At 40.9% G+C, this 121,896-nt stretch overlaps 5 protein-coding genes and 3 long non-coding RNA genes across 10 annotated transcripts in view; 7 read left to right on the forward strand and 1 right to left on the reverse strand.

The window, feature by feature from the left end:
• LOC307035835 (activating transcription factor 7-interacting protein 1-like) overlaps nucleotides 1-5,651 on the forward strand; it is a 12,270-nt gene extending 6,619 nt beyond the window's left edge. The window contains exons 8-14 of one of the 2 annotated variants that reach the window (XM_079675606.1): nucleotides 1-31; nucleotides 1,276-1,337; nucleotides 2,384-3,037; nucleotides 3,627-3,728; nucleotides 3,863-3,940; nucleotides 4,125-4,189; nucleotides 4,763-5,651. The exon at nucleotides 1-31 is cut by the window's left edge and continues 94 nt beyond it. In XM_079675606.1, the coding sequence (XP_079531732.1) occupies nucleotides 1-31; nucleotides 1,276-1,337; nucleotides 2,384-3,037; nucleotides 3,627-3,728; nucleotides 3,863-3,940; nucleotides 4,125-4,189; nucleotides 4,763-5,221 (1,451 nt within the window). In that variant the 3' untranslated portion in view covers nucleotides 5,222-5,651. The remainder of the gene's footprint in view (nucleotides 32-1,275; nucleotides 1,338-2,383; nucleotides 3,038-3,626; nucleotides 3,729-3,862; nucleotides 3,941-4,124; nucleotides 4,190-4,762) is intronic. The other variant, XM_079675607.1, reaches the window with a different exon arrangement.
• Nucleotides 5,652-9,707: 4,056 nt separating this feature from the next.
• On the forward strand, nucleotides 9,708-11,567 carry LOC307030615. Its single transcript, XR_013805722.1, has 2 exons — nucleotides 9,708-10,205; nucleotides 11,141-11,567. It is a non-coding gene; the product is annotated as an uncharacterized lncRNA (long non-coding RNA).
• Nucleotides 11,568-46,759: 35,192 nt separating this feature from the next.
• LOC307035788 (activating transcription factor 7-interacting protein 1-like) lies at nucleotides 46,760-60,321 on the forward strand. The gene is made up of 14 exons (XM_079675491.1): nucleotides 46,760-46,820; nucleotides 50,182-50,234; nucleotides 51,128-51,637; nucleotides 51,790-52,312; nucleotides 52,657-52,835; nucleotides 52,961-53,098; nucleotides 53,214-53,285; nucleotides 54,162-54,286; nucleotides 55,531-55,592; nucleotides 56,668-57,321; nucleotides 57,911-58,012; nucleotides 58,147-58,224; nucleotides 58,409-58,473; nucleotides 59,045-60,321. The coding sequence occupies exons 3-14, from the start codon at nucleotides 51,134-51,136 to the stop codon at nucleotides 59,501-59,503; spliced, it is 2,961 nt and encodes a 986-aa protein (XP_079531617.1). The 5' UTR covers nucleotides 46,760-46,820; nucleotides 50,182-50,234; nucleotides 51,128-51,133; the 3' UTR covers nucleotides 59,504-60,321.
• An 8,215-nt stretch (nucleotides 60,322-68,536) lies between these two features.
• Nucleotides 68,537-116,670, forward strand: LOC307018753 (uncharacterized protein; the record flags this gene model as incomplete). The annotated part of the gene is made up of 8 exons (XM_079649159.1): nucleotides 68,537-68,598; nucleotides 114,499-114,589; nucleotides 114,680-114,796; nucleotides 114,907-114,982; nucleotides 115,075-115,332; nucleotides 115,575-116,005; nucleotides 116,096-116,324; nucleotides 116,442-116,670. 6 exons carry the CDS (start codon nucleotides 68,537-68,539, stop codon nucleotides 115,829-115,831), a joined length of 861 nt encoding a protein of 286 aa, XP_079505285.1. The 3' UTR covers nucleotides 115,832-116,005; nucleotides 116,096-116,324; nucleotides 116,442-116,670.
• On the forward strand, nucleotides 103,625-106,317 carry LOC307026254 (uncharacterized protein). Its single transcript, XM_079661507.1, has 3 exons — nucleotides 103,625-104,792; nucleotides 105,118-105,336; nucleotides 105,419-106,317. Exons 1-3 carry the CDS (start codon nucleotides 103,939-103,941, stop codon nucleotides 105,624-105,626), a joined length of 1,281 nt encoding a protein of 426 aa, XP_079517633.1. The 5' UTR covers nucleotides 103,625-103,938; the 3' UTR covers nucleotides 105,627-106,317.
• Nucleotides 105,874-110,854, reverse strand: LOC307026138 (uncharacterized protein). Of its 2 annotated transcripts, XM_079661295.1 has the most exons (12): nucleotides 110,326-110,854; nucleotides 109,974-110,092; nucleotides 109,589-109,895; nucleotides 109,445-109,488; nucleotides 109,171-109,229; nucleotides 108,885-108,924; nucleotides 108,737-108,804; nucleotides 108,558-108,647; nucleotides 108,109-108,422; nucleotides 107,158-107,929; nucleotides 106,655-106,869; nucleotides 105,874-106,578 (listed from the first exon to the last, which is right to left on the reverse strand). In XM_079661295.1, the coding sequence occupies exons 1-10, from the start codon at nucleotides 110,498-110,500 to the stop codon at nucleotides 107,703-107,705; spliced, it is 1,443 nt and encodes a 480-aa protein (XP_079517421.1). In that variant the 5' UTR covers nucleotides 110,501-110,854; the 3' UTR covers nucleotides 105,874-106,578; nucleotides 106,655-106,869; nucleotides 107,158-107,702. The 2 variants fall into 2 exon arrangements, with proteins under 2 accessions (XP_079517421.1, XP_079517422.1); XM_079661296.1 differs by lacking the exon at nucleotides 107,158-107,929.
• LOC307022443 lies at nucleotides 112,331-113,867 on the forward strand. The gene is made up of 3 exons (XR_013803392.1): nucleotides 112,331-112,763; nucleotides 113,012-113,168; nucleotides 113,456-113,867. It is a non-coding gene; the product is annotated as an uncharacterized lncRNA (long non-coding RNA).
• A 1,991-nt stretch (nucleotides 116,671-118,661) lies between the features above and the next one.
• On the forward strand, nucleotides 118,662-121,665 carry LOC307015420. The gene is made up of 2 exons (XR_013801521.1): nucleotides 118,662-119,153; nucleotides 119,862-121,665. It is a non-coding gene; the product is annotated as an uncharacterized lncRNA (long non-coding RNA).
• Nucleotides 121,666-121,896: the final 231 nt, after the last annotated feature.

The following is a 121,896-nucleotide window of genomic DNA, read 5'->3' on the forward strand; positions in this document are numbered from 1 at the left end:
TGACTGTTGCAAACAGCTCTCAAACTCAACGGTAAGTGTCTGCATGACCTCCATGTCCTTGTCTGGGATTTATTTGGTATTGCCAGACCATTTCAACCTCTGACTAAACATTTCAAATCAAAACATTTATTAACATTCTCAACATAAATGCATTAAACATGCTATATTTGAATCATACAGCAATACTTGCTGTTTGGTTTTTGTCAGTGAATATCATTTGGTCTTTGTATGAACGTGACAATACCGGACTGAAGCCAGTACTACACATGGAGACGTTCACAGCATGTATAGATGATATTGTCCGGGGTTGCTATCTGTAATCACAGATACAGAATAAAGATATCTTCCAAATACCGTTTTGGAAACCAAGATTCCATGCCCCTTGTTCGGTTTGTCTGGATCAGCTTTATAAAACTCTTCCAAATAGTTCTTAAGACTTGTTTTGGAATAAACAAACACACATGACAGTCTGTGTGTTGCACCTGCACAGTAACCCCACCTGGGTCCAGGTCCTGAGTCTTGTGACGTTCTACAATGTGAAGCCTAAGCGTTTCCTCAGGCCGTGCAGAGTGTAGTTAAAACTGCACCTCTCCTCCCAACAGCGTGCTCCAGCAGAAAGTAGAGCTGCAGCCTGAGGGGCCCAGAGAGGAAGTGGCGCCCTCTGGTGGAGAGCTACCTGTTCTGTCTATCAAGAAGGAGAAAGAAGAACAGGAAACAGAGGAGAAACATGACAATAAAGATACATCAAATAATGTCGATATGGCAAATGAACTGGCGGAATTAAGTGAAGGAAAATGCACGGCAGACATTGAACTCCGCTCAATCACGCCCCACATGGAGTCCGTGCTGTACCACTACTGCCAGAGAAGCTCAGGGAAACCCAGACATGACCGCTACGCATCCTATATTTTCCGCTATCTAGTCACATATGAAATCTACTGTGACTGGCTCTTGAAGGTCAATTATATAGGTTCAAATGGCAAGGACGCATTGCCTGTGAATCTAAGGAGGGCGATGAGGATGTACGTCGACCGTCGGTTCCCCATACTGACTTATTACCAGTGGCGAGACATTCAAAACGTTATCAATGAAGTACTGCGAGTTAAGAAAAAAGCGGATTTTTTTCGAGTATATGTTGCAAGATAATTAGTTCATTCTGTCAACGTTCTTTAATGTAATTAAAGTATGTAATAAAAATACATGTCAGCACAATGCCACATTCAGTCCATTGTCCTTTTGTAAATAGCTCTAAGCATGAGTGATCTTTCTAAACAGGCCAGTTCGTACCTCCATGGAGCTCAAGCAGATCCAAACAACTACTTCGCCCTCAACAGGTGGTGAGTAGCAGATCTTTTTTATACTTGATGTTGTATTGCCTTTGTCGCCAAACACAGTGCACATGTGCCTTCATCAACATTAACACGGTCGCTGAATCAATTTGACCTACGCTGCCCTTCTGCTTTAAAGACTTACGAGCAAATTCATTCAAAGTTGGTGTGAAAACGTCGTACGGAGCTGAGTGCCACATACAGGCTTAGAAAGTGAGAAAGAATTGACAAACTCATTGTTGGTTTTGGTCTGGGATTTATTGACAATAATAGTAATGGAACATTTACAGACTCATTCTTTAAGTGTCCTGTCAGCTTGTAATTTGAATTTGACGGCAGTGGATGCGTACCTGTCTTTTGTCCATGAGATGCCAGGATAGGTCTTCACTTCAATGCGTGCTGCTCACAATAAAAAATGTATGGATATTTTTGATAACTGATCCATTTCTGGTTACTGCACCCTTAAGTTGACTCTTAAGCCCCGGCCACACGAGGACGATAACGGTCGTATCTGCTACAGTTCACTATCAGATAGACGGTTCAGCCACACATGGCCGACATGGAAACGCAGATAACGGGTCCCAAGATGGGTAGATCTGCAAACGAACCGCTCTGGGGGGGCAAACGGCTCCGTGTTTATGCCTATACGATAATTTCCTGCTGCGTGTGGACGGAATACTTTTTTGATTACGATTGCGGTCCGTTTGCGTTATCGTCCTCGTGTGGCTTTAGTAAAAAGGAGCAGGCCTGTCACAATAACTTAAAAAGAATAGAGAAAAATATATTTTCCTAATTTTAATATGCATGTAAACCTTAAAGATAACATTTCTTAAGAATATTTGGATGTATATTTTTCTCTTATAAATCTTATTTTTATGTCGAATGGAATGCATTTAAACACAACGAGCAATATCAAGGTCAGCAAACATTCAAGGTCGTGTCCATATATCGTAAGATTTGTTTACAGCCTATAAGCACAAAATACAGTTCATTTGAAATCCTCAGTTTCACTTCATTTGACTTTCCAAAAAACTTTTACTTTTTCCTATTTACAGCAAATCCATTCCTGCTTGCTTCCACCACAGGTCTGATCCATACGCCCACCTCCACTGCCATGGTTTCACAGGCTCCCATCCTCCAGCTGATCACCACCACCTCTAATGCTGGCTCCACCCTGACCGGTGGCATCACCACCCAGAGTTCCACCGGCACGCTGCTGAAGACGCCCAGCGGGAGCAGCATGATGGCAGCGGGCCAGCCGCTCCTCATCCAGCTGCCTTTATCAATGACCAACGGCCAGGGAGGAATGCTCGTCAACATCCCTGTCTCCTCTCTGTCTGCAGCCACGTCCCACAGCAAGGCCAAAACCACGACTACCACCACCACTTTTATACTCAAGCCTGCTTCCGCTATTACCACTTCCTCGGCCTCTGGTCCCACTGTCGCTACCGTCCCCTCATTCCAGGCCTCCACTGGCATGGTGTCCCCCACCCAGATCTCTATCGCCCGGGCTGTGTTCCAGGGTGGTGCTGGGGGAATAACCACACCCAATGCAGGGGTATCTGTGACCACAGCCAGGGCCCCGGCTCAGTCTGTGTCTGTAGCGGGAGCCATGTCTTCAGCCTCTTCACCGGCAGCTTCTGGGCCCGCTGCTACAGGATCCACCGCTCCAGGACCGCCACAAGGGACGTCCCTCACATCAAAGACAGGTAGGGTGGCACTTTGATTAAAAAGGCTGTTGTCTTTCAAAAGTGTATATTGTGTCTCTGCGGCAATCTGCAACTTGTAAAACTCAGGCTGTCAAGCCATTAGGCCAGTCCCAAAAACGATGCAACTTGACATTAGCCATCAAAGTGATGTCTCTATAATACTTACAATTATTAACCATTAACAAAGTGTAACAAATATCTGGTCCAAATATCTGTGTTATCTGTTTTAAGATGTTTTACAAGTGATTTCTCAAAGGTTTACAAATATTTTCGTTACTAACAAATACTTAATATACTTTATACAATGTTATAATGTTTGTAACGGTAAATCATAGCCCTAATAATTAGTAATATTACCATTTGATCTATTACTGTTATTCAAAGTTTGATTGACTAGCAATAAACCCTTTGGTTATTCTAAAGGGTTACCAGACATGTATGTGTATTGTTACCTTGTCATCTCAACAGTAACTTGTGTTGCCTGATCCATTGTCTTTATCCTGGCAAAGTATCAGTAAAGTATTTAGTATTAGTAAAGTTGTTTGTCGATTTTTGGGTCTCAACATTTATCCCTTTTATTTGATTTCAGACAACCAGGCTACCGTTTTTACTCCGTCCAAAGCAGCTGCTCCAAGTTCGCGACCAAAAGGCTCCGTCATCGACCTCACTGAGGACGATGATGATGTACAAGGTCAGTCACCTCTTAACCCCCATACACAAAATAGATTTTTATTTTAGGATCGGTATACCTTAACACGCACTGTTCCGAAAAGCAGGCTTTAGTTATTAATGTAATTTAATTACGTTGTTCTCCTTGTTGTCCAGTGACCGGAGTGAAGAACGCCACAGCTGCAGCTCCCTCACCCACCCAGCGTCCGAATCCCGTCCTCAGCACCCCTTCCAGTAAGACCCCATTATTATATCATATAATCAAGACATGAAAGGATCACTTTGTACATGCATGTGATACCATAAACCAGTGCTTCCTCCTCTCTATGGGGAACCATTATGATTTTTAAGAAATATAATTACATTTATTTACACACATAAATACTATGCGTTTTACATCTGTAAACTCTGTCCTCAGGTGCAGGAGCGAGATCTTCCCCGCAGAGCAATCCTCAGCTGACGGTCCACCATCGCCCCCCACTGGTGAGGATCTATATCTGCACATTACACATTTTGCACAAATGTGTTTTGTAGCTTATACGTTTTGTTCTGTATATTGTTAATTGCATATAAATTAAAACGTATTGATACATATGTGGATCCTATCCTTAAAGGCTGCCTAGTAAGGCTACCAGTTGATCTTGCAGTATAAAAGCTTTGTTGCCAGCTGTTAAGTAGTTGAGAAATTATTTTTCTCAGCTGAAACCTCAGATCACGTCTATCTGGGTCAGATTGATCCCTATAAACGGATGATTATTAAAACCATTTATGTTTCTCATGCAGATAACAATTTGATTGACTTTGGTTATTTATTACATGAATATAAAGTAATGAAACCGCCAGATTGGGTCAATGTATGTATCTCATGTAATATGTACAAATTAAACTATAGTACAGTCGAATCAAACATAATTAATGTAGTTTAGTGCAATTATAAGCTGTTGCCTGAAACCATATTGCACTCTCCATTGTATTGTTACATTTTTAGCCGACATTATCATATTTAGCCCATTTTGCTCAAGGAACAACTCATGACACTAGTTTTGTCTTTTTTAGGACTCTCCTCTGAAATCTCGCGCTGTAACCACTACTACGCCAACACGGGGCTCTATTGTGGTGCTGCCCCCGCTCCCCGCTGCACCTGCACTGGCACGCTTACCCCCCGAGGCGGAGCGCTCCTCTCCTCCGCAGCAGCCTCAGCTGAAGCTGGTGCCCAGCCAGACCGGCATAGTGCTGTCCTGGTGTGTGTCGGAAACGGATCGGACCTGTGCGGCTGTGGACAGCTATCACCTCTATGCCTTCCATCAAGACAACTCCAACAGTGGTACAGCGCAGCAGCACTGGAAGAAGATTGGGGAGGTGAAGGCCCTCCCGCTGCCCATGGCCTGTACGCTGACCCAGTTCCAGTCCGGCTCCACGTATCATTTCGCTGTTCGAGCCAAAGACATTTGCGGGCGCTTCGGCTCCTTCTGTGAACCTCAGTGCACAAATGTCATCAATTCCAACTCTGGCTGAACAGTGAAGGAATGGAAAAAAATGTCTTTATGACTTCCTTAACGTCATTTTGTGTTAAGAACTCAAATAATGTGCGTGGAACTCTTACAGTATCTGTAAATACTTCTCTACATAACAATGGGACTTCTGACTGAGTTTGAGGATTGAAGCAGCAAACTGTTGGTTTTGTTTGGTTCATGTATGAATTGTATTTTATGTTACTGTTGTATATAATTGAATTACTTTACCTCTCCACCGGGTCAGATATTTATGTTGTTATCCCCTGTTACTCTGATCCGGATGTCTTCTGCTTGAGTTGAGAAGAGGTGAAAGGATTATCCTTGTAAATTGCACAGAACTGTATACATGTGCGGTAGAAACTGAATGATCATTTTTTTAAGTTTTGTCTGGCAACCAGACTTTGAAAAACACAATAAAATGTTTTATTAAAGTCTTGGCTTATTAATTTAATGACGAATCCCATTATCTGTTTTGAGGTTCATAGCTCTATCGCCAATAACAATACCAATCTAACACATTGAATGCAGAGAAATTGGCACTCTGGTAACAGGATACAGATATGTTGGTGAACAAAAGTAATTTGTTGACATTTACATATCCAAATGATTAAAAGTATTTGTATTCCCAATGCATTGTGATGCAGATAATTGGGCTGATTCTAAACCATCTCACGGCTGCTCAGTGGAAACATATTTATTATATGTTGGCTAGTTTGTAAAGTCTCAGATCTGCTCCTTGACTGTATCAAAAGACTCAGTAAGAAAACTGACTACTAATGGTTTCTGACTCAAAGGTGTTCATAAAAGGGCTTTCTCGTCAATACTGTGATCTTCTTTCCCATTAGTATCTTCATTTTTAATGTCTGTACATATATCCTCTGTCTCTCAAAGGATCACATAAGTTCTCATAAGATAAGTTGTCACATTTTCAGGGGAAGACAACAGTATTCAGGAGTTGTGTTTACATCCTGCATTTCCTCCACAGTGGTCTGTTTCCACATTGCCTCAATTTTAGTATTTAAGAATTTTATTTGCCAACAAATGCAACCTACTCTAATTCTGATCTACTACTACTGGTACAACTGATCTCATAAATGTGCCTTTCAGTTGTTTTATTCTAGATCTAATTATTTAGCAGGTTCAAATAAAACACAAAATAATAATATTTTATTAATATTTGTTTAATGTTTTGTAATTATATTAAATTGGTAGGCTATAATAACAATACTTTTAAGATAAAAATTACATTGAATTATAAACTGACCAATTAAATCTCATGATTGCTGTGAGCTTAAAGCTATCGTATGCTAAGCTTGTATATCTGATAACTCGCAAAAATGTGGCTTAAAACTGGAGCTTCTGGTAACCAACCACAAAACTGACACAAATGCAAAGTAGAAATGTCACATGTTTTAGTAACGGCAGAAATCTTACTTCTACCTTAATTCTAAAAGATACGTTTGTTATTTTTATTATTTACAGATAGACTCCAAAAGGGACTTGAGCACCTGCCCTTTTGAAGTTCCAAGCCAATTGTAAAACAGAGTTTTCAACACAGAAGTGCTTTACTGCTACTCAACGGTTATGCAAATCCAATAAAACAGAGGGTTACGTATTGTAACCAGTGTTGGTACGCGTTACAAAAGTAACAGAGTTACAGTAATATCTAACTTTTTGCTGTAACAAAGTAATGTAACGCATTACTAATGAAATGTGGGTAATATATTACCCGTTAGAATGCTCAGTAACGCAGTTACAACACATTTTAACCCGAAATTAAATGGTGTTTTGTCAGGGTTGCCAACTTTGGGTACCTGGCTGGAGTGAGATTTTGATATCATGGGTTTAATTACACATATGCGCACGAAATGACTGCTATCGTGTCAGCAGCGGGACCTTAGCATATATATACAATATATACAAATACACAATATTGGACACAGACTATAAAGGGCAAACAGTTTCATTCACTAATGAAAGTCAAACACATGTTTGTTTCCACTGTTTTATTGTGTGCCTTTTATTGTTTGCCATAAGCAATTAATGGACTTATAGTACGATAAATAAAAATGAACTCGATAAATTGCCATTTACATGAGGATGTGACTAGCAGTTTGAAAGGATGTACTTGAATTATTATTATATATTATCATTATGTCAGTGGTCTAAAATGGTCATACAACAGTGCCAACAATATTATCGTTTATCGCAATAATTTCCGGGAAAATGTATCCAACAAAATTATTTATCGTGAGATGCCTATACATGAAAGACACACACACAGACAAACCTACAGACTTACTCCAAACTGCCAAATATATTAATTAACACACTCTCACTCTCATATACTCTTTGACAATATTTTGGCCTAGAAGAACAATAAGCAGCAGACTTTTACTTTTTTATCATTTCTACTGGACCTTAGATCTGCGCATGCGCAATACGGGTCGGCAGTTGCGGCTCCAGAGTATTTTTGTTGTGTAGTAGGGATAACCCAAACAGTGGTGGGGCTCAAGTCAGTATTTGCAATAGCCGTGTTCACACCGGAGTACTTTTCCCACCTTAGTTCCGATATAGTTCCGAAATGTCGCGTTCACACCAAAAAGAGCCGGAACTAAAATTAATTCATGAGAACCTTTTCCCCCCCTTTTCCGTCCCTGCTAGAGAGCAGGGACTCTCATGCGGCTCTCTTGTGAGAAAAGAGCTATATTTCTGATTGGCCGGGTGGATTGCAAACCACGCCCCGTAAAACTCAAAAAAAGTGTTGTGAAGCCACCATTTTATTATCCTCGCATTAGCATTATTAGCATTAGCATTAGCCCAGCGCAGAAACGCAGAGAGACTAACTTATGGCAACACAAAATAAAACATGGGAGCGGTGGAGATGAGGAGGTGTCGGCGTTCTGGAGATTTACTCGGAAGGCTTCATTAGAAGCTGCTGGGAGTCCCAGCAGCTTGGTTATGGCTAGAAAGGATCCGTCTTGTGTAAAACTATCGCGAGAGTTCGGCTGAATGTCACGTGGCTGAATGTTTACGTTTGGCAGGCAGCCTTTCAGTTAGGATCGTTAACATCAGTTGGCCACAGCAAATGATGGTGAGAAGCTAAACTATCTATTAATTATGTCAATGACATGTGTGATTGACATGTGTGATTGTTGAAAAGAGGTCTTGCTGGTGTTCAAAGAAGAATGACAACACTGTAGATCACCAACACTATGGTTTATTTTTTATTCACAGGCAAGTCAACGTTGTCGCAGTAAAAGTCCCAAGATAGCTCCTGGTGCAATAAAATGTTCCCTTGCAGTGTTTTACTATTATGTCTGATGTTTCTCTATTAATATTGCTGCTGCATTAATGTGTATGTTGCATCATGTTACTGCTGTAGATGTGTTTCCGAGCCGCTCCGATTACAACGAGAGTTACAACGAGAACGTGACGTCATATTTACACTAGACGGATCCTTTCTAGCCATAACCCAGCAGCTTCTACTGAAGCCAGTCCCCAACTCCGGGGACTTCCGGCCGGGGATTTTGGGCGGCAGTATACGCCGTGAAGTGGTTTGCGGCCTGCCAGTAAACCCAAAGCAGAAGAAGAAGAAGAAGTGACGTCAGCGGCTTCATTTGCCTAATCCAGAGTCATAAGAGGTTTCTCAATACTCAAATTTCCCCTCCTCGACTCCACGACTCCTCAGTCCTCCGGTAGTGACCCGGAAATGAATTGCAGCGCGGAATTTTGAAGGACATCTCATTTCTCTAAATGCACTTCGAGGACCGAGCGTCGAGCATCGAGGAGGCTCTCTGGAGGAGCTCTAACCGAGGAGACACTGATGCATCCTCCACGGCTCCTCCACGGATGCATTTCCGGGAACGGTGGAGGCGTGACGCACGGCCGGACTTATCTCAGCCAATGATAGCTCTGAATGCATCCCTTGGATATTATTTTAGCAACTGTCTGCTTACATCGCAACGCGATGTTTACAGTGAGAACAGCTGTGAGGTCCGTGCAGAAAGCAAAGCAGTGTGTAAAATATATATCACTCAGTATAACAGTCCTACATTACTTTCTTTATTTGTATGCTGTAGTTTAGTAGATATCTACAAACAAAGAGTCAATATTTTTCTAAGACCATTTAGTGCTTCACATAATAAAATACACAACGGCTGTAGCCTGATTATGCTTTAGGAGCAGTAGGTGTGTGTAGGTGTGTTTGTGGTACAGTGTGTATGTGTGTGTTGTACAGTGCGTAGATGCGGCGGACAGACGGGTCTCAGTTGGTTTGGTGTCCTATGCTTACTTTTAATACTTGTACAACTTTTGGCCCGTAATTTCAATTCCCCATTTGAGCAACCAGAGAGAGAGAGAGGGGGGGGGGGGGGGGGTTGGGGGGATATCCAGTCTCTGATTTTGTTACGTTATTATGAGAGTGCTCTCATACTTGTTTGATTCTGAAATCGTATATATTTATATAAATATGTATGTGTGTATACGTCCGCATCTGTAGCCTGTTATTGTCTTATTATACCGCACTGTCAATGCATTAAAAGTAAATATATATAAGTCGTCATGAACACATCTGTCCATCAGAGTGCTGCTGTGCCTCCTGTCATCATTAATGGACGTCTCTTTAAAATGACCGCTCAGAGGAGAGGAGTTCTCATTTCTCTAACCGCCTGCTGCTTCCACTCCTCTCTCCTCGGTTCCCCTCCTCAGTCCTCCGCTCGCATCTCCTGTGGGCGGCACCAAGTCTCGAGGAGAGGAGTCGAGGAGGGTAAATTTGAGTATTGAGAAACCTCTATAGAGAGATAAGAGTTACGGCACTCCCATAGACCTCCGTTGTAAAAATTGGCGGGGTATGGACATCGAAATAGTTCCAAATATTGTCATTTGGGCGTTGGACCTCATTCACTTACATTACATTACATTACATTGCATTTAGCTGGCGCTTTTATCCAAAGCGACTTACGGCGCGTCGATTAGTTCCAGAGGTAAGTTGCTGAAATATCGAACTCTTTTGAATTGTCAACTGTCTATATTGTCTCAGAGGCCCTTTATGATGCTTATACTGGTCTTCATTTGTATATGCACAGCGTAATTATCTATATTTTATCTTGGTTTTTACAACCAATTTTGCTAGCATTACCTGCTAGTTAGCTAGCGCGACTTCGTCAGCTTTGAAGGTAAGATTTCAGTAATGAATCGCTAGCAGCTTATATGATGCTGGGTAACTAACAAGCAGGATTTTGATTGATCATGTGTTTTTTTTGTTTTTTATCTGCTGAACCTGACCGTGTCAGCCATCCTTAGTCGGCTTTTTCTGTATGATATGTCTTAACTGCTAGCACTAGTAGAAATGAGGTGGCGTTTGTGATAAATATTTCATTTAATATTTCATTGCATTTTGGGATATATACTAACATTTCATTATGTGACATGTTTAATGTACTTCGTTTTTTTTTGTACTGTTCCGTGTTAACTCATCTGTACTGTACAACTAGCCTAGCGCTACTTTTTAATGCTTGATGGTATGCAAGGATAGATTCCTTTGTATTGTAATATACACACTAGTTTAATGATTGTTCTTCAAAGGTATTATTCAGTCTTCAAAAAATAATAGCATACTGAACAGGCTACTCTACAGCAGTGAATGAAGGATGAGCCTAAAACATGTTCATGCATCCAAAATGTTTATTTTTAACAAAATAAACACTTTTAAAAAAATAATAAGCACTTTTTTATTCAGCCTCATATGTCAGCCATGGCTGTTGCTGCTGCTGCTGGCGGAGGTGACAGCGCGCAGTGCATATTGGAACTCTACAGGTGTTGGGACAGAGTTCCTCAGACGAATGGACAAAAATGTGTTTTCCAGGCAATCTTGAGTGAAGCGGCTTGTGAGAACAAATTTGTGCCCTTGTCTCAACAGGTCATGCTGGACCTCCAGGAATGTTGTTGTGGCCATCACCAGTCCTGTCTGGAATGGTTTCCATCTGCCCTTGGGACCGATCTTCAGGCCCCGAAACAGATGTTTTTTTTTTGTAAATAGTTGCTTACCCTAACCCTTTTTTGTAAATACACTGAACAAAAATATAAACGCAACACTTTTGTTTTTGCTCCCATTTTTCATGAGGTGAACTCAAAGATCTAAAACATTTTCTACATACACAAAATAACCATTTCTCTCAAATATTGTTCACAAATCTGAAAAAATCTGTGATAGTGAGCACTTCTCCTTTGCCGAGATAATCCATCCCACCTCACAGGTGTGGCATATCAAGATGCTGATTAGACAGCATGATTATTGCACAGGTGTGCCTTAGGCTGGCAACAATAAAAGGCCACTCTGAAACGTGCATTTTTGCTTTATTGGGGGGGTCTGGGGGTGTCCGAAAACTAGTCAGTATCTGGTGTGAGGGTTAGGATTAGGGTTAGGGTTAGGGTTAGGGTTAGGGTAATGTTGTGAATCGAATGGCCTATGGTGGTGGCGGGGTTATGGTATGGGCAGGCGTATGTTATGGACGACGAACACAGGCCACTCGATTCACAACATTACACGGCTACTCCACGGATGCATTTCCGGGAACGGTGGAGGCGTGACGCACGGCCGGACTTATCTCAGCCAATGACAGCTCTGCATGCATCCCCTGGATATTATTGTAGTAACTGCTTTCATCGCGACGCGATGTTTACAGTGAGAACAGCTGTGAGGTCCATGCAGAAAGCAGAGCAGTGTGTAAAATATATATCACTCAGTATAACAGGCCTACTCTCTGTATTTGCTTTAGTTTAGTAGATAACTACAAACAAAGAGTCGATATCTTTCTAAGACCATTTAGTGCTTCACATAATAAAATACACAACGGCTGTAGCCTGATTATGCTTTAGGAGCTGTAGGTGTTTGTGGTACAGTGTGTAGGTGTGTGTGGTACAGTGTGTAGGTGTGTGTGTTGTACAGTCCGTAGATGCGGCGGACAGACGGGTCTCAGTTGGTTTGGTATCCTATGCTTACTTTAAATACTTGTAAATACAACTTTTGGCCCGTAATTTCTATTCCCCATTTCAGCGACCAGAGAGAGAGAGAGAGAGAGGGGGGGGGTTGGGGGGATATCCAGTCTCTGATTTTGTTACGTTATTATGAGAGTGCTCTCATATTTGTTTGATTCTGAAATTGTATATATTTATATAAATATATGTGTGTGTGTATTCGTCCGCATCTGTAGCCTGTTATTGTCTCATTATACCGCACTGTCAATGCATTAAAAGTAAATATATATAAGTCGTCATGAACACATCTGTCCATCAGAGTGCTGCTGTGCCTCCTGTCATCATCGATGGACGTCTCTTTAAAATTACCGCTCAAAGGAGAGGAGTTCTCATTTCTCTAAACGCCTGCTGCTTCCCCTCCTCTCTCCTCGGTTTCCCTCCTCAGTCCTCCGCTCGCATCTCCTGTGGGTGGGAGTAAGTATCGAGGATAGGAGTCGAGGAAAGGAGTCGAGGAGAGGAAATTTGAGTATTGAGAAACCTCTATTGTGAGATCGCTCCTTTGTGCCATGCCGATCATCGTGTTTTCCTTTTTTGTGGATTATAGCCTAAAAAGGCCTACAAACATTTCTGTTTTTGCCGCCGACCGGCGCAGGAGCAACAGCCTTTTTTTTGTATCAATGAACTACACTATGGCCTGGATTAGGCGGTAAAGGCAATTTCAATGTATCGCGAGTGGACTTTTTGTTGGGTTTTGTTTGTTTTGTTTGTCTCGAAAAACTTTGAATACATTTGAATAACGCAGAAAACCTGTCTTTGTTTATTATGTGTGCATATAGACTTGAGTTAATACATTTCCGTGGGGACTATTTTGTGGGAAGAGCAGATTATCCGTTTATTATTTCTGTTTACCTTTTATAATATTTCATTCAAGAACCCCTTGTGCGTTTAATTAACAGAACTATTTTTAGATAGTTGATCGTTACATGTCTGTCCCATAGAAGAACATGACAGCGCAGCGCAACTATACTACGGACGTGACTGCCCTGGCAGCGACATCAACATAGCCTGCTTGTGCTACCACACTTTCCCCTCAACATATCGTTAAATAACGAAACTTGGAAATAGTGCCAATCCATACAAAGTGTAACCACATCATTTAAATATGAAAGCAATCTTTAAAAAATAACAGCGTTGGTTTAATCTATGACTATTTTGACCATGTTCGTGCTGTTTTTCCCATAGAGAAGCATTGCCCCGGAAGTGCGTTTTGAACTATCCCGGCATACATAAACCACGTGACCGGCTGGCGGCGACATCAAAGAGTGTCGTAACTCTTTCTCTCTAGGGCTCTGGCCTAATCCACCCCCAGGGACATATTCCGGTGTGAACGAGATCTGTACTTAGTTCATCAGAACTAAAGAGTTCTGATGAACGCGATCAGAACTAAAGAGTTCTGATGAACTAAGTTCTCATGAACCTTTGTGGGAAAAGTACCGCGGTGTGAAAGCGCCTATTACATACACGCTCCCCTTGACAGTGAAACGCCACGCGTGAGGTTTAGTTTATTTCCCTGTCTCAATCCAAATTGAACTGTAGTAAATAAAAAGGGCGATCTGGAGCCAATCTTGCAATTTCCCCACAGGTGAAAGAGTTGACATGCTGAAAACCCAACCCCTGCAGAGGTGTCTGCAGGATTCCCGCGGGGTCTTAAAAAGTCTTACATTTGATAATCTGAATTTAAGGCCTTAGAAAGGTCTTAAATATGACCAAAAAAATAAGAGAGGTCTTAAATATGATTTAGAAGGTCTTAAAAATGATCGGATTTGACAGGTACTTCTGTGTTGCGATAGCGTCTAAATGTGTTTTGGGGGAAATGTCTGGGCTGCAAAGTAACCAGTACGGTAAGAGCCTTTCATTTCCCCCCAACAATTTGTATTGAAATAAATAAACATGGAACCAGTAATCACTAACTTTATTTCCCCCGTCCCCTTATCGGAGAACACCCAGCTATTAACCTAGCAACCATGCTTCAGCTAGCGGCAGTCAGAAACTCAGGTATTTCGAATCTACTTACAAATAAATATGGGGAAGTTCAACCGTATTTGTTTGGAAAACATCGAATTTAGTACTTGGTTGAAACCAGTGAAGGGAACGTGTTTGAAGCCCGCTGCACCTTTTGCAAAATAAATTAGCGTCTGTTTTGCTAATGCAGCGTTAGCTAGTGCAGCGTTAGCTAGTGCAGCAGCTCCCACAACAACACCGGGGGACCTGCGGGCGACGTTTGAGTCTACTACATCAACCCTAAAAGTGGAGGTGCTGTAGACGCTAAATACCGTAGTTAAAAACCAATCATACAACAGCAACAATGAAAGATTGTAGCCAAGGCAGCAGAGCTCTTGACACACACACACACACACACACACACACACACACACACACACACACACACACACACACACACACACACACCAGGGCTGCTCGATTATGGCAAAAATCATAATCACGATTATTTTGGTCAATAATTGATATCAAGATTATTAAATACAACTATCCATTGACTTTGAAAACATCCTTTTATTGAACTTTAAAACAAATAATAATTTGAACAGTATCTTTTTAACTTTTGATTACCCTGAACGTATAATTCAACTGAAAAACCAATGCAAAAATAAATTAAATAAATGATACATTTAAATAAATAATATCAAAAATAATAAATACCAATAAAAAAGTTCAACAAACAAGCTACTAAACATAAATAAATATAAATTAGACTAAAATTAATTAGATCAAATATGTTGTCACACAGTAGCAAAGCAAAATTATATTTTTTTCCGATTATGTTGTTCTCGTAATTGTGGCAGGCCAAAACCGTAATTGCGATTAAAATACGACTAATTGCACAGCCCTAACACACACACAAGCACACACAGAGACACACACACATACTCATTTTTGTCTAACACGCTAACACAGTTCTGTACTGTTATGCTGTTATGTTCAGTCATTGTTCTTATGTTGAACATGAATACATTTACTTTGTAAGTAATTATGGGACGTATTTCTTCTTTCATAGCAATTTTCCTTCATACTTTTTTGCCGTGAAATAGGTCTTAAATTCTATTCAAAGTGGTCTTAAAAAGGTCTTAAAAAGTCTTAAATTTGAGTTGGCGAAACCTGCAGGAACCCTGTGTCTGGGGGTATTCTCCCCCAGGAATATTTTTGAAATACTAACATAAATACACATTCTGGTACTCTCTTGAGAAGAAAAAAAATTAATCTAGGTATTACTACACGAGATATTAAAAAAAATGAATGCCATTTTAGTTTTTTGTTACTTTGTTCTGAAAGCTGAACCTGCTGCTCACTGAGAGAAGAGGCTGTGTGAATTACTTTACATTGTGGACAAGGGTGGATAGCCTCCATTGTTCTGTAGCTGTGTCCCAATTCAGCGGACGCATCCTCCTGAGGATGCATTCGGAGACCGCATACGTCACTTCCGCCAAACGAAGGCTGTCCCAATTGAAAAAAAAGACAAGACTCCTCCGAATGCGGCCCGCAAATGCAGCCTTCTTTCCCCAGATTTAGAGGATACATCTGATGTACACTCCGCGGTCTACCATATCCCAGGATGCAACGGGTGACGGTGACGAATGAGTTTTAAAAAAAATATATGGCTTGTAACGTCCCATCAACGGCTACAACGGTTTCAGCTGGATTCGTTTTTAAATGTACTCACCCAAATAGTAAACGACATGAAAGAAAAGTAAACCTATTTAATTTGTGTATTTAAATATACGGGCAATTGGAGATTTCTTCTTTATATTACATGTAAAATAATATGAAGTGAAAATATTTCTAAACCCTGTTTGGTTTTCATATTGTTGGGATTCATTATAAAGCTAATTTATTTATTTAACTGCTTTTGTTATACAAATCTCACTGCAACTATTTTGTTTTGATAGGGAGCAAGGAGCAGACTGCGCAATTTATCCAGATGCGCGGGGACAATGAAGCCCTCTTCACGGGGGCCTGTTGCGACCTCGGGAAAATAATTTAAACATAACACCAAAATAAGTACAGCTAGATCTGACTCCATATTGAACAGTTTTGAAAACAGTTTTGAAAACAGTTTGAAAATATTTTGCCTGGTGTCAGAAATTATTACCGGCACTTGTGACTGCAGCTGGTTGCTAGGTGACGGGGGCGGCAAAATGTAGGGGTAACTGCCGGTGACGTACAAGGACATGCTCCGTAGACCGTCTCATTTCGCAGTCCGCGGAAGACCCAAGCTGGGTCCTCCGCGGGCTGCGAGGCTGGGTCCTCAGGAGGACCCAGCCTCTGAATTGGGACACAGCTACATGAAAGACAGCCCACACACCTCATCAAATAAAAAAAATAAAATAAAAAAAATCATCAAACCGTGGTGTCTTATTTCATTACGTGTTGATTTATATCAACGCGTAATGTTGTATCGATGTTTATAGACAGGGGTGCACATAAGTGGTACGCAGGTACGCATGCGCGGCAACAATCTGAAATGCGTACCGTCACTTGTGTCACAAAGCGCATTTGCGTACCGACGTACTTGTGAAGCTTTTCCAGAAGGCGGTTAGATCCCCGGACGACAGTCGGTTTCCGTGTGCACAGACAGGGCTGCTGTTAACGTCGGCCTGTACAGCAGCACTGCGCTAAAACAGCTGATCACAACGTTCACACGCTCTGTGGTCGTCGTCGTCGTCGTCCCCCCCCCCCGTTGACATTCGCGATACAGAGGGCTTCATGGGAACTTTGAGGGGAGCCAGAAGTTGGAGTACCAAACACTGACTCCAGGTACCCATCTGAGTACCTCACTGAGAAAGTTGTGTGCACCCCTGTTTATAGAGATGTACTACAGCAAAAGTATTCTCCGTCGGGACTTCCTGCAACAACACCACGCCGTTATCTTGATTCTGATTGGCCAGAAGACATTATCAAAGATGTTCTATTGAGAAGACGATCAACGTGACAAAAGTTTTCAAAACCTTTTCTCGTCTTCGGTATTCTTGTTTTTGGCGTGAGAATAGTTTGGGCAGCGTGAGAGCGTGAGATTGAGAGTGAAAGCGTGTGTCACACGCCAGATGCGTGAGAGTTGGCAACCCTGGTTTTGTTTTATAAGAATGTGCTAACATAGCGAGATATTCCGACACCAGGGAGAAATTGTGCGGGTAGATTAGATTGTGTGTTTACCCTTTAGGCTTCGCGTCGGGATCTTCGGGGATGCATAGGCATGCATTGCACCCCCAATTGAATGTTATGCACCCTCTATTCAAAAAAGAGAACGGAGCGAAAAATACAAAGAAAAAAAATTGTGTCAGGTGGCCGTGACCTGCTCCACTGCGCGTGCATCATTTCCAAAGTGCTTCCACAGCAGTGACACACATCTGTGGATAATCATTTATAGTAAAATGGTTAAAGCAACCATCACTAAACGCCAGCAACACTGAATCTACTGCAGACAGTAGCAACAGGTCAGATGGGGACATCACGTTACCCTCCGTTGTGGACACTAGCTTACTCCCGCCTGACTCACCGCTCTCGCCCCCGGAGCAGCAGTCTTTGTCGCCCGAAACTACGCCGCCCCTCTGAGTCTGCGGCCCGCAGGTGCCAGGACACCCAAACCAGTCTCACAAAAAAAAGTGTAATAACTACGTTTGTCCCATAGACTATATATATAAATGGACGTAGTGTCCGTGACGTCAACCATAGGATTCTGCAGAGTTGCCGAGAAGCCCTTAGTAGGCGGAGTCGGCCACTAACGCTTGACAGCGACGTCAGAGTCTAATCCCGCCTGCTCCAAATAAGGGCAAAGAAGCGGAGCCGAGGCGGGACCTGCTGCCTCCGAACTGGAAGTAAACAGAGCTAGCTCAGGCTAAGAAGCTAAGCTAACATGAAATACATGCATACCAAGTTACTGCTAACAGTGTAGTTCCCCTATATAAACGTTACATTCATGATCAAATGAGACAATCTGCAACAGAATTAGCTATATTTTGTTATTCTTAATGCTTGTCATTCACACGTTAAGAAAAGAAGTACCGATACATAGCAGAACAATTGTGGCGATGTTCAGCTTAATGAGCCTTGTTCAACATAATTTATTTAGCTAATACTACAGCGGGCGAACCAAGTCTGCGTTTCGCTGCATTCCTTGATCTCCAGTTATAACGTCGGACTCCATCGCCCGGACCTAACGGAGCCGCAGTGGGCTAGCTCCGGGACGCCGGCTGGAGCTAGCCTCCTGCGGCTTGAGTCCGTTAGCTCTGGCGGCCACCACTGGGATAATTGTGTCCCCTATTAACATTTGCTCCCGTTTAGCATTATGGGCGTCATAGCCATAGAACTATAAAAGTCTTACCCAAGGCTGAATCATAAACTAAAATGTATAAAGGGTTACGTCCTTAGCTGGCTAATAATAAGTAACAAGATAAGCTACAAAGCACACAAACACCTGCGAACGGGATTAACATGTATAATATTATCATTTTAGACTTCTTGGGAGTTCTGTTAGTACATTCAAGCGCACAGCACAACATTTTAATTGTCTGGTATTTTTAACAATATTCCCTAAAAGGCACAATCACCATGAAGACGGCTAAAGCTAAAGGGTCAACAGTACTATGACTAACTAACGTTGTAGCCTCTATGGTTGTAGCCTAGCAGATTGGACACGTTGCTGTTAGCTGACAGTGAGGCATGTACATGTCCATCAAAGTGACCACGCCCTAATTTATGCAAAAACTTTAAGACCTAATATAAATAGGGTCGTGTTAGAAAACAATTCACTCACAGATTCATAATCATGAAGGTGGAATCTAACTATATCGATAATAATATTTATTGCATCCATGGGTAGAAACATGTTTTTTTCTGCTGTAAAGTTGGGCATTTTAACATGGGGGTCTATGGAAATGGCTCCTTTCTGCAGTCAGTCCCTAGCGGCCCATGTATGAACTGCAGTGTGTTGCATTTCCGTATTGGCATCCTGGCTGTTCCCCAGAGTTTGCCGCTTGGTTGGTCCACAACGTAGGACGTAGTATTTCTAAAAAAACGCCTCTGAAATTGTAGGATCCCTACGTTTTTTGTTCACCATTCATTCCAATGGCGAAAACGGGAAAATAACGTATAGATGCAACAATTTTAGATGCAGATTTTGTTAAACTAATACGTTTGCGCTGTGGACCAACACTATAAATTGACGGGGAAGGGGGTAGCAATAAAGATAACACCATTAAACAGTTACTCAACGTACCAGAAATAATATCGATAGCAGCATCCCTAGCAACCACCTTGGTAACAATTAAAACGTTGTATAGACACATTTTCCTGAAGTAATCTTCGTAATAACTCGCAAACTAAAGATCATGTACATCCACTGCACACATAATCTGAAATAACAACTCATATTTCTCACATCAAATGACATCAAAACTTTAATGGCCAAACTAACCTTAAAATAGGCATTTTCCACCGAGAATAAAACGAAGTTCCGCCATGTTTTTTTCTGCAGGGAGAAATTTTAAGATCATGTGACATAGACGCCAGCCATTGGAATGAATGGTGAAAAAAAAGGGATCTTACAATTTCAGAGGCGTTTTTGTAGAAATACTACATCCCAAGTTGTGAACCAACAAAGTTATTACACGTTTTTTTATGAGACTGGGTTGGACAATCAACTTTCCTGCAATGTTAACTATGTTGAAGCACTTATTTTAACCGATATTATACATATTTATTATACTCTTCTAAGATGTATGTAGATAGAATAAGAAATGTGCAGAATATGACAGTTTAATGGTGGAGGTACACACATATTGATAGATCTCTTGTTGAGGAACCTATGACCCAAGTTTGTCATCATTGCATAACTACAGTTAGTTGTGTATGATATTTCAATAAACTTTTGAAAATCTTGAAATCTTGAAAGGGATGTGCAAAATAGCCGTCATATACAGTTTTTGATGAACAATTAGAGAATAACGAGTAATGAATATGCTTTATAGGGATCTGCAGATAAATGTTTAGTCTTCTCAAGCACCAACTATCAAATATCTCTCCTGGTTGTTGGCACTTGACAATCACCTTTCCCTGAATTTTGCTCAGGTGTAACTAAAGTCTGATTTAAGGGTTGTTTATATTTCACATCGTTAATCCAAATCTGTAAAGTAACTAAAATAAATGTAGTGGAGTAAAAATACCAGGTTAACCTTAAAGAAAGCCCTCAGGATTATAAAAGACCCCCATCATCCCAGCCACAAACTGTTCTGTCTGCTGCCGTCTGGCAGGCGGTACCGCAGAATCCGGACTAAAACCACCAGACTCAGGGACAGCTTCATCCCACAGGCCAGAAGACTATTAAACACCTGAACTTTGAAACAAAGTCCATAACATTCATCTGGCTGCTACTTAGAAATTATTTGTCTAATATATCATATTCCAATCACTTATAGACTCTTATGGCACTATTTAACATTTTACTATTTTTCTTTTTGAATTTACTTGCACTATCTTTTCTGTGTATCTGTTTTATTGTGTTGCACTGTTGGAGAAGCCTGTGACCTAAGGGGGGGTCTTGACGTTCGAGTCTTGATTTGGATAGTGTGCCGTCGATGGGTTTCATTCCATTTCAAAGTGCTGTTTGACGCGTGTAAACTTCGCGCACTGCCACTCCAACATCCAATCACAGAGCTTGAGAACTAATCATGGGGTTTGTCAAACAGAGCACATGGTGTAGTCCTAAACGATAGCTGGGGATTCTGGGTAGTGTAGTGTCTTCTACCACCCTTTACTCAGAACAAATATTTGTTTCTCTGAATCGAAGGGGAAAAATACAAAAGCATTGCACACAATTTAAACCAATCAACGTTGTGTAACAAGGATAATCTGGTGTTTTTTAGTCGATGAGTAGTGCAGATATCACTGTAAAATCAATCTGTACTTCCGGGTGTACAATTCTCCATTATCCAATGGGAATGGACGCTCACATTGCCTTTAAGGGCAGGGCAGCCGACACAAACGAATGCCGTGCTTCCATGAGCGTCAAATCCCGCCGCAGATGGGAATACATTGCAATCAGTTGAAAGCTATTTGCGTCCCTTTATGAAGCTGGAGGAGCCTAGGAGTGTCACAACTGCACGCCTCGGGGACCCTGACCAAGCGTCGCTCCCGGACGTGTATGGAGTGAGAGTGTGTTGGAAAAAAAACGTAGGGATCTTACAACTTCAGAGGCGTTTTTGTAGAAATACTACGTCCCAAGTTGTGGACCAACGTAGTTATTGCACGTTTTTTTATGAGACTGGGTTGGGATAACACGGCAAAACAGAGCCTGCCCAGGTATATCTAAACAAGTACCCGCCAGTACAGTGGGGTAAGGCGGTCATTTTGTAGCTCGTGGCATAAGAATAGACAATGGCTAGAATATTCATGTGAAAATAGTGCCATACTCTGCCATGCATGTAGAAATGTTGGGTCAAAAATAATGCATACAATAGCACAGATGCCTTCACCACGAATGGCTACAAAAAGATCTCATATCCCAAGCTTATCAACGAGCTAATGTTGCAGCTGAAATGTTCTCCAGGTCAGAAAGTCAACCTCATATGATGATGTGATACCAGTTTTCAAGCACAGTAAATATTCTCTTCCCAGCGTATATGATGGGACCAAGGTGATGATGTAGTAGGCTACATGGTTTTAATAATACTTTTGCCTTTCAATGTTTGCCATTTCAAACCATGAGCTGGTTCAAATAATATTTGCCTTGATTTACAATATGTTCTCATTTCTTTTATCAGTACAGCTTTGAAGCTTTAAGCTTTTGTGCTTTTCCTTGCCATAGTCCACTTTGGACTATATGACATATTTCAGGATTGCACTTTTAACTCACTTGAAATGTGTGAAACTTGCTTGGTTTCAAAACATAACAAATGCCATAATCTGTTCATTGGGGACCATCAATGAGTAGTATTACCAATCCTGTTTCAATTAAATTAGTATGCATAAAAAGTGACAGGAACTGTGACAGGTCACACCTGCTACTACTATAAATTGACAGGTGCCTGAGACTGTGACTACTTATTCTAATGACCCCTTTGTTTGCTAATGACCCCCACAATGACCCCATTGTTTCGAGGTGTTATCTATAATGACCCCCATATTGACCCATTGTTCAAGCTGTTATCTATAATGACCCCCATATTGACCCATTGTTCCATGTGTTATCTATAAAGAACCACTGTTCGAGGTGTTATAACATGCCGCCCTGATATGCCCCATTGTAGTCTACCTACTGTTGTCAATCGAATTAGCCTTCGATGTCAATCTATGTGTTAATTAAGACAGTTTCGATGAAGTTGAGCAGAAGATAGTGAGTGTGTGTGAGTAGTAATAATGATACCCCTTTCGTCTCATTAGTATGCATAAAAAGTGACAGGTGGGCCTGCCCCCAATTATGCTAATGAGCTAAGTCCCGCCTCCCTTTGTTCGAGTTGGATGTCAAACCTAGCTGTGAGATCCTTTGATGTGAGGGGTTAGGTGTCATCATATGTAGGTGTGAAATGCCCCCCTGTGTAGCGCCTTTGTTGTCTAATCCTTTGATGTGAGGGTTGAGGTGTTATAACAGGCAGGTTTGATTTCACACCGGTGTGTTATAAGCCTCTGATGTTAATCTAAGTGTTGATTAAGGCAGTCTCTTTGAAGTTGTGCGTGAGACTTTCTCGCCCCCATCCCCTCACATCCCTTTGTTGTCTAATCTAATTAGCCTTTGATGTCTGTCCTTTGATGTGAGGGTTGAGGTGTTATAACAGGCAGGTGTGATTTCGCACCGGCATGCAGTGGCGGCTGGTGGAAAATATTTTTGGTGGGGCTGTTGATAGTAAAACATTTTTGGGAGAGAAATTACCCCTTAAATTGGGACTTCTGGTGATGTAATGACCCCATAAAATCGTGGTTCTTGGGCCAGGAACAACCAGGCTGAGTCGGGCTGAGTATGCTTAACTACCTGCGGTCAAGCCAGCCTCCACTCGGGAAAACCTAGTCAAGCCAGCCCTCACGTGATATTGCGGTGCGCGAATATCCTATGCATTACGGTAGAGTCAAAAAAAATCATCCCTCTGTGTTTTGATGAGAATAAAACAAAAACTGTTTTGTATCAAAGACTCATTTCACTTCAGGGTGATAGCAGGACATCCCATCTAGTCACTCAGAAAAAATCAGGACATTCTGATGTAGAGTTTCAAAATAAAAGACCTTTGAAATCTCTATTGTATGAGCTATCATCCCTGTATTTAGATGAGAATAAAACAAAAACTGTCCAGTATCATAGATCCATCTCAGTCCAGGGTGATAGCAGGACACCCCATGTAGTCACTCCGAAAAAATCAGGACATTCTGATGTAGAGTTTCAAAACAAAAGACCTTTGAAGTCTCATATATGAGCTATCATCCCTGTCCCCAAAGGTATGTTATTTTGAAACTGTACATCAGAATGTCCTGATTCTTTCTGAGTGACTACATGGGGTGTCCTGCTATCACCCTGGAGTGAGATGGATCTATGATACTGGACAGTTTTTGTTTTATTCTCATCTAAAAACAGGGATGATAGCTCATATATCAGACTTCAAAGGTCTTTTATTTTGAAACTGTACATCAGAATGTCCTGATTTTTTCAGAGTGACTAGATGGGGTGTCCTGCTATCAACCTGGAGTGAGATGGATCTATGATACTCGACAGTTTTTGTTTTATTCTCATCTAAAAACATGGATGATAACTCATACAATAGAGATTTCAAAGGTCTTTTATTTTGAAACTCTACATCAGAATGTCCTGATTTTTTCTGAGTGACTAGATGGGATGTCCTGCTATCACCCTGAAGTGAAATGAGTCTTTGATACTTGACAGTTTTTGTTTTATTCTCATCTAAACACAGAGGGAGGATTTAAAAAAAAAAAAAAAAATGCATTACGATAGAGTCTACCGTAATGCATAGGATATTCGCGCACCGCAATATCACGTGAGGGCTGGCTTCAATAGGTTTTTCCGAGTGGAGGCTGGCTTGACCGCAGTCTAAACTAGAGAGAGAATCGCTTTCAAGGGGGCTACAACTACAACAAGATGAACATATTTGACCTTGATTTAATTGTAATACACGTTTCAAAATGATGCCGAAGTAACAACATACTGATACCGGATAGTAAAAACCATGAATTAAGGCTTTGACAAGTCTGCAGACAGACGGCAGGCGAAAAACCTTTTAAATTTGTGTTTTCTAATGGAGATTTGGCTAAGCTAACGTTGTAAATGCTCCGACCGTCCACACTCACAACAACGGCCTATACAGACATAAATAAACCAGCGACTGTATTCGCCATGACACAGACAGTATGTGGTTTGTACTTGTTTAACTTTTGTCTAGTTTCTGAAAAGATATGAAGAGCTGTGAGCTCTGAGTGCTAAGAGCTAACAGCTGTGTTGTTTTTCTGGGGAGCTCATTGAAAATGACGTCACGGCTCCGCCTACACTGCGTTACTATAGAGAGGCGAAGTCACGCCCATCTACTTCCGGTCCATGGGACCCCGGAAGCGAAAAATTATACATTGAATTTAATGGAGAGAGAAAACGTATCTTTTGATCCCGTTTGAATTGTGCCACGAACTACACATATGATGTTTGTCAATCTTAAACAATAATTTCCATGTCAAAAAAGTCACATTTTGTCGTAAAACTGTTGAAATATAAGACTATGAAAAATACACGACTACAAAGACTACAAATCCCAAATCCCATTCTGGGTCGCGCATGTGATGTCACAGGCGATAATGCTCCAAGTGGTTGCGACTCGTAATTAAAGCGAAGAAGAAGATTTCATAACTGATTTATTCCCTCCAATAAATATAAGAGATTGCTCCAATACATTCACTTTTACAAGATGCCCGTGTGCTTTGTACCATGTTGTAATCACAAAAGTGATCATACCACTTGCTCGTTCTATCGCTTCCCATCTTAAGAAAGGACCAGGAGTCGCTGGATCAGACATATCAGGTAATATCATACATGTTGTGCATGGAACATAGTCAAGTTAGCTACCTAGCTAGTAGCGACGAGTAGCGAGCACGTTAGTTAGCATTACATTACTTAGCCTTGTCATTTTTAGTAGCCTTACCATGAAGTTATTATTTTATTACATGAAGTACACCAAAATGTTAAACAGTAAGAGTAGTCATCATGGTAAGTATTTCGTGAAACATTTGAAGAGTAGCCTACTGCGCCCTCCACCGGGTGCTAAGGAAGCAGTTCAGGGAGAGTCAAAGGAAGGCAGGCAGGCAGGGAGCTTTGCATGACATTCTTCTGGACATGTGTCATTGTGATGACAGTGAGGGTGAGTCAATCTGTTTGTTGGAAAGACAGTAGTTGAGTGATTACTGAGAGAAAATTATTAAAAGAGATAATTATTCAGTGTTTTTACTTTAGAGTGTTGTTACTGACCTTTTTCTCTTATTTTCTTTACCTCACCTGTAACTGCTGAGACCCTGAGGAACATGCACACTGACCTGCTCTGGCAACCTGATTTCCACTGTACGTAATAGTATTTGGTTATGGTATATTATTTATATACATCAAAGGCACAATGCACCCCCCAGAGACACACATGTATTGAGTGATATTTTGCATAGGTCATGTGAAATCATCTTTACATACTAGAAAACTGTAGGAGCGGCAACTTGTTTTGAAATTGAATTTTTAATATCCGATAATAAAGTTGATCTGTTTTCTTTATTCTTCTCTCTTCCCAGCTCCATCCATCACCGTTCTCTGTTCCTGCAGGTCCTGCTTGCTAATCAATGCTTTATTTTTTTACACAATTACAAATAAAGTCAATGTATTGTATGACATGAAGTTGTGCTTCATTCTGAGTCAATAATAAATTAATTCTGCCTTCAACTGCAAAATGATTGTGGACTGCACCGACATCCATGTAGCTGCCCCCCAGTAAGATGAACCAAGCAAAGCTGACACTCAACATACAGCTGTGCTCTTAAGTTGATATGAAGAATTTGTGAAATATTGGTAATTATTTGGAAAAAATGACTGACGATGCAGAAAACTTTTTTTATTTAGGAACAGTGGTCAGGTGAAGCATTTATCACTACATATGTGTCACACTTAAAAGGCCAAACACACTGGCCAAACACACCTCGTTTACAACTCCCCAGTTGACAGCCATGACTCCGTCTAAATTGTACCCCCCAAGCACCCTCTTCATGAGGGACGCGCATGGAGTGGATGAAAGTCCCGACCTCAGCACAGCACCAAAATTGCTGGCTGTCAACCTGCCCTGCCTGTGTAACTGCCACTGAGGATTTGTCTGCTGTCCTACGGTGGCTGTCTGGATGGCAGCTTGCTGGTCTCTGCTCAGTCGCATTGAGGCAAGAATTGCCTCAAGCCCCCGACCCCCATGCTCCTTCACCAGCTCCGGCATGTTGAAAATGAGCTGATGTTGAGGCTGCAGCTCTGGCTCAGGTGACAAAAGCCATGCCATGCCACGCTGCGCCCCTCAGTGCAGACCTGAACCAGTCTACTTCCTCAGTGGCGATGTCTCTGGCCAGTGGGTTGTATGTCTCCTCTTGCTGTTGGTAGAGTTGATACACCGGCTGGACTACTTTTGAAGTGCCAGGCTTCCTCCACTGGCACTCAACTTCTGTGGAGCTGATCTGCCACATGGCAAATATTGCCAATGCTGCAGCGTGGCTGCATTTGTACATCCCCCGTGCACAACCACAGACAGCGCTCTGCATCGCGCCATCCTCTCCCATGTAGATCTGTACAAATAAAGTAAGTACCATGTTTGTAAACATGCTATAATAGATTGAATGAGCAATACAAGGATGGTCCAGATCTGGGGGTGGGAGGGTTTATTTTTCCATAGTTTTGTCCTCTTGTCTGATTGTTGTTGTTTGTTTTTTCTGAATTTTTTGTAATTTGTGTTGTATTGGTTGTGATTGTACATTGTATTTTTTTTAATGTGTATTACATTTTTGAAAAACATTTGATCAACAAAAAAGGATTTGGTCAGGATCTAGACTCAGTGTGTAGTTTATGAATTAATCAATGCTCTCTACATTAGGAAATCACATACCAGTGTACCAGAGGGAGTCACACACAGCTGTGCCTAGATAACCAAACAAATTGACAAGATAACCAAAATCCTTGAATCTACACACAGCAAATAAACTCAAATGACACAACGAGATGTAAAAAGGAGATCACACATATAGTCCATATAAAACTGGCCGCTTCAATCTGAAGAGCAACTAAAACAAAACACGGGAGTGTACCTTGTTCTTGTGAACACTAATGTTATCCACAGCATACACACCCGTATACAGTACACCCGTTCTAGGTTCTGATTGGCTCTCTATGTTGGCATTCTAGCTTCTGACTGGCTGTCCAGGTTGTCAATCACAGCCGTGGTTCATATTATGCTAGTCGACTCGTAACATCGCTAAACTTTTTTTCTTGACTGTTTTCTCAGTCAACTAATGCTATTGATAACAGTAACATAAATTAACACAGCCCTGCACACTGCAGTCATTATATGCCGGGTCTGTGGTTCATCATCTTCTTTTTCATTCTCCTCCTTATTGACTGACATTAACGTTAAACATTGCACTCATATTACTCACCGAAACCTTGTAAAGCCGGTCCTGCATGCTGGCTCTTACAGAACCGACTAACTCCCCTTTCGTGTATGTACAGCTCTCAACATGCCCAGACTTGTAGTGATTTTCACCTCCTTTTATACTTTTATTCTCATTCTGAAAGAATGAGGTGAAATGTGCCAATGTGACGGCCATCTTTATGTTGGTGACGCGTATTGTGCGGGACCAGAGACATGTAGTTCACTGAGCGGCTTAACACAACAAAATGTGTTACTTCACAGTTTTACGACACATTTTTATTTTTTTTATTTGCAACATTTTCTTTTAAATTGACAAACATCATATGTGTAGTTCGTGGCACAATTCAAACGGGATCGAAAGATACGTTTTCTCTCTCCATTGAATTCAATGTATAATTTTCCGCTTCCGGGGTCCCATGAGCTCCCCCGGAAAGGGAGGGACTTCGCCTCTCTATAGATACTACCCCAGTTCCTCACGAGTCTAAAAAACAACTCACGTCAACGCACGTAAGCAACGTGGGCGCCAACGTGAGCGCTCTCGTGACCAAAATATTTGACGGCGCTGATTGGCTGAAATTATGTTTCGGCGGAACAGTTTACTATTGAGACTTTTGCAACGTGCTGGTTGCTGCTGTTTGGCTCGGGGGCAGCGCCCCGTAATGATAAACTAATGCCAAGGGCAAGGCCAGGCAGGAAACATGTGACTTATCAGTAACTTTAGACATCGTAACACAATTTTAAACAAGATTTTATTGTAGATTATACATTTTACTGATACCAATTGTATGATATTTACCTTGTTCATTAAAAATTTGAAATATGAAATATATATATTTAAAAAAATAATAATATTTGAAATATATATTTTTTAATTTAATATTTAATTTAACACTTTGATGTATGCAACACTTAACAACTGGTAGAATATCAAGTAATTTGTAAGGAATTCGGTTTCTTTTAAAGTCCTAGGCAGATTTAGCCTTTTTTCTATTTCCAAGATACTTTTAGACACACTTTGAGGTATGCAAAACCTTCAAACTAGAAAATGAAGTACATTGTCTGATTAGATCTTTTCTTAAAGACTGTTTCTCTAAAAGGTAAGTTTGTGATTTTAACACTTTTTTACTGACACTCGGCAGATTTGTGTGTAATTCTCTCACAAATTAACTGTAAGATACACTTTTTATGTATGCAAAACCTTAAACATTTTCGAAACCAAGATACTTTTGTGACACGCTTTTATGTAGGAACATTGTACAACTGGTAGAATATCAATCACTGTGTACATTTTATTTTCTTAAAGACTGTGACTCTAAAAGGCAAGTTTGTGATTTTAACACTTATTTACTGACACTAGGCAGATTTGGGCTTTTTTCTCTTTTCTTGTGTTACTAAGATACTTTTAGACACACTTTGATGTATGCAACACTTAACAACTGGTAGAATATGAAGTACTTTGTAAGGAATTCGGTTTCTTTTTAATGGCCTAGGCAGATTTTGGCCTATTTCTCTTGCCAAGATACTTTTAGACACACATTAAGGTATGCTAAACCTTAAAACTAGAAAATGAAGTACATTGTCTGATTAGATATTTTCTTAAAGACTGTTTCTCTAAAAGGCAAGTTTGTGATTTTAACACATTTTTTACTGACACTCGGCAGATTTGTTTGTAATTCTCTCACAAAGGAACAGTAAGATACACTTTTTATGTATGCAAAACCTTAAACATTTTTGAAAATAAAATACTTTGTCTGAATACATTTTCTTTAAAGGCACTTGATTTTAACGCTATTTCAGTGGATCACTCCAGTTTTGTTAACATCAATGCTTTTTTCTCTTTTCTTGTGTTACTAAGATACTTTTAGACACACTTTGATGCATGCAACACTTAACAACTGGTAGAATATGAAGTACTTTGTAAGGAATCTGTTTTCTTTTAATAGCCGTTTTTTTAAACACTTGTTCAGTTAAACAATGTTTTTTTTTTCTGATAACCTTACATATTTTAGTTATTTTCTGCTACCAAGATACTTTTAGATACACTTTGATGTACGCAACACTTAACAAAGGGTATAATATGAAGTACTTTGTAAGGAATGGGGTTTTCTTTAATGGGTTCAAAACTTTAGAACTGGATAAAATATTAATTAATTTCTAATGAATTGAGTTTCTTTTTTGATTTTCAACATACTATTGTACACAATGACTTTTCTATATATATTTTTTTTCTGACAAACTATACTTTTGACTTATTCCGTAAAATCATCACAAACTATTACTTATTCTAAAATTTGACCTCTTGCTGTTTGGTTGGAGATGATAGGTGAAAAAGCTACAAAGCTTAAAGAACTTTTTTTAAAACTCTCAATTCTACAGATGGCTCCCCCCATTCAACTCAATAAGTCCCACCCTCAACTCAGCAAATCATCTAAAACTAAGGACCCACCTAAGATGACCGTTGAAAACTAGCCAAGGATCTGAGAAAAACCAAGTCTCCCCCCGCGAGTTGCAGCCAGGAACAAACTCCTGGACTACCATCATCACCACCATTTTGGACACCCAAATCTTGCAGTACTACTGCTGCTGATTTTGCTCCTTGGGCCAAGACGTCTCTGTTTATGGACACAGTGAAATCGGTGTTGGTTGATATTGTGGAGAGGGTGATACAGCGGTACAGAGAAGAAATCATTTAATATAATCACACAAATTATTTATAAGTCATTTAATATAATGTTGGAGCAACACAGTGGTGGTGGCTTAAAGCCCACCTCCGCTCCGCACCGTCCGTTAGATGAGTCTGGTCACATTAATAAGAGAAGGAGTTCAAAACACCGGAATAAAAGTTATAACAATAATCTGATTTTAATGGTAAAAAACAACAATACAAGTTACAGAGTGCCCCCTAAACAGAGCACTCTGCGCTCCCCGCTCTACTGCCGTGCGATACAGATATCGGGACCAACCAGTCAGAAACAGGGGGCATCGTGCATGAATAAACATCAGTATTCATTGACATATTTGCCCCCCCAAATCCCTAATTGGTCGATTTCACTCCTAAGCGAATCAGAGAGTCCGTGGGGAGGAGTTGCTCACTCCCCTAGGTGTTCTTACTGGTTGGATTCACTTCTGGTCGGGCCCAATACAGCGGATCAGAGTTCTGGGAAAAAGTATTTTACTTCTGAACAGAGCGTGAGAGCTTCGGAAGTAAACAAGGACAGAGTCAATCTTATCTTGCACCTGGATTCACTCCTCTACTTTCCTCAGGAATATTTCACACAAACTATTCTTTCCCAGACAATCAAACATTGTACACAGATATATTGATGCCCAGAAAGGACCTTGAAAAGAATATGTGTGTGTGTGCTGGTATCTGGGTCAGTGAGTGTAAGTGAGAAGGTTATATATATAGGATTACTTGAAAACAGTCCCAAATAGTACAAGTTCACTTCAATACAGTTTAAAAATAATACATGTTTACTTTAATACAGTTTAGAACAATATCTGTTCACTTTAATTCCCCATTTGATCTCACCTCAAGAGATCAACTTATACTAAGCATTTGAAACATAACCACTGTCATTCTTTTCTATTGTGTCTGTCCCCCAACATTTATCTAAATCCATCAGAATCTGGGATTTAGAGCAATTTAAACCTTTAGGAACAGTCCACCATAACAACTTCTTATGACAGTGGAGGGAGAACCAAATATGTTAAAAAAATTAGGCCTTGTCGGCTGAGTCATCGTGGTCTTCCCCCTCCGACGCGTAAGCCAACAAGGGCATTTGGTACGAAGGGGAAGGGGCAGCTTTTCCCTCAAAAAATGGGTTATTAAAACAAAGTCCCTCAAAAAATGGATTATTAAAACAAAGTCTCTCCAAAAATGGGTTTTTAAAACAAAGTCTCTCCAAAAATGGGTTATTAAAACAAAGTTCCACACCGGCTATATCAACCTGTTTCAGCGGAAAGTGGAGTCCCCTGTGCCGTCTTAGCTTGCCGTGTCTTTGTCCCCCCAGCCCGCTGACAGCGGCTTCTGGGCTGCCTGCTAGAGAGATGTCTTCTGGATCCTCCTCCTCCGGCCCGCTGATGGTGGCTTCCGGGTCGATGCTGGAGAGATGTCCTCCCGATCCTCCTCCTCGGCAGACGGCATGATAGGTCCTCTGGGTCACTCGGTGGGGGCCGGAGAACCTGGGGTTGAGCCACTTAGGCCTGGACGAACTCTGCTGTGTTGGCCTCGTGCTCCTCGGGTCCCCCTTTGGCGTCAGCAACCTGTGTGGAGAAGTCTGATACCCACCCCTCAAGTTGCTGGCAATAAGGTTTCGAACTCATGAACTCTACTTCCTTTCCTACGCTCAGGGCTCCTGGGCCCGGGAACTGATGGTCATGGGTCAGCTCAAATGGGGAGAAACCTGTCCCTCGGTTAATAGAGCTCCTGATTGACATAAGGGCCAGAGGCAAGGCGTCTAACCATTTCATGCCTGTCTCCTCACATGCTTTGCTGAGTTTCTGTTTGATGTTCTGGCTTATCCTTTCTACCCTTGCCTGAGATTGGGGGTGATAGACGGCTCCAAAACTGTGTCTTAGTCCTAAGGAATGTTCTACTAAACTGTGTCTTAGCCCTAAGGACTGTTCTACTGTGCGTAGGTCATGGTTCTTAAAATGAAATTACTAAATTGAACAATAAATCCATTATACCCCTCCTGGAAACATTGTCCTCCAAACTATAGAGACCATGTTTCCCAAATAAGATACTTCAGAGTACTCATCTTCCCCTACAAAAGTTATTTCAAAGTCCTATGACTCATCATCAGGAAAACTTTCACCTGTCAAAAAGAATCAGCAATGTTAAAAATCAAGTTACATAGTCATCAAGCCATGCAGGGATCATGCAGAGTCAGACAAAGTTCATGCGTCATGTCTCACAATGGTTCAACTAATATGGCATAGTCAAAAATCCATTGCCAAAATAAAATCACCTTTTGTCGGTGGGTCCGTGTTAATGTAACAGACAGGAATTGACAAATCAATTCACATTCATTCAGTCTTTGCAAAGTCAGTCTCGAGATCTCATGTCCTATAGTGCACTTTGATATTCTACCAGCTGGAGTTTTTACTAGTGACATCATTGTGTTGATGTCAAACAATGCAACAAAGTTTTTCCTGTGTTCGCAGCACAATTTTCTTCAGATGTTTAAAGAAACAAATGATCAATAAACTTTATTAATATACTGCCGCTAGGAAACACAAAGCCTGACAAATGTTCATGCAAGGCATTCTTAAGTGAACCTGCGGATAACGGCCTTTTACATTAATATTCCAAATGAATCAATAACAATAATCAATTTTATCAATTTGTTTACGACATGCAAATCACTAAAACTTTTTCCAATTTCAGCATAGGCCAGTATCCTTTGTCTACAAAAATCTGTCATATATGGAGCGCCATAATTTATTACTTCACGATTACAACTATAATTTTCAAGATATCTCTAATTTTTCATTGGGACAGCTGCTTCCCACATTTCCTGAAACTCGTTAGCCAAAAATGTAACTTCCCTATAGTATTACTACTGCTGTTTATTGACACCTAATCTATATTAAAATGTTTAATAGATCTATTTCAGAAAGTTGTGCATATTATTATCTTCTTGCATCAAAACATTATTAGGATCTGTAAAGCTCTACCATATATTTCTTAACTCATTATATTGCTTTTCCAAAATTAAATTAGCTGTTTTTAATTTTAATTTGATTTTAAACTCTACATATTGGACTACAAACAACAGTTATTTCCCCATAAAAAGTTCTCCTGTTGTAATATATGCCACAATGGTGAAACCAATACCTCAAATTGAAATACTATATTTTGTTTAAAACTAGCTTTCCCTTCAACATGAGCTATATAAATAAATATTTGTCTGATTTTATTGAGTGGTTACTAAAACTCTCCCTTTAAACTGTAGATGAATACTGTAATAACTTAAAACACTACCCAATTCTCACATGAATAAAAACTCGAAAAGAATAATTTGTACACATGATGAAAAGATTGAAGAATCTGTTCTACTCTGTACTCCTAACTCCAAAACACCCACTGCTGAAAGTTTAGTGAATATTTCCATCATGTCTCCCCCTTTATCCCACAGTACCTTCAGTGTGTGTTCGGATTATTTTCTCCTTTTACTTTAATAGGTTCTTCTTTACTGCTATTTTTAATTTACCAATTGATTGATTAATGGGTAATACAACTTTTTATCTTTACTAATTTATCAAGTCAATTCAATTTCTTTAAATTTGGTTCTTTAAAATACATTAGTAAATACCTTGTGGAGTATTCACAATATAACTAATCCTCTCTAGGATATGAAATCCGTTCATCTTTAAGCAGATACTATTTCCCTATTTATTTTTTGTTCATGATAACAATGGTATAACGACCACACGTTTTACCCATAGCTAGTTTCTATGTCAAGATTATTATGTGTGACATAATAATCAAATGTCTTGTTTGCTAAACAAGGATATTAAACTTTAATATTTTCAGCATTCCAAACCATCGTTTAGACAATCAGCCTCTCTTCTTAAACACTAAGCATATTGTTCTACACCACCCTCTGGAAAACTCTTGCACAGTTATGCTGTAAAATCCTTGCATGATTTCTTCAGAGTCTGAACAGTCTAAGACAAGTTTGTCTCAAGATCTTGTCATAATGAGAACAGTCAGTGATGCGTTGTCCTCTGCAGCTGTAGTCAGTGGCAGGGTCCCCAAAAAGCTAGAAACGGCCCTGGTCAATGGGCTTCAAGGAAACTCTCTCTGGCATTGGGATGGAAACTCTTGGATCAATGTGGTATAATCAGCAGACACACGTTGTACGAAAGACTGGGATATATATAACCACGAAACAATGTCACTGGAAGATCAATAATCAACTGCAGCTTGGAATAACTCAAAAGTCTTCATCTTGTTTCCTGCTTTTACGAATAGCTGCAAACATGAAGCCGGCTGATGGTATAGGAAGCAAAAGGTGATAGTTTACAGGATTGTGTTCAGAGTTCTTAACACCATAAGTGAAGATAAAATGCAATGGCAGCAAATTACTTTTCCTGACAGTTCACTTAACTTGTGTATTTATACATATATTGATGATCGAGCTAAATCCTCATACAGCCTGCATTGGCACCACTTGCTTTATTCTTCCTACCTTGGAGACTGAAGCCTCTCTTTGCATGCATTGAGTGAAAGGCAGGGTATCCCCTTGGTTGTCAGTCCGTCACAGAGCTAACATCTAGACAGCCAACATTTCCACACTCACAACCATACCCCTGGGCACTGTTTTCAACTGACCTACATGATTATTAACTGTGATCAGAATCAACCCCAAAAAAAACATACTGATTACTGAAATCACCGCTTGTAAGTATGAGGTGCAATCAGTAGCGGAGTGAATATAAATATGGACTAGTCTGACCATTATTATACTTTGAGCATGTCTTGGGAGAACGGTTGACAAAGTAATGTTCGAATCAAATCAATAAAATAATAATATGGATTCCTTTTTTAAAATAGGAAAACAAAACCAAATGTTTACAGCCAGTGCATGTATTTAGCCTTATTTGGTGGAACAGCTTCGTAAGCAGGCAACGTGCAACATTTGAACGGCAAAATTTGCTTTTTCCTTAACCCTAAACCTCCAATTCAATGTCCAGGTGAGAACTACACCTGGACCTGCACATAAGAATAACTCGTAGGTTGCTGCCACACCATGTCCCTTTGTTGTTCTAGCTATGGCAAGCTCTATTGGCTGTGTGTCGCTGTGCAGAGTGGACCAGGTGGCCATTTTGAGATTCAGTGGATCCAGATGCAGTCAGTGAGTGTGGGGGAGGGGAGGACTGCGCACTGTGCGCAGACTTTTTGGAATACATGATCTGCTCTTACTGTCTGACAGTTTCTTTCCACACAGTATTTAGCCTGCATACAAAAATGTTTAATATTATACAACTGTTAAAGTTTTTTTTAATCTTAGGACCACCATCATCCATATTACTTTCTTTTGGAAAACAGCTAAGTATAAGGTTTACTGTTTGGCATTTGTGTTGAAGCAGTAACTGCAGCTTGAAAGAAAGAAAACAAGTATTTTATAACCAGGTTATCTACATGTAGGTTCATAAAACATTAAGCAGTTCTGAATGCATGTGAGGTGAAAAAAAAAGAAAAGTATTTAGTTTTGTTTACTCTCAGTCATAGCTTAGAAAACAGTGAAGCTAAACAAAGATTTAGAGCAAAATGACCAAGATAAACATTATCTCTTTTAGGTGTCAGAGATAGATCCATAAATCCAGTATGCAGATACTCTCCTTTTTTCTTAGGAGGCGGGGTTTGTTACAGGATCTGCTCAGCCTGTGCTCAGCATGCTGCTCGAAGCAGCGCTGGTGGCCATTTTGTGTTTCTGCAGTAACAGAAATGAGGGCAGTTCAGAGAATGCACCGCATGGTTTTATTGACTTCCAAAACAGGGCTTTTAATAATGGCAGATGAAAGTTGCAAAAAAGTTGATTGTAGTAACGCATTACATGTCCAGTCTAATATAATCGTTTCTGTTTTAAATCCCAAAGTCAAATCAGGAAATTACTTAAAATAAACTATTTTCTAAAGAAATACACTGGAAAAAACGTATATAAGAAAAAGTTATAATTCACAAAATACGTTTTTAGGTGGGTTTATTGTTCCCCTTGAGAAAGCAACCACCCCCGTTTGGAATGGTTCAGTCTGCTTTACAGCAGTCCTTCCTGCTGTGGGAGAGACAGGGTGGGAGAGGCTGCTAACTGTGTCAACCAGGGCTCTAATTTCATGCTGTGCGTAGCTAGCACAGGACTGGGTGCATAAACCAAAATGTATTGCAAGTACATACAAAAACGTGGTATATCTTTTACTGAGACAATCTTTAAATCTCCAATGTGGTCATTAAGTCAAGAATGACAGGTCGTTACATTTGTTATATTAAATGAAAAATGCATTTTTACAAAAGAAAATCATAAACAAAAACTAGTGATTAAGCACATTTTCAAATGAAGTTTGACTATCAATTACTTGAACCATTTTTCCTTTTATCTAGTTTGTTTTTAACGCCCCTCCCCCACCCACCCCTCCCCCTACCACCCCTCCCCCTACAAGAATGGTTGAGTCCATGTTTGACTTCAAGAGGTTGTGAGAGGAAGAGAGTGTGTGTGTGTGTGTGTGTGTGTGTGTGTGTGTGTGTGTGTGTGTGTGTGTGTGTGTGTGTGTGTGTGTGTGTGTGTGTGTGTGTGTGTGTGTGTGTGTGTGTGTGTGTGTGTGTGTGTGTGTGTGTGTGTGTGTGTGTGTGTGTGTGTGTGTGTGTGTGTGTGTGTGTGTGTGTGTGTGTGTGTGTGTGTAACAGATAGAAAGATGGGGGAGGGTGGGTGCAGCTGCCTCTTGAGTGTGCTGTGTGTGTGCAGTTTAGCGCTGGCTGCGTGCTGCTAGCTAGGCCCTGACTTTAGTGCACGTTGTTCTGCTTTGTCATGTTAAACTGACTTCATTTGTTTTACATGTTATACCTGCTTAAGTTTGATGGCACATGTAATACGTTTTTATCTTTTTATTTTGTTTCTCATTGTCCCCCTCCAAATTGTCATACCAACAGCATAAATATATACGGGATTGTGTATAAATAAATATCTTCAAAGCCTGTGTTTTTATCGAATCAGTATTCACATATCATTTATAGAGCAAGAGACATTCGTAAAGGTGGATAGGCTGTATAGCGGGATTTTTTTCTGGGGGTTAAAGGAGGACTTGGTTTTGAGCTGTTTCAACTTTAAACATTAAAGATGACTTTAAAACCCTCAATGCCAGTGTATTAGCAATTTCCATCAAGAACTGAGGAAACATGCTGTGGATTACCTCACCGTTGGAAATAAAAAGGGATCCCAGCCAGAGGGATCCTTGGGTTTTTCTTTTTTCTTCCTGCAGCTTAAAAGCAAATGTTAGCATAAGCACGATATATATATACGAGGGTAGATATGCAATATCATATGACATTGTCAGTAAGCTTTGGTCCAAAGTCTTGAAGTAATTTAGGGGATAGTTGACTGACGCGACGTGGTGAGCAGCGGCACGTGTGCCCGGTTTAATAATAATAATACATTGGATTTTATTGCGCTTTACATAAAATAAGTTGGTGCATTTAGTGCACAGCCCCTCCAGGGACTATGTTATATGTTTTCGGTTCAGACAAATTATGTCTAAGTTTCAGAGGACAGGGGAGGCAAAATACATTTGAATGGAAATAGTTTATTTACAGCAGTGTCAGGGTTTCTTATTTTGACTTTAGTTTAACTGTTGAGAAGATTGTTATAGCACAAGCAGACGACTTACAACAATGCTATGTAAATGGTTCATTGAAAAATCGTTTTATATTTTAACCTATTGGGTGGGGAAAATAATAAACATTAAGGTCAAATGCTGCAGTATTCCTGTTTTGCAGTGTTGTCCTTGTTTTTTTTTGTTTTGTCATTAACCTTTGCTTGCCTATGGTGTTTTTTTTAGATAGGAAAGTTTCCCCTTCCTCTTACCCGAATGGTTTAGTCTGTGCTGGCTGTAGACTTCCATACTGTGGACTAGTTTGTGCTAGAGTTGGGGGATGGGTGTTGCCAAGCAACAATCATTGCAGTGTACTTACCCTCAGTCTGTGCGCTGCTAGCTAGGGCTGGTGTTGAAATCACCACGCTGTAGTTAAAAAATGTTTTACCCACAAGATTTGTATAAAGATATGACCTTCAAATATATTATGCAGTTGATGTAAGAAAGAAAAAGTTTTATATAATGCTCTGTCAGGAGTTATGAACAGACTTTTTCTTTTTATAGGTTAAATTGTTTTCTATTCTAGGCTCATGTGGGCAACACATCCTTAATAGTACCATCCCCCCATCCCCATCCCCCCCCCCCCTCCATTAACAAGATGGACTAGTCCTAAATGATTCCCTCCTAATTTCTTTTGTGTTCCTTCTGGCCTCTCAGCCTGCTTCCACAACCAACAAATACATGGAAGGCCTCAATCCCACACGTACTGCTAAAGGTTGATTTGTTTCCCTCTCTTTTAAAGCATGTTTAACATTTCTGTCTGTCATTTGGAAGTAACTCAATGTTTGTCATTGCATCCTCACTCTTGTTCTGGATTAGATTGTGATACTTACTCAGAGTGCTATGCTAGTCATAGTACATTGAGCTTTGGCTTGTTGTTAAATGTGTATTGTGAGTTGTTTTTTAACACGAAACATCACTTTTAGTCTTTCTTTGTGTTTCAAGGAGTTTACTGTAAATTAATTCTAATGTAGCTGACAATGGAAAATACATGTTGTTAGCCGCAGCGCTGTGCACGATAGCAGTGTGGCGCATGCTATTCAAACATTGTTTGAACCTGGTTGCACTTGAATCTTTAGGCTCAGGATCTGAAGGTGTTAATTTTAGTCATGCCTGTTCTGTGTACAACATGTGAAGTACGTATTTATAGCAGTGTCAACATATTTGTAGTTGTGTGATATTTCTGTTGGTATGATAATCTCATAAATGTCACACATGTTTAAAGCGTCTTCAGTGCTAACAATCGTTTATATATGGGATTATGTATAAATAAATATCTTCAAAGCCTGTGTTTTTATCGAATCAGTATTCACATATCATTTATAGAGCAAGAGACATTCGTAAAGGTGGATAGGCTGTATAGCGGGATTTTTTTCTGGGGGTTAAAGGAGGACTTGGTTTTGAGCTGTTTCAACTTTAAACATTAAAGATGACTTTAAAACCCTCAATGCCAGTGTATTAGCAATTTCCATCAAGAACTGAGGAAACATGCTGTGGATTGCCTCACCGTTGGAAATAAAAAGGGATCCCAGCCAGAGGGATCCTTGGGTTTTTCTTTTTTCTTCCTGCAGTTTAACAGCAAATGTTAGCATAAGCTCGATATATATATACGAGGGTAGATATGCAATATCATATGACATTGTCAGTAAGCTTTGGTCCAAAGTCTTGAAGTAATTTAGGGGATAGTTGACTGACGCGACGTGGTGAGCAGCGGCACGTGTGCCCGGTTTAATAATAATAATACATTGGATTTTATTGCGCTTTACATAAAATAAGTTGGTGCATTTAGTGCACAGCCCCTCCAGGGACTATGTTATATGTTTTCGGTTCAGACAAATTATGTCTAAGTTTCAGAGGACAGGGGAGGCAAAATACATTTGAATGGAAATAGTTTATTTACAGCAGTGTCAGGGTTTCTTATTTTGACTTTAGTTTAACTGTTGAGAAGATTGTTATAGCACAAGCAGACGACTTACAACAATGCTATGTAAATGGTTCATTGAAAAATCGTTTTATATTTTAACCTATTGGGTGGGGAAAATAATAAACATTAAGGTCAAATGCTGCAGTATTCCTGTTTTGCAGTGTTGTCCTTGTTTTTTTTTGTTTTGTCATTAACCTTTGCTTGCCTATGGTGTTTTTTTTAGATAGGAAAGTTTCCCCTTCCTCTTACCCGAATGGTTTAGTCTGTGCTGGCTGTAGACTTCCATACTGTGGACTAGTTTGTGCTAGAGTTGGGGGATGGGTGTTGCCAAGCAACAATCATTGCAGTGTACTTACCCTCAGTCTGTGCGCTGCTAGCTAGGGCTGGTGTTGAAATCACCACGCTGTAGTTAAAAAATGTTTTACCCACAAGATTTGTATAAAGATATGACCTTCAAATATATTATGCAGTTGATGTAAGAAAGAAAAAGTTTTATATAATGCTCTGTCAGGAGTTATGAACAGACTTTTTCTTTTTATAGGTTAAATTGTTTTCTATTCTAGGCTCATGTGGGCAACACATCCTTAATAGTACCATCCCCCCATCCCCCCCCCCCCTCCATTAACAAGATGGACTAGTCCTAAATGATTCCCTCCTAATTTCTTTTGTGTTCCTTCTGGCCTCTCAGCCTGCTTCCACAACCAACAAATACAGGGAAGGCCTCAATCCCACACGTACTGCTAAAGGTTGATTTTTTCCCCTCTCTTTTAAAGCATGTTTAACATTTCTGTCTGTCATTTGGAAGTAACTCAATGTTTGTCATTGCATCCTCACTCTTGTTCTGGATTAGACTGTGATACTTACTCAGAGTGCTATGCTAGTCATAGTACATTGAGCTTTGGCTTGTTGTTAAATTTGTATTGTGAGTTGTTTTTTTAACACGAAACATCACTTTCAGTCTTTCTTTGTGTTTCAAGGAGTTTACTGTAAATTAATTCTAATGTAGCTGACAATGGAAAATACATGTTGTTAGCCGCAGCGCTGTGCACGATAGCAGTGTGGCGCATGCTATTCAAACATTGTTTGAACCTGGTTGCACTTGAATCTTTAGGCTCAGGATCTGAAGGTGTTAATTTTAGTCATGCCTGTTCTGTGTACAACATGTGAAGTATGTATTTATAGCAGTGTCAACATATTTGTAGTTGTGTGATATTTTTGTTGGTATGATAATCTCATAAATGTCACACATGTTTAAAGCGTCTTCAGTGCTAACAATCGTTTATATATGGGATTATGTATAAATAAATATCTTCAAAGCCTGTGTTTTTATCGAATCAGTATTCACATATCATTTATAGAGCAAGAGACATTCGTAAAGGTGGATAGGCTGTATAGTGGGATTTTTTTCTGGGGGTTAAAGGAGGACTTGGTTTTGAGCTGTTTCAACTTTAAACATTAAAGATGACTTTAAAACCCTCAATGCCAGTGTATTAGCAATTTCCATCAAGAACTGAGGAAACATGCTGTGGATTACCTCACCGTTGGAAATAAAAAGGGATCCCAGCCAGAGGGATCCTTGGGTTTTTCTTTTTTCTTCCTGCAGTTTAACAGCAAATGTTAGCATAAGCTCGATATATATATACGAGGGTAGATATGCAATATCATATGACATTGTCAGTAAGCTTTGGTCCAAAGTCTTGAAGTAATTTAGGGGATAGTTGACTGACGCGACGTGGTGAGCAGCGGCACGTGTGCCCGGTTTAATAATAATAATACATTGGATTTTATTGCGCTTTACATAAAATAAGTTGGTGCATTTAGTGCACAGCCCCTCCAGGGACTATGTTATATGTTTTCGGTTCAGACAAATTATGTCTAAGTTTCAGAGGACAGGGGAGGCAAAATACATTTGAATGGAAATAGTTTATTTACAGCAGTGTCAGGGTTTCTTATTTTGACTTTAGTTTAACTGTTGAGAAGATTGTTATAGCACAAGCAGACGACTTACAACAATGCTATGTAAATGGTTCATTGAAAAATCGTTTTATATTTTAACCTATTGGGTGGGGAAAATAATAAACATTAAGGTCAAATGCTGCAGTATTCCTGTTTTGCAGTGTTGTCCTTGTTTTTTTTTGTTTTGTCATTAACCTTTGCTTGCCTATGGTGTTTTTTTTAGATAGGAAAGTTTCCCCTTCCTCTTACCCGAATGGTTTAGTCTGTGCTGGCTGTAGACTTCCATACTGTGGACTAGTTTGTGCTAGAGTTGGGGGATGGGTGTTGCCAAGCAACAATCATTGCAGTGTACTTACCCTCAGTCTGTGCGCTGCTAGCTAGGGCTGGTGTTGAAATCACCACGCTGTAGTTAAAAAATGTTTTACCCACAAGATTTGTATAAAGATATGACCTTCAAATATATTATGCAGTTGATGTAAGAAAGAAAAAGTTTTATATAATGCTCTGTCAGGAGTTATGAACAGACTTTTTCTTTTTATAGGTTAAATTGTTTTCTATTCTAGGCTCATGTGGGCAACACATCCTTGATAGTACCATCCCCCCATCCCCCCCCCCCTCCATTAACAAGATGGACTAGTCCTAAATGATTCCCTCCTAATTTCTTTTGTGTTCCTTCTGGCCTCTCAGCCTGCTTCCACAACCAACAAATACATGGAAGGCCTCAATCCCACACGTACTGCTAAAGGTTGATTTGTTTCCCTCTCTTTTAAAGCATGTTTAACATTTCTGTCTGTCATTTGGAAGTAACTCAATGTTTGTCATTACATCCTCACTCTTGTTCTGGATTAGATTGTGATACTTACTCAGAGTGCTATGCTAGTCATAGTACATTGAGCTTTGGCTTGTTGTTAAATTTGTATTGTGAGTTGTTTTTTTAACACGAAACATCACTTTCAGTCTTTCTTTGTGTTTCAAGGAGTTTACTGTAAATTAATTCTAATGTAGCTGACAATGGAAAATACATGTTGTTAGCCGCAGCGCTGTGCACGATAGCAGTGTGGCGCATGCTATTCAAACATTGTTTGAACCTGGTTGCACTTGAATCTTTAGGCTCAGGATCTGAAGGTGTTAATTTTAGTCATGCCTGTTCTGTGTACAACATGTGAAGTATGTATTTATAGCAGTGTCAACATATTTGTAGTTGTGTGATATTTCTGTTGGTATGATAATCTCATAAATGTCACATGTTTAAAGCGTCTTCAGTGCTAACAATCGTTTATATATGGGATTATGTATAAATAAATATCTTCAAAGCCTGTGTTTTTATCGAATCAGTATTCACATATCATTTATAGAGCAAGAGACATTCGTAAAGGTGGATAGGCTGTATAGCGGGATTTTTTTCTGGGGGTTAAAGGAGGACTTGGTTTTGAGCTGTTTCAACTTTAAACATTAAAGATGACTTTAAAACCCTCAATGCCAGTGTATTAGCAATTTCCATCAAGAACTGAGGAAACATGCTGTGGATTGCCTCACCGTTGGAAATAAAAAGGGATCCCAGCCAGAGGGATCCTTGGGTTTTTCTTTTTTCTTCCTGCAGTTTAACAGCAAATGTTAGCATAAGCTCGATATATATATACGAGGGTAGATATGCAATATCATATGACATTGTCAGTAAGCTTTGGTCCAAAGTCTTGAAGTAATTTAGGGGATAGTTGACTGACGCGACGTGGTGAGCAGCGGCACGTGTGCCCGGTTTAATAATAATAATACATTGGATTTTATTGCGCTTTACATAAAATAAGTTGGTGCATTTAGTGCACAGCCCCTCCAGGGACTATGTTATATGTTTTCGGTTCAGACAAATTATGTCTAAGTTTCAGAGGACAGGGGAGGCAAAATACATTTGAATGGAAATAGTTTATTTACAGCAGTGTCAGGGTTTCTTATTTTGACTTTAGTTTAACTGTTGAGAAGATTGTTATAGCACAAGCAGACGACTTACAACAATGCTATGTAAATGGTTCATTGAAAAATCGTTTTATATTTTAACCTATTGGGTGGGGAAAATAATAAACATTAAGGTCAAATGCTGCAGTATTCCTGTTTTGCAGTGTTGTCCTTGTTTTTTTTTGTTTTGTCATTAACCTTTGCTTGCCTATGGTGTTTTTTTTAGATAGGAAAGTTTCCCCTTCCTGTTACCCGAATGGTTTAGTCTGTGCTGGCTGTAGATTTCCATACTGTGGACTAGTTTGTGCTAGAGTTGGGGGATGGGTGTTGCCAAGCAACAATCATTGCAGTGTACTTACCCTCAGTCTGTGCGCTGCTAGCTAGGGCTGGTGTTGAAATCACCACGCTGTAGTTAAAAAATGTTTTACCCACAAGATTTGTATAAAGATATGACCTTCAAATATATTATGCAGTTGATGTAAGAAAGAAAAAGTTTTATATAATGCTCTGTCAGGAGTTATGAACAGACTTTTTCTTTTTATAGGTTAAATTGTTTTCTATTCTAGGCTCATGTGGGCAACACATCCTTAATAGTACCATCCCCCCATCCCCCCCCCCTCCATTAACAAGATGGACTAGTCCTAAATGATTCCCTCCTAATTTCTTTTGTGTTCCTTCTGGCCTCTCAGCCTGCTTCCACAACCAACAAATACAGGGAAGGCCTCAATCCCACACGTACTGCTAAAGGTTGATTTTTTTCCCCTCTCTTTTAAAGCATGTTTAACATTTCTGTCTGTCATTTGGAAGTAACTCAATGTTTGTCATTGCATCCTCACTCTTGTTCTGGATTAGACTGTGATACTTACTCAGAGTGCTATGCTAGTCATAGTACATTGAGCTTTGGCTTGTTGTTAAATTTGTATTGTGAGTTGTTTTTTTAACACGAAACATCACTTTCAGTCTTTCTTTGTGTTTCAAGGAGTTTACTGTAAATTAATTCTAATGTAGCTGACAATGGAAAATACATGTTGTTAGCCGCAGCGCTGTGCACGATAGCAGTGTGGCGCATGCTATTCAAACATTGTTTGAACCTGGTTGCACTTGAATCTTTAGGCTCAGGATCTGAAGGTGTTAATTTTAGTCATGCCTGTTCTGTGTACAACATGTGAAGTATGTATTTATAGCAGTGTCAACATATTTGTAGTTGTGTGATATTTCTGTTGGTATGATAATCTCATAAATGTCACACATGTTTAAAGCGTCTTCAGTGCTAACAATCGTTTATATATGGGATTATGTATAAATAAATATCTTCAAAGCCTGTGTTTTTATCGAATCAGTATTCACATATCATTTATAGAGCAAGAGACATTCGTAAAGGTGGATAGGCTGTATAGTGGGATTTTTTTCTGGGGGTTAAAGGAGGACTTGGTTTTGAGCTGTTTCAACTTTAAACATTAAAGATGACTTTAAAACCCTCAATGCCAGTGTATTAGCAATTTCCATCAAGAACTGAGGAAACATGCTGTGGATTACCTCACCGTTGGAAATAAAAAGGGATCCCAGCCAGAGGGATCCTTGGGTTTTTCTTTTTTCTTCCTGCAGTTTAACAGCAAATGTTAGCATAAGCTCGATATATATATACGAGGGTAGATATGCAATATCATATGACATTGTCAGTAAGCTTTGGTCCAAAGTCTTGAAGTAATTTAGGGGATAGTTGACTGACGCGACGTGGTGAGCAGCGGCACGTGTGCCCGGTTTAATAATAATAATACATTGGATTTTATTGCGCTTTACATAAAATAAGTTGGTGCATTTAGTGCACAGCCCCTCCAGGGACTATGTTATATGTTTTCGGTTCAGACAAATTATGTCTAAGTTTCAGAGGACAGGGGAGGCAAAATACATTTGAATGGAAATAGTTTATTTACAGCAGTGTCAGGGTTTCTTATTTTGACTTTAGTTTAACTGTTGAGAAGACTGTTATAGCACAAGCAGACGACTTACAACAATGCTATGTAAATGGTTCATTGAAAAATCGTTTTATATTTTAACCTATTGGGTGGGGAAAATAATAAACATTAAGGTCAAATGCTGCAGTATTCCTGTTTTGCAGTGTTGTCCTTGTTTTTTTTTGTTTTGTCATTAACCTTTGCTTGCCTATGGTGTTTTTTTTAGATAGGAAAGTTTCCCCTTCCTGTTACCCGAATGGTTTAGTCTGTGCTGGCTGTAGATTTCCATACTGTGGACTAGTTTGTGCTAGAGTTGGGGGATGGGTGTTGCCAAGCAACAATCATTGCAGTGTACTTACCCTCAGTCTGTGCGCTGCTAGCTAGGGCTGGTGTTGAAATCACCACGCTGTAGTTAAAAAATGTTTTACCCACAAGATTTGTATAAAGATATGACCTTCAAATATATTATGCAGTTGATGTAAGAAAGAAAAAGTTTTATATAATGCTCTGTCAGGAGTTATGAACAGACTTTTTCTTTTTATAGGTTAAATTGTTTTCTATTCTAGGCTCATGTGGGCAACACATCCTTAATAGTACCATCCCCCCATCCCCCCCCCCTCCATTAACAAGATGGACTAGTCCTAAATGATTCCCTCCTAATTTCTTTTGTGTTCCTTCTGGCCTCTCAGCCTGCTTCCACAACCAACAAATACATGGAAGGCCTCAATCCCACACGTACTGCTAAAGGTTGATTTTTTTCACTCTCTTTTAAAGCATGTTTAACATTTCTGTCTGTCATTTGGAAGTAACTCAATGTTTGTCATTGCATCCTCACTCTTGTTCTGGATTAGATTGTGATACTTACTCAGAGTGCTATGCTAGTCATAGTACATTGAGCTTTGGCTTGTTGTTAAATTTGTATTGTGAGTTGTTTTTTTAACACGAAACATCACTTTCAGTCTTTCTTTGTGTTTCAAGGAGTTTACTGTAAATTAATTCTAATGTAGCTGACAATGGAAAATACATGTTGTTAGCCGCAGCGCTGTGCACGATAGCAGTGTGGCGCATGCTATTCAAACATTGTTTGAACCTGGTTGCACTTGAATCTTTAGGCTCAGGATCTGAAGATGTTAATTTTAGTCATGCCTGTTCTGTGTACAACATGTGAAGTATGTATTTATAGCAGTGTCAACATATTTGTAGTTGTGTGATATTTCTGTTTGTATGATAATCTCATACATTTCACACATGTTTAAAGCGTCTTCAGTGCTAACAATCGTTTGGTCGGCCAGTCTGGCAACACATAAACTCATTATGGTCCGAGGCTTTTGTCAGCTTTTTGCCAGGATCGGGGCATCTATTAATCATCACAAACAAATTGTAGATTTATACGGGTCAAAGAAGCCACTACACGTAAGAGTCGATAGGAACCATCAAAATGGTGCTCTAATTATTTTTTGCCTGAAGTGGGCTTAATTGCTCTGCTGGTTGACACACAGGGCCAGTTTAGATACGTTTATTAAACTTGCTTGTTGCTTTGTATTTATTCATGCCCGCTGTGTTTCACTCGCATTTAGTTTTATATTTTGGTGATAAATTCCCTTTATTGATTGTAGCATAATGCATTTCCAAACAAAAGTTTTAAAAATTGATTGGCGTCACGTACTAATCAAATGTACCTAGGAATAACTGGTATCAGGGACGCTGCCTCATTAAAAACATAACACCACCTGGATGCTGTTATTGGAAGGCCTACAAGTTTTGGCAAGTTGCACATGTACCGTACAATAAGTGACTTTTACTTTTGAGTTTGTGTTCTATTTTCACATTGTCTTCTGAGAAGCTTTGAATCTGGATGAGGGGTTTCATCTCCATGAACCCATTTTCAACCATTAATGTGATATGATTTTCCCCAAAGAGAAAGGTTTCATCTTCCTCTTCACCTTGTGGTAGGAATGCCAAGTTTGTTTTTAGCTTGGCATTACAGAGGCTTAACTTTAGAGTGTTCCTGCTGCAGGGCTGACTCCCTGGCCCCCCAGTTCTCCAATTGTTTTGATTTTGAGAGACCTGCAACTTTGTGACATACGATTAGCAACTACATGGCTAGTCACTTGGTGTCGAAATAGTGTGTTGCAGAGTCAAACTTCTCATACAATAACAAGCACCAATGTTGCATCATGAAGGAAAGTAGTTGTTGTAACCCAGAGAGACAATGGACATCTCTCATTGTCACCCGATTCCTCCAGCGTCACATGACAAAAAAATCTTCTCATGTATGGCATCACATATTCAGACATAACATTTGACACATTAGTGAACAAAAAGGTTGTCTGGGCTGGGAATACAATTTGGAAATGAATATTCCTATGTGGTTATCATGCTGTCTGGAGTGTTAAAGCACGAGTGGGGATCTGTGTGCATCTATGCTGTTTAGGTTAATTGAGTAGGCATTTTTATTTTTAAGACTTTTAGACATAACTTGAGTTGCGCAGTTAATGCCACACCCAGCCTGTGCATATACTGATCCCATCGCATAATGGTTGTCTTCTGCATTACTCAAGGGTCTCCGAGGGTCAGCAGTGCACTCACTTACATAGCTGCAGAAAGCTTTCTATAAGCTTGACATAAGAATGCGTGCTATTGCTTGGAATGCTGCTTTTGTAGATACTGTACATATAATCTATACCATTAAACAGGACTCAAACATAACTGCCTATATATAAGAAAGGTCGCAAAGTGCAACTAAAAGGTCTGAGGATTAGCTATAGCATTTTTCTACAGAGCTGAATAAAGAGATAAATATCACTCTCTAATCATTTTTAACTTTGGCTTTTATATCTATTTGTTTAATCAAATATAATTTATACTACATATACATTGCATTGTCAACATTCTTAAGCATCTGGCTTTATAGAAAATGTAATTAATCGAGGTTGTGCTGCAACCTGATGACTGACAGAGAATCCAGTTCAGCTAGCTTCTGAGAGCTCAGTCTGGCAGCAAACAGCAGAGCTGACGGCCATTTTGAGTTACTGCACTGAAACCAGGCGCAGCAAATGAGGCCGTAGGAAGGGGGAGGGGGAACTGTGAAATGCGCAGTGTGCAATAACATGGGAATGTTATATGTACCAGTTATCGTGCTCACAACTTGCAACGCTCTTTATTTATTGATTAATATCTGATAATGCTACCTTTTTGCATGCTGCTTTCCTAGGTCAAGTTGAATGCAACTTTGCAGAAATATCTTCTCACTAGTTTTAAAATCAGGGATTGTTATCAATGCAGGAATCATGGTAGCTGGTATGAAAGCAGAGAAGGAGATATGTGTATGCGCAAGCAACTTCAGAGTGCTGCTGAGGTTTACTGTGTAAAGTCAGTCCAGATCAGTCTCCTGAGTGAAGTTGTATTTTCTTTATGCACGTGACAATCTGCCAAATTGCAAAAATAGTACACATATCTAATTCAAACATGTTGGAGATCGAGGCCTTCAGATGGCTCTGTTAGCAATGCGGTAACAGTAAAGCGAACACACTTTACGGTGTGAAGCGGAAGCAGCTCTGACCAGATAAGATTTGAGCGGTTATGTTAATGATAAGCGGCTTTGTTTTCTGTTCCTTGGCTTATACCAACAGACAGATTTAACTAGTATCTAGAATATGTCTGCTTTTTGTTGTTAACGCTGATTGCTGTGGACCAACTGCAGCTTGGGAAAACCTCTCCTGCAGTTTGAGGCCTCGTACTGTCCGTTCTGTCTGGAATCTTTTTCTTCTTCACCTTTTTGTGTGATTGGTTAACGTGTCACGTCTTAAATTGGGATCCCTTTACCTGCTCTTTGGCTTGGAGAAATAGCTTAATCACTTTGTAAAGATGTTTTGGCAACATTCTCAGAAAATACCTAATCGTTCGATATATACTTGTCTTTTGTGACTAGATGGGTGGTCAGTTCATTCTAAATAAATAAAACAGTGAGGTTTGCTGAAATGTAAAGTAACCCTCAAATACATTCATCTCCTTTTTTGAAGTCTTTTAAGGGCTCAGTTACATTTCCTATTTTGAATAGTTACGGTACATAAACTGTACTAAAAAAATCTCTCTTTTTTTCTTTCAGGTTTTCGAAGAATTTGGTGGTAAACCCAAGAGCAAGAACCTTTCGGGTTGAAGGTGAGTTACTGACAGATTATTTCAATAATTTCTGCTGCCTTGTTTTTTATATCACAGCAACTCCATTTCACTACTCAGTGTAAATTGTCTTTTTAACTTTTCATTTTCTCCCGGAGCACACATATTCATCATCATTTTGTCTGACTCTCATAAAATCTAATTTTAATCATCACATTCATATGTGCATATGAGATGAATATATATTGAATAAACATGTATACAATCTCACAACTAGCCTCAACACTACAATGTGAGAAACATTCAAATATATGTACGGAAAATCCTCCTGAATTTGCATAACCTCTTAACTGCTGCCGACACAGCCTCTAAACGCCTGTTCCGATTGGCTGAAGATTGAACCAATAGGAACGTGGGGGGATGGGAGGCAGATTTGGGTTGCTGCTTTTAACTTCAATGTAATTTCTAGTCTCTGAATCAGGGGCTTAGGTAAACATGAAATCAACCGGTTAATCAAAAGAAATTAAGAAAAAATGAATTGAAGAGATCAGTTAAAGCTTTAATCACTTACATTAAAAAGCCTTTCTTGCTTAGTGACCTGCACCTTAACTGCACCCCCCCATAGCACAGATATACCAAAAGGTGTTCACACAGGAAGGTGCTGTCTAAATGTGTCACATTTTAGTAAAGAAACAGACTGTCGGGAACAGACCAGTTTTGGAATCATATCTTGGTGACAGGAGAACCTTCTAGAAAAGAACAAACAATAAAGCCAAAGGGCTCCACAGAGACCTCTAGTGTTTGCTCTGAAGCTCCGCAGCCATTTCTCCCCTATGCAGTGCGTTAAGTCCAGGGCAGCTTCATAAGCGATAGACACTATGCTGCTTCCTATTGCAGCTAGCAATAGGGGTTTAATCTCTCCTTTCACTCCACAGGCAGCAATGGAACTTGTTGTGACCGAGGAGAAGAAGAAGATATTCCGTGCTAGGAAAACTATGAAGATCAGTGACCGACAGCAACTGGAGACCCTTCACAGCACTTTGTTGACAGCAGCTGCGGGGATTTCCGAAACTGCTTCGCCACCTCTAATGAATGGCACGCACAAGGAGGATGGACAAAAAGCAGGGTCCAAAGAGCCAAGCAACGCCTCGGACTCAGGCTCCCCTCAAGTTGCATCCCCTGCTTCTCCGTCTACTTTCCTTTCCCTAAATCTGTCTCCTTCCCCTTCCTCTTCACAAAGTTCAAAGGCTAAGGATGAGACTTGTAGTCCTTCCACATCTCCATTCCACTCCTTGAACTTAGAACTCAAAAAGATTGAGGAGGAAAAGCCCAAGAAAGGTTCGTCTTTGTCCTCATCAAAGGAATCCGTTCCAGTATCCTCAGCAGAATCTAAGGAAAACAAGGAAAAAGAATCTGAGGTGACACCGGCCCTGGAAAAGGAAGAGGTAAATGCTTACGTTTTTTCCCCGACATTGTCTCATAGGGATTTATTCAAGATTTTTTTCAGACAACCTACGTTAATGTTGAGGTGTGGATAGATAGAGAATCCAAAAACCTTCTAAGTAAGTAACCAATGGTTTATTTTGTTCTTCGCCAGGATGACAAAACTACAACAAAGGACCCCGCTAAGGATTTGCAAAAGGATTCGGTTGAAGGTTTGGCTCCATGTTTGCCCCCTCCAGGATCTAACTGCGCAGAACCAATGGATACAGACACTACAAAGGCCAAGGACACTGAGGCGCCCACAACCAAAACGAAGGTTGAAAAGCCTTCTTGCCCCAAAACTACCACTTCTGATTCCCCAAATACTCCTCCTTCCTCATCTCAACCAGCTTCCTCTTCCAACAATATAAAACAAGAGAAGGATGTCAAAAAGGATGATGGGAAAAAAGTAAAGATTGAAAAGGAGGATGGGAAAAAAGGAAAGGTTGATAAGGAGAATGGGAAAAAAGAGAATGGGAAAAATGTAAAGGGTGAAAAGGATGCTGCTAAGAAAGGATCAATGAATGAGGAAAAGATGGATGTGGATATAGTGAAAGTAGAGACCAAAAAGGAAAAAGCTGATGTTGGAAAAACCAAAAAAACTTCTCGACCATCTTCCACTCCACCATCTAATACAGGTATGAGAGAGTGAATTGCAACAATCTTCCTGATAGCTTCAAGATAGTTTCTCTACATTGATACAGGGTATGAACCACAAGCAGTTATATTAGACATGTCATTTAATATTGTATAAATGCAGACCTTGTACCATTGTAGACTTGGAATGTAAAGCAATGGAAAGGCTTTCTGTTAAATATGTTTTGTCTACAATCCGAAGCCTGGATATATGTTCGTGTTGTTTTAGAAATAAGTTTTGCATATGGGTGACTGAGACATCCTTAAAGCAAATCAATATAAAGTATTTAGGGAAATTAAAAGCTCACATAGAATAACAGATCTCTTTTTCCTTTATTTCCCAAAGTGCAAGAGGAAAAGGGCTCCACCTCCGGACTGAAGCGCACTTTATCAGAGGGATCTCAAAATGATGTAGAAGCCGTGAAACGTGAGGGGAAGAGACCCAAAGTGGAGCGTGAGGAGTTGGAGGCACAACTGGAATTAAAATTCACTACAAAGGCTGGCAGTCACGATAAACTTGAAAAGGTTTGCACCTACCCTGACAAACATCATGTTTTCTCTTCAGTCTAAGTGAACTTTCCTTGGAAACCAATGGATACATCTTTACTTAATTGTGCCTTTTAACCCCTTCCTCTAATATTGTTTTCCAGATTGTGCAGCATCTCGTAGAAGAGCGGTTGAAGGCCTTGGAGCAGAGCCTTTACGATAAACATTTCCATGAGCTGAAGGAAAGAGTCGAAAAGATTGACTGTGCCACTAAACACCAGACCGCCATTAACACACTCCAAGTAAGTAGACTGTAACATTGTTAAGTAAACCTACATTTAAACACAGTAGTGTAAGATGCTCTTTTGCTGGTTAGTGCTATGTAGTTAAGTGCCTTCCTCTCTACTGTTTGTTTAGGCCAAGATAAACCGACTAACGAAAAAGTTTGGTGAGGCCAATCAGGCGTCAGAGAACAAAAGGAAACAGGAGGTAAGACATATTTTTCTTTTGTTGCACGCTAAACACTCCTACACACCAGGGTTTCCGTTAGCCGGTAATTACCGTTTTTTAGCTGGTAAAATTGATTAAAAACCGGTAAATTCAAAACCTGCCGGTCAAAATGTCCGGTAATAATTAGGGATGCTCCGATCGATTGGCCGCCGACCATTATCGGCCGATATTGACTCTTAATAGTTTGATCGGTGCTCTCTATGAAGGCCGATCAGGAGAGCTGGATCTGATCGATATGGACATAAGCGCGAGTGAAGTATAACCGGACGCGAGAGAGAGAGAGATCAGCTGCTGAGTCTGACGGAGACACACAGCTCTGCATGATCACCTGAAGCCCCGCCTACTGTTTAGCGAGCTGCATGAGAGGGCTGTCTGGAGAGAGGGAGGGAGAGAGAGGGGAAAAGAGAGGATCCGTTTCTCCCGTGTTATTATTCAAAGTTAATGTAAACTTTTGAATAATATACTTCATCTACTACAAGTAGTTTGTTTGAATGTAATAATTATGTTGTTTGTTGTTTGTGGAATCATTTATTGAAGAATGAATCTGAATTTTTCGATCTGTTACGATTATAAACTGAAGCAATATAAAAAAGAGCCCCATTAACTGAGTTTTAAACATCAGCGTATCCGGTCATGTCCGGTAATGTCCGGTAATTACCTGCTAACGGAAACTCTGCTACACAATTCTTATTATTATTATTGAAACATGACCGGTAAGTTTCAAATTTGTCTGGTATAATAAATTATTTCCAGACATTTGACCGTCAAGAAAAAATCCTAGCGGAAACCCTGCTACACACCTAGTATTCCAGTGTTTGTTTCTGATATATATCTAACACTGTCTGATTTCCACAGGCGCTAGCTGCTGTATCTGCTGCTGTATCTGTTGCTGTATCTGCTGCTGCCGCTTCTGCTGCTGCTGCTACTGCTGCTGCTGCTGCCAAGACTGTGACTGTTGCAAACAGCTCTCAAACTCAACGGTAAGTGTCTGCATGACCTCCATGTCCTTGTCTGGGATTTATTTGGTATTGCCAGACCATTTCAACCTCTGACTAAACATTTCAAATCAAAACATTTATTAACATTCTCAACATAAATGCATTAAACATGCTATATTTGAATCATACAGCAATACTTGCTGTTTGGTTTTTGTCAGTGAATATCATTTGGTCTTTGTATGAACGTGACAATACCGGACTGAAGCCAGTACTACACATGGAGACGTTCACAGCATGTATAGATGATATTGTCCGGGGTAGCTATCTGTAATCACAGATACAGAATAAAGATATCTTCCAAATACCGTTTTGGAAACCAAGATTCCATGCCCCTTGTTCGGTTTGTCTGGATCAGCTTTATAAAACTCTTCCAAATAGTTCTTAAGACTTGTTTTGGAATAAACAAACACACATGACAGTCTGTGTGTTGCACCTGCACAGTAACCCCACCTGGGTCCAGGTCCTGAGTCTTGTGACGTTCTACAATGTGAAGCCTAAGCGTTTCCTCAGGCCGTGCAGAGTGTAGTTAAAACTGCACCTCTCCTCCCAACAGCGTGCTCCAGCAGAAAGTAGAGCTGCAGCCTGAGGGGCCCAGAGAGGAAGTGGCGCCCTCTGGTGGAGAGCTACCTGTTCTGTCTATCAAGAAGGAGAAAGAAGAACAGGAAACAGAGGAGAAACATGACAATAAAGATACATCAAATAATGTCAATATGGCAAATGAACTGGCGGAATTAAGTGAAGGAAAATGCACGGCAGACATTGAACTCCGCTCAATCACGCCCCACATGGAGTCCGTGCTGTACCACTACTGCCAGAGAAGCTCAGGGAAACCCAGACATGACCGCTACGCATCCTATATTTTCCGCTATCTAGTCACATATGAAATCTACTGTGACTGGCTCTTGAAGGTCAATTATATAGGTTCAAATGGCAAGGACGCATTGCCTGTGAATCTAAGGAGGGCGATGAGGATGTACGTCGACCGTCGGTTCCCCATACTGACTTATTACCAGTGGCGAGACATTCAAAACGTTATCAATGAAGTACTGCGAGTTAAGAAAAAAGCGGATTTTTTTCGAGTATATGTTGCAAGATAATTCGTTCATTCTGTCAACGTTCTTTAATGTAATTAAAGTATGTAATAAAAATACATGTCAGCACAATGCCACATTCAGTCCATTGTCCTTTTGTAAATAGCTCTAAGCATGAGTGATCTTTCTAAACAGGCCAGTTCGTACCTCCATGGAGCTCAAGCAGATCCAAACAACTACTTCGCCCTCAACAGGTGGTGAGTAGCAGATCTTTTTTATACTTGATGTTGTATTGCCTTTGTCGCCAAACACAGTGCACATGTGCCTTCATCAACATTAACACGGTCGCTGAATCAATTTGACCTACGCTGCCCTTCTGCTTTAAAGACTTACGAGCAAATTCATTCAAAGTTGGTGTGAAAACGTCGTACGGAGCTGAGTGCCACATACAGGCTTAGAAAGTGAGAAAGAATTGACAAACTCATTGTTGGTTTTGGTCTGGGATTTATTGACAATAATAGTAATGGAACATTTACAGACTCATTCTTTAAGTGTCCTGTCAGCTTGTAATTTGAATTTGACGGCAGTGGATGCGTACCTGTCTTTTGTCCATGAGATGCCAGGATAGGTCTTCACTTCAATGCGTGCTGCTCACAATAAAAAATGTATGGATATTTTTGATAACTGATCCATTTCTGGTTACTGCACCCTTAAGTTGACTCTTAAGCCCCGGCCACACGAGGACGATAACGGTCGTATCTGCTACAGTTCACTATCAGATAGACGGTTCAGCCACACATGGCCGACATGGAAACGCAGATAACGGGTCCCAAGATGGGTAGATCTGCAAACGAACCGCTCTGGGGGGGCAAACGGCTCCGTGTTTATGCCTATACGATAATTTCCTGCTGCGTGTGGACGGAAGACTTTTTTGATTACGATTGCGGTCCGTTTGCGTTATCGTCCTCGTGTGGCTTTAGTAAAAAGGAGCAGGCCTGTCACAATAACTTAAAAAGAATAGAGAAAAATATATTTTCCTAATTTTTTGACAATGTCACTGGTATACATGGCATAATAATGCATGTAAACCTTAAAGATAACATTTCTTAAGAATATTTGGATGTATATTTTTCTCTTATAAATCTTATTTTTATGTCAACTGGAATGCATTTAAACACAACGAGCAATATCAAGGTCAGCAAACATTCAAGGTCGTGTCCATATATCGTAAGATTTGTTTACAGCCTATAAGCACAAAATACAGTTCATTTGAAATCCTCAGTTTCACTTCATTTGACTTTCCAAAAAACTTTTACTTTTTCCTATTTACAGCAAATCCATTCCTGCTTGCTTCCACCACAGGTCTGATCCATACGCCCACCTCCACTGCCATGGTTTCACAGGCTCCCATCCTCCAGCTGATCACCACCACCTCTAATGCTGGCTCCACCCTGACCGGTGGCATCACCACCCAGAGTTCCACCGGCACGCTGCTGAAGACGCCCAGCGGGAGCAGCATGATGGCAGCGGGGCAGCCGCTCCTCATCCAGCTGCCTTTATCAATGACCAACGGCCAGGGAGGAATGCTCGTCAACATCCCTGTCTCCTCTCTGTCTGCAGCCACGTCGCACAGCAAGGCCAAAACCACGACTACCACCACCACTTTTATACTCAAGCCTGCTTCCGCTATTACCACTTCCTCGGCCTCTGGTCCCACTGTCGCTACCGTCCCCTCATTCCAGGCCTCCACTGGCATGGTGTCCCCCACCCAGATCTCTATCGCCCGGGCTGTGTTCCAGGGTGGTGCTGGGGGAATAACCACACCCAATGCAGGGGTATCTGTGACCACAGCCAGGGCCCCGGCTCAGTCTGTGTCTGTAGCGGGAGCCATGTCTTCAGCCTCTTCACCGGCAGCTTCTGGGCCCGCTGCTACAGGATCCACCGCTCCAGGACCGCCACAAGGGACGTCCCTCACATCAAAGACAGGTAGGGTGGCACTTTGATTAAAAAGGCTGTTGTCTTTCAAAAGTGTATATTGTGTCTCTGCGGCAATCTGCAACTTGTAAAACTCAGGCTGTCAAGCCATTAGGCCAGTCCCAAAAACGATGCAACTTGACATTAGCCATCAAAGTGATGTCTCTATAATACTTACAATTATTAACCATTAACAAAGTGTAACAAATATCTGGTCCAAATATCTGTGTTATCTGTTTTAAGATGTTTTACAAGTGATTTCTCAAAGGTTTACAAATATTTTCGTTACTAACAAATACTTAATATAGTTTATACAATGTTATAATGTTTGTAACGGTAAATCATAGCCCTAATAATTAGTAATATTACCATTTGATCTATTACTGTTATTCAAAGTTTGATTGACTAGCAATAAACCCTTTGGTTATTCTAAAGGGTTACCAGACATGTATGTGTATTGTTACCTTGTCATCTCAACAGTAACTTGTGTTGCCTGATCCATTGTCTTTATCCTGGCAAAGTATCAGTAAAGTATTTAGTATTAGTAAAGTTGTTTGTCGATTTTTGGGTCTCAACATTTATCCCTTTTATTTGATTTCAGACAACCAGGCTACCGTTTTTACTCCGTCCAAAGCAGCTGCTCCAAGTTCGCGACCAAAAGGCTCCGTCATCGACCTCACTGAGGACGATGATGATGTACAAGGTCAGTCACCTCTTAACCCCCATACACAAAATAGATTTTTATTTTAGGATCGGTATACCTTAACACGCACTGTTCCGAAAAGCAGGCTTTAGTTATTAATGTAATTTAATTACGTTGTTCTCCTTGTTGTCCAGTGACCGGAGTGAAGAACGCCACAGCTGCAGCTCCCTCACCCACCCAGCGTCCGAATCCCGTCCTCAGCACCCCTTCCAGTAAGACCCCATTATTATATCATATAATCAAGACATGAAAGGATCACTTTGTACATGCATGTGATACCATAAACCAGTGCTTCCTCCTCTCTATGGGGCACCATTATGATTTTTAAGAAATATAATTACATTTATTTACACACATAAATACTATGCGTTTTACATCTGTAAACTCTGTCCTCAGGTGCAGGAGCGAGATCGTCCCCGCAGAGCAATCCTCAGCTGACGGTCCACCATCGCCCCCCACTGGTGAGGATCTATATCTGCACATTACACATTTTGCACAAATGTGTTTTGTAGCTTATACGTTTTGTTCTGTATATTGTTAATTGCATATAAATTAACGTATTGATACATATGTGGATCCTATCCTTAAAGGCTGCCTAGTAAGGCTACCCGTTGATCTTGCAGTATAAAAGCTTTGTTGCCAGCTGTTAAGTAGTTGAGAAATTATTTTTCTCAGCTGAAACCTCAGATCAAGTCTATCTGGGTCAGATTGATCCCTATAAACGGATGATTATTAAAACCATTTATGTTTCTCATGCAGATAACAATTTGATTGACTTTGGTTATTTATTACATGAATATAAAGTAATGAAACCGCCAGATTGGGTCAATGTATGTATCTCATGTAATATGTACAAATTAAACTATAGTACAGTCGAATCAAACATAATTAATGTAGTTTAGTGCAATTATAAGCTGTTGCCTGAAACCATATTGCACTCTCCATTGTATTGTTACATTTTTAGCCGACATTATCATATTTAGCCCATTTTGCTCAAGGAACAACTCATGACACTAGTTTTGTCTTTTTTAGGACTCTCCTCTGAAATCCCGCGCTGTAACCACTACTACGCCGACACGGGGCTCTATTGTGGTGCTGCCCCCGCTCCCCGCTGCACCTGCACTGGCACGCTTACCCCCCGAGGCGGAGCGCTCCTCTCCTCCGCAGCAGCCTCAGCTGAAGCTGGTGCCCAGCCAGACCGGCATAGTGCTGTCCTGGTGTGTGTCGGAAACGGATCGGACCTGTGCGGCTGTGGACAGCTATCAACTCTATGCCTTCCATCAAGACAACTCCAACAGTGGTACAGCGCAGCAGCACTGGAAGAAGATTGGGGAGGTGAAGGCCCTCCCGCTGCCCATGGCCTGTACGCTGACCCAGTTCCAGTCCGGCTCCACGTATCATTTCGCTGTTCGAGCCAAAGACATTTCCGGGCGCTTCGGCTCCTTCTGTGAACCTCAGTGCACAAATGTCATCAATTCCAACTCTGGCTGAACAGTGAAGGAATGGAAAAAAATTTCTTTATGACTTCCTTAACGTCATTTTGTGTTAAGAACTCAAATAATGTGCGTGGAACTCTTACAGTATCTGTAAATACTTCTCTACATAACAATGGGACTTCTGACTGAGTTTGAGGATTGAAGCAGCAAACTGTTGGTTTTGTTTGGTTCATGTATGAATTGTATTTTATGTTACTGTTGTATATAATTGAATTACTTTACCTCTCCACCGGGTCAGATATTTATGTTGTTATCCCCTGTTACTCTGATCCGGATGTCTTCTGCTTGAGTTGAGAAGAGGTGAAAGGATTATCCTTGTAAATTGCACAGAACTGTATACATGTGCGGTAGAAACTGAATGATCATTTTTTAAAGTTTTGTTTGGCAACCAGACTTTGAAAAACACAATAAAATGTTTTATTAAAGTCTTGGCTTATTAATTTAATGACGAATCCCATTATCTGTTTTGAGGTTCATAGCTCTATCGCCAATAACAATACCAATCTACCACATTGAATGCAGAGAAATTGGCATTGGTAACAGGATACAGATATGTTGGTGAACAAAAGTAATTTGTTGACATTTACATATCCAAATGATTAAAAGTATTTGTATTCCCAATGCATTGTGATGCAGATAATTGGGCTGATTCTAAACCATCTCACGGCTGCTCAGTGGAAACATATTTATTATATGTTGGCTAGTTTGTAAAGTCTCAGATCTGCTCCTTGACTGTATCAAAAGACTCAGTAAGAAAACTGACTACTAATGGTTTCTGACTCAAAGGTGTTCATAAAAGGGCTTTCTCGTCAATACTGTGATCTTCTTTCCCATTAGTATCTTCGTTTTTAATGTCTGTACATATATCCTCTGTCTCTCAAAGGATCACATAAGTTCTCATAAGATAAGTTGTCACATTTTCAGGGGAAGACAACAGTATTCAGGAGTTGTGTTTACATCCTGCATTTCCTCCACAGTGGTCTGTTTCCACATTGCCTCAATTTTAGTATTTAAGAATTTTATTTGCCAACAAATGCAACCTACTCTAATTCTGATCTACTACTACTGGTACAACTGATCTCATAAATGTGCCTTTCAGTTGTTTTATTCTAGATCTAATTATTTAGCAGGTTCAAATAAAACACAAAATAATAATATTTTATTAATATTTGTTTAATGTTTTGTAATTATATTAAATTGGTAGGCTATAATAACAATACTTTTAAGATAAAAATTACATTGAATTATAAACTGACCAATTAAATCTCATGATTGCTGTGAGCTTAAAGCTATCGTATGCTAAGCTTGTATATCTGATAACTCGCAAAAATGTGGCTTAAAACTGGAGCTTCTGGTAACCAACCACAAAACTGACACATATGCAAAGTAGAAATGTCACATGTTTTAGTAACGGCAGAAATCTTACTTCTACCTTAATTCTAAAAGATACGTTTGTTATTTTTATTATTTACAGATAGACTCCAAAAGGGACTTGAGCACCTGCCCTTTTGAAGTTCCAAGCCAATTGTAAAACAGAGTTTTCAACACAGAAGTGCTTTACTGCTACTCAACGGTTATGCAAATCCAATAAAACAGAGGGTTACGTATTGTAACCAGTGTTGGTACGCGTTACAAAAGTAACAGAGTTACAGTAATATCTAACTTTTTGCTGTAACGAAGTAATGTAACGCATTACTAATGAAATGTGGGTAATATATTACCCGTTACAATGCTCAGTAACGCAGTTACAACACATTTTAACCCGAAATTAAATGGTGTTTTGTCAGGGTTGCCAACTTTGGGTACCTGGCTGGAGTGAGATTTTGATATCATGGGTTTAATTACACATATGCGCACGAAATGACTGCTATCGTGTCAGCAGCGGGACCTTAGCATATATATACAATATATACAAATACACAATATTGGACACAGACTATAAAGGGCACACAGTTTCATTCACTAATGAAAGTCAAACACATGTTTGTTTCCACTGTTTTATTGTGTGCCTTTTATTGTTTGCCATAAGCAATTAATGGACTTATAGTACGATAAATAAAAATGAACTCGATAAATTGCCATTTACATGAGGATGTGACTAGCAGTTTGAAAGGATGTACTTGAATTATTATTATATATTATCATTATGTCAGTGGTCTAAAATGGTCATACAACAGTGCCAACAATATTATCGTTTATCGCAATAATTTCCGGGAAAATGTATCCAACAAAATTATTTATCGTGAGAGGCCTATACATGAAAGACACACACACAGACAAACCTACAGACTTACTCCAAACTGCCAAATATATTAATTAACACACTCTCACTCTCATATACTCTTTGACAATATTTTGGCCTAGAAGAACAATAAGCAGCAGACTTTTACTTTTTTATCATTTCTACTGGACCTTAGATCTGCGCATGCGCAATACGGGTCGGCAGTTGCGGCTCCAGAGTATTTTTGTTGTGTAGTAGGGATAACCCAAACAGTGGTGGGGCTCAAGTCAGTATTTGCAATAGCCGCGTTCACACCGGAGTACTTTTCCCACCTTAGTTCCGATATAGTTCCGAAATGTCGCGTTCACACCAAAAAGAGCCGGAACTAAAATTAATTCATGAGAACCTTTTTCCCCCCTTTTCCGTCCCTGCTAGAGAGCAGGGACTCTCATGCGGCTCTCTTGTGAGAAAAGAGCTATATTTCTGATTGGCCGGGTGGATTGCAAACCACGCCCCGTAAAACTCAAAAAAAGTGTTGTGAAGCCACCATTTTATTATCCTCGCATTAGCATTATTAGCATTAGCATTAGCCCAGCGCAGAAACGCAGAGAGACTAACTTATGGCAACACAAAATAAAACATGGGAGCGGTGGAGATGAGGAGGTGTCGGCGTTCTGGAGATTCACTCGGAAGGCTTCATTAGAAGCTGCTGGGAGTCCCAGCAGCTTGGTTATGGCTAGAAAGGATCCGTCTTGTGTAAAACTCTCGCGAGAGTTCGGCTGAATGTCACGTGGCTGAATGTTTACGTTTGGCAGGCAGCCTTTCAGTTAGGATCGTTAACATCAGTTGGCCACAGCAAATGATGGTGAGAAGCTAAACTATCTATTAATTATGTCAATGACATGTGTGATTGACATGTGTGATTGTTGAAAAGCGGTCTTGCTGGTGTTCAAAGAAGAATGACAACACTGTAGATCACCAACACTATGGTTTATTTTTTATTCACAGGCAAGTCAACGTTGTCGCAGTAAAAGTCCCAAGATAGCTCCTGGTGCAATAAAATGTTCCCTTGCAGTGTTTTACTATTATGTCTGATGTTTCTCTATTAATATTGCTGCTGCATTAATGTGTATGTTGCATCATGTTACTGCTGTAGATGTGTTTCCGAGCCGCTCCGATTACAACGAGAGTTACAACGAGAACGTGACGTCATATTTACACTAGACGGATCCTTTCTAGCCATAACCCAGCAGCTTCTACTGAAGCCAGTCCCCAACTCCGGGGACTTCCGGCCGGGGATTTTGGGCGGCAGTATACGCCGTGAAGTGGTTTGCGGCCTGCCAGTAAACCCAAAGCAGAAGAAGAAGAAGAAGTGACGTCAGCGGCTTCATTTGCCTAATCCAGAGTCATAAGAGGTTTCTCAATACTCAAATTTCCCCTCCTCGACTCCACGACTCCTCAGTCCTCCGGTAGTGACCCGGAAATGAATTGCAGCGCGGAATTTTGAAGGACATCTCATTTCTCTAAATGCACTTCGAGGACCGAGCGTCGAGCATCGAGGAGGCTCTCTGGAGGAGCTCTAACCGAGGAGACACTGATGCATCCTCCACGGCTCCTCCACGGATGCATTTCCGGGAACGGTGGAGGCGTGACGCACGGCCGGACTTATCTCAGCCAATGATAGCTCTGAATGCATCCCTTGGATATTATTTTAGCAACTCTCTGCTTACATCGCAACGCGATGTTTACAGTGAGAACAGCTGTGAGGTCCGTGCAGAAAGCAAAGCAGTGTGTAAAATATATATCACTCAGTATAACAGTCCTACATTACTTTCTGTATTTGTATGCTGTAGTTTAGTAGATATCTACAAACAAAGAGTCAATATTTTTCTAAGACCATTTAGTGCTTCACATAATAAAATACACAACGGCTGTAGCCTGATTATGCTTTAGGAGCAGTAGGTGTGTGTGTGTGTGTGGTACAGTGTGTATGTGTGTGTTGTACAGTGCGTAGATGCGGCGGACAGACGGGTCTCAGTTGGTTTGGTGTCCTATGCTTACTTTTAATACTTGTACAAATTTTGGCCCGTAATTTCAATTCCCCATTTGAGCAACCAGAGAGAGAGAGAGGGGGGTGTTGGGGGGATATCCAGTCTCTGATTTTGTTACGTTATTATGAGAGTGCTCTCATACTTGTTTGATTCTGAAATTGTATATATTTATATAAATATGTATGTGTGTATACGTCCGCATCTGTAGCCTGTTATTGTCTTATTATACCGCACTGTCAATGCATTAAAAGTAAATATATATAAGTCGTCATGAACACATCTGTCCATCAGAGTGCTGTTGTGCCTCCTGTCATCATTAATGGACGTCTCTTTAAAATGACCGCTCAGAGGAGAGGAGTTCTCATTTCTCTAACCGCCTGCTGCTTCCACTCCTCTCTCCTCGGTTCCCCTCCTCAGTCCTCCGCTCGCATCTCCTGTGGGCGGCACCAAGTCTCGAGGAGAGGAGTCGAGGAGGGTAAATTTGAGTATTGAGAAACCTCTATAGAGAGATAAGAGTTACGGCACTCCCATAGACCTCCGTTGTAAAAATTGGCGGGGTATGGACATCGAAATAGTTCCAAATATTGTCATTTGGGCGTTGGACCTCATTCACTTACATTACATTACATTACATTACATTACATTACATTGCATTTAGCTGACGCTTTTATCCAAAGCGACTTACGGCGCGTCGATTAGTTCCAGAGGTAAGTTGCTGAAATATCGAACTTTTTTGAATTATCAACTGTCTATATTGTCTCAGAGGCCCTTTATGATGCTTATACTGGTCTTCATTTGTATATGCACAGCGTAATTATCTATATTTTATCTTGGTTTTTACAACCAATTTTGCTAGCATTACCTGCTAGTTAGCTAGCGCGACTTCGTCAGCTTTGAAGGTAAGATTTCAGTAATGAATCGCTAGCAGCTTATATGATGCTGGGTAACTAACAAGCAGGATTTAGATTGATCATGTGTTTTTTTTGTTTTTTATCTGCTGAACCTGACCGTGTCAGCCATCCTTAGTCGGCTTTTTCTGTATGATATGTCTTAAATGCTAGCACTAGTAGAAATGAGGTGGCGTTTGTGATAAATATTTCATTTAATATTTCATTGCATTTTGGGATATATACTAACATTTCATTATGTGACATGTTTAATGTACTTCGTTTTTTTTTGTACTGTTCCGTGTTAACTCATCTGTACTGTACAACTAGCCTAGCGCTACTTTTTAATGCTTGATGGTATGCTAGGATAGATTCCTTTGTATTGTAATATACACACTAGTTTAATGATTGTTCTTCAAAGGTATTATTCAGTCTTCAAAAAATAATAGCATACTGAACAGGCTACTCTACAGCAGTGAATGAAGGATGAGCCTAAAACATGTTCATGCATCCAAAATGTTTATTTTTAACAAAATAAACACTTTAAAAAAAATAATAAGCACTTTTTTATTCAGCCTCATATGTCAGCCATGGCTGTTGCTGCTGCTGCTGGCGGAGGTGACAGCGCGCAGTGCATATTGGAACTCTACAGGTGTTGGGACAGAGTTCCTCAGACGAATGGACAAAAATGTGTTTTCCAGGCAATCTTGAGTGAAGCGGCTTGTGCGAACAAATTTGTGCCCTTGTCTCAACAGGTCAGGCTGGACCTCCAGGAATGTTGTTGTGGCCATCACCAGTCCTGTCTGGAATGGTTTCCATCTGCCCTTGGGACCGATCTTCAGGCCCCGAAACAGATGTTTTTTTTTTGTAAATAGTTGCTTACCCTAACCCTTTTTTGTAAATACACTGAACAAAAATATAAACGCAACACTTTTGTTTTTGCTCCCATTTTTCATGAGGTGAACTCAAAGATCTAAAACATTTTCTACATACATAAAATAACCATTTCTCTCAAATATTGTTCACAAATCTGAAAAAATCTGTGATAGTGAGCACTTCTCCTTTGCCGAGATAATCCATCCCACCTCACAGGTGTGGCATATCAAGATGCTGATTAGACAGCATGATTATTGCACAGGTGTGCCTTAGGCTGGCAACAATAAAAGGCCACTCTGAAACGTGCATTTTTGCTTTATTGGGGGGTCTGGGGGGGTCCGAAAACTAGTCAGTATCTGGTGTGAGGGTTAGGATTAGGGTTAGGGTTAGGGTTAGGGTTAGGGTAATGTTGTGAATCGAATGGCCTATGGTGGTGGCGGGGTTATGGTATGGGCAGGCGTATGTTATGGACGACGAACACAGGCCACTCGATTCACAACATTACACGGCTACTCCACGGATGCATTTCCGGGAACGGTGGAGGCGTGACGCACGGCCGGACTTATCTCAGCCAATGACAGCTCTGCATGCATCCCCTGGATATTATTGTAGTAACTGCTTTCATCGCGACGCGATGTTTACAGTGAGAACAGCTGTGAGGTCCATGCAGAAAGCAGAGCAGTGTGTAAAATATATATCACTCAGTATAACAGGCCTACTCTCTGTATTTACTTTAGTTTAGTAGATAACTACAAACAAAGAGTCGATATCTTTCTAAGACCATTTAGTGCTTCACATAATAAAATACACAACGGCTGTAGCCTGATTATGCTTTAGGAGCTGTAGGTGTTTGTGGTACAGTGTGTAGGTGTGTGTGGTACAGTGTGTAGGTGTGTGTGTTGTACAGTGCGTAGATGCGGCGGACAGACGTGTCTCAGTTGGTTTGGTATCCTATGCTTACTTTAAATACTTGTAAATACAACTTTTGGCCCGTAATTTCTATTCCCCATTTCAGCGACCAGAGAGAGAGAGAGAGGGGGGGGGGGGGGGGTGGGGGTTGGGGGGATATCCAGTCTCTGATTTTGTTACGTTATTATGAGAGTGCTCTCATATTTGTTTGATTCTGAAATTGTATATATTTATATGAATATATGTGTGTGTGTATACGTCTGCATCTGTAGCCTGTTATTGTCTCATTATACCGCACTGTCAATGCATTAAAAGTAAATAATATAAGTCGTCATGAACACATCTGTCCATCAGAGTGCTGCTGTGCCTCCTGTCATCATCGATGGACGTCTCTTTAAAATTACCGCTCAAAGGAGAGGAGTTCTCATTTCTCTAAACGCCTGCTGCTTCCCCTCCTCTCTCCTCGGTTTCCCTCCTCAGTCCTCCGCTCGCATCTCCTGTGGGTGGGACTAAGTATCGAGGATAGGAGTCGAGGAAAGGAGTCGAGGAGAGGAAATTTGAGTATTGAGAAACCTCTATTGTGAGATCGCTCCTTTGTGCCATGCCGATCATCGTGTTTTCCTTTTTTGTGGATTATAGCCTAAAAAGGCCTACAAACATTTCTGTTTTTGCCGCCGACCGGCGCAGGAGCAACAGCCTTTTTTTTGTATCAATGAACTACACTATTGCCTGGATTAGGCGGTAAAGGCAATTTCAATGTATCGCGAGTGGACTTTTTGTTGGGTTTTGTTTGTTTTGTTTGTCTCGAAAAACTTTGAATACATTTGAATAACGCAGAAAACCTGTCTTTGTTTATTATGTGTGCATATAGACTTTAGTTAATACATTTCCGTGGGGACTATTTTGTGGGAAGAGCAGATTATCCGTTTATTATTTCTGTTTACCTTTTATAATATTTCATTCAAGAACCCCTTGTGCGTTTAATTAACAGAACTATTTTTAGATAGTTGATCGTTACATGTCTGTCCCATAGAAGAACATGACAGCGCAGCGCAACTATACTACGGACGTGACTGCCCTGGCAGCGACATCAACATAGCCTGCTTGTGCTACCACACTTTCCCCTCAACATATCGTTAAATAACGAAACTTGGAAATAGTGCCAATCCATACAAAGTGTAACCACATCATTTAAATATGAAAGCAATCTTTAAAAAATAACAGCGTTGGTTTAATCTATGACTATTTTGACCATGTTCGTGCTGTTTTTCCCATAGAGAAGCATTGCCCCGGAAGTGCGTTTTGAACTATCCCGGCATACATAAACCACGTGACCGGCTGGCGGCGACATCAAAGAGTGTCGTAACTCTTTCTCTCTAGGGCTCTGGCCTAATCCACCCCCAGGGACATATTCCGGTGTGAACGAGATCTGTACTTAGTTCATCAGAACTAAAGAGTTCTGATGAACTCAGAACTAAAGAGTTCTGATGAACACGATCAGAACTAAAGAGTTCTGATGAACTAAGTTCTCATGAACCTTTGTGGGAAAAGTACCGCGGTGTGAAAGCGCCTATTACATACACGCTCCCCTTGACAGTGAAACGCCACGCGTGAGGTTTAGTTTATTTCCCTGTCTCAATCCAAATTGAACTGTAGTAAATAAAAAGGGCGATCTGGAGCCAATCTTGCAATTTCCCCAAGGGTGAAAGAGTTGACATGCTGAAAACCCAACCCCTGCAGGGGTGTCTGCAGGATTCCCGCGGGGTCTTAAAAAGTCTTACATTTGATAATCTGAATTTAAGGCCTTAGAAAGGTCTTAAATATGACCAAAAAAATAAGAGAGGTCTTAAATATGATTTAGAAGGTCTTAAAAATGATCGGATTTGACAGGTACTTCTGTGTTGCGATAGCGTCTAAATGTGTTTTGGGGGAAATGTCCGGGCTGCAAAGTAACCAGTACGGTAAGAGCCTTTCATTACCCCCCAACAATTTGTATTGAAATAAATCAACATGGAACCAGTAATCACTAACTTTATTTCCCCCGTCCCCTTATCGGAGAACACCCAGCTATTAACCTAGCAACCATGCTTCAGCTAGCGGCAGTCAGAAACTCAGGTATTTCGAATCTACTTACAAATAAATATGGGTAAGTTCAACCGTATTTGTTTGGAAAACATCGAATTTAGTACTTGGTTGAAACCAGTGAAGGGAACGTGTTTGAAGCCCGCTGCACCTTTTGCAAAATAAATTAGCGTCTGTTTTGCTAATGCAGCGTTAGCTAGTGCAGCGTTAGCTAGTGCAGCAGCTCCCACAACAACACCGGGGGACCTGCGGGCGACGTTTGAGTCTACTACATCAACCCTAAAAGTGGAGGTGCTGTAGACGCTAAATACCGTAGTTAAAAACCAATCATACAACAGCAACAATGAAAGATTGTAGCCAAGGCAGCAGAGCTCTTGACACACACACACACACACACACACACACACACACACACACACACACACACACACACACACACACACACACACACACACACACACACACACACACACACACACACACACACACACACACACACACACACACACACACACACACACACACACACACACACACACACACACACACCAGGGCTGCTCGATTATGGCAAAAATCATAATCACGATTATTTTGGTCAATAATTGATATCAAGATTATTAAATACAACTATCCATTGACTTTGAAAACATCCTTTTATTGAACTTTAAAACAAATAATAATTTGAACAGTATCTTTTTAACTTTTGATTACCCTGAACGTATAATTCAACTGAAAAACCAATGCAAAAATAAATTAAATTAAAGCTGCAAGCAGCGTTGATCGGGTCTTCGACGCCGACGCTCCGCAGGCTGTTGTCCGCACGTCGACGTGTCGCGAAAGGCGTCTCGAGGACTCGGCCGTAGGCAAACGTGGGAAGTTTCAGGCCGATCGGACGACGTACATAGGAGTCACAGCAGTATCACAAACATTGTGTTTGATGGCGAGTGATCTGTCGCCATGGCAACGGAATTTGATGACACCCCATAATTGGCATAGAGCTGTTCAGGGCCGGACCATTAGCCATCATCTGAAGTCTGGTGCCGTTTGGACGATTTTCCATTGAGTTAACACAACATGGTGTTTTTTGGCGAGGGATGCGTTGCCATGGCAACGGCATATGATGACACCCCATAATTGACATAGAGCTGTTGAGGGCCGGACCATTAATGATAGTCTGAAGTCTGGTGCCGTTTGGACGATTTTCCATTGAGTTAACACAACACCGGGTTTTATGGCGAGGGATCTGTCGCCATGGCAACGGCATATGATGACATCCCCTAATTGACTTAGAGCTGTTTAGGGCCTGACCATCACCCATCATATGAAGTCTGGTGCCGTTTGGACGATTTTCCATAGAGAGGCGAAGTCCCGCCCATCTACTTCCGACCCATGGGACCCCGGAAGCGGAAAATTATACATTGACGTCAATGGAGAGAGAAAAGTCATCTTTCGATCCCGTTTGAATTGTGCCACGAATGACACATATGATGTTTGTCAAATTAAAAGAACATTTTGCAAGTCAAAAAAATAAAAATGTGTCGTAAAACTGTGAAGTTACAATTTTTTTTGTGTGAAACCGCTCAGTGAACTACAGGTCTCTGGTCTCGCACAATACGCGTCACCATCACAGATGGCTGTCACGTTAGTAAATTTCACCTGTTTCTTTCAGAATGAGGCGAAAAAGTATAAAACGAGGTGAAAATCACTACAAGTCTGGGCATGTTGAGAGCTGTACATACACGAAAGGGAGCGGTTCTGTAAGAGCCAGCATGCGGGACCGGCTTTACAAGTTTTCAGTGAGTAATATGAGTGCAATGTTTAAGGCTAATGTCAGCTAGCTAACAAGGTAGGCCTACATTAACGTGTTTTGTTTTAGCAACTAGTTTTCTCCTTAAGAACTTTGTGGTGTCTGTGTATGCTGTGGATAACATTAGTGTTCACAAGAACAAGATACACTCCCGTGTTTTGTTTTAGTTGCTCTTCAGATTGAAGCGGCCAGTTCTATAATCGACTATATGTGTGATCTCCTTTTTACATCTCGTTGTGTCATTTGAGTTTATTTGCTGTGTGTAGATTCAAGGATTTTGGTTATCTTGTCCAGGGATGCAAACTCGTCACCTTTCGGCGAAATTCTCCGTTTTGAATCCAAAATAGGTCGTTTTTGTGATTCCTGTAGATCTGCAATAAAAATATTTTTGGGGTATGGGAGGGGGTCTGGGACCCGGATTAATGTGCGGCCGCGAGCTTTTTTTTAATATATTATAATGAAGCGCGAGCTGTGTGCTCGAGTCTTCCTGCCTGTCGGCTCTGCTCATGATGTATAATAAGCCTCTGCTGCTCGGCGATGATGGTCTAGCTTCAGCAGCTACATTACCTTCGTTAATATTAACTGTGCGTCCGGAGTCCCTGTGGCACAGACTGGACCGCTGGTGAACAGCTGTTAGAACAGGCCGTTCAGGTGTTCAGAGTAGAGCTCCCTGTCGGAGCGGCAGAGCGTGATGTGCACTGAAAAGTTTTTTTTCCCCGTCGCAATATTATCGTTGAGCTAGCTAACTAGCATACATTGTCACTATCTGCTAACGTTAGCTTTAGCCTTCGTTTTCTAATCGTTTTTTTCATAGGCTATAAACAGAGGTGGTATAAGTATATATCTTGTAATTGATTAAAAGTAGAAGTACTCAGTTCTTGTACTTGAGTAAAAGTAGAAGTACCAGAGTGTAGGAATACTCTGTTACAGTAAAAGTCCTGCATTCAAAATGTTCCTCAAGTAAAAGTAGAAAAGTATTATTATCAAAATATAGTGAAAGTAGCGACAGTAAAAGTAGTCATTTTGCAGATTGGTCCATTTCAGAATAATATGATATGTTTTATAATGATTGATCATGAAAGTGTTCTCAAAGCTGGTAAAGGTGCAGCTAGTTTGAATGACTTTGTATACTGCAGGGTAGCTTTTGGATTTACTCCAGGTGGAACTAAAGTCTGATAACACTTGATTATATTTCACATCATTCATCCACATCTGTAAAGTAACTAAAGGTATTACATACATTTAGTGGAGTAGAAGTACACCATGTACCTCTGAACTGTAGTGGAGTAGAAGTACAAAGTAGCAAAACATTGAAATACTTAAGTAAAGTACAAGTATCTCAAAATTGTGCCCAAGTATAGTACTTGTTGAGTTTACGAACTTAGTTACTTTACACCATGTGGCTATAAAGATAGAAAGACTAAGCCTTGCACAGAGGCATGAAAATACATTTTCAAAATGCTCAACAGTGCTGCCAAAATTATAAACTGACTGCTACACAATTAAAATAAATGCTTTTTATATATTTCTATTAGATGTGACTCTATGGCGTTTCTGTTAATATTAACACTGCTGCTTTAGTTGTTCTGCTAAAATCCTCTGTTATTCCTCATTTTAAAGCCGATATTCTGTGGGGTCGGGGGGCTCGGATCCTTGTCACCTTTTTCATACCTGATGAGTTTGCATCCCTGTTGTCAATTTGTTTGGTTATCTAGGCACAGCTGTGTGTGACTCCCTCTGGTACACTGGTATGTGTTTTCCTAATGTAGAGAGCATTGATTAATTAATAAACTACACACTGACTCTAGATCCTGACCAAATCCTTTTTTGTTGATCAAATGTTTTTCAAAAAAATGTATTGTATATTATATAACAGCTGCACTTCACAGACCGGAGTCTCTGCTACTGTGGACCACGAAGGAGGCGATCATCATCCCCATCCCCAAAGACCCTGCATGGCATGGAAATCTCCTCCTCCTGGAACAATTCTACACCCAGCATATGCTCCCTGTGTTGGCCAGTAGAGAGGAGGACATTTAAATAAACATACTCTTAACACCCTCGGACTCTGCGTTGTGTTTCGTATGTGTGATGGGGTGTTATGCAGAGGGGAGGAAAACAGGACACAGCAGATTGGGATTGCGGTGGAGATGCTGAGCAGTTATTTAATTGTTGCGTGTAATTATTATTATACTGCGTGCTTCTTAGTTATTCCATCTTTTGCTGTAACATGGATCTGTATGTAACTCTATTTACTTGTTATCTACCACACTTCCTCCTACATCATACACCATCATTATACATGGTGTATATAGGATATATATATATATATATTTGTATACATATCTGTAAATTGTATACATTTATTTTTCGTATTTGGGATTTCTCTTTTGTCCACTCAAATACACTTGGCCCTTTCTCTTTTCCATGTGGAAAATGGCAGCTGCATATTCTGCTTTTCTCATCTGCTCCCTGTCTGCTCATCTACGATGAGAACATTATATAATGAATTACTAATAATCATTTAAACCTGTTATTACCAATATTTCACAAATTCTTCATGTAAACTTAAGAGTACAGCTGTATGTTGAGTGTCAACTTTGCTTGGTTCATCTTACGGGGGGGGGGGGCAGCTACATGGATGTCGGTGCAGTCCACAATAATTTTGCAGCTGAAGGCAGAATGAATTTATTGTTGACTCAGAATGAAGCACAACTTCATGTCATACAATACATTGACTTTATTTGTAATTGTGTAAAAAAATATGAGCATTGATTAGCAAGCAGGACCTGCAGGAACAGAGAACGGTGATGGATGGAGCTGGGAAGAGAGGAGAATAAAGAAAACAGATCAACTTTATTATCGGATATTAAAAATTCAATTTCAAAACAAGTTGCCGCTCCTACAGTTTTCTAGTATGTAAAGATGATTTCACATGACCAATGCAAAATATCACACTCAATACATGTGTGTCTCTGGGGGGTGCATTGTGCCTTTGATGTATATAAATAATATACCATAACCAAATACTATTACGTACAGTGGAAATCAGGTTGCCAGAGCAGGTCAGACCAGTGTGCATGTTCCTCAGGGTCTCGGCAGTTACAGGTGAGGCAAAGAAAATAAAAGAGAAAAAGGTCAGTAACAACACTTTAAAGTAACAACACTGAATAATTATCTCTTTTAATAATTTTCTCTCAGTAATCACTCAACTACTGTCTTTCCAACAAACAGATTGACTCACTCTCACTATCATCACAATGAAACACGTCCAGAAGAATGTCATGCAAAGCTGCCTGCCTTCCTTCCTTCGACTCTCCCTGAACTGGCTGATCTTTTAATGTTCAATGCTAACCATTTGTGCAGATAGCATTAAGTAGAAAAAATCGCTGATACTAATGTGGCGTTAGCCTACCTCCCGCCCCCTTAGCACCTGGTGGAGGGGGCGATAGGCTACTCTTCAAATGTTTCACAAAATACTTACCATCATAACTACTCTTACTGTTTAACATTTTGGTTTACTTCATGTTAAGGCTAATACAAATGACAAGGCTAAGTAATGTAATATAATGCTAACTAACATGCTCGCTACTAGCTAGGTAGCTAACTTGACTATGTTCCATGCAAAACATGTATATTACCTGATATGTTTGGTCCAACGACTCCTGGTCCTTTCATCAGACGGGAAGCGATAGAACGAGCAAGTGGTATGATCTCTTTTGTGATTACAACCTCGTACAAAGCACACAGGCATCTTGTAAAAGTGAATTTATTGGAGCAATCTCTTATATTTATTGGAGGGAATAAATCAGTCTTCTTCTTCCTCTTTGCTTTGCGAGTCACAACCAGTCTTGGAGCATTATCGCCTATGACATCACTTACGCGACCCAGAATGCATTTGGGATTTGTAGTCTTTCTAGTTGCGTATTATTCATAGTCTTATATTTCAGCATTTTTACGACAAACTGTGACTTTTTTTGCATGGAAATGATTGTTTAAGATTGACAAACATCATATGTGTCATTCGTGGCACAATTCAAACGGGATCAAAAGATAACTTTTCTCTCTCCATTGACTTCAATGTATAATTTTCCGCTTCCGGGGTCCCATGGAGGCTCCCGGAAGGGGAGGGACTTCGCCTCTCTATTGAGTTAACACAACATCGTGTTTTTTGGCGAGCGATGCGTTGCCATGGAAACGGCATACGGTGAGATCTGAGATTTCACGTAGAGCTGTTGAGGCATGAACCGGTGATATAAAAGTGAAGATTGGGGGACGATGGGACCGTGTCCATTGGAGTTACAGCGACACCGTGTTTTATGGCGAGGGATGCGTTGCCATGGTAACGCCATATTAAGTAACATGGGATTTGACGTAGAGCTGTTCAGGGCCGCAGTGTTAACCATCACGTGAAGTTTGGTGGCGTTCTGAGCATGTCAGTTTGAGTTATGACATCATGGTGTTCCATGGCGAGGGATGGCCTAGCATCGAGCGAACGCGAACTTTGGCGCCAAATCACGGCTACGCCGTGCGAAAGAAAAAAAGTTCCGTGATAACTTTAGATGGCCCATTTGTGGAGACGCTACCCGACGAATTTGGAGTCGTACGGATAAAGTCCCTAGGAGGAGTTCGTTAAAGTGCGGAGGACGAAAAACGCGATAAATCGCGTTTTTCCGACGCCAAATTATGGCGAGGGATCCGTTGCCATGGTAACGCCACATTAAGTAACATCGGATTTTACGTAGAGCTGTTCAGGGCCGCAGTGTTAACCATCACGTGAAGTTTGGTGGCGTTCTGAGCATGTCAGTTTGAGTTATGACATCATCGTGTTCCATGTTGAGGGATGGCCTAGCATCGAGCGAACGCGAACTTTGGCGCCAAATCACGGCTACGCCGTGCGAAAGAAAAAAATTTCCGTGATAACTTTAGATCGCCCATTTGTGGAGAAGCTACCCGAGGAATTTGGAGTGGTACGGATAAAGTCCCTAGGAGGAGTTCGTTAAAGTGCGAGGGACGAAAAACGCGATAAATCGCGTTTTTCCAACACCAAATTCAAAATGGCCGACTTCCTGTACGTTATTTTATACCCCTCCAAGAGGCTTTTTTGCTCGTCTCCGCACCCTAGATATGCGTAGCGAGTTTCGTTCGTTTACATGAAAGTTAAAGTGGGGGGAGTTAACGTTACAAACGGAAGTGGGCGTGGCCTACGCAATTTTTGACGCAAAGTTCCGGAACCAATTACACATCGCAATTTTCACGACTTCTGACGCGCGTGCGAAATTTGGTGAGTTTTCACATATGTTGCGGGGGTCAAAAGTGCGCGCAATGTATTAAAATAATAATCAGAATAATAATAATCGCACCGATATCAATAATGTTCGGCCTAGGGTGGTCGACCTAGTCACATGGGCGCGAGCGCCCATGTGACTAGGTTGGCGTGGGCCACCTACTGTCATGATTTAGGCCACTTTTGATGGGCTTTTGCCCGTCTTTTTCCCTGTTTTGTGTGTGTTTCGCAGGTTTATCGGTCGCTGCGCGACCGATTTCAATAGGGTCTTCGCCGACCTAGGTCTCAGACCCTAATAAATGATACATTTAAATAAATAATATCAAAAATAATAAATACCAATAAAAAAGTTCAACAAACAAGCTACTAAACATAAATAAATATAAATTAGACTAAAATAAATTAGATCAAATATGTTGTCACACAGTAGCAAAGCAAAATTATCTTTTTTTCCGATTATGTTGTTTTCGTAATTGTGGCAGGCCAAAACCGTAATTGCGATTAAAATACGACTAATTGCACAGCCCTAACACACACACAAGCACACACAGAGACACACACACATACTCATTTTTTGTCTAACACGCTAACACAGTTCTGTACTGTTATGCTGTTATGTTCAGTCATTGTTCTTATGTTGAACATGAATACATTTACTTTGTAAGTAATTATGGGACGTATTTCTTCTTTCATAGCAATTTTCCTTCATACTTTTTTGCCGTGAAATAGGTCTTAAATTCTATTCAAAGTGGTCTTAAAAAGGTCTTAAAAAGTCTTAAATTTGAGTTGGCGAAACCTGCAGGAACCCTGTGTCTGGGGGTATTCTCCCCCAGGAATATTTTTGAAATACTAACATAAAATACACATTCTGGTACTCTCTTGAGAAGACAAAAAATTAATCTAGGTATTACTACACGAGATATTAAAAAAAATTCATGCCATTTTAGTTTTTTGTTACTTTGTTCTGAAAGCTGAACCTGCTGCTCACTGAGAGAAGAGGCTGTGTGAATTACTTTACATTGTGGACAAGGGTGGATAGACTCCATTGTTGTGTGTCAAAATGAAAGACAGCCCACACACCTCATCAAATAAAAAAAATAAAATAAAAAAAATCATCAAACCGTGGTGTCTTATTTCATTACGTGTTGATTTATATCAACACGTAATGTTGTATCGATGTTTATAGAGATGTACTACAGCAAAAGTATTCTCCGTCGGGACTTCCTGCAACAACACCACGCCGTTATCTTGATTCTGATTGGCCAGAAGACATTATCAAAGATGTTCTATTGAGAAGACGATCAACGTGACAAAAGTTTTCAAAACCTTTTCTCGTCTTCGGTATTCTTGTTTTTGGCGTGAGAATAGTTTGGGCAGCGTCAGAGCGTGAGATTGAGAGTGAAAGCGTGTGTCACACGCCAGATGCGTGAGAGTTGGCAACCCTGGTTTTGTTTTATAAGAATGTGCTAACATAGCGAGATATTCCGACACCAGGGACAAATTGTGCGGGTAGATTAGATTGTGTGTTTAGCCTTTAGGCTTCGCGTCGGGATCTTCGGGGATGCATAGGCATGCATTGCACCCCCAATTGAATGTTATGCACCCTCTATTCAAAAAAGAGAACGGAGAGAAAAATACAAAGAAAAAAAATTGTGTCAGGTGGCCTTGACCTGCTCCACTGCGCGTGCATCATTTCCAAAGTGCTTCCACAGCAGTGACACACATCTGTGGATAATCATTTATAGTAAAATGGTTAAAGCAACCATCACTAAACGCCAGCAACACTGAATCTACTGCAGACAGTAGCAACAGGTCAGATGGGGACATCACGTTACCCTCCGTTGTGGACACTAGCTTACTCCCGCCTGAATCACCGCTCTCGCCCCCGGAGCAGCAGTCTTTGTCGCCCGAAACTACGCCGCCCCTCTGAGTCTGCGGCCCGCAGGTGCCAGGACACCCAAACCAGTCTCACAAAAAAAAGTGTAATAACTACGTTTGTCCCATAGACTATATATATAAATGGACGTAGTGTCCGTGACGTCAACCATAGGATTCTGCAGAGTTGCCGAGAAGCCCTTAGTAGGCGGAGTCGGCCACTAACGCTTGACAGCGACGTCAGAGTCTAATCCCGCCTGCTCCAAATAAGGGCAAAGAAGCGGAGCCGAGGCGGGACCTGCTGCCTCCGAACTGGAAGTAAACAGAGCTAGCTCAGGCTAAGAAGCTAAGCTAACATGAAATACATGCATACCAAGTTACTGCTAACAGTGTAGTTCCCCTATATAAACGTTACATTCATGATCAAATGAGACAATCTGCAAGAGAATTAGCTATATTTTGTTATTCTTAATGCTTGTCATTCACACGTGAAGAAAATAAGTACCGATACATAGCAGAACAATTGTGGCGATGTTCAGCTTAATGAGCCTTGTTCAACATAATTTATTTAGCTAATACTACAGCGGGCGAACCAAGTCTGCGTTTCGCTGCATTCCTTGATCTCCAGTTATAACGTCGGACTCCATCGCCCGGACCTAACGGAGCCGCAGTGGGCTAGCTCCGGGACGCCGGCTGGAGCTAGCCTCCTGCGGCTTGAGTCCGTTAGCTCTGGCGGCCACCACTGGGATAATTGTGTCCCCTATTAACATTTGCTCCCGTTTAGCATTATGGGCGTCATAGCCATAGACTATAAAAGTCTTACCCAAGGCTGAATCATAAACTAAAATGTATAAAGGGTTACGTCCTTAGCTGGCTAATAATAAGTAACAAGATAAGCTACAAAGCACACAAACACCTGCGAACGGGATTAACATGTATAATATTATCATTTTAGACTTCTTGGGAGTTCTGTTAGTACATTCAAGCGCACAGCACAACATTTTAATTGTCTGGTATTTTTAACAATATTCCCTAAAAGGCACAATCACCATGAAGACGGCTAAAGCTAAAGGGTCAACAGTACTATGACTAACTAACGTTGTAGCCTCTATGGTTGTAGCCTAGCAGATTGGACACGTTGCTGTTAGCTGACAGTGAGGCATGTACATGTCCATCAAAGTGACCACGCCCTAATTTATGCAAAAACTTTAAGACCTAATATAAATAGGGTCGTGTTAGAAAACAATTCACTCACAGATTCATAATCATGAAGGTGGAATCTAACTATATCGATAATAATATTTATTGCATCCATGGGTAGAAACATGTTTTTTTCTGCTGTAAAGTTGGGCATTTTAACATGGGGGTCTATGGAAATGGCTCCTTTCTGCAGTCAGTCCCTAGCGGCCCATGTATGAACTGCAGTGTGTTGCACTTCCGTATTGGCATCCCGGCTGTTCCCCAGAGTTTGCCGCTTGGTTGGTCCACAACGTAGGACGTAGTATTTCTAAAAAAACGCCTCTGAAATTGTAGGATCCCTACGTTTTTTGTTCACCATTCATTCCAATGGCAAAAACGGGAAAATAACGTATAGATGCAACAATTTTAGATGCAGATTTTGTTAAACTAATACGTTTGCGCTGTGGACCAACAATATAAATTGACGGGGAAGGGGGTAGCAATAAAGATAACACCATTAAACAGTTACTCAACGTACCAGAAATAATATCGATAGCAGCATCCCTAGCAACCACCTTGGTAACAATTAAAACGTTGTATAGACACATTTTCCTGAAGTAATCTTTGTAATAACTCGCAAACTAAAGATCATGTACATCCACTGCACACATAATCTGAAATAACAACTCATATTTCTCGCATCAAATGACATCAAAACTTTAATGGCCAAACTAACCTTAAAATAGGCATTTTCCACCGAGAATAAAACGAAGTTCCGCCATGTTTTTTTCTGCAGGGAGACATTTTAAGATCATGTGACATAGACGCCAGCCATTGGAATGAATGGTGAAAAAAAAGGGATCTTACAATTTCAGAGGCGTTTTTGTAGAAATACTACATCCCAAGTTGTGAACCAACGTAGTTATTACACGTTTTTTTATGAGACTGGGTTGGACAATCAACTTTCCTGCAATGTTAACTATGTTGAAGCACTTATTTTAACCGATATTATACATATTTATTATACTCTTCTAAGATGTATGTAGATAGAATAAGAAATGTGCAGAATATGACAGTTTAATGGTGGAGGTACACACATATTGATAGATCTCTTGTTGAGGAACCTATGACCCAAGTTTGTCATCATTGCATAACTACAGTTAGTTGTGTATGATATTTCAATACACTTTTGAAAATCTTGAAATCTTGAAAGGGATGTGCAAAATAGCCGTCATATACAGTTTTTGATGAACAATTAGAGAATAACGAGTAATGAATATGCTTTATAGGGATCTGCAGATAAATGTTTAGTCTTCTCAAGCACCAACTATCAAATATCTCTCCTGGTTGTTGGCACTTGACAATCACCTTTCCCTGAATTTTGCTCAGGTGTAACTAAAGTCTGATTTAAGGGTTGTTTATATTTCACATCGTTAATCCAAATCTGTAAAGTAACTAAAATAAATGTAGTGGAGTAAAAATACCAGGTTAACCTTAAAGAAAGCCCTCAGGATTATAAAAGACCCCCATCATCCCAGCCACAAACTGTTCTGTCTGCTGCCGTCTGGCAGGCGGTACCGCAGAATCCGGACTAAAACCACCAGACTCAGGGACAGCTTCATCCCACAGGCCAGAAGACTACTAAACACCTGAACTTTGAAACAAAGTCCATAACATTCATCTGGCTGCTACTTAGAAATTATTTGTCTAATATATCATATTCCAATCACTTATAGACTCTTATGGCACTATTTAACATTTTACTATTTTTCTTTTTGAATTTACTTGCACTATCTTTTCTGTGTATCTGTTTTATTGTGTTGCACTGTTGGAGAAGCCTGTGACCTAAGGGGGGGGTCTTGACGTTCGAGTCTTGATTTGGATAGTGTGCCGTCGATGGGTTTCATTCCATTTCAAAGTGCTGTTTGACGCGTGTAAACTTCGCGCACTGCCACTCCAACATCCAATCACAGAGCTTGAGAACTAATCATGGGGTTTGTCAAACAGAGCACATGGTGTAGTCCTAAACGATAGCTGGGGATTCTGGGTAGTGTAGTGTCTTCTACCACCCTTTACTCAGAACAAATATTTGTTTCTCTGAATCGAAGGGGAAAAATACAAAAGCATTGCACACAATTTAAACCAATCAACGTTGTGTAACAAGGATAATCTGGTGTTTTTTAGTCGATGAGTAGTGCAGATATCACTGTAAAATCAATCTGTACTTCCGGGTGTACAATTCTCCATTATCCAATGGGAATGGACGCTCACATTGCCTTTAAGGGCAGGGCAGCCGACACAAACGAATGCCGTGCTTCCATGAGCGTCAAATCCCGCCGCAGATGGGAATACATTGCAATCAGTTGAAAGCTATTTGCGTCCCTTTATGAAGCTGGAGGAGCCTAGGAGCGTCACAACTGCACGCCTCGGGGACCCTGACCAAGCGTCGCTCCCGGACGTGTATGGAGTGAGAGTGTGTTGGAAAAAAAACGTAGGGATCTTACAACTTCAGAGGCGTTTTTGTAGAAATACTACGTCCCAAGTTGTGGACCAACGTAGTTATTGCACGTTCTTTTATGAGACTGGGTTGGGATAACACGGCAAAACAGAGCCTGCCCAGGTATATCTAAACAAGTACCCGCCAGTACAGTGGGGTAAGGCGGTCATTTTGCAGCTCGTGGCATAAGAATAGACAATGGCTAGAATATTCATGTGAAAATAGTGCCATACTCTGCCATGCATGTAGAAATGTTGGGTCAAAAATAATGCATACAATAGCACAGATGCCTTCACCACGAATGGCTACAAAAAGATCTCATATCCCAAGCTTATCAACGAGCTAATGTTGCAGCTGAAATGTTCTCCAGGTCACAAAGTCAACCTCATATGATGATGTGATACCAGTTTTCAAGCACAGTAAATATTCTCTTCCCAGCGTATATGATGGGACCAAGGTGATGATGTAGTAGGCTACATGGTTTTAATAATACTTTTGCCTTTCAATGTTTGCCATTTCAAACCATGAGCTGGTTCAAATAATATTTGCCTTGATTTACAATATGTTCTCATTTCTTTTATCAGTACAGCTTTGAAGCTTTAAGCTTTTGTGCTTTTCCTTGCCATAGTCCACTTTGGACTATATGACATATTTCAGGACTGCACTTTTAACTCACTTGACATGTGTGAAACTTGCTTGGTTTCAAAACATAACAAATGCCATAATCTGTTCATTGGGGACCATCAATGAGTAGTATTACCAATCCTGTTTCAATTAAATTAGTATGCGTAAAAAGTGACAGGAACTGTGACAGGTCACACCTGCTACTACTATAAATTGACAGGTGCCTGAGACTGTGACTTCTTATTCTAATGACCCCTTTGTTTGCTAATGACCCCCACAATGACCCCATTGTTTCGAGGTGTTATCTATAATGACCCCCATATTGACCCATTGTTCAAGCTGTTATCTATAATGACCCCCATATTGACCCATTGTTCCATGTGTTATCTATAAAGAACCACTGTTCGAGGTGTTATAACATGCCGCCCTGATATGCCCCATTGTAGTCTACCTACTATTGTCAATCGAATTAGCCTTCGATGTCAATCTATGTGTTAATTAAGACAGTTTCGATGAAGTTGAGCAGAAGATAGTGAGTGTGTGTGAGTAGTAATAATGATACCCCTTTCGTCTCATTAGTATGCATAAAAAGTGACAGGTGGGCCTGCCCCCAATTATGCTAATGAGCTAAGTCCCGCCTCCCTTTGTTCGAGTTGGATGTCAAACCTAGCTGTGAGATCCTTTGATGTGAGGGGTTAGGTGTCATCATATGTAGGTGTGAAATGCCCCCCTGTGTAGCGCCTTTGTTGTCTAATCCTTTGATGTGAGGGTTGAGGTGTTATAACAGGCAGGTGTGATTTCACACCGGTGTGTTATAAGCCTCTGATGTTAATCTAGGTGTTGATTAAGGCAGTCTCTTTGAAGTTGTGCGTGAGACTTTCTCGCCCCCATCCCCTCACATCCCTTTGTTGTCTAATCTAATTAGCCTTTGATGTCTGTCCTTTGATGTGAGGGTTGCGGTGTTATAACAGGCAGGTGTGATTTCGCACCGGCATGCAGTGGCGGCTGGTGGAAAATATTTTTGGTGGGGCTGTTGATAGTAAAACATTTTTTTGAGAGAAATTACCCCTTAAATTGGGACTTCTGGTGATGTAATGGCCCCATAAAATCGGGGTTCTTGGGCCAGGAACAACCAGGCTGAGTCGGGCTGAGTATGCTAAACTACCTGCGGTCAAGCCAGCCTCCACTCGGGAAAACCTAGTCAAGCCAGCCCTCACGTGATATTGCGGTGCGCGAATATCCTATGCATTACGGTAGAGTAAAAAAAAATCCTCCCTCTGTGTTTTGATGAGAATAAAACAAAAACTGTTTTGTATCAAAGACTCATTTCACTTCAGGGTGATAGCAGGACATCCCATCTAGTCACTCAGAAAAAATCAGGACATTCTGATGTAGAGTTTCAAAATAAAAGACCTTTGAAATCTCTATTGTATGAGCTATCATCCCTGTATTTAGATGAGAATAAAACAAAAACTGTCCAGTATCATAGATCCATCTCAGTCCAGGGTGATAGCAGGACACCCCATGTAGTCACTCCGAAAAAATCAGGACATTCTGATGTAGAGTTTCAAAACAAAAGACCTTTGAAGTCTCATATATGAGCTATCATCCCTGTCCCCAAAGGTATGTTATTTTGAAACTGTACATCAGAATGTCCTGATTCTTTCTGAGTGACTACATGGGGTGTCCTGCTATCACCCTGGAGTGAGATGGATCTATGATACTGGACAGTTTTTGTTTTATTCTCATCTAAAAACAGGGATGATAGCTCATATATCAGACTTCAAAGGTCTTTTATTTTGAAACTGTACATCAGAATGTCCTGATTTTTTCAGAGTGACTAGATGGGGTGTCCTGCTATCAACCTGGAGTGAGATGGATCTATGATACTCGACAGTTTTTGTTTTATTCTCATCTAAAAACATGGATGATAACTCATACAATAGAGATTTCAAAGGTCTTTTATTTTGAAACTCTACATCAGAATGTCCTGATTTTTCCTGAGTGACTAGATGGGATGTCCTGCTATCACCCTGAAGTGAAATGAGTCTTTGATACTTGACAGTTTTTGTTTTATTCTCATCTAAACACAGAGGGAGGATTTTTTTTTGACTCTACCGTAATGCATAGAATATTCGCGCACCGCAATATCACGTGAGTGCTGGCTTCACTAGGTTTTTCCGAGTGGAGGCTGGCTTGACCGCAGTCTAAACTAGAGAGAGAATCGCTTTCAAGGGGGCTACAACTACAACAAGATGAACATATTTGACCTTGATTTAATTGTAATACACGTTTCAAAATGATGCCGAAGTAACAACATACTGATACCGGATAGTAAAAACCATGAATTAAGGCTTTGACAAGTCTGCAGACAGACGGCAGGTGAAAAACCTTTTAAATTTGTGTTTTCTAATGGAGATTTGGCTAAGCTAACGTTGTAAATGCTCCGACCGTCCACACTCACAACAACGGCCTATACAGACATAAATAAACCAGCGACTGTATTCGCCATGACACAGACAGTATGTGGTTTGTACTTGTTTAACTTTTGTCTAGTTTCGGAACAGATATGAAGAGCTGTGAGCTCTGAGTGCTAAGAGCTAACAGCTGTGTTGTTTTTCTGGGGAGCTCATTGAAAATGACGTCACGGCTCCGCCTACACTGCGTTACTATAGATACTACCCCAGTTCCTCACGAGTCTAAAAAACAACTCACGTCAACGCACGTAAGCAACGTGGGCGCCAACGTGAGCGCTCTCGTGACCAAAATATTTGACGGCGCTGATTGGCTGAAATTATGTTTCGGCGGCACAGTTTACTATTGAGACTTTTGCAACGTGCTGGTTGCTGCTGTTTGGCTCGGGGGCAGCGCCCCGTAATGATAAACTAATGCCAAGGGCAAGGCCAGGCAGGAAACATGTGACTTATCAGTAACTTTAGACATCGTAACACAATTTTAAACAAGATTTTATTGTAGATTATACATTTTACTGATACCAATTGTATGATATTTACCTTGTTCATTAAAAATTTGAAATATGAAATATATATATTTAAAAAAATAATAATATTTGAAATATATATTTTTTAATTTAATATTTAATTTAACACTTTCATGTATGCAACACTTAACAACTGGTAGAATATCAAGTAATTTGTAAGGAATTCGGTTTCTTTAAAAGTCCTAGGCAGATTTTGCCTTTTTTCTATTGCCAAGATACTTTTAGACACACTTTGAGGTATGCAAAACCTTCAAACTAGAAAATGAAGTACATTGTCTGATTAGATCTTTTCTTAAAGACTGTTTCTCTAAAAGGTAAGTTTGTGATTTTAACACTTTTTTACTGACACTCGGCAGATTTGTGTGTAATTCTCTCACAAATTAACTGTAAGATACACTTTTTATGTATGCAAAACCTTAAACATTTTCGAAACCAAGATACTTTTGTGACACACTTTTATGTAGGAACATTGTACAACTGGTAGAATATCAATCACTGTGTAAATTTTATTTTCTTAAAGACTGTGACTCTAAAAGGCAAGTTTGTGATTTTAACACTTATTTACTGACACTAGGCAGATTTTGGCTTTTTTCTCTTTTCTTGTGTTACTAAGATACTTTTAGACACACTTTGATGTATGCAACACTTAACAACTGGTAGAATATGAAGTACTTTGTAAGGAATTCGGTTTCTTTTTAATGGCCTAGGCAGATTTTGGCCTATTTCTCTTGCCAAGATACTTTTAGACACACATTGAGGTATGCTAAACCTTAAAACTAGAAAATGAAGTACATTGTCTGATTAGATATTTTCTTAAAGATTGTTTCTCTAAAAGGCAAGTTTGTGATTTTAACACATTTTTTACTGACACTCGGCAGATTTGTTTGTAATTCTCTCACAAAGGAACAGTAAGATACACTTTTTATGTATGCAAAACCTTAAACATTTTTGAAAATAAAATACTTTGTCTGAATACATTTTCTTTAAAGGCACTGGATTTTAACGCTATTTCAGTGGATCACTCCAGTTTTGTTAACATCAATGCTTTTTTCTCTTTTCTTGTGTTACTAAGATACTTTTAGACACACTTTGATGCATGCAACACTTAACAACTGGTAGAATATGAAGTACTTTGTAAGGAATTTGTTTTCTTTTAATAGCCGTTTTTTTAAACACTTGTTCAGTTAAACAATGTTTTTTTTTTCTGATAACCTTACATATTTTAGTTATTTTCTGCTACCAAGATACTTTTAGATACACTTTGATGTACGCAACACTTAACAAAGGGTATAATATGAAGTACTTTGTAAGGAATGGGGTTTTCTTTAATGGGTTCAAAACTTTAGAACTGGATAAAATATTAATTAATTTCTAATGAATTGAGTTTCTTTTTTGATTTTCAACATACTATTGTACACAATGACTTTTCTATATATATTTTTTCTGACAAACTATACTTTTGACTTATTCCGTAAAATCATCACAAACTATTACTTATTCTAAAATTTGACCTCTTGCTGTTTGGTTGGAGATGATAGATGAAAAAGCTACAAAGCTTAAAGAACTTTTTTTAAAACTCTCAATTCTACAGATGGCTCCCCCCATTCAACTCAATAAGTCCCACCCTCAACTCAGCAAATCATCTAAAACTAAGGACCCACCTAAGATGACCGTTGAAAACTAGCCAAGGATCTGAGAAAAACCAAGTCTCCCCCCGCGAGTTGCAGCCAGGAACAAACTCCTGGACTACCATCATCACCACCATTTTGGACACCCAAATCTTGCAGTACTACTGCTGCTGATTTTGCTCCTTGGGCCAAGACGTCTCTGTTTATGGACACAGTGAAATCGGTGTTGGTTGATATTGTGGAGAGGGTGATACAGCGGTACAGAGAAGAAATCATTTAATATAATCACACAAATGATTTATAAGTCATTTAATATAATGTTGGAGCAACACAGTGGTGGTGGCTTAAAGCCCACCTCCGCTCCGCGCCGTCCGTTAGATGAGTCTGGTCACATTAATAAGAGAAGGAGTTCAAAACACCGGAATAAAAGTTATAAGAATAATCTGATTTTAATGGTAAAAAACAACAATACAAGTTACAGAGTGCCCCCTAAACAGAGCACTCTGCGCTCCCCGCTCTACTGCCGTGCGATACAGATATCGGGACCAACCAGTCAGAAACAGGGGGCATCGTGCATGAATAAACATCAGTATTCATTGACATATTTGCCCCCCCAAATCCCTAATTGGTCGATTTCACTCCTAAGCGAATCAGAGAGTCCGTGGGGAGGAGTTGCTCACTCCCCTAGGTGTTCTTACTGGTTGGATTCACTTCTGGTCGGGCCCAATACAGCAGATCAGAGTTCTGGGAAAAAGTATTTTACTTCTGAACAGAGCGTGAGAGCTTCGGAAGTAAACAAGGACAGAGTCAATCTTATCTTGCACCTGGATTCACTCCTCTACTTTCCTCAGGAATATTTCACACAAACTATTCTTTCCCAGACAATCAAACATTGTACACAGATATATTGATGCCCAGAAAGGACCTTGAAAAGAATATGTGTGTGTGTGCTGGTATCTGGGTCAGTGAGTGTAAGTGAGAAGGTTATATATATAGGATTACTTGAAAACAGTCCCAAATAGTACAAGTTCACTTCAATACAGTTTAAAAATAATACATGTTTACTTTAATACAGTTTAGAACAATATCTGTTCACTTTAATTCCCCCATTTGATCTCACCTCAAGAGATCAACTTATACTAAGCATTTGAAACATAACCACTGTCATTCTTTTCTACTGTGTCTGTCCCCCAACATTTATCTAAATCCATCAGAATCTGGGATTTAGAGCAATTTAAACCTTTAGGAACAGTCCACCATAACAACTTCTTATGACAGTGGAGGGAGAACCAAATATGTTAAAAAAATTAGGCCTTGTCGGCTGAGTCATCGTGGTCTTCCCCCTCCGACGCGTAAGCCAACAAGGGCATTTGGTACGAAGGGGAAGGGGCAGCTTTTCCCTCAAAAAATGGGTTATTAAAACAAAGTCCCTCAAAAAATGGATTATTAAAACAAAGTCTCTCCAAAAATGGGTTTTTAAAACAAAGTCTCTCCAAAAATGGGTTATTAAAACAAAGTTCCACACCGGCTATATCAACCTGTTTCAGCGGAAAGTGGAGTCCCCTGTGCCGTCTTAGCTTGCCGTGTCTTTGTCCCCCCAGCCCGCTGACAGCGGCTTCTGGGCTGCCTGCTAGAGAGATGTCTTCTGGATCCTCCTCCTCCGGCCCGCTGATGGTGGCTTCCGGGTCGATGCTGGAGAGATGTCCTCCCGATCCTCCTCCTCGGCGGACGGCATGATAGGTCCTCTGGGTCACTCGGTGGGGGCCGGAGAACCTGGGGTTGAGCCACTTAGGCCTGGACGAACTCTGCTGTGTTGGCCTCGTGCTCCTCGGGTCCCCCTTTGGCGTCAGCAACCTGTGTGGAGAAGTCTGATACCCACCCCTCAAGTTGCTGGCAATAAGGTTTCGAACTCATGAACTCTACTTCCTTTCCTACGCTCAGGGCTCCTGGGCCCGGGAACTGATGGTCATGGGTCAGCTCAAATGGGGAGAAACCTGTCCCTCGGTTAAGAGAGCTCCTGATTGACATAAGGGCCAGAGGCAAGGCGTCTAACCATTTCATGCCTGTCTCCTCACATGCTTTGCTGAGTTTCTGTTTGATGTTCTGGCTTATCCTTTCTACCCTTGCCTGAGATTGGGGGTGATAGACGGCTCCGAAACTGTGTCTTAGTCCTAAGGAATGTTCTACTAAACTGTGTCTTAGCCCTAAGGACTGTTCTACTGTGCGTAGGTCATGGTTCTTAAAATGAAATTACTAAATTGAACAATAAATCCATTATACCCCTCCTGGAAACATTGTCCTCCAAACTATAGAGACCATGTTTCCCAAATAAGATACTTCAGAGTACTCATCTTCCCCTACAAAAGTTATTTCAAAGTCCTATGACTCATCATCAGGAAAACTTTCACCTGTCAAAAAGAATCAGCAATGTTAAAAATCAAGTTACATAGTCATCAAGCCATGCAGGGATCATGCAGAGTCAGACAAAGTTCATGCGTCATGTCTCACAATGGTTCAACTAATATGGCATAGTCAAAAATCCATTGCCAAAATAAAATCACCTTTTGTCGGTGGGTCCGTGTTTACTCATATACTCAGTAAACCTCTTTTTACTTTCCCTTAATGTTACTGTATCTAATATAATTTTTTTCTTTGAAATATATTTAAGTACAATTCTTAGTTGATGACAAATACCATGAAATTCCCAATGCAATGCAATGGTAACAATCAGTTCTCAAAACCTCTCATCAAAACCACAATGTGACGTAACAGTATCCTACAAAAACTATGCTAAAAACAACAAATTATTGTTTCTTATTTATTTCAATATATCTACTACATCAAATCACACATTGATCTATTAATTTTCAATGTATTCACTCCAACTTCAGATCACTCATTGATTTTCTACTCCTTATTTTAAAACACTCAGCAGCCTTCTTTCAGGCATTAGATGAAAGAACAGGCAGACATTCCGGGCTGCTGCTCTTCGAGAGAAGGGGGGGGGCACTTTCACAGACAAAGACAGCACACCCCGGCTGGAGCTCTCAGCCTTTTCAAGAGAAGGGGGGCTTCTTTCAACAATCAACAACAAACTATAGTCTACCAAAACATTTATCAACATAAAACAAGACCTTTACTAATCAACAATGACAACCAACAGACAGAACAATCAACAAACAGATTTCTGAATGTCTCGTCGGCTCCTACTCTGTCTTCTGCTATCATTTTATTGCGTAGGAAACGGAGATCTGTGGAGGACTTTTTACGATCCGCCGTTTTAATCCCACTGCAATCAATTTTTCTGCTTGAACCCACTGTTCTCGTAAGATCCTAACTCACGCTCTTCTCATTCAAATTCTCCTTCCATTATGACTTCGTATTTTTTATCTGACTAGGTTGATATGTGTTTACCTTTTATATTATTATTGATATACTGGACAATTCTTGTCGTTACTCTTAATGTCCTTATTCTTCTGCTTTTTCCTCTCAATTATTACACAGATTCGACATAAAAAAATCACACAGAGTTTATTCCATTATACATTTTTGCAGGATTAGACTACCTCACGGGGACCTCGCTGGAACTCTCTTGGTGCCTTAGGTACAGGACTGCTCTACCTGACTCTAAGCACTTTCTTTAGTGAGTTAAGGTACGGGAATGCTCTACCCCAGGGGTCCCCAACCCCCAGTCCGCGGACCGGTACCGGGCCGCGGAGGTGTTACTGCTGGGCCGCGAAATAGCTGTGAGTTTATCGTAATATTTGCAAAATTATAAATATATAAACATTTTTATTTTATACCAGTCATATTATTTCATCCAAAACATACAAAATAAATCAAAATTAGTTAGCATAAGGTCTCAGCCTCTCGTGCGCAGATAAAGTTACAGGTGGTGCGCCAATAGGAAGTGGAGCACACAGGAGACAACCGTTTGTGGGGGAATGGCAGTGCATACATTATTTTAGATATATTTCGAACTTGGACTTCATTTTAAGGACATTGCGGCCAGGGGTGTAGAGCTATTTTTTTAATTTGTAAAGCCTCCTTCACTTCATGAAATGGCTGCAGCATCAGGAGGCAGCTTCTGAGAAGTGCAGCACCAGCTCGTACACACCGCCTTCACTGTGTTCCCCACTGCAGGCTGCTACATTTCAACCACACACACCTCTACACACAACCACATCGAACGGCCCGATTATTCCCCCTATTACTCGTTGTATGAAGGAAATGTCCGGTCACAAAGGCGCATGATGTGTGTGTGTATGTGCTCTGCTCAGCTCCGCTGTGTGTGTGTATGTTCGGTGTGTTTGTGTGTGTCCAACAACGGCATTTGTTTTCAAATTACCATGAACAGTAATTTACACACATCTGGCCAACTCCATAGGTATGTGGGTGTTCCCAAAATAAATTAGTTTAATCTTAATCTCGATGTAGTGCTAAATGCTGTCGGAGTGCACCGGAGCGAACGCCCCGGTATGACGTTATTATTGCTGGCAAACAAGCCCAGCGGTCTCACTGACATTTCAGTTATATCAATATGTGTACAGTGGTCCTAATTTGTTTTAATTGTATCCTGGTTTTAAACTGTGTTAATATGTTTTGGATGCATGTTGTTCTATTATTTGTTCAGGCTGTTACATACAATTAGCCACTGTTGCCACCTATATTAGGCTATATTATATTATATATTATATTAATATCTGTAAAGAGGTCCTAATTTTTGGTTTTAATTGTATCCTGGTTTTAAACATTGTTAATATGTTTTGGATGCATATTGGTATTTCTTCAGGCTGTTAAATACAATTAGCCTCTGTTGCCACCTGCTGGTGAGTAAATATTCAAATCAGTTAAAATTGACAACCGGTCCACGAATTCTTTTTAATGTATCTGCCGGTCCTTGGCACAATAAAGGTTGGGAACCCCTGCTCTACCCGACTCTTACAAACACTTTATAACTTAACTAAAATATGTATTGTATTTTTTACCGTGACTAAGAACACTGAGAACGCCGCTGACAACTCTAAAATGTTGTAGTAAAGCCAAATCACAGATTTTGGTAATCAACAGGTATCTGCTTACCTTTGTATTAGGACGCCCCGGTTTAGTTATCAGTGGTGTCGAGGTGTCCTCCCCTGGACTGAATTCCGTCTGCTGGCTGTCGGTGGTCCTTCTAGAGACCAGCACTCATCACTTCAGGAGTCACCAGAATTGTTGGAGCAAACACAGTGGTGGTGGCTTAAAACCCACCTCCGCTCAGCGCCGTCCGTTAGATGAGCCTGGTCACATTAATAAGAGAAGGAGTTCAAAACACCGGAATAAAAGTCATAACAATAATGAGATTTTAATGGTAAAAAACAACAATACAAGTTACAGAGTGCCCCCTAAACAGAGCAATCCGGGCTCCCCGCTCTACTGCCGTGTGATACAGATATTGGGACCAGCCAGTCAGAAACAGGGGGCATCGTGCATGAATAAACATCAGTATTCATAGACATATTTGGGGGAAGAGTTGTGTCGGCTGCTCCCCCCCCCCAAATCTCTAATTGGTCGATTTCACTCCTAAGCGAATCAGAGAGTCCGTGGGGAGGAGTTGCTCACTCCCATAGGTGTTCTTACTGGTTGGATTCACTTCTGGTCTGGCCCAATACAGCGAATCAGAGTTCTGGGAAAAAGTATTTTACTTCTGAAAAGAGCGTGAGAACTTCGGAAGTAAACAAGGACAGAGTCAATCTCATCTTGCACCTGGATTCACTCCTCTACTTTCCCAAGGAATATTTCACACAAACTATTCTTTCCCAGACAATCAAACATTGTACACAGATATATTGATGCCCAGAAAGGATCTTGAAAAGAGTATGTGTGTGTGTGCTGGTATCTGGGTCAGTGAGTGTAAGTGAGAAGGTTATATATATAGGAATACTTGAAAACAGTCCCAAATAGTACATGTTCACTTCAATACAGTTTAAAAATAATACATGTTTACTTTAATACAGTTTAGAACAATATCTGTTAACTTTAATAATCACACAAATTATGTGTTTTATATTTAATAATTCCAAAATGAATAAACCTATAATACTAACTATAATATAATCAACTTCAAATATGGAGAGGCTGAGAGGAGTTTTGAACCTGGGACTCCCGCAGCAAGGGGCAAATGTGACCCGCTCTATCGAAATCAGTCGGAAGTCGCAACGGCTCATTTCAAAATAAGCGTGGATTTGCGTAAAAAAAGGGTTCGGGTGTTTTGTTTGATTTTAAACAAAGTCTTGGCTTTTAGAATATGAAACTTTTATTTCCAAACTCACACGATAAATACATTCTTTAAGCTTGTAAAGGGGAGATGACAGGCAATCTGCTCTTCCCTATGGCTTTCCCTAAACATTTTCACACGCTAGGAGTACTTTCATTCGCTTCGTATTGATCTGTAGATGTTATTTAATCCATTGTTTGTCCATTTTGATGGTGGAAAAGACTACTGTCTGCACGAAATCGGAAACCCGTTTTTTGAGAGGACTCCGAAAGAAACGGCTCTCTCACTTCATAGAGGAATGTATCCGCTCCATGTGCCCTCTGGCCCCGGTACATTTGTTGCCCGGAGACCCCCCAGCATGGTTCTTCTCTGTAAGGGGAGTTTGAGCGGACTCTACCCGCATTATGAGGCACTATTTTCGGATACTTTTTTTCATTTTCACCCCTTTTCTATGGATCTCCAAAAAGTTAACTTAGACTTTTTCTGAGTCTGGAGGAATGCGAGGGGAGTTGGCAGGGGAATCTACCCGCATTATGAGGCACTATTTTCGGATACTTTTTTTCATTTTCACCCCTTTTCTATGGATCTCCAAAAAGTTAACTCAGACTTTTTTCTGACTCTGGAGGAAAGTGAGGGGAGTGCGTTCTCTCTGCCATCTCCTCCCTGTGTGTCTGTTGCTGCATGTAGCAGCTGCGTGTGTGTAAACTGGGAGTACTTCCATTAGCTTCGTCTTGATCTTTAAATGTTTTCTGATGCATCGTTTGTCCATTTTGATGGTGGAGAAGACATGGAAATGTGCCGTAATATACTGAGAAATCTGTATAACAGACTTTTCCTCTAAAAGCTTCAAGCGACCTGTGTTCGAAACCAGCCTCGGCAGTGTGAATGAATTATGTTGAATTAAGAGATGGAGGATGGATCTGTAGTGTATTCTTTTTTCAGGGTTCGGGTGTTTTGTTTGATTTTAAACAAAGTCTTGGCTTTTAGAATATGAAACTTTTATTTCCAAACTCACACGATAAATACATTCTTTAAGCTTGTAAAGGGGAGATGACAGGCAATCTGCTTGTCATGTCCAAGAAACTTATTGTGAAAGTTTATTCTTTATGTTAGAGTTGTCATGTCCCTTTGTCTTGTGCTTTATGTCTATACCCTTAATTATTTCTTCCTCTCATTTCAGGCCTCCACGCTCCCCGCCCCTTTTCTGTCTCCTGCGTCCTTGATTATTTTCCCCGCCCTGATTGTTTCCAACTGTGTCCCCTTTACCTGTGTATATATTGTGTTAGCTCCCTCCTGTTAATTGTCAGTTCGTTGTCTCACGAAGACCACGTATCGGCTTACCTCACGGACCTTTTCACGGACCTTTCACGGACCTATGCTATAGATCGCATTATAGTTTTCCTCGAAAGAGTGGTTTTGTTTTCCTTGTTTTATTACTGTGCAAATTCCAGTAAAGTCTTTATTTTGAAACGCTATCTGAGTCTGAGTTTTGAGTCGTGCAATTGAGTTCATGCCTCAGTGTTCTCCCCTTGACAGTACGAACTGACCATCAAAATGAACTCAGCCGACTCAGATCAGATTAAGAACGCTATCCGTTCTCAGGGCCAACGTCTTGGGCAACAAGAGGAGCGTATGGCCACCATGCAGCAGGGAGTGCAGGATCTAACCAGCAGCCAGGGGGAACTACAAACATCGTTGACGACCCAAGTTAATCTACTGGCAGCAGAGGTTCAGCGTGTGCTCACTCACCTGCAGGCTGTTTCTCCTCCTACGACTCCTCCGGTTCCAGCGGTGACCGGATTCGATCCCAACCGGGTTACTGAGCCGCACAGGGCTTCCATGCGTCTGGCTCCACCCGAAAGGTACTCCGGGGACTCAGAAGGCTGCCGGCCGTTCATCGTGCAGTGTGAGTTACACTATCACCACCAACCGGCTGCTTTTCCCACGGACATTTCCAAAGTGGCTTTTATGATCTCTCATCTCTCCGGCCGAGCAGCAGCGTGGGCCACGGCAGAATGGTCCCGAGGCTCGCCTATCTGCGGGTCTCTGGAAAACTTCATAGACACTATGAGGAAGACCTTCGATCAAACCACGCCGGGCAGGGAAGCAGCTCGGGCTCTGATCAAGCTGCGACAACATCAGCGGAGTGTGGCTGACTACGCCATCGAGTTCCGGACTAAGGCAGCCGACAGCGGCTGGAACTCCGCTGCATTGTTTGACGCTTTCGTCAGCGGTCTCTCGGATTCTTTACAAGACCAGCTGGCGCCTCTCGATCTGCCCGCTGATTTGGACTCTGTCATATCCATGGCTTTACGTATAGACAATCGTTTGACGGAGAGGAGAAGGAATAAATCCAAGGATGCGGTTGATCCACCTCTCCAGAGGAGACGCTCGCCGCTGGATATTACTTCTTCTTGGAGCCCCCGTCACCCCTCACCACCTGCGTTCCGGACAACAGCGCCCCCTGGCTCCGTGGAGGAGCCAATGCAGTTGGGCCGCGCCAAGCTGTCGCTGGCAGAACGTCAGCGTCGATTCAAGGAAGGTCTGTGTTTCTACTGCGGGCAGCACGGACACCCACAAGCGGCTTGTCCGGTAAAAGAGGAGGCTCACCAATGAAGAGGAGTACGTTGGTGAGCCGGATCTCTTCCTCTGACTTTCCTCCTCGCACCCTGACCCGGATCCAGGTAAAAATCAGAGACAATGTAGTTACTCATGGTGTTCTCATTGACTCAGGGGCGGACGAAAGTCTTATGGATTGGGGTTTAGTTAAAAAATGGGACATAAAAACTAAACCTCTACCCCAGCCTCTTGAAGCGAGTGCTCTCGATGGGCGGCTGTTGTTTAAAGTGACTCACCAAACGGAGCCTTTAGAAGTAAGATGTAATGATAACCACCATGAGACAATGTCTTTTCACTTATTTAACTCAGCCCAACATCCACTCATTTTGGGGTTTCCCTGGTTGAAACTTCATAACCCTCACATAGATTGGCAATCTGGGAGGGTGGAGGGGTGGGGAAAGAATTGCATTGATCTCTGTTTTAAGCAGGTAGCAGAGATTGACAGGGGATGTAACACTGGGAGTGTTAGGCAGGATACAGTCCCAAAAATATATCTTCCGGATGTACTTTCAGTTCCTTCCTGCTACCACGACCTTAGTGAAGTTTTTAGTAAGTCCAAAGCTCTGGCTCTTCCTCCTCACCGCTCCTATGACTGTGCTATTGACTTGATTGCCGGGTCTCCCATTCCTAAGGGTCGACTTTATGCAATTTCAGGACCTGAGAAAGAGGCCATGAAGGACTATATTGATGCCTCCCTCAAGACAGGGCTTATTCGTCATTCCTCATCCCCAGCAGGGGCAGGTTTTTTTTTCGTGGGCAAAAAGGATGGGTCTCTTAGGCCCTGTATCGACTACTCACCTCTCAATGACATTACGGTTAAAAACCGGTACCCCCTCCCTCTCATCTCGTCCGCTTTCGAGCAGCTTCAGGAAGCCAAGGTTTTCACCAAATTAGACCTGCGGAACGCCTATCATTTGGTCAGGATCAGGGAGGGCGATGAATGGAAGACGGGTTTTAACACCCCTTCAGGACATTATGAATACCTGGTCATGCCGTTTGGATTGTCAAACGCTCCTGCAGTCTTCCAGGCTATGATCAACGACGTGTTGAGGGAGTTTCTGAACCGTTTCGTTTTTGTTTATCTGGACGACATTCTGATCTACTCCCCTGACCTTCACACCCACAAACAACATGTCCGCCTGGTTCTACAGAAACTGCTCCAAAATAAGTTGTTTGTCAAAGCTGAAAAGTGTGAATTTCATGTGGAAACAGTCACTTTTTTGGGCTTCATCATTTCCCCAGGTCAGGTTATGATGGACCCAGAGAAGGTTAGCGCAGTAGCCTGTTGGCCTACCCCTGACTCTCGCAAAAAAGTGCAGCAGTTTTTAGGCTTTGCTAATTTTTACAGACGTTTTGTGCGGAGCTTCAGCGCTATTGCAGCCCCTCTTCATGTCCTCACGTCCCCTCAGGTGCCTTTTGTGTGGTCTCCTCAGGCTGAGGAGGCTTTTTCTCGGCTGAAAAAGATGTTCACCACTGCCCCCATACTTACCATGCCGGATCCCACTCGCCAGTTCGTGGTGGAAGTGGATGCCTCCAACGAGGGGGTGGGAGCGGTCCTCTCCCAGCAACAACAGAAGGACAACAAACTTCACCCCTGCGCCTTCCTGTCCAGGAAGCTCTCCCCGGCAGAGAGAAATTATGACGTGGGAAACCGTGAGTTGCTGGCCGTGAAGTTAGCGTTGGAAGAGTGGAGGCATTGGTTGGAGGGAGCCGAGCATCCTTTTGTGGTCTGGACCGATCACAAGAACCTGGAGTACATCAGAAAGGCCAAAAGACTGAACTCCCGCCAGGCTAGGTGGACCTTGTTTTTCAACCGTTTTGACTTTGTTCTTTCCTACAGGCCGGGGTCTCAGAATGTCAAGCCTGACGCTCTGTCCCGTCTGTTTGACCCTGTGCCTGCATCCAAGGAGCCGGAACCCATCATCCCATTGAACCGGGTGGTAGGAGCGCTGACTTGGCCAGTAGAAAAGGAGGTAATACGTGCCAATGCTGGAGCTCCTGCACCAAGGGGTTGCCCGCCTAACCGGATTTTTGTTCAGGAGGCCGAGCGACCACAGGTGATCCACTGGGCTCACACTTCGCTGCTCACCTGCCACCCCGGAGTCAAGAGAACTATGTTCATTGTTAAACAACGTTTCTGGTGGACATCCATGGAGAAGGAGGTGAAGGAGTATGTGGAGGCGTGCCCTATCTGCGCTCGAAACAAGACCTCTTCCAGGTCGCGAATAGGGTTATTACAACCACTCCCTATTCCCAACAGGCCCTGGTCAGAGATCTCCATGGACTTCGTCACTGGCCTGCCCCTCTCTAGAGGTAAAACCACAGTTCTCACGGTAGTGGACAGATTTTCCAAAATGACACATTTCATTGCTCTGCCAAAGATGCCCTCAGCTAAGGAAACGGCGGAGGTCATGATGCAGAATGTGTTTCGGCTTCATGGTTTCCCTAAGGATATTGTCTCCGACCGGGGCCCCCAGTTTGTGTCACGCTTCTGGAAGGAGTTCTGCAGCCTCATCGGTGCCACGGTCAGTCTCTCGTCTGGATATCATCCGGAGTCTAACGGCCAGACAGAGCGCCTAAATCAAGAACTGGAGACCTGCCTGCGCTGCCTGGTGTCCCAGAATCCATCCTCCTGGAGCGAGCACCTCACCTGGGTTGAGTATGCACACAACATCCTCCCTACTTCTGCCACGGGCCTGTCCCCGTTTCACTGTGTTTATGGCTACCAGCCGCCACTGTTCCCAGCCACGGAGAGGGAGGTCACGGTCCCGTCTGCCCACGCTCTGGTCAGGCGTTGTCGGCGCGTGTGGGCTGCGGCTAGGAAGATACTCTGCAGGAATTCACAACTGGTTAAGAGAGCAGCAGACCGAAAACGCCGACCAGCCCCTGTATACCAGCCAGGCCAAAAAGTCTGGCTCTCTACACGAGACCTTCCCCTCCACGTACTCTCCCGAAAACTGGCTCCCCGGTTTGTGGGTCCTTTTCCCATCACCAAGGTCATAAACCCAGTCTCAGTGAGACTACGGCTTCCCAGGGCCATGAAGGTACATCCCACCTTCCATGTAGGGAAATTAAAACCATTGAAGGAGAGCGCTATGGTTCCCACCGTCAAACCCCCCCCGCCCCCCCGGATGATCGATGGAGGTCCGGTTTACACGGTCAAGTCACTATTGGCTAGTCGGAAAAGGGGTAGAGGGCGACAGTTACTGGTTGACTGGAAGGGTTATGGTCCTGAGGAGCGGCAATGGATTCCTTCCCGCTTCATCGTGGACAAAAGCCTCATTGAGGATTTTGACCGCCTCAACTCAGAGGAGCCTGGGCCGTCAGGAGCCGTCCCTAGAAGGGGGGGTACTGTCATGTCCAAGAAACTTATTGTGAAAGTTTATTCTTTATGTTAGAGTTGTCATGTCCCTTTGTCTTGTGCTTTATGTCTATACCCTTAATTATTTCTTCCTCTCATTTCAGGCCTCCACGCTCCCTGCCCCTTTTCTGTCTCCTGCGTCCTTGATTATTTTCCCCGCCCTGATTGTTTCCAACTGTGTCCCCTTTACCTGTGTATATATTGTGTTAGCTCCCTCCTGTTAATTGTCAGTTCGTTGTCTCACGAAGACCACGTATCGGCTTACCTCACGGACCTTTTCACGGACCTTTCACGGACCTATGCTATAGATTGCATTATAGTTTTCCTCGAAAGAGTGGTTTTGTTTTCCTTGTTTTATTACTGTGCAAATTCCAGTAAAGTCTTTATTTTGAAACGCTATCTGAGTCTGAGTTTTGAGTCGTGCAATTGAGTTCATGCCTCAGTGTTCTCCCCTTGACACTGCTCTTCCCTATGGCTTTTCCTAAACATTTTCACCCGCTAGGAGTACTTTCATTCGCTTCGTATTGATCTGTAGATGTTATTTAATCCATTGTTTTTCCATTTTGATGGTGGAAAAGACGACTGTCTGCACGAAATCGGAAACCCGTTTTTTGAGAGGACTCCGAAAGAAACGGCTCTCTCACTTCATAGAGGAATGTATCCGCTCCATGTGCCCTCTGGCCCCGGTACATTTGTTGCCCGGAGACCCCCCAGCATGGTTCTTCTCTGTAAGGGGAGTTTGAGCGGACTCTACCCGCATTATGAGGCACTATTTTCGGATACTTTTTTTCATTTTCACCCCTTTTCTATGGATCTCCAAAAAGTTAACTTAGACTTTTTCTGAGTCTGGAGGAATGCGAGGGGAGTTGGCAGGGGAATCTACCCGCATTATGAGGCACTATTTTCGGATACTTTTTTTCATTTTCACCCCTTTTCTATGGATCTCCAAAAAGTTAACTCAGACTTTTTTCTGACTCTGGAGGAAAGTGAGGGGAGTGCGTTCTCTCTGCCATCTCCTCCCTGTGTGTCTGTTGCTGCATGTAGCAGCTGCGTGTGTGTAAACTGGGAGTACTTCCATTAGCTTCGTCTTGATCTTTAAATGTTTTCTGAGGCATCGTTTGTCCATTTTGATGGTGGAGAAGACATGGAAATGTGCCGTAATATACTGAGAAATCTGTATAACAGACTTTTCCTCTAAAAGCTTCAAGCGACCTGTGTTCGAAACCAGCCTCGGCAGTGTGAATGAATTATGTTGAATTAAGAAATGGAGGATGGATCTGTAGTGTATTCTTTTTTCAGGGTTCGGGTGTTTTGTTTGATTTTAAACAAAGTCTTGGCTTTTAGAATATGAAACTTTTATTTCCAAACTCACACGATAAATACATTCTTTAAGCTTGTAAAGGGGAGATGACAGGCAATCTGCTCTTCCCTATGGCTTTTCCTAAACATTTTCACACGCTAGGAGTACTTTCATTCGCTTCGTATTGATCTGTAGATGTTATTTAATCCATTGTTTGTCCATTTTGATGGTGGAAAAGACTACTGTCTGCACGAAATCGGAAACCCGTTTTTTGAGAGGACTCCGAAAGAAACGGCTCTCTCACTTCATAGAGGAATGTATCCGCTCCATGTGCCCTCTGGCCCCGGTACATTTGTTGCCCGGAGACCCCCCAGCATGGTTCTTCTCTGTAAGGGGAGTTTGAGCGGACTCTACCCGCATTATGAGGCACTATTTTCGGATACTTTTTTTCATTTTCACCCCTTTTCTATGGATCTCCAAAAAGTTAACTTAGACTTTTTCTGAGTCTGGAGGAATGCGAGGGGAGTTGGCAGGGGACTCTACCCGCATTATGAGGCACTATTTTCGGATACTTTTTTTCATTTTCACCCCTTTTCTATGGATCTCCAAAAAGTTAACTCAGACTTTTTTCTGACTCTGGAGGAAAGTGAGGGGAGTGCGTTCTCTCTGCCATCTCCTCCCTGTGTGTCTGTTGCTGCATGTAGCAGCTGCGTGTGTGTAAACTGGGAGTACTTCCATTAGCTTCGTCTTGATCTTTAAATGTTTTCTGATGCATCGTTTGTCCATTTTGATGGTGGAGAAGACATGGAAATGTGCCGTAATATACTGAGAAATCTGTATAACAGACTTTTCCTCTAAAAGCTTCAAGCGACCTGTGTTCGAAACCAGCCTCGGCAGTGTGAATGAATTATGTTGAATTAAGAGATGGAGGATGGATCTGTAGTGTATTCTTTTTTCAGGGTTCGGGTGTTTTGTTTGATTTTAAACAAAGTCTTGGCTTTTAGAATATGAAACTTTTATTTCCAAACTCACACGATAAATACATTCTTTAAGCTTGTAAAGGGGAGATGACAGGCAATCTGCTCTTCCCTATGGCTTTTCCTAAACATTTTCACACGCTAGGAGTACTTTCATTCGCTTCGTATTGATCTGTCGATGTTATTTAATCCATTGTTTGTCCATTTTGATGGTGGAAAAGACTACTGTCTGCACGAAATCGGAAACCCGTTTTTTGAGAGGACTCCGAAAGAAACGGCTCTCTCACTTCATAGAGGAATGTATCCGCTCCATGTGCCCTCTGGCCCCGGTACATTTGTTGCCCGGAGACCCCCCAGCATGGTTCTTCTCTGTAAGGGGAGTTTGAGCGGACTCTACCTGCATTATGAGGCACTATTTTCGGATACTTTTTTTCATTTTCACCCCTTTTCTATGGATCTCCAAAAAGTTAACTTAGACTTTTTCTGAGTCTGGAGGAATGCGAGGGGAGTTGGCAGGGGACTCTACCCGCATTATGAGGCACTATTTTCGGATACTTTTTTTCATTTTCACCCCTTTTCTATGGATCTCCAAAAAGTTAACTCAGACTTTTTTCTGACTCTGGAGGAAAGTGAGGGGAGTGCGTTCTCTCTGCCATCTCCTCCCTGTGTGTCTGTTGCTGCATGTAGCAGCTGCGTGTGTGTAAACTGGGAGTACTTCCATTAGCTTCGTCTTGATCTTTAAATGTTTTGTGAGGCATCGTTTGTCCATTTTGATGGTGGAGAAGACATGGAAATGTGCCGTAATATACTGAGAAATCTGTATAACAGACTTTTCCTCTAAAAGCTTCAAGCGACCTGTGTTCGAAACCAGCCTCGGCAGTGTGAATGAATTATGTTGAATTAAGAAATGGAGGATGGATCTGTAGTGTATTCTTTTTTCAGGGTTCGGGTGTTTTGTTTGATTTTAAACAAAGTCTTGGCTTTTAGAATATGAAACTTTTATTTCCAAACTCACACGATAAATACATTCTTTAAGCTTGTAAAGGGGAGATGACAGGCAATCTGCTCTTCCCTATGGCTTTTCCTAAACATTTTCACACGCTAGGAGTACTTTCATTCGCTTCGTATTGATCTGTAGATGTTATTTAATCCATTGTTTGTCCATTTTGATGGTGGAAAAGACTACTGTCTGCACGAAATCGGAAACCCGTTTTTTGAGAGGACTCCGAAAGAAACGGCTCTCTCACTTCATAGAGGAATGTATCCGCTCCATGTGCCCTCTGGCCCCGGTACATTTGTTGCCCGGAGACCCCCCAGCATGGTTCTTCTCTGTAAGGGGAGTTTGAGCGGACTCTACCCGCATTATGAGGCACTATTTTCGGATACTTTTTTTCATTTTCACCCCTTTTCTATGGATCTCCAAAAAGTTAACTTAGACTTTTTCTGAGTCTGGAGGAATGCGAGGGGAGTTGGCAGGGGACTCTACCCGCATTATGAGGCACTATTTTCGGATACTTTTTTTCATTTTCAACCCTTTTCTATGGATCTCCAAAAAGTTAACTCAGACTTTTTTCTGACTCTGGAGGAAAGTGAGGGGAGTGCGTTCTCTCTGCCATCTCCTCCCTGTGTGTCTGTTGCTGCATGTAGCAGCTGCGTGTGTGTAAACTGGGAGTACTTCCATTAGCTTCGTCTTGATCTTTAAATGTTTTCTGATGCATCGTTTGTCCATTTTGATGGTGGAGAAGACATGGAAATATGCCGTAATATACTGAGAAATCTGTATAACAGACTTTTCCTCTAAAAGCTTCAAGCGACCTGTGTTCGAAACCAGCCTCGGCAGTGTGAATGAATTATGTTGAATTAAGAGATGGAGGATGGATCTGTAGTGTATTCTATTATAATAATACAATTATTTATTTTGCTCATTGAAATTGTTACTTTTACCACGTTGTTAAAGTGAAGCTGAAAGTTACGTCACTGTTGATCAACGGACACTCCTTCTGTTTTCAGAATGAGCACACGTTTTACGCAAACATTTTCACACACTAGGAGTCCGGAAATATTTCCATTCGCTTCGTTTTCATGTGTAGATGTGATTTGATATGTCGTTTGTACATTTTGATGGTGGAACACACAGGTAAATGTCCCGTTCAGAATCTTAATAGACTATCAAGCTATAAGCTTTAGGCGACCGGGTGTCGCAGGGAGATAAGATTTGTGACCTGCTCTATCGAAATCAGTCGCATTGACCCGAAGACACATTTTGAGCTGTATACACTGTTGGAAAGAGGAGATTCCTAGCTTTCTAATGATATCAGGATTGTTTTTGTACTCCAAATATTAAGCGAAATATGTCACATTATATAATGACTGTCACCGAGTCATCTTTTTGAGAAAAAGGCCTTCAAAGTTTTCTCTTCTCTGGAATCCATCGATCTGATTGATTATTAGTGGAGCAAATGATCAAAATACTACGGAGGGAAGATATTTTCGTTTAGATTACTGTTCTGGGGGAAGCTCGCGAGTGTGTGTGCATACGTGTGTGTTTGTGTCTTTTTGCATTTGTGTGTATTGCGTTTGTTTCCCGGGGAAAACCCTAACGAAAAACACCGGCTGTTGTTATTACGGTGGCTGGGAAGTGCAATGGACAATTACAAAGTGTGAAACACTTTAACAAAGTTTGAGACAAATTTACATTTTATAAAACAAAATTACATTAGCAAAAACACTTTTACCAAGGGTAAAACAATTTAACATTAACAAAAACAAATTAACAAAATGCAAAACACTTTAGCATTTCCCGAAACACTTTAACATCTCCCGAAACACATTAACATTTCCCGAAACACATTTACAAACCAGAATCAAACCGGAAGTGACGTAACGTGACGTGACGTGACGTGACGTGACCATAGGACGTGACGTGATTGGCTCAAATTTAAATTTGTTTTGGCGGAAAGACCGAAGGTGCGAGTGTGTTTAATATACAGTCTATGGTGTGTTTACGTTCGGTAAACATGTTTTGTCCGTTTTGTGGAAACAACCTGGAACAAGTGACACGGTTTTGCCTTTCGTGTGGAGGATCTCTGGAGCGTTTAAAGGACACGGACCAGACAGAAGGACCAGATATCTTGCATCATTGCGTGCAATATTTTAATGAAGGTCACTCGTATGCTGTAATCGTGGACATTTTGTCTACCTTTCATGGTGTAAAAATCAGTTTGCGGACTCTTAAAAGCAAACTGAATCAAGCCATGTTTTACGGCAGAAAGGGTTATTCCTCTCAAATTGCTGTAATTAACGCCACCAGGTTGGAACTTCGTGGACCTGGACAATTGTTTGGATACCGAACAATGTGGCAGGTACTAAAACAAAAGTACAGTCTTCGAGTGAAGAGAGATGATGTTATGAATTTGCTCCGGGAGCTTAACCCTCGAGGCTGCGAGAGGAGATCTCGCAGAAGGTTTATAAGGAGAACCTACCACTCAATGGGACCGAACTATATGTGGCATGCTGACGGTTATGACAAACTTAAGCCATTCGGTGTGGCCCTTTCAGGATGCATAGATGGATTTTCACGTAAAGTACTATGGCTTGAATGTGGTCCAACAAACAATAACCCAAGAGTTATCGCTCAATATTTCCTCAAATGTGTGCGAAACCTCGGTGTCATCCCCATGAGGCTGCGGACTGATTGTGGCACGGAGAACGGAATTATGGCTGTAATTCAGTGTACCCTACGTCACCATCACCATGACTACTACTCTGGAGCGTCCAGCCACATGTATGGCACATCCATGACTAATCAGCGCATTGAGTCCTGGTGGTCCATATTAAGAAAGGGAAGGTAAGTGTTTATCATTATTTTCTATTACTTGCCAACCCTGTCAGACAAACAACATTTGCTTAGCTAAAGTGTATCAGTTTTTATTATAATAGATATAATATATAGCCTGTAGTCTATGACCCAGACTATACAAGGCCTTTCTTTAGAACTTCTTTTTGGCAGAAATAAAGTTAGAAACTGTGAACATCTAAGCGTGGGTTTTGGATTGAACAGCAGCCCCTGAGGGGACCTAGGCCCTATAGGTTGTGAAGCAAATAAATTATGAAATAGACACTCAATGATTTGTTGTTGATTTTACTGGTAACCTTTATATCAATTTCTATAGGTCTCAGTTCTGGATGGAGCTATTTGCAGACCTCCGAGATGCTGGATACTTCAACGGGAGTCACGAGCATCAGTGCCTTCTGAGATTCTGCTTCGTTGATGTTATTCAGAAGGACTTGGATGAGTGTGTGAGACTGTGGAACAGTCACAGGATTCACCCTTCCAGAACAGCGTCGTGTCCAGGAGGAGTGCCCAATGAACTGTACTACTTGCCACACAGGTAATGCATTGGTGATGGATTGATACTTCTTTGTGTTTTTATCTTAAATGTAAATAAATACTATGTCTTCTATTTAAAATAGATTTGGCTCCAGGGACTGTGGATTTGAGATTGAACAGGCAGAATTGGATGCTGTTCCTGAGACAAGCCTGTCAATAGCTCCACGTGGGGACCAAAACATGCAGGAGTACTTGGACTTTGCTATGGAGCGCAATGACCTACAGAAGCCAGAGAACTGGGAGACTGCATCAGAACTGTACATGAAGCTGAAAGAATATGCTCAGTTATAAAGTAATCGAAAAGGTATTCAGAAGTACAGTAGCACTGTTTCACCACTCCAAATCAGATTTCAGGGCTCAACAATGCTTGGTTTCATGGTTTGTCAGACTGCATTTACTCTTTCCCCTGTGATGTATCCAAATGATTATGGTACCTTTTCATCCGAAGACTGGTCCTATTTAGAAAGAAGATATTCCCATACATTTTTAAATAAAAACAGCATTTTGAAATGAACATTGTTTCCAGACAATCACCATATTTGTTTCAATGTCATTTATACAGCACCAAATCACAGCATAGTCATAACATAAATATCTTAATCATTATAAAATATAACTGGAATAACAACAAACAACGCTCCAATTAGCAAGCACAAACAAGGTTATGTTGTGTGCGTAATTGTGTGCAGAAAGAACATTTCTGTATAAGTCTTATTTCAACCATGTGGACTCACTGGAAACCTGAGAATGAATGACTGATTTACAACAAAGAAGCTATGGGTGGCAATGTGGAATATGTATAGCAAAGTTCAGAGTATTTATAAAAATTGTATAGGTATAGAACAATACTTTGATTTTGTCCCAAACTGAATGGACAACATGAGCTGTGAGGAAAAAAAAAACACGTTCACATCTAACAACAACTATATGAACAACCTTTATAGAGTGTTTACTCTATGAACAACCTTCATAGAGTCTGTACTCTATGGGTCATCCAGTCACATGACTTAAAAACAGCCAATTCCTGGAGAATTTTGCATTCCAAAGTCCATTTGGGACTTAAAGACATTGTATGCGTCAAGGAGTGGTAGTTTTAATGTGTTGGAACATGTGTTTGCCATTGGGAATGGAGAGTCATCAAGGAACTCTATTCCTGGCGATGGTTCAAATCCAGATGGGGGAAGTGAAGTCAGCCCAGTCGCAAACATCAAAACATCTTCCAAAGACACAGCAGTCTGGCTTTCTGCAAAGAAGACATGTTCAGATACATTTTGGCAATGTGTTTCCTGAAATAGTTATAAAAACAGCGATTTACAAACCTTCACAATCGAGGAGATAGTCTGCCCAGTAGCCCAAAGTTTGACTTTCCCTAAGCCTCCTGTTACTCCCTGGTGGACTGAGGTCAGGCTTGAAGAGTCGCTCAAGTTCCAGAGCAGTAAGTCGCTTTTCAGAGTGGCACAGGACCGGGGCCAGCAGAGTAGGGTGCTGCTGTAGTGCGTTTAAAAACTGAAGGGCTGAAAGACCCTCCTTGAATCTGAAGAGTGAACAAAAAAAAAGTTTCATCACAAAGTCACATTTAAATAACCTAATACCTAAAACAAGGGGGGGTGGCATGAGCACTTAAAGATTGGCACAAGACAGGCAGGGAAAGGAGAGACGGACGTCCCATATCAGTTATACTACACAGGCACACATTTTGACACTGACTAATTGCTAACAGATAAACATAGAATAAACCAAAGAGGGGGACCATGAGGCATTTTAAACAAAATATTCTTACATACATTTAAAAAAAATCACATGAATACAAATATGATATTACCTCTCAATTACAGAGGAGTTTCGGCCAATAATGTACCACTGGAGGTAGTCTGACACAATATCTTTCTTTCCTTCAACAGAAGCCACATGTCTCAGACAACCTGCTGTCTGTAACATTGTGTTGTGTCTCATGGTCATTTCTTGCAAGGCATCCACTGAGGCAGCATTCTCAATTGGAAGATTATAAAATGGATATAAACAATCCAGTCAATAACTGCATGTACTGTATATTCTTGCCATTTTTGTTCCATTGCAAGATTTATATATTACTATTACTACTATCCTTGTGCAATATATACCTGGCTGCTAAATCCTCTATTACAGGATGTGTTTTTTGTAAATTGTGTTTGTGTATCTTTACTAGTTTTTTATCATTCTTCTTAGGTAACATTAAGTTGTCTTTGGCTCTATTCTGCTCCAACAATGTAAATGTCCCCTCTGTGGGACTAATAAGGGTAGTCTGATTCTGATCACAAAACAAAAAATGAAGCCAATTCGGTGTATGTGATAAAGGTAAAGTAAAGATGTCTCAAAACACTGAAGGAACTACATAATAATCCACCCTACCACACTGTTGCTGTATGCAATTCTCACCTCTTGTAAAGCTTTCCCTACTTCTTCATCAGTTATTAAATCAACTGTTGCTTTGAATGAAGGCTGGCCTGCAAGATAATGTACGAGATCTTCTGACAGGAAATGTGGCCCTGGACCTCCATGCACAACTGACACTGCAATCATCTTTCCTGCCAAGTAGTATTCATCCTCCCTAACAGCTGTGAATAAATGTATTCATATTGCAAAATGTAAACATTATTTACTATATACTTTAATGTACTGTAATGAAACTCAACGTTTTGGAAAAATTGTTCAAGCAACAAATCATATGTCATATGATATATATGGTTAATGATCATTAACAATTGTATTAGTACACTTCTAACCGCATGCATACCATTTGCATTGTAGACCAAGAAGCGGCGTCCGTCTGGCCCATCAAAAATGGGCCGGTCTTTCAGATTCTTCATCAGTAGAGATAACAACTCTCTCCTGGGACCACCTGAGTCAATTCCTTCTTCGAAAACACCAGCATCATCAGTGAATTTTACCCGCATGTCACAGTTTTCTGAATACGATGTATGCTTGAAACCTCTGACTGCTCCATCCCAAACATTAGCCCTTGAAATGTTGAACCGGCTGACTCTTCCATGATCAATAGGCTGTGAGAGGTTAGCAATAATGGCAGGTAATGTAATGTTCATCTCCTCCCTGTAAAGGAAAAAAAGTGACCTTATTAGTGGATATTCCAGAGAGTGCACAAACAGTTTTAAAAAAAAAATGTTGTACCAGAAATATTGTACAGAGAAAAAAAATGTAATGCCACTGTAATAGCTGTCCGTTTACATTTCAGTGTCCAATAAACTCGTCATGTTGACTGCAACCAGCTCTTCGTCCTCTTCTTCAACACATGGTGCATACAGGTCTGTGTATGTACTGTTAGGAAGTGATCATTTCCATGTTAAAACATCTTACAAACAAAAATGTCTTTCTCGTGTAAGTGAGTTACTAACATTTGTACTTACCTGTAGCAAGTAGTCTTGTCTGTATTTGTTTTGGGTGGACCCATATCCTCAGTATCATATATTACTATCTGAAATACAAATACAAATGTCTGTAACAAAACAACACTGAACATTAGAAACATCAGGCTTCCACAATCTGCCTCAATACCTGTCCAGGCTGAGTTGTGGATGAATGTCCAAGTGCCTTCCTGAAACATGATAAAATTGATAAAATTATTAACTTGATACAGGGTATAGTTGAGTTTTAAGTAACATTTAGAGGTAGGAGGAACCATAACATTTATAAATAACAGATTATTTTTGTTTGAAATTAGATTAAACATGACATGTTTGGTATTTTTGTATCCATGTTCACCAGAGAAAATGCTGTGGCCTATTCTTATCATCCACTTAAAGATAAATTACTTATTTTGTAAAAATAAGTACAAACTTACCCTTCATTTTCCGGTTTGTGTTTTGGAGTACTTTTGTTTCGTGGTTCAAATTCAAATACCTGAGAGTAAAAGTGTACAATTATCAACAGCTTCCATTATTGTTCCCTTACCACATATGTCTATCAACAGTGAAACGTTGTGAGTGTTTCTGATAGTAATTGTAACTGCCAAGTTGGTTCTTCTAAAATATTTACCAGAATATAGATTTCCTGCTTAAAATCAAATGTATATGAAAAATAAATAAATGAACATTAAAATAAAATCATTTACGCACCACAGTGATGACAATATCCGAATCAGAGTCTGAGGTATCATCCCCTGTAGTAAAAGCAAAACGTTCAACACATTATTATGTATGCTGCAGTAAAGGATGTTAACATGTAAACAATTAAAATATTGAATAATAACATCCACAAACCTCCTCTAAAATGTTTCTCAAGGCAAATGAAAAGGGTGATCCTGGCATATGCCTTTCCTAAGTCCTTTTTATATTCTGCCAATGTGAATGGCTTTTCTGAACCAGGCACATTGACAACCTCTGAGCAGTCTGGATACAAAAGGACGTACGGTCCTTCATCCATGTCCTTGTTAAAGGCTTTCATTTTCTGGACAGCTCGTTCCAGTATAGCAGGTGCTGCTACCTCCGGGTCTGTAAACAACGGGAGTGTTTTCCCTCTCCGAGGCTTTAAATCAACTCCTTGTGGCGACATCATTCCTATGTTTATCTAGTAAAATAGCAGAGATATAAGTAATGACACACACAGAGACACTGAGATTTCTATGAAACGGTTAATGCAGCTTACCTGGACTCGTCTCTTTTCTTGTTTAAGTCTTCCTTTCCCACAGTTAAAAGACTGTTTCTCTTTTGACTTTGAGTTTCTGTACTCCATGAAAAGTTTATAGGATCGGCCTGGTTGTTCTGCTATGAATAGTTCCAATAAAAATATAAAAATGAGCAGCTCCAACAATCAGCAAAAGCAAGTGTGCATTAAGGTTTACGGAAAACCTAAAAATAAAAACTAGCATATTAGCTCAATGCGTTGCTATTCCGTTAAGACATGGATTGGTATTTGATTGATATGAAACTGTGATTGAACTTTTATTTACTGCATGTCTTACATTAGCATCACAAAGCTAGCGCAATACTACACTTACTTTGTTTCGCATTTTCCGGCTGTTTCGATGTCCCCTGTGCGCTTGGTACACCCGTCTGGTCCGTGTCCTTTAAACACTGCAGAGATCCTCCACACGAAAGGCAAAACCGTGTCACTTGTTCCAGGTTGTTTCCACAAAACGGACAAAACATGTTTACCGAACGTAAACACACCATAGACTGTATATGAAACACACTCGCACCTTCGGTCTTTCCGCCAAAACAAATTTAAATTTGAGCCAATCACGTCACGTCCTATGGTCACGTCACGTCACGTCACGTCACTTCCGGTTTGATTCTGGTTTGTAAATGTGTTTCGGGAAATGTTAATGTGTTTCGGGAGATGTTAAAGTGTTTCGGGAAATGCTAAAGTGTTTTGCATTTTGTTAATTTGTTTTTGTTAATGTTAAATTGTTTTATCCTTGGTAAAAGTGTTTTTGCTAATGTAATTTTGTTTTATAAAATGTAAATTTGTCTCAAGCTTTGTTAAAGTGTTTCACACTTTGTAATTGTCCATTGCACTTCCCAGCCACCGTATGTTATGGCTGCTGTGACGTTAAGTTACTCCGTTCTCCGCTTGTAATTATGGCGTTACAAGCTTCAAAGTTGTATTTATCATCTGAATTTGCCGAAACAAGTTAAATATTCTGAAAGCAAAGACTTTGTTTATTTGAAATCAGATGAAAACAAACTGTAACGGACCCTGCCGTGTTATTTATGATTACTCTATGCTTACATTCATAATGTCAGCCGGAGGGAGGGGGGGGCAGCGCTGCGGAAGAGCCATAGACTCTATATATTAATGGACGTAGTGTCCGTGACGTCACCCATAGGATTCTGCAGAGTTGCCGAGAAGCCCTTAGTAGGCGGAGTTGGCCACTAACGGTTTGACAGCGACGTCAGAGTCTAATCCCGCCTGCTCCAAATAAGGGCAAAGAGGCGGAGCCGAGGCGGGACCTGCTGCCTCCGAACTGGAAGTAAACAGAGCTAGCTCAGGCTAAGAAGCTAAGCTAACATGAAATACATGCATACCAAGTTACTGCTAACAGTGTAGTTCCTCTATATAAACGTTACATTCATAATCAAATGAAACAACCTGCAAGAGAATTAGCTATATTTTGTTATTCTTAATGCTTGTCATTCACACGTTAAGAAAAGACGGACTTCACCGCCCGGACCTAACGGAGCCGCAGTGGTCTAGCTCCGGGACGCCGGCTGGAGCTAGCCCCCTGCGGCTCCGTTAGCTCCGGCGGCCACCACTGGGATAATTGGGTCCCCTATTAACATTTGCTCCCGTTTAGCATTATGGGCGTCATAGCCATAGACTATAAAAGTCTTACCCAAGGCTGAATCATAAACTAAAATGTATATGTATGTATAAAGGGTTACGTCCTTAGCTGGCTAATAAGTAACAAGCTAAGCTACCAAGCACACAAACACCTGTGAACGGGACATGTATAATATTATCATTTTAGACTTTTTGGAAGTTCTGTTGGTACATTCAAGCGCACAGCACAACATTTTAATTGTCTGGTATTTGTAACAATATTCCCTAAAAGGCACAATCACCACGAACACGGCTAAAGCTAAAGGGTCAAGTATAGTACTATGACTAACTAACGTTGTAGCCTCTATGGTTGTAGCCTAGCAGAGTGGACAAGTTGCTGTTAGCTGACAGTGAGGCATGTACATGTCCATCAAAGTGACCACGCCCTAATTTATGCAAAAGCTTTAAAGAGCATCTTGCAGGTTTTTATTTTTTCTACATTTATGCTTAAACTTGCTTGAAAATTACAATTAAAAAAGTGAATGCAGGATTTGATATGTTTTACGAGATATAAGGGCAGGAATTCAGAGGGAAAGGAGCAATTTTGAGCTCTGCTCTTAAAAACGGCTTTTTTTTAAGGTCATACGTCAAACGCGTCATATTAAATCACACAGGGGACACATCTCCGCTCTCTGACCGCGGGTATAGTAGAGTTGCGTTGAGTAGAGCGGTTGTGTTTTAAGGAGCTGGTATTTTTCGGTAGTTTTACATTGTATTTCACCATTTGTAATCATGGTGCAGTATTGTGTTTGAGCAGGTTGCACAAATACCAGCCTGTCAGGACATCGAGTCCACTATTTCCCTAACAGGAAAAGAAAGCTAGCTAGTTTTCGGTCCTGGGTTCGTTTTGTGCAGACAAAGAGACGGGATTTCAATGCTGTGTCTGTGACGAAAAACGCGGTCGTTTGTGGCGCTCATTTCCGACCGGAGGATTATGAGTCAAGTGATGTGATGGAGTGCAGTATGGGATATCGAAGCCAGGACCGTGTGAGGCTGATAGCTAGTGCGGTTCCGTCAATACACACAGCTCCGGCAGCAGCAGCAGCAGGCTGGAGTGAGAGCGCGGGAGCGTCGGTCAGAGATTCAGCAAAACGAAAACGTGAACTGTGCACCGTAAGTATTGTTTTTCTAACGTTTGCTAACTTCCAAATTAGTCAGTATAATGATTTCAATAATGACAAGCAACGTGTGTTTAGTATTTATTGTTGTAAGTTAATGTTGCTAGCTTGTTAAACCCACTTGCTAAGTCATAATGGATCATGTTAGCTAGAATTGGCGTGGGGACTTTATTTGCATATCTAATGGCGCAGTCGCTATTTATTTTCATGTGTAATCATGTGTTTCATGTGTGTGTTTTCAAGACTTTGGGAGACAACAGTACTGCAGATTCACCTACAGCCAGTGATGCTGGGCTTATAGACCCAGAGCAAGAGGTCGTCTCTCCACTGGTTCCTCAGCCAACATCTGGGCTTCACTGCGGCTCACAGTGTAACCTCAGACCTTTCCATCGTTCATCAGGTAAATGTAACACAGAAGTAGCGCGCCCATTTTACATCAAAACGCGGTAAAGACTCTGCATAGTTTTTGTACATGTTAAAAACATATTAGAAAAACATCTCAGTATGATGCAGACTGTTACAACTCCAAGACTGGCTATGACCTCAATAATTAACATATAAATGAATTAAAACATCTCAGCCCGAATGTCAACAAAATCTGAACATAAGCTTTGTAAAGGTAGATTGTAAGGCAGGGCTGTTGTTTATGGCAGGCACAATTATATAATATATATATTTGTATCCTAGCTGTCCAGGTACAGCCCAGGATGGTCAGTGTGGGGTGTCAGACAGTGATGATGAGTCATCTTCTGTAACCATGCACCACCCTGGGGATATGCCATGGAGCCCAGAGGAGGAAATGATGAGCGAGTCGTCTGACGAGGAACCATCAAAAGAGCCACTGCAGCGAACTAATGTTGATCTCAATTAAGGCTTCTTTTAATTTGAGATGATGTGTACTGTATTACCAAATTGTGTCGGTCAGAAATAACAAGTGTTTTTTTTTTTTTTTCAGTGCTGCTGACAAGTTCATTGTGTGCCAAACCCAGCTGATGTCCTTGTTCACCATTTGCCCTTCCTGTTGTGGGGAAACCCAGGGTAATGTGGAGCAGCAAGAGGGAACGTATATAAAGATAAAACAAGTAAGAGGATATGTGTGAATTCCACTGATGTAAAAATAAAGGTTGAATCATAACCTGTATGTAAATGTTTGTTTTATTTTATTTTTATGTTTTATCAATTCACTGGGTCTATACTTCATTAGTTTTATGGTATAATTGATTTTTGACCGACTAAGAGTTGTACTGGCAATGTTCTGCTTTTCACATCTCTTAGGTATGTGCAGCATGTGGGTATGAGCGTTTTTGGCAGAATCAGCCAATGCTGTACAGAAACATGCCAGCCTGCAACCTGTTACTGAGTGGGGCCATCCACTTTTCAGGTTGCATGGCTACCCAAACAATACGGATGTTGAAACTGTTAGGGCTTCAGTGCATCAGTGTCGGCACCTTCTTCCGCCATCAACGCCTGTACACAATCCCTATTATCGTGCAGGCCTGGCAAACTGAGCAGGCTGGGATCATCCGAGAACTGAAGGAGATGGGGGGTGGGCTAATCCTCTCTGGTGACTGCAGATAGAACACTTCAGCTTGTATTATTGATATCAAAAGGAGGTCAAAACAATATTTAAATTACATTCATTTAGCTTTATCCAAAGCAACTTACAATAACTGCATTGCATTGTTTTTTGGGCTTTAACGTCTGAATTAAACTGTTTTTGACACTCATAGGTCAGACTCTCCTGGCCATTGTGCCAAATGTGGCACCTACTCCTTGATCGAGGACAGAATAAACAAGGTTTTGGATCTTCAACTTGTCCAGGTAAGTTAACGTTATCAGTCACACAAATCAGATGTGCTTTCGTCTGATGTGATACGGTTAGTGATATGACTGCATAATGTTGTTTTACAGAGCTCAGAGGTCCCAAGCAGCACCTGGTGTGAACTCGAGGGTCTGAAACGCAGCATTGACTTCCTTAAGAAGCAACACATGCAAGTTTCAGCCCTTATTACGGACCGAAATCGCCAGGTAAAGACACACAAGAACGAACAGACATATGTACACACAAAGATTCTTGGCAAAAAATGCATTTTCTTACTAGTTAGTAAGTAATTGAGGTGTTGTGTTTCACTCTTTAGGTTGCCAAGTGGCTGCGGGAGGAGTTGTGTCCAGGAGGAACGACTCATTTCTTTGATATCTGGCATATTGGTAAAAGTATGTATCTTGATGTTGGTAGGTTTGATTAGGCTGAAATTTGTTTATAATTACATTTTCTTTTTTAACATTTTGTTTCTGTTGTGTAACAGGTCTAGGGAAAGCTTTGGATGCTGCTGCAAAGGAGAGGGAGTGTGAGGACCTGAAGCTGTGGAGGCCAGCCATCATCAATCAACTGTACTGGACTGCAGCTTCCACTCCTGATGGAGATCCAGATGTGATGGAAGCCAAGTGGCAAAGTATGGTGAATCATGTTCAGGACATCCATGAACACGGCACTCCTGCATTTCCCTGCTGTGCACATCCACCTCTGGAGGGAGAAGCAAGGGACAAGGAGTGGCTGGAACCAGGTAACGTACTCTGTACACTGTGTTGCTGAAACATCTTAGTCGTCCAAGTGCTTGTTGGTGCTTAGTTTATTTTGGTTCCAGAGAACTCCATCAATATATAACCCAAAGTGTGCTAACACATTAACAAGGTGTTATATAAATAACACCTGATAGTATCACACAATCGTGCTTTATCAGTGTAGGTAATAAATGCATATGTAGACAATTCTAGTAACATCAGAACAAAATATGTGTTTGTACAGGAACAACTGCAGCCATTAAACTGGAGAGGGTGACTTTGAGAACAGCATTGGTGAAGGATGTCCCAAAGTTGTCTCCACAGCATCAGACCTATTCCCTGGAGGCATTTCACTCCCTCATCCTCCACTTTGCACCAAAGCACACTGGGTTCTCCTTCCTTGGGATGTACAATGAACAATGTACAACGAACAATACGAAGTTTAACCGACTAATGCTATCAGTTAAACAGTTTATTCACATATGTACAAACAACTTATGAACTGCATAATCTGCTTTTTCTACAGGCTTCTCATGGCAGCCCTGCACTTTAACCACAATAGCAGCAGAGAGGTTGCTCGAACCAGTGATGGTGAGGTGCGTTATGCAGTTCGCTACCCAAGGTTCTTCAAAGGTGGCTGGGTAGTTCGCCCTATCAAGGAGAAGCCATCATACGGTTAGCTGTTTTACTCGGTCCCTAAATATTATTTATTGTGTGATGCATCTATAATATCACTGAATGTGATCACTTGTTTCCTTCCTTCAGCATACGCTGCAGCCTTGATGGAGTCTCTGAGAGAGGGCTACTCCAGGTCACCAGAGACTCTACGAGAGAGCAGTGCAGTCTTGTCCTCCACTGCCCCTGACCCCCTTTCCACTTCCTGCCAGGAGATCGCCAAGGATGAGGCAGTTGACCTTTATCTGGCACGGCATTCCCGGTTTAACACAGGAAATTAGTGTGAAACCAGCAGATTCTGTGGTTCACAGTTTTCAGGGTAAGATTATTCTAAATTGACATTTGTTTATTTGTTAGATAAAATCTGGTAAGAGATTTTGATGGTGCAAAATCAATATTAATATATGATAACAATATTTTCTTTCTCTCTTCATAGGATATGTTGGGACAGGTCCCAAAGCTTGCCGCTGTATTTACTCCCTCCATCTGACAGGAGGGAGCCTCGTTGAGCTGCAATAATAATATTAAATAAATAATTCCATATTCATAAATGAAATGATATGCAAATAAAATGTTCTTGGCTGTGGACTTGTACTCTACATAATTATGTTGAGGTCATGGTAATCTAATTCAATAAACAATAACTGCAATGAGCAGATAGCATTTTCTGAATCGTAAAATGATTGGATATGGTGTAATTTGTTAAATGATTCTGTGTTGAAAAATGTATATCTTTAAAAACAGCATTGGTGTATTAGGGCGGGCCATACTATTTTTTTTTGTGTAAATTGATCGAGAGGAGTGTTCAAATAACGTATTTTGGTGGTTATTAATGAAAAGACACTATCTATCAATCAATGAATGTTTATTTGTGTAAATTGAAAAAATACCACATTTACAGCATAGGTAGACAAAATGTTTGGAAATGCATGTGTATGCGAACACATAGTGCGAACACACTATGATTGTGATTAATTGTATTGATCGTCACCAAAATGAGGCCACTCAAAACCTTTGTAAATTCCTCCTCCTTCTTCTGGGAACTGTATTCTGATGGCAGACACAACACATGAGGGTAAGGGCTTCCTAATGTGCCTGCCTAGAACTCCATAGGCCCAGCGGATGACCTGCCTGTAAGCTGTGTAGCGGTAGCCTTGTTAACATCATCAACAAGTGTTATATAGTATATAATCTACAGGTTCTGGGTTTTGAAACCTGCTAAACACTCGGGGTCAATAGCAACTGTATTATCTTTAATAGTATTTATCTTTTTAATTGTAATCTAAACATACTCATGTCTGCTGGCCTGAAGCGGGCCATGCTCCTGCCTGAAGTCCATGTAGGCTATCTGTAGCACAAAGGGATTCAGACAGCATGCTTCAAAGCCTGGGTGCAGTGTCAGGCATGTTATGTCTGGTCTGGGGGTGAGGTTCTCCACCAGGGCCCAGAAGGGATCCACCTCCCTGCAGCACATGCTCTCCACAGCTGAGGTCATGGGCTGGCATTCCCCACACAAGCACCTACAAAACAAAACGTTTATCAGGAAACCGTATTACATCTCTCTCCCCCCCTTCGCTGCTCTCTCCCTCCCCTCCGGTAGGCTACACAGCACCGTAGTGTGGAGTTGCATTAGGTAACGCGAGATACGGCTGATACTTGCGCATTAGTTTCTGTTATGGATCAGTATCAACAGTCCTGCCAGTAACGTTACTATATTATCAATGCTACTTTAGTTATAGCCTGATATATGATAGCTAACTTTACAATGTTGTGATGTGACGTTAGCTAACATTCTGTAGCTAACGCCGGTCACTCACCAAGATAGCTGCCCAGTTCTCCACTGGTTCTCCTCACACCACAGCTCAATTTCTCTCCGATGGCCGTTATTTCTTCTAATCCTTGGCTGCTCCTGGTCTCTTGGACGCCTAGCAGGCTCATAATTATAAGGTTGTGGTCCGTCATATGCATTCGAATATTCATGTTCAACTAGGGTCATATTCGAAGTGTCCTCCCACGGTGTGGAAGGTCGTGAGTTCGAGTCCCGCATGGGACAACCAACAGAGTGTCGAAGTGGTTAAACACTTTCCAAAATGTCTCCTCTCTATTTATAAGTGATTTCATCACATACAACATCCTCACGTGAAAAAGGATCTTTAATTTAGGTTAGTTATTACAGGTTCATTTATTATGGACTTATTAAATATAAAACAATTGTGTTGAATTAAGAGAGGGATAATGGGTTACATTATAATATATGTCAGCAGGGCTCTCAAGTTTTGAGATTTTGCCAGCGGTGTTTGGTGTTTGGGGGGGGGGGGTGCTAGTGGAGTATGAAGCCCTCTGTATCGCGAATGTGAACGGGGGGGGGGGGCACGCGTCTCAAACAAGCCTATGCGTAAGAAATACAAGGTGTGGCGTGTGAGCGTGTGAATGGAGTGAAATGCATGTGTCTCACGCCAAGACTTGAGAGCTCTGTGTCAGGGTGAACAGTGAATGTTTGAAATACTAATATTATGCTAACCGCTAGTTGCTAAACTAACGGGAGCTATTTCAATGTATATTTCCATTGAAAATGCTAATCGCTAGCTGCAAAGCTAGCATCACCGCTATTGACTTTGCACACGTTTTTCCCAAGTGGCAAACTCTGTGGAAGAGCCGGTACGCCAATACGGAAGTGGCACACACTGCAGTTCATATATTGGCCGACAGGGACGGACTACAGAAAGGAGCAATTTCCATAGACCCCCATGTTAAAATGTCCAACCTTACAGCAGAAAAAAACATGTTTATACCCATGGATGCAATAAATATTATTATGAATATATTTAGATTCCACCTTCATGATTATGGATCTGTGAGTGAATTGTTTTCTAACACGACCCTTTTATTTATATTAGGTCTTAACGTTTTTGCATAAATTAGGGCGTGGTCACATTGAGTGACGGCTCTGTGAAGTGACTGCTGCTGTTAGCTTCCTTACTCTCTGCTAGCTGCTCCGTGAAGCTACAGGCAGGCACTCTGCCTGTTCAAGTCATCCAGGGAACACAACTTGCCCCCGGCCGTGTTTGTTTGTTCTTCATGCTTATATATCGGACTATTGTGACTCGCTCTGCGGTTGAAACAGACGGTGCATGAATGCGGTTTTGCGGTAAGTGAAATTTGAGTACTTATTTATGTGTTAATGATTTTAATCAGCTACGTAATTAATGTTACGGCTTGGGTTAGCGTGTAAGCGAGTGGTAGCTAAATCGGTGCTAACGATACTAATAGTAGCCTCCAAGTTAAAATCATAGACTATATTTATAAAGGTTAAAACGAAATAGACAAGTGTTAAGTGGGATAATACTGTACAACAAACGGCTTCTGTTTGAGGTTGATAAAATAAGGTCATCCTTGTAACTTAGAGAGATGATTATTATTTAGGTAGGAACTGTATGCATCGCTAAGGTTAATTTAAATTGGCTATGCTCAAGTATGTAGACAAGCTAATGTCGAAGTAGTGTATGTGAAATCAACCTCACAACAAGATGTGTGTATATTACAATTATTAATGTCATATTTAAAGATGATTACTTAGATATTACAATATGGTTGGTTGAGCTGGAGTTCATTATTGAGCTTAAACGTTAACATCACAGTCATCTGAAGAGCCAACCCAAACCTTGTTGTTTTTATGAATTGCATTACCAAATTGGTATCAAATAAACAGCAAGCATTGGTAACACAACTTCCAAAGTTACAGTAAAATAAAAAGGACCCTGACTCGGACAATACACAATCCAACATGTTCAACAGAAGAGAATCAGTTATATTGTTTGTACACATGGTACTTTACACATATATCTGTTTGTTTAAGGTGTCCAGGTGATGCAGACAGGCTGGACCAGAGAGTGAGAGACAGAACTGGACTCCTCACAGCAGTGAACTTCAGCACAGGTACAAATACTATTTTTTTCATACTGTACAAAGAATCAAGAAAGTATTGACTTTAATACACTGATATACATTCCATTAAACAATACTAGATCACCTACACACCAGTGAAGTTGAGGGTTTTTTCTGTGCAAAAACTTACATTTAGATGTTAACAAGCAATATGATTTTGTCAGCTTTCTAATTTAATGTATTAAAGGCAAAGATATTTAACACATAGTGAGAACTGCTACTATTTATCTCTCAATATTGTCTGTAAAAAACGTGGTAAAAGTTATTCTTTCAGTGAGACAACAGAGCAAGCTTCTACAGTTGCACTACGTTTTGATAACAGTTAAATATTATTTTGATAATAACATACATTTCAATGTTGATGAACTTCATACTTTTCATTCATAATCTGATTGTCTTTGTAGCTCACTGCTGAAATAAAAAAAACATTACAATTACAAAATAATTATATCTACAGCCCCTAAACACACAAACGCACCGCTTTCATAAATAACACACTTGTTCTGCAATAATATGTTTTATGTTTCCTGTAATTTTTGTTATGAAAGCACATGCTGTCACGATTCTCATGTTATGTCACGTTTATAGTTTTGTAGGTTTGGGTGTTTTTGCTGTTTTCCATGTCATGTTTTCCTTTGGGTTATTGTCTGGTCCTTTTCCCTGTGTTTTCCTCTTGTCATTAGTTTCCCTGGTGTGTCTAATTGTCTGATTATGTTCACCTGGGCCCCTGTGTTTTCTCCTCCCTCCTCACCTGTGTCTTGTTGTGTGATTGGTCTTGTGTGTATTTAAGTTCTGGGTTGTCTGTCTGTCTTGGTCGGTTCGTCTTGTTCCCTGACTAGTTCTGCGGTGAGTGTTCTGTTTGTCATTGTACATATATATCATAGCCTTGAAATAAAGGAAGTTTCAGTTTATATCTGCATTTGGGTCCTGCTTGTTTCACAAACCGTGACACATGCCTGAAAGACACGACATTTTCTCCTTCTCTGAGGGTCAAGAAGAACATCCAAGAGGAACATTAAAAGCTGATGCTATGAGATTTTAAGACCAGTACACTACTTTTATTGTAAAAACAGTCAGCTGATCGAATGCACCTATTTCCACATCTGCACTCCATCAGCTGATTATTTCTATTTGCCTCGCTTTATGAGCTTCACATCACTTGTGCCTTGTACCGCAGAGTTTGCAACGTCACAGATAAATGGGGCCAATCTTCAGTAAGAATAATGGACAAAAGGAGTGCAAATACAAATACAATTTATTGAAATGTGAACCAAAACTTAATCAAACATTTTAAAGTAAAAACCAGATATGGACAGAAGGTGTAAAACTATTAAAGTAAACACATTTAGTCAAATAAAGTGACAGACTAGGCCTGTGCAGTTGGTATCAGCTTTGCCCAGTATGGGCTCCTCCATCAGACCTGGACCTCCTCACAGAGGAAAGACCCTCAGTCCTCTCCAAGACAACAGACAGGACGTCCATCACACGGAGGTTTCTCCCTGAAGTCTCTGCAGCTTTCTGGACACCACGCTGTCTCAATCCGTCCACACTGAATATGAGAGGGGGAAAATGAAAATAACAAATGCTTTAGACAATAAGAAACATAAAGTTGAATGTTGAGTTGCTCAATTTTTTTAGATTGTCAATACTATTACTGTATAACTAATGTATCAGGTTAAGAGTCACATTCAAATAAAGATTGGTCTTTAAATACATGTTGTCTTTTGAATTGTTTGTCTAAAGTCAAGGATCTAGAACTGGTAATTAGTTTTAATGATACAGTCTGGTTATTATGCTGTTTGGAAGAGGCCTCACAGGTAAGAGCACTAACTAGCTACCATCACATGTACCTTAGCTTGACTTAAATGTATTAAACGTATAATTAAGTGATATCAAAATATAAATAACTAATGTCATGCAAACATATTCATATTTGCTTGATTCCA

This window comes from Notothenia rossii (genome assembly GCF_949606895.1).
Source record: "Notothenia rossii genome assembly, chromosome: 1".
Classification (NCBI taxonomy): Eukaryota; Metazoa; Chordata; class Actinopteri; order Perciformes; family Nototheniidae; genus Notothenia; species Notothenia rossii.

Coding starts and splice junctions, on each gene's coding strand:
- LOC307026138 (XM_079661295.1), bottom strand. CDS start 110,500: ATGGTGTGTTTACGTTCGGTAAACATGTTTTGTCCGTTTTGTGGAAAC. Junction 110,093..110,325: donor GCCGGAAAATGCGAAACAAA/GTAAGTGTAGTA, acceptor AACTATTCATAG/CAGAACAACCAGGCCGATCC. Junction 108,925..109,170: donor CACAAACCGGAAAATGAAGG/GTAAGTTTGTAC, acceptor ATCATGTTTCAG/GAAGGCACTTGGACATTCAT.
- LOC307026254 (XM_079661507.1), top strand. CDS start 103,939: ATGGTGTGTTTACGTTCGGTAAACATGTTTTGTCCGTTTTGTGGAAAC. Junction 104,793..105,117: donor TCCATATTAAGAAAGGGAAG/GTAAGTGTTTAT, acceptor CAATTTCTATAG/GTCTCAGTTCTGGATGGAGC. Junction 105,337..105,418: donor CTGTACTACTTGCCACACAG/GTAATGCATTGG, acceptor TATTTAAAATAG/ATTTGGCTCCAGGGACTGTG.
- LOC307035788 (XM_079675491.1), top strand. CDS start 51,134: ATGGAACTTGTTGTGACCGAGGAGAAGAAGAAGATATTCCGTGCTAGG. Junction 53,099..53,213: donor CCGCCATTAACACACTCCAA/GTAAGTAGACTG, acceptor CTGTTTGTTTAG/GCCAAGATAAACCGACTAAC. Junction 58,013..58,146: donor GGACGATGATGATGTACAAG/GTCAGTCACCTC, acceptor CTTGTTGTCCAG/TGACCGGAGTGAAGAACGCC.